At 44.1% G+C, this 111,877-nt stretch overlaps 4 protein-coding genes across 6 annotated transcripts; 3 read left to right on the top strand and 1 right to left on the bottom strand.

Annotated features, from left to right (window-relative positions):
• Window positions 1–3,203: 3,203 nt before the first annotated feature.
• On the top strand, window positions 3,204–5,774 carry SLC18A3 (solute carrier family 18 member A3). The gene is given in 2 exon segments (XM_026672716.2): window positions 3,204–3,518; window positions 3,520–5,774. Coding segments are annotated over 2 exon segments (1,620 nt in total). The 5' UTR covers window positions 3,204–3,302; the 3' UTR covers window positions 4,924–5,774.
• A 4,646-nt stretch (window positions 5,775–10,420) lies between these two features.
• On the top strand, window positions 10,421–51,165 carry CHAT (choline O-acetyltransferase). The gene is made up of 15 exons (XM_026672729.2): window positions 10,421–10,853; window positions 17,668–17,754; window positions 18,923–19,114; window positions 19,784–19,902; window positions 27,688–27,741; window positions 30,778–30,958; window positions 32,417–32,594; window positions 33,783–33,952; window positions 35,587–35,687; window positions 36,475–36,603; window positions 37,877–37,999; window positions 39,565–39,706; window positions 41,284–41,346; window positions 44,818–44,955; window positions 48,198–51,165. The coding sequence occupies exons 2-15, from the start codon at window positions 17,707–17,709 to the stop codon at window positions 48,456–48,458; spliced, it is 1,899 nt and encodes a 632-aa protein (XP_026528514.2). The 5' UTR covers window positions 10,421–10,853; window positions 17,668–17,706; the 3' UTR covers window positions 48,459–51,165.
• A 3,249-nt stretch (window positions 51,166–54,414) lies between these two features.
• On the top strand, window positions 54,415–62,643 carry C4H10orf53 (chromosome 4 C10orf53 homolog). The gene is made up of 3 exons (XM_026672743.2): window positions 54,415–54,586; window positions 62,208–62,327; window positions 62,468–62,643. The coding sequence occupies exons 1-3, from the start codon at window positions 54,493–54,495 to the stop codon at window positions 62,530–62,532; spliced, it is 279 nt and encodes a 92-aa protein (XP_026528528.2). The 5' UTR covers window positions 54,415–54,492; the 3' UTR covers window positions 62,533–62,643.
• A 717-nt stretch (window positions 62,644–63,360) lies between these two features.
• OGDHL (oxoglutarate dehydrogenase L) lies at window positions 63,361–106,179 on the bottom strand. 3 transcript variants are annotated; one of them, XM_087963972.1, is made up of 23 exons: window positions 106,107–106,179; window positions 101,172–101,395; window positions 99,850–100,041; window positions 97,772–97,874; window positions 96,429–96,544; window positions 95,796–95,950; window positions 94,773–94,919; window positions 92,519–92,609; window positions 90,417–90,596; window positions 89,364–89,492; window positions 88,752–88,931; window positions 86,699–86,851; window positions 84,637–84,739; window positions 83,808–83,936; window positions 77,917–78,067; window positions 75,680–75,807; window positions 71,107–71,285; window positions 70,175–70,246; window positions 68,965–69,090; window positions 67,936–68,008; window positions 66,731–66,894; window positions 64,585–64,739; window positions 63,361–64,157 (listed from the first exon to the last, which is right to left on the bottom strand). In XM_087963972.1, the coding sequence occupies exons 2-23, from the start codon at window positions 101,376–101,378 to the stop codon at window positions 64,034–64,036; spliced, it is 3,057 nt and encodes a 1,018-aa protein (XP_087820098.1). In that variant the 5' UTR covers window positions 101,379–101,395; window positions 106,107–106,179; the 3' UTR covers window positions 63,361–64,033. The 3 variants fall into 3 exon arrangements, with proteins under 3 accessions (XP_087820098.1, XP_087820100.1, XP_087820099.1); XM_087963974.1 differs by lacking the exon at window positions 97,772–97,874 and adding an exon at window positions 97,963–98,056; XM_087963973.1 differs by lacking the exon at window positions 106,107–106,179 and adding an exon at window positions 102,024–102,101.
• Window positions 106,180–111,877: the final 5,698 nt, after the last annotated feature.

Genomic DNA, 111,877 nt, shown 5'->3' on the forward strand with positions numbered 1-111,877 from the left:
TTCCCCCCACAGAATTGCAAAAAAAAGGGGGGTGTGTGGAATCCTACCCTGAAAAGAACCATTACTACATAGTAGTATCATAAAAAGCAATCGAAGTAAGATTAAGTGGTGTTCACTTGCTTTTCTTACTTTCTACTTTCTTTTTCTTGCTAGCGCTCTTAGACGTCTATTTAAAAAAAATAAAAAGCAGTACTTTAATTGGGAGATGACTATTTGTATCTGCTATTTGTGTTGCTGTTTAACAGATTTACTAGAACAGATTTACTAGAAATTCTTGATATGCAATATTCATATTCTCAGAAGTAACATTCAAATCCAGGCCAGACTATTCTCTGGTTGAACCTCATCCAAGCTGCAAATTCCGTAGGGCATTATGTCCTCAGTCTCAGTCCTCAAAGTTGCCCTCTGCAATACGCATCTGGTTTTAAAAATGAAACGAAATCTCCAGGATTGGATCAAAGACCGTGTGAATAAACAGAAAGACACCCCCCCATGTTGAGGCCCCCGATGACTTCACCTGAACGGAGTCATTGCAAGAGAACCTTGGAGTAAATCTCCTCTTAACAACTACTAGTCTGTGCCTGGCTTTTCAGAACATCAAGGAGATGCGCATTTTCTACCGGGAAGTTGAAATAATGTGGGAACAGGGAGGAGTCACGCTCCGAATGAGGGCGGATCTATGTGACCCAGGATGACCTCGATAAGGGTCTGATCTGGGTCGGTCACGGGGACCGGAGGTTTCCTCTTCCGGGCTTTCGGACACGTGCTGGAGCCCATCCTCCAGACAGAGGGAGACTCTGCCCAGCCTGCTCTGGGTCCCCTGAGGATCACAGAATAGCAGAATGACCCCCACATCCCCCCCAAACCCCGTGCTGGAAGGGAGCTTGGAGAGGCCTTGGAGCAGGAGGCCCTCAACCAGGCCAGGCAATGGGTGGTCCTCCAGGGCCTTCTTAAAAGCCTCCAGGGAGGGAGCCCCCCCATTTCCTGGGCCAGCTTCCCAGAGTATTGATATGAGGGGAAGCCCCTTCCCCTTTCATGGGGCAGACTGTGAATATCTACGGAGCATGTCCAACACCCCAAAAGCTTCTCAATGACCCATAAAGTTCAGCCAACTCACCTGAGCCAACCAATGACACCCTTTGCCATGTGTCACCCTCCCCCCCCACCCCCGTAAATGAAGTCCAAACGCACATGGAAGGCAGGAAGGAACCACCCAGAATCGCAGGGAGGGCTGTAAAAGCCCATTTTTGGGGAAGCGTGTACAGTCCAGCCCACAGGCAGAGCATCCGTCCAAGGAGGGCACCCAAAGAGCTCGCTTGGGGTAGCTGAGAACTCCAGAGGCTTCCAGGGAAGCCACCAACCTGCCCCTTCCTGCAGGAGCTGGCACTGAAGGCGGGCTGCTCTCCAGCCCACCCTGCTGGTTTCCCCTCCGAAAGCTACCCAGACTGGGGCCCTCCTCTCCTTTCAGGTAGCTGATTGTTGAGCCAGGAGGCTCCTCGTCCCAGGTCAGCCAGCCTCTCTCTTCAGCCCTGACCTCACAGCAGTTCCCCCCTTACCTCTTCCCCAACCCAGAAACCCCCTCGGTGGTCCCCTTGGGGCCATTCCGGGTTGAAAGCAATGCCTCGTCTCTTATCCTGGCATCCTGGAGGCTCTTCAAGTCAGGGGGGGCTGTCTCTCCTTGGCTTGCAGCCAGGGACGGGCAAGCGCTGGGAAGGGTAGCAGGAGAGGAGAAATGTCCGCAGAGCCGCCGAATCCAACGGGACACAAGGAAGGAGAGGGAGGCCCATTGATCAACGGAAGAGCTTTTCTCCCGGGGGTTGTGGGTGCTCCATCCCTGGAGGTTTCCAAGAAAAGGCTGGATAACTCTTGGGCCAGGGTGGTCCAAGGCTCCTGGGAAGGGGGTTGGAGGCCCCCAAGGTCCCTGCCAGCCCTAGGACTCTATAGGTGCCAGTTCACCCGATGGAGGCAAAGCTCTTCTAGGCAGCCAGCAGCTGAGGGAGACTCTGGCGCTTGAAGGGGAATATTGCTGACTCGGGCTGGACTGAGGGGTCCTGAGGGGGTCTCGGAGCTTGTTGCTTTCATGACCCAAAGTGGGCAACCTCATCCATGCCAGACTGAGACTGATGACGTCACAAGTCACTTGGGTCACCAAAAGCTCCCAGGCCCCCCGGCTCCCCTCTTGGCCCTTCCTCTCGTGGGCACCTTCGCCAGCCTCTTGCACTGCCAGGGGGGGCCCCCAGCCGCCCGGGATGGAAGCGGGGGGAACTGGGCTGAGGGACTTCCGTGCCCAGCTCACACCTCGCCCTGCTTTGTGGGGTCCAGACGTGTCCTGCCAGCAGGCGCAGCCCAGCCGCTCCAGACTCCAGGTGCGGCCTCGCGCGCCCGCTGCCCCCGGGGGCTGCTTGGAGGCAGCCATTGGCTCCGACTCCTCCATGTGTTAAATTAGCCGAGTGAGGCGCAGCCGGGCCAGCGACCGCTCGGGAGGGGAGGGGGGGCTTCAGTCTGCGTCATCGGAGGGGGAGGAGGGAGGCAGCCCGCGTGGGGAGGGGCGGGGGTGTGTGGAAAGAAGAAGAGCCCGCAACTTTCCACCGGCGCCGAAGGCAGCGAGAGGCAGCTTTTCCCCAGCCGCGCAGGCTGCGCCTCGGGCCGCTCCGTCTGAGGCAGCCGGAGCGATGCTGCGGACGGGAGGATCCCGGCCAGCCGCGCTCCTCTGAACCGACCCGACGGAGGCAAGAGAGGCGGGTCGATTGATGGGCAGCAGCCCCCTCGTCTGCCCTCGCCCGCCTCGCCCGACGGCTAGCGGAGCCCCACGGAGAGAGCCACGCTCCGGGCGGCCCAGAAGGCGATCCAGAGGCTACCCGCCACGCACGCCGGAGCTGAGCGGGGCCAGAGGGAGAGGGCGCCCCGCGCCGCCCCACAGATCCATCCAGAGCCGGGGAGGCAGGCAGGCAGGCAACGGGGAGGCGGCAAAGTGTCCCCGGCCCGACAGGAGTGCAATGGGGACGCGCCCCAAGCGCGGCGAAGGGGAAGAGGCGCAGCGAGCCGAGGCTTAGCGGGACAAGACCGCACGCCTCCTCCGCACTCCGAGAAAGGCGGAGAGAGAGCTGCGGGCAGCGCGGGCTGGACGGCCGGGCAAGCGGGGCCAAGAAGTTCGCTCGGAGAGGGCCAGGAAAGGGGATTGAAGTGGGGGAGGAGGAGGAGGAAGAGGAAGGCTGCAGAAGCCCCGCGCCCACCCTCCAGCCTCGCCCGCCCGGCACCCCAGCCCCTCTAGCGTCCCTGGCCCGGCAGTCGCAGGTGAAAGGATGCAGGAGGAGGCCGGCCACTCGGTGGGTCCCCGCCGGGCGGTGGAGAAGCTGTCGGAGGCGGTGGGGCTGCGGGCCAAGGCTCTGGGCAGCGCCCTGCAGGAAACTCGCCGCCAGCGGCGCCTCCTGCTGGCTATCGTCTGCGTGGCGCTGCTGCTGGACAACATGCTCTACATGGTCATCGTGCCCATCATTCCCGACTACCTGGCGGCCATGGGCGGAGGCGGGGGGGGCCGCGCCGTCGGCCGGGCAGAGCCTGGCGGTCAACGGCAGCGGCGGCGAGTCGGGCGGGGGCTGGGCCGGCAACGCCAGCAAGATCGCCGGGATGCCCCCGCCGCCCGTGCCCCCCGACAACCAGGACCTGAAGATCGGCGTGCTCTTCGCCTCCAAGGCCATCCTGCAGCTGCTGGTCAACCCGTTCACCGGCACCTTCATCGACCGCGTGGGCTACGTGCTGCCGCTGCTCATCGGGCTGCTGATCATGTTCCTCTCCACGCTCATCTTCGCCTTCGCCAAGGACTACGGCACGCTCTTCGTGGCCCGCAGCCTGCAAGGGCTGGGCTCGGCCTTCGCCGACACCTCCGGTGTGGCCCTCATCGCCGACAAGTACCCGGAGGAGCAGGAGCGCAACCGGGCGCTGGGCCTGGCGCTGGCCTTCATCTCCTTCGGCAGCCTGGTGGCGCCCCCCTTCGGCGGCATCCTCTACCGCTTAGCCCGCAAGCAGGCGGCGCCCTTCCTGGTGCTGGCCTCCATGTCGCTGCTGGACGCGCTGCTGGTGCTGGTGGCGCTCAAGCCCTTCGCCCGCCAGGCCCGGGAGAACATGCCGGTGGGCACGCCCATCCACCGGCTGATGGCCGACCCCTACATCGTGGTGGTGGCCGGCGCGCTCACCACCTGCAACGTGCCGCTGGCCTTCCTGGAGCCCACCATCGGCACGTGGATGAAGAGCACCATGAAGGCCAACGAGTGGGAGAGGGGCCTGGCATGGCTGCCGGCCTTCTTCCCCCACGTCCTGGGCGTCTTCCTCACGGTCAAGCTGGCGGACAAGTATCCCCACCTGCAGTGGTTCTACGGGGCGCTGGGCATGGTGGTCATCGGGGCCAGCTCCTGCGTGGTGCCCGCTTGCCGGAACTTTGGCCAGCTGATGGCCCCCTTGTGTGGCATCTGCTTTGGCATCGCTCTGGTGGACACGGCCCTTCTGCCCACCCTGGCCTTCCTGGTCGATGTGCGCCACGTCTCCGTCTACGGCAGCGTCTACGCCATTGCCGACATCTCCTACTCGGTGGCCTATGCCCTGGGGCCCATCGTGGCCGGAGAGATCGTCCACTCCTTCGGCTTCACCCAGCTCAGCCTGGGCATGGGCCTCGTCAACGTCCTCTACTCCCCGGTCCTGCTGGCCCTCAAAAACATTTGCCAGATGAAGCCCTCCCACTCGGAGAGGAACGTCCTTCTAGACGAGGAGCCCAAAGGACTCTATGACACCATCAAGATGGAGGAACGCAAAGCCAAGGGGAGGAATCGCCACGCGGTGGGGGGTTTCGAAGAGAATAGTGTAGATCCTCATCAGAGAGACTCTAAAGAGGCTTTGGAGGACGATTCCTCAGACTATGACTATACTTAGGGCTTGGCTAGACAGTCCTGTCGGCAGAGGGAAACGGTCTCAGCTATTGTCTCCAGATCTCCAATGTGCTACACATTAACCTTTCTCTAAATATGACGGTCTTCTCTCTCTCTCTCTCTCTCCTTCTCAAGTTAGGACTTAACCCCTTCTATTGAGATTAAAGCTGCCTGTCCCCAAATAGCATATCTTCATAGCTGTATTGGTCCTTCTTGTTACAAGAAACGAGGTAGACCAGGCTTTCTGCGGTTCTGCCAAAGGTTTGGGGGTAGCAGTGTTGTGTGTAACTTAAGACTGGTTCACACATGCATGTATGTGTCCCTTGATGCATCATCGGTTTGGTTTCATGTTTCTTTCTGTTTACACCCAGCTCCAACGGCTTTATCTATCCTTGATCAGAACATAATGAAGTTGGAAGCCCCGAGGTGCCCATGTCCTGTTTCTCCCCCCACGTCTGCTGTGCATGTGTGACATGATCTGAGTGTTCTGTCTGTGACATTAGATTTGGGCGTGTTCTCACTGGAGATGTTGCAGTTATGCATGTGTGAACCAGCTTCTCCTTTGCCAGATGCTTCAAAAATACACATCCAGGGTCTCCGTAAATATTGTACATTTATAGACATTGAGGAAATGTTCCATGAGATTCGCGTTTTAATGCCAGCAGTGGAAATTATGTTATGTTAGTTTTTCCTCCTGGAGGAGGAAAAAAAAAGCAAGACAAAGTATTTTTATTCATTCATTCATTCATTCACTCATTTATTTCCTGTTGTGCTGCTATTCTGGTCAATGAAATACGCCATACTATGTTTTAGACTGAAACTATTACATTCATATGGGTGTGAATAAATAATGTTCCAGGGAATCTTTGTCTTGGTTTTATTGTGTGCATATTAAGATGAATCCTAAATACCCAAAGAAAATATACACATTAAAGTCAAATCTGGGTATCTACCCAGAAGTCATTCCTCTACCTACCGTATAGATTATTTTCATGGAAAACTGCATAAAATCAACCATTTTAATATACTTTGATCCCTCAACAAGTTAATGCTTAAGTTTTAAAAAATCTATAACTTCCAGTTGCAAATAGCAGGTAGGTAGATTCTTAGCATTTTTATGTCCATTCCTGTTTTTTTTTTAAAGAAAAAGCATTTTAGGATATCCAGCTAGTTAATGAATTATTTTTGAAACAATAGATACAATAATTTATTCCTTCCCAGGGGGGGAAAGGTACCAAAGGGACACACACACACACACACACACACACACACACAATAAAACATAAGTTTTTTTTTTAAAAAAAAAATCCACTGCCATTAATAAACAAATCCCAAACATGAAATCTGCTCTTCTTACAAATATTTTAACAGAGTTGGCTCATCTTGGCTTCGTTTTTATTTTGGTTTGGAATGAGTCTCTCTTAAGATCAGCTCCGTTTGGGATTTTCGGCTTATTCCTTTGTTTCTTTCTTTGTTTTAATCATGATTGGAAGGCAGGAAAAATTTTCAAGCATTGTTTCTCATAGATCGCTTCCACACCCCCTTAGACAGATACAGTTACGTTCACAAACGACGTATAGAATGCAAGTCTGTAATTTCTCTCGTTTATTTCCCCCAAAGTTTAGACGGCTTCTTATTAGATGGAAGCCCAAAGAGGAAGAAAGGGAAGGGGGACAAACTCTTTTGAACTTAGCTTTAGTTACTTCTGGGTAACTTCCTGTAGGATTCTTGATATGCGGTGAGTATTTTATTTTCCCTTTAGGGTCCCGCTGTGTGTTTCCTATGCTACTTGTGTAGGATGGTTGGAAACGGCCCTCTGATTTCACTGAGGATGATATATCTAGGCTAACCATAGGCCTCCCTACTCCTTATTCTTCCCCGACGCCCCGTCCTTCCAAGGCCCGGCGTGCCCGTTTCCTTCGGCTTCCCAACGGCTGCGCAAAACGCCTCGCCTGCCTTTTCACTCTTCCACCCCTTCCATCGCACGGCAGGCAGAGTCTGAGTGGCCACGTCCTGATTCTCCCCCACCACCCGGCCCTCTCAAGCGAGTTTGGGGAGTCTCGATTTCTATCGGCCCCCGAAGCTGTGGGTTACAGGGGACCCGGAATCCAGGATGTCGGGCCTTCCCCGCCCTTGGCTGCCTCCGACCGGAGGAGAGGAACTGACGGAGCGCTTCCAAAAGCGTTTCTGGCTTCTTTTTGCCTTCTCCTTTTGAATCCCCTCCGTTTCACGGAGAAGGGGAAAGAGACTCCCACCCGGCGCAGCGAGAGGGCTCCAGATCGCCCGCCTGCCTCCTCCTGTCTAAAGGGCCTCCGCCGCGCTTCTCCCCGCGGGGCTGGGAGGGGCTGGCCGACCGCATTTCGGGACCCTCTTTTTCGCCCGCTTTGATCTCAGGGCTCCGCTTGGCTGCGTCTCCACGGAGGTAAAAGGCCGCCGGTGAAATCCGCGACATTCTTCCCCGGATTCTCCCCCCTCCCCCGGGAACTAACGATGCGTGGGGCTGGGCGCCGAAAGGCAGCCGTGGGCGATGGGGGCGAAACTCACCGGGAACAAAAGAGAAGCGACTCAACTCTTGTTCATTCAAGCGCGTTGTCCCGACAGAACAGATTGCGGGGGCAAAGCGCGTTCTTCTTGCCCAGAGTCGATTTCGTTTACAGACCCCGCTGGCTCAAGCCCAGGAAACTGGAAAACTTCGTTTCTATTCTGGTTTCTCCCACCGGCCTCCCGGTGAGGCGAACGGGTCTAACCAGGTGTTGGGGGTTGCCCTTCGCTTGGCTTTTTTTCAAAAACCGCCTTTGGCATGAAATCCAAGGCTGACTAGTTGCAACAGAACTTGAAAAGAAGGGGTGTTGTTTCAGAGAAGAGGTTTCTCCCGAATATTCTGCCCAAAAAAAAAGAGGAAGGGAGAAAGGAAGGAAGGAAGGAAGGAAGGAAGGAAGGAAGGAAGGAAGGAAGGAAGGAAGGAAGGAAGGAAGGAAGGAAGGAAGGAAGGAAGGAAGGAAGGAAGGAAGAATGGGAAAATGGAAGAAAGGGAGGGAGGGAGGGTGGAGGAAGGGAGGGAAGAGGAAGGAAGGAAGGAAGGAAGGAAGGAAGGAAGGAAGGAAGGAAGGAAGGAAGGAAGAAGGAAGGAAGGAAGGAAAAATGGGAGGGAGGGAAAATGGAAGAGAGGGAAGGAGGGAGGGTGGAGGAAGGGAGGGAAGAGGAAGGAAGGAAGGAAGGAAGGAAGGAAGGAAGGAAGGAAGGAAGGAAGGAAGGAAGGAAGGAAGGAAGGAAGGAAGGAAGGAAGGAAGGAAGGAAGGAAAACTGGGAGAGAGGGAAAATGGAAGAAAGGGGGGAGGGAGGGGGGAGGAAGGGAGGGAAGAGGAAGGGAGGGAGGAAGGAAGGAAAGAAGGAGTATTGGGAAGGGAAAGAGAGAGAGAGCAGAGGAGGGAAAGATGGAAGACAGACGAAAGGAAGGGAAAGAAACAGGAAAGAGAAAATAGCAAGGAAGAGAACTAAGTTTATTCTTCATCGTTTTAATTTTCTGTTTCAATCCACTCTGCTGTGTCCTGGGCAGATCCACCAGACTGCAACCAAAGAATCGTGCTGGGCTGAGGCTGGCCCAAGAGACCCAGCATCCCAGATGTTCCTGGCAAATGCCTTTCCTGCCACCTTTCCTGCCCTCCTTATAAAATGGCAACCCCCTTCTTCCTTATGGAGGGGAGAGCAAGCAGCTTCAGGTGCAAGACTCTTGGCACCCAGGAGAAGGCAGCAAAGAAAGGCTTGAAGGCTCCCCTCTCGGGAAGGATAGAGAGGTGGGGTTGAAGGAATAGGGTGGCAGAGGCAGGAATGACCTGCTGACACCTTGAAACTGACCAGGGTGTTAGTCAAGAGAACTAGAGAGGCTTCAACCTCCAGGTCCTGGAAAAGCCCACCTGAAAACCATGGATGGCACATTCAAGAACTATTTCTCTTTGAGAAGAAATGGGAGCCATCTGGGGTCAGTTTTGCAGACTAACAAACTGCCTCCCATCGTCTCTCTCTCTCTCTCTCTCTCTCTCTCTCTCTCTCACACACACACACACACACATACACACCATGCCTGGTGCAGGCTGCAGAGCTAATTCCCCATAAAATGGGAGCCGTTTTGATTCCTGTTGCTGAAGCAGAGATCAAACAGCTTGAAGGATCAAATACCAGTAAACAAAGATTCCCACATTCATCTAACAGACATTGTTCTGAATGCCCTATATTATAACAGGGCCAAAGGGCCTCCCTCCCTTCCTCTCATTTTTCCCCTTTCTTCCTGCCTGCATTTCTCTAACTCTTTCCTTCCTTCCTTCCTTCTTCCAAACAGGTCACTGTTTCTTGTCTTCTTAAAATACTGGATCACAGATGGACTTGAAGATTCAGTTGCTGCATTCACACAACCCCTTCACGGGTCAGTTATGAACCCAAAAGGCTGAGCCTGGTTTGCAGAACCAGCTCAGCTGAGTGGATTTGATTGACACTCAGCAAGCAGGTTAATGGTGTTGTGGGGAGGTTTCTTTTCCCTTCTCTGTCCTCCTTCCCCCAGTTGTTCATGAGAGAATCCTCGACTGTTTAGAAGACTGAACTTATTTATTATCAGTTTTTACCTGAGTAAGGAATGACCTTTGCAAATGAAGGGTGTTCCTGTGATGCAACACACACACACACACACACTGGCCAGATACTTTGCATCAAAGCACCAATGGTCTGACTCACCTCCTTTTCACGTGAGAATTCAATCTGCCTATCCCTCCTTATTAATCCAGCAAAGTCTTAGCCTGGCCAAAAAATGAAGGGGGAGGGTGCTTTATTTCCCACCTCTTTTGAGAAAGGAGTGTGGACTAGAGGTGAGTCTTTGGGGTGTGGGAAGGTGGGGGCATCCCACCCACCCTGGATGGGGGTAGGGAGAAAGCCCGCCCTAGCGTTGGTCTGGGAGAGGTTGACCCCCAACCCAAAGGACAATCAGCCTCCGGTCAGCCAGGCACCGATGAAGGCTGGCTGGTGGGGCCACTCCAGAAGGTTCCATTCCCTATGGCGACCCCCCCCCCGTCTTGACTGACCCAAGCGAAGGTGGGAAGAACTCCAGCAGACCCACCCGCTGATTGGCAGAGGCCCCCCCAGGGCTTGGCCTAGGAATGGGGGGAGGAAAGAGAGAGGAGACCCCCTCCAGCCTCTTCTCCCTCAAGCGCCTGCACCTATAATCTCCCAATGGGCGCCGGCGGGAGTTGTGGTCCAGCCAAACCTTCGGAGGGCGCCACGTTGGAGACGGGCCGCCCTGCAGTCTCCTTCTCCCGCGCAACCAAAGACGCGGCGCACTTCAGGCTGCCGCCCGGAGCCTCCCTGACTGCGGAGTAATTCCAGGGTCGGAAGCGTGTGGGGGGGAGGACTTTTGCGGCGCCCCCGCGACGACTCGCTTCGCCGGGCGAGTTTCTCTTCTCCCGGCTTCCTTCCAAGAGCCAAACGGTCGGAGAGCGCGGAGCGCCTGGGGTGGGACTCCTGCCCGCCTTAGCCCGGCGGGTCGCCCGGGGGAAAGAGCGTTCCCCGGGCGGCGCGCCCCTCCTTTAACCGGGACCGCCGAGCCCCCTTTGCCCGGCCTGCCTGGCCAAGAAGTTTGGGGAGTTGCGGAGCCGGCGACGTTGCGCTCTGGCGCGCTGAAGAGCCGGTCCGCGAAGGGGAGGCGGGCAGGTGCCGGCCTCGCTCAGCGAAAGGGAGCCCCTTCTCCGTCCGGCCTCTGCCTTTGCCGGCTCTATCCCGTCGCCCGTCCCGGGCTGGCGGAGGCCGGCAGCCGGAGAAGGCAGGGGAGCTCCGCCCGAGGCACCATGGACAGCGCCGCGGAAGGCAGTCCGCGCCCAGCCGCCTGAAACGGCTTCCGCGGCCGAAAGGCTCTCCCGCGCTCCGCCGGCTCCCCGGGGGCGCCACTTACAGGTAGGAGCCCCCTGCCTGCCGGTTTCCCCGCGGGCCGGAGCCGCTTCTTGGCCACGCGAGTCCAGGGAAAGAGTCGGCGGGCCCCGTTCGCACGACCCGCCAAGGCGAACCCGGTTTCAAGGGTCTCCCTTGCTTAGAGGGCGCTTTGGGGTCCGGGGTGCAACCACTGCTTGTCGCAAGCGGCAGCCTGCTGGGATCCGATGAGGGTGGAGGCGCTTGAGAGGAACTCGGGTTCATTCGGCTGTGGGAACCTGGCGGGCCTCACCCTGGAAAGGGACCGCTCGGCTGCCGTTTCCTCCGTCTAGCGGTGTCGGAGGGTGGCGCGGGGGTGGGGGCATTCGATCGGTCTGGAGGCGTTTCGTCTTCCCTGAGAGTTTCTATTCGGGTCTTTGTGGCTCTGCTTGAGTCCCTCAAGAGCCGAAGAGACCGAGGAGCTGGGACGGCCGGGCAGGAGGCCGAAGGGCCCGGAGAAAGCAGCCGGGGGCCCCAGCAAGCGCCGGGAACCCGCGTGGAGGGGACTCGTTGCGCCCGCCGCGTGGCGGTCCTTGAAACTTCAGGAGACCGAGGGGCGGTGGCGGCGGCCTTTGGGCGGGTCCGGCCCGATGGGGAGCTGAAAAGAGCGGGGCTCTTCCCCTCTTCCGGGCTGGGGGGCTTGGAGGGGGGCTCCAGAGCCGGGATCCGCTCGGCTGGTGGTCGGGCAAAGTCCAAGGCTTCCAGCTGACCGCGGGAGCTCTTCCTTCCCTCGCCCGTCCGCTCTCCCCGTTTGAAAAAAGGGGGGGACATCTGACTAAAGAGCTGGGCTTGCGGAGAACGGAGGGCGGAAATCCTGAATTAGTTGTTCCTCTGGGAAATCGCCTCGAGCGTTTCCCCTGTAAAATAGGGAGGAGGGCGTTGTTCCCCTGGGCGTGGAAGTGGCCGGAGGGCCGTGTCGCGCTCTCTGAATCCCCCCTTTCCATGAGAAGAACCACTCAAGGCGGCGCGTGTCAGCTATCCAGTTAGCTTAAAACCGGGGCGTGGGGGGGGGGGGATTCAGGCAGGTTGCACTGATTTGGTACAAGCGGTAGCTAATTCCCGGCCATAGCTGGACTGCCGCTGTCGAAATGCCTCCGGTGGGCCTGGGCAGCTGCTGAAGAGGGACAGGCCCGTCTCAGCGCCCGCGGCCCAGCTGCCCTCGCTTTCCCCACGCGCTTCTTTGCCTAGCGGATTTCCAGGTCCGTCGACCTTTTGCGCAGGGAAAGGAAAGTTTGTCAGACTTCAACAAAATAAAGTTCAATCAATCCATTCCAACTTGTCGCGGAAAGAAAAAAATCTCGCCAAGTTGGAATGGATGGGTTGAACTTTTTCTTCACAAAGAAAAACACAAACATTTCCCCGCACAAAAGGGCCAGAAACGCGAGGGAGCTACGCGACGGAGCTGGACACCAGGTAGGCAAAGAAATGCTTGGGGGAAGGCAGGTCACCTGGCCGGTGATGGGTGAGGCGCCTTCCCTTCTTCCCTCCGTTGCCCGGTTCTCCGTTGCAGCGCAACACCCAGGATCCACTTTTTAAGTGTGTGTGTGCGCGCGCGCGCGTGCGTGTGTGTGTGTAATTTAACAACCGGTTCTCCCAGGGTCAGAAAGGTTGCAGGAAATGGGTTTGTCTACTCTCGTGGAAAGAAGGACTAAGGGAGACGTGAGAGCGGTCTTCCACTATTTGAGGGGCTGCCCCAAAGAAGTGGGGGTGGGGGTGTCAACCTATATTCTCCAAAGCCCCTGAAGGCAGGACCAGAAGCAATGGATGGAAATCAAGGAGAGAAAGAAGGAGAAACTTCCTAGCAAGGGGAACAATGAATCAGAAGGGATGGAAAGGCTGCAGGCAGTTGGCAAATTTGCCACAACGCATTTGTTTTTTGAAGAAGAAAAATTGTGCCCATCCATCCATAGACCCTCTTTCTTGTTTATTTCTGGAACTGGTGGCCAGTAAACTGCATTGCAGGAGGTTCTTTGTGGCAATTAGTTGATTTCCCAAGGAAGGCTCCCTATGAGAATGTGGTGGCTTATATGCCCCTTCTGCTTTTGTGCCGGCTGCTCCCCTTCCTTCCATCCAGCTGCACTGCCCTCCCCATGGCATGCATGCCCGTCACGTGTATCCAATTTGGGGAGCGGCTGCCCTGCTGCAAGTGGATTTCTCTCTGGTTTCTTTCCATAAATCAACCCTTGCATCCATTCCAGCAGAAACACCCAAGCGGCCCTGGCAAAGCAGGTGGCTGCCTAGGAAAATCTGAGCCCAGCCCTCTGTCTCCCTGTTTCTGCTGAGCTAACCAAGCCACCTTTGTCGACTGCAACCCATAGGATTGACTTAGGATGGGAAATTCCCAACCCTCTGAATGAGGATCTGCATGTTGGAGTGGAGCTTTGTTGTGCATGTGGTTTTCTTGATAGGTGGATTATATGATTTTAGGGGCTTCAGCCCAATTTTCTTTCAAATGGTTTGTATACTTTAATTCTGTTTAATTTAATTCCATCCCCCACATAGGGTTCCATGGGTGTGGAGGGGGAGTGAAAAAGAAAGGGAGGAAGAGAGAGAAACAGTGAGAGAGAAAGAGAAAGATGAAAAAGAGAGAAATAGAGATAGATGAAAAAGAGAGAAAACGAGAGAGAGAGAGAGAGAGAGAGAGAGAGAGAGAGAGAGAGAGAGAGAGAGAGAGAGAGATGAAAAAGAAAGGAAAACAGAAACAGAGAGGCAGAGTGAGAAAGAGAAAAGAAAGGGGAGAGAGGGGGAGGGAGGGAGAGAGAGAGAGAGATGAAAAATAAAAAGAAAGAGAAATAGAGACAGATGAAAAAGAGAGAAAACGAGAGAGAGAGAGAGAGAGAAAAGAAAGGAAAACAGAAACAGAGAGGCAGAGTGAGAAAGAGAAAGAAAGTGAGAGAGGGAGGGAGAGAGAGAGAGATGAAAAAGAAAGGAAAACAGAAACAAAGAGGCAGAGTGAGAAAGAGAAAAGAAAGGGGAGAGAGGGAGAGAGAGAGAGAGATGAAAAATAAAAGAAAGAGAAATAGAGACAGATGAAAAAGAGAGAAAGAGAGAGAGAGAGAGAGAGAGAGAGAGAGAGAGAGAGAGAGAGAGAGAGAGAGATGAAAAAGAAAGGAAAACAGAAACAGAGAGGCAGAGTGAGAAAGAGAAAAGAAAGTGAGAGAGAGGGAGGGAGGGAGGGAGAGAGAGAGATGAAAAGAAAGGAAAACAGAAACAGAGAGGCAGAGTGAGAAAGAGAAAAGAAAGGGGAGAGAGGGGGAGGGGAGAGAGAGAGAGAGAGAGCACAGAGTTGCCTATCATTGGGATGCCATGGCTCTTTTCTAAGTGGGTTTCCTGACTCCTGTGGGCCCCAGGAGCCAAAGGGCAGCCAGCCAGCTTGGGGACATGGTGGCCCCATTCAGAATCTCCTTCTCTCCCTTCTCCTCCTGCCAAGCCCTCGGCTTCCATCAGGCGGGGAGGAAGGGCAGCCCTCCAGCTGCAGAAGGCGGGGACAGATGGTCCAGGCTGCCCAAAGCCCAGCCAGGCATCCAGGTGCAAGCCCAGCCAGGGAGCAGCCAGGGAGTCACAGGGTGGAGGCAACGGTGGCTGTGATGCCCCTGGCCTTCCTTCTCACGTATGCAGGCAACTGGGGGGTGGGGGAGAGGCTGGAGAGAAGGCCTAGCAGGTTAAGCTGGGTTGTGTGTATGTGTGTGTGGGGGGGGGGGCTATTCCTCCCCCCTCCCTCCCTGCTTGGCTCAGAAGGAAGGAAGGCCTTCCACCCGGATGGCCCTTCTTCTGACCAGAAAGACAGAGGTGGTGGTGCCAATCGAAGAGGATATTTGTAGCTCAAGGGGGGAGGGAGGCCCTGGGGCCTCTGTGAGCTGGGAGGTTTCCTTGCACTGCTGATATTCCCTAGTTGGGTCATGAGGTGTCTGTGCAAGAAAACCACCCAGCTCAGAGAGCCCCCAGGAGCTCCCAGAGCCCGAGAGGGGGAAGCAAGGGCATTTCTATGCCTCTCAAGGAAAAGCTCGGCGAAAGGAAGAGCTGGGGAATCACACAACCCAAAGGCCTGCAGACAGAAATATGGGAGGGCGGGGAGGGGGAGAGGCTCAATTTGTCTGCATACAGAAGAGGTTGTGACTTAGGCAGGTTCAGAAAAAGACCATTCAAATCGCTCTCAATGCTCTTTCGTGTGTTGCAGTCATGGAATTTCTTCCCAAAAAAACAAATGGTTTCCAATGCTGGACTCCAATTGATGGCAGAATATTTCTGTTATAAGATAGTTAAGCTGCGAGGTTTTCCTTTCCTAAAACGTTTAGAGTCCTCCTCTTCCTCCTGGTGATGCTCTGGGGGAAAAAAATGGCCGTAGAAAAGCAATTCCAGGAGACAATGACTCATGCGTCATCTCCACAACTGCAGGATGACAAAGTTGAACCCGGCCCCCAAAGGAGCTGCTCTCCGACCAGCCATTGCAGTGGGAGAAGACAAATGACTGAGGAGAGCAACCCCATGGAACCTGGGCAAACCCAAGGAAATGGGGTCTCCCCCCCCCAGTCTTAAAGAAGAGCGCTCTGGAAGGAGAAGACAAGAGTGAGCTGAAATGCCTGCCTGCCTTCCATCCTCCCTTCCAGCCATCCAGCCTCTCTCTCTCGGTCCTTCCTTTCCTTTCTGCTCCCCTCCCCTTCCCTTGCTCTTTCTCCTTCCTTCCATGCATCCATCCATCCTCCCCTCCCTCCCTCCTTCCTTTTCTTCCTTCCTTTCCTCCTTGCTTCCTTCCTTTCTTCCTGACCCTTTCCCGACCTAAAGATACTTTCACCTGTCTTACCACAGATATTGATATCCCCCAGTAATAACTCACTTCTATATTTGAAGACATAAAACATCACCAACTCCAACCTTAGGAGGAAGCTGCCCTGATTCTCCCCTTTCCTCCCACTTCACTTAATAATACCAGTGCATTCTCCAACTAAGAGCACAGGGCCTGACTAAAAGAGGCCTGTTTCCTTACATCCTTAGAAATGCAAAAGGAGAAACCTTCGATTAAAAGTTGCTTGTATTTTTTATTCTATAACTGTACTAAAGACAGTCGGAAGGCATTCTTTTTCTCTTTCTTACATTTTTTTTCTTCTCTGCACTTTTATTCTTTTCCTTTTTCTTTTCAAATTTCCCTGTTCTATTTGTTTACCTTTCATGTTTGTAAACAAATTGTTTTTGCAAAATTAATAACATTATTTTTAAAAAAATTACAAAAGAAGGGAGGTGAATCACCCACATCTGGAGAAACTAAATGCCTGAATCATCCCAAATGCACCCAGAAATTTAAGACAGGGCAGCATTAAGCAAAGAAGATTTCTCCTTCTCCTCCTTTAAAACCTTCAAGATGTTTGAAATTGAAAATAAGAAGTGCCCCAGCTGGAATGATATAATGATACAACGGTTTATAATACCATTTATTTCCTTTCCTTTCTCCATTTTAAAACTCCTGTCCTTGGTAATACATCCATTTCTCTCCCTCTCTCTCCTACTCTCCCTCCCTCCTCTCTCTTTCTGTCTTTCTGTCTTTTTTCTTTCTTTTTCATCTTTCTCTCACTCCTTTTCTCTCTCCCACCCACCCCCCATTTTTATTCTGCAAAGACTATAAATAGGTGTTTCCTCCCCCTGAAGCCTACATAAAATTGTTGCCTGCAACTATTATTTTTTTTTGTAAATTTTATTTGAGTTTTCACAAAAAGAAAAGAAACACAATTAAAACATCTTTTTTGATGTTAGCCTGCAGCTATTAAGGTTCCTCCTTGCAATGGAGGGATGAGGTGATGCTGCTCCTGAGCCAACCAGCCACACCATCATCTGACTCAAGCCATGATTTAAAGTCAGGTCAACCTGACCTCTTCCTGTTCCTTTGTGGCAGGTTACTCCTTGCTCTGGAAGGGCCGCAAAGGACCCCATAAATGCCTGTCCCCCCACTGCAGGCTCACTGGCAGGGTGGGGGCATGAGAAGTTCAACACCATCAAATCAGCCAGCATTAATTTGACTCCAAGTATTTGCCTGGCCCCTTCAATCACCTGGACAGAAGAGGCCATTTCCACCCCTTTGGCATAATTAAGTTTTGTACCGCACAGAATCCTGGAGAGATAAGTCCATGCTGCACTTGGCATTTGGCTGGGAGGCCTTTAGCATGGCAGTTGGGCTGCCTGGGAGAGGTCGTCTTCTTCTCTTCTTTGATCATGGGAGGTTCCACCTTCACTCTCCTCCTAGCCCGTTTTGCAGCTCAATGTATTGGTTCGATTGCTGCTGACTTAGATCAGCTCTTATATCAATGTGGCCATGTTGTCCGGTCCTGTATTTATCCAAATAGATCACGCATTTATAAACACAGACTGAGTTGTTTCCCATCTTCTCCACAGAGGGTTGAACATTTGATGTGCTAGCCTGTCATCTTGGAGTGCCCAATTCCACCACCACCCTCACCAGGACAAATTGCTGATCAAAAAGAATTTGCCAGGGTTTCGTTTTCCTTCCTGCAAATAAATGCCAGCACCCCAAGATTAAGCACATGTTAACACCGATTGGGAGGAAAAAAAATAAGGAATAGTTTTTGTTACCTGCAATATTTTAGGGTTCACCTTCTACTTTCTAGCTCCTGAACCATCGCAGTAGAAGTCAACAAAAAGGAGGCACAAGAAGGATTTGGTTCTAGAGTGTAGAGAAATGTTCATCTGGAAAAGTCTGTTTCTTAGATTTTACTCTACGAATACTATAATTTATCCTGGCATGTAATGCCTGACCCAAGCATTGCAATGTTAAGTTTATCTCTGCTTCCTTCAGGTTTTGCGATCCATTGAAAAACTCTAGAGGAGGCTCAAAATGCCAAACCAAGAGAAGGAAAATGGCGCCCAAAGTCAAGATGAGATGGTGAGTGATAGAAAGAGGCCAGTGGTGGGATTCAAAAGTTTTTACTACCGGTTCTGTGGGTGTGGCTTGGTGGGCGTGGCAGGGGAAGGATACTGCAAAATCTCCAGTCAGAGGGGATATTTACCGGTTCTCCGAACTACTCAAAATTTCCGCTACCGGTTCTCTAGAACTGGTCAGAACCTGCTGAATGCCACCTCTGAAAAAGGCATCAGAATGGAAGTTGCATTTGGAGAGGGAGCAATTTCCATTGGGGTGAAGAAGAGCTTAAATCAAGGATGTCCAACCTTGGCAACTTCAAGACTTGTGAACTTCATCTCCCAGAGTTCTCCAGCCAGCATTCTCGGAGTTGAAGTCCACATGTCTTAAAGTTGCCAAGGTTGGACAACCCTGGTTTAGAGAAACAGATATCACAGTGTTCCTCTTCATGGTCGAAATGAGTAAAGTTGCCTTCAAAAATTGAACAATTCACTTATCCGTGGAAAACAAATTAGTATGAAGTGCTCAAGGAGAAGGATAATCAATTAAGATTAAGATTATGGCTGTACTGAACAATTCTATATAGACGTTTACCTAGAAATCAACTGATATCCCCCTCTCCACACCCACCCACCCAAAAAAGGCAAATGATGGGAAAGAAGGCAGCCAAGACTTTTAGATCATCAACCGTAAAGTTCCAAGGTCAAAGTCAAAGGATGTGGGTTCTTTCTGCATTGAAAAAAATGCTCAGAATATCCCTTCTTCACAAGTCCTCTTGAAGCCTAAATGTTTTAGCTTCAGCCGCCCCCTTCTCCTTTCACCTTCCATCTTCCTCAACACCAGGGTCTTCTCCAAGGAGTCCTCTCTTCTGAAGTATTTGAGCTTCAGCTTCAGGATCGATCCTTCCAAAGTGTACTCAGAGTGGATTTATTTTAGGATTGACTGATTGGATCTCCTTGAAGTCCAAGGGACTCTCAAAAGTCTTCTCCAATGCAAGGGTTTATTATCTGTAGCAAATGACACCTTCTATGCAATTTCCCAACCTATAATAATATTATGGTAGAAGGAGCTCGAAAGAAAATGTGTCGTAGGTTAGAACATCAAGGCGGAAGTTCAACTACAAAAAAATAGTTTTGTAAAACAAAATATCATGGGGATTCAATTACTAATGGCTTGGACTCTTCTTCATTAGGTACTGCCCAAGCTGCCGGTTCCCTCCCTCCAGCAAACATTAAATAGGTACCTTCAGTGCATGAAACACTTGGTGACTGAAGAACAATATAAGACAACCAAGACTCTTGTGGAGAAGTTTGGGGCTCCAGGGGGCCAGGGAGAATTCCTTCAGAAGAAGCTTCTTGAAAGACGTGAACAAATGGATAATTGGGTAAGTCTTCTGCCCTTCAACTTCAAATATGTTTATCATAAAGCATGTGAAAAGGGCTAGAATCACCCTGGGGTTTCTCCTTTATTCTCTCCTCCAAGGAATTGGTTGAGATGCTCTGATATCACAGAGGCCTTATTAGTACAGACAAATGTTTATTTACAGACTTCCTTTTTGGAAGACAATGGGAGATTAATGTGGGAGAGAAGAATTACTGTAGACCTGTAGTCATCGAAGAACATTAATATTAAAATCAACTCCCAGTTTCATTAAAGCACCATGTTAGAAAGCAAGAGACAGGGAGTTCTTGTCCCATGATGGTGGGACTAGTTAACCGGGGCGGGGGGACTTCTAGTTAACCATGAAAGCCAGAAGGATGACTTTGACCGATTATTCCCTCTTGGCCCAACCCATCTCATAAGGTGGTGGTTGTGGGAAAATAGGAAGAGGAAAGTGTGCTGGAAATGTTCACCCTGTTGAGTTATTTATGAAAATAATTAAGGCAGGACACAAATAAATTTTAAAAAATAGAAAGACAAAAGCACTTATGGTAAAAGACAATGTACCCACCCACACCTCCCCCCTCTCTCTCCCTCCCTCCCTCCCCCTCTCTCTCCTCTCTCTCCTTCCCTCCCTGCCCCTCCCCTCTCTCTCTCTCTCTCTCTCTCTTAGGTACTGCAATACTGGCTAGATGACATGTATCTTAAAAACCGATCAGCTCTTCCCATCAATTCTAGCCCAGGAATTATCTTTGCTTGCCAACAGTTCCAAGAAGCAGATGATCAACTGAGGTAAAGTACCTGAAGACTCACCGAAGGCCACAAACATTCTGTTCCAGCTACATCTGTAGCATTTTATGGCCAACAGCTGTCCAAATGATGCACAGGAAAGTCATGTGTGTGTGTGTGTGTGTGTGTGTGTGTGTGTGATTGAAGCTGCTGTCTCCCTATATATACTGGTGGGGAGATTGGCTGTGTTGTCATTTCTTGATTGGTTGATGGAGTTTATGTTTGCAGATTGGCTGGCTTTTTCGTAAGAACATGTGTGGCTGAGGTATTGGCTGTGTGTCTATCAGCCTCCTGTGTTGTAACGACCTGGGTAATGGGCTGTGTGATGACCTTCTGAGTTCTATTGTTTTGACATCCTGGGTCTTGTGCTGTAATCTTCTGGGTCGTTGGTTGTGTTGCAACATCCTGAGGTTTTGTGGTGTAACTTCCTGAGTTCTGTGATGTGATATCCTGAGCAGGTGGCTGTGATGTGACGTTCCAGGTTTTGGTTTGGCTCCGAGTTTGAGGCCTGGATATGTGTTCATGGCATGTGTCCATTTGCTTGGTTTGGGGGTCAGGGTGTGTGGCAGCTGATGATGCAGCCGTGGTCTGGTTTCTGGATGGAGGTTGTCTTTCGTCTATGGGATGGGTTTGGGTTTGAGTCTGGTGAGGGAGAATGGTGGTGGTGTCATGTGTTGTTTTGGGTCCGATGTTGGGTTTCATGGCTGGGACTTGTTTGTTGGTGAGGGCTAGTTTCCAGATGTCTGGTAGGTGGGAAGCATCATCCTGTTTATTCATGTTATGGGGTGTTTCTCTATTTCGATGGCTTCCCTGATTATTCTCTTGTTGAAGTGTTCAGTATTGGAGATTAATTTGGTTCCCTCAAAATTAATTTCATGTCCTGTGGCTTTAAGGTGCTGGAAAAGGGAGGAAGTCTTTTCTTCTTTTCTGACTGAGTTCTTGTGTTCTGCGATGCGTGCATTTATTCTCCTGTTGGTTTGTCCAATGTATGTGGCTGGGCAATTGTTACATGGTATTTCATAAACTCCTTGGTTTTCTAGCTGGATCTTGTCTTTGGGGTTTCTTAGGATGTTGGCTATTTTTTGGTCAGTGCCGAAGGCTGTCCTGATATTGTGTTTGTGGAGAATTTTGCTGATTTTATCTGTGGTGCCTTTGATGTAGGGGAGGAGCGCGATACCGTTGTCTTATTCTGTGTCTTGGTTTTTTGGGGGGTATCTCTCTTCGGATTAGGTTGGTAATAGTGTTTCTTTGGAATCCATTGGAAATTAATATGTTTGTGAGGGTGTGTAATTCTGTTCTCAGGTGGTGATGGGATTGTGCATTTAAGTAGCGGTTGGTGTGTGTTTTCTTCCAGTGGATGGTGTGTCCTAGGGAGCCATTGGAACGCTAACCCTAACCCTAACTCTGCACAGATCAACTCCATAGCCAAGACCCTCATCTCCAGAACCAAATGCCTAGCCAACAAAGACCACCTGAGAACAGAGAGTTTGAGATTGAGAGAGAGAATATGTACTGTGTTTACAACACAGGGGATATATATATTGTGTTGTATATACTGTATATATGTTGAATATACAGGCATATATTTTATGAACACAGGCTGTGTTTACCACATGGTCCTTCCAGCAGCCCCAAGAAGGCTTCACACCCATTTGCACTATTCAGGAGACCCTGGGGGCACAGATAAACCTCCAAGTGGCCTCAACAACTCTCAGAAAGAGAGCTAATGACCAGATGACTGCAAGGAATATAAATCCTTCCATCCTCCACCATTCAGTCAGAACCATTAAAAGGGGGTTCATCCCAAATTGTATAGCAAAAGTCTGTAGATTCTCTATCACCCAGGTCATAGTTGTCCCAAAGCTTTTTTCTTAGGAGGCAACTGGAGTTTCTTTATTTTTCTTTTGAAGACATTTTGCTTCTTATCCAAGAAGCTTCTTCACCTCTGGCTGGATGGTGGGGAATGGAAGGATTTATACTCCTTGCAGACAGGTTTATCTGTGCCCTCAGGGTCAAATGCAAATGACCAGCTGTCTGCAAAGAAGATAAATCCCTCCGTTCCCCACCATCCGGTCAGAGCTGAAGAAGCATCTTGGATGAGAAGCACAAAAGAAAAACCAAGAAAGTCCAATTGCCTCCTGAGAAAAAAAGCACCTTTGGGGCAACCAGGCCCTTGGGTGATGGAGAATCTCCACAGACAGAGAGAATATCACATCATTCTGTTCCAATCGCTGACTCAGGAATTGACTTCAATCGAAATGAACGCCTTCATTCATGGGACACCAGCTCCTTCGTCTTGCTGCCTGACCTCAACCTGTCAGTTAAGCAACCTCTTTTAATGTCAGCTCAGCTACAGCTCAACCAGATTCCGGCATTCCTGCCCCGCTGGATTTAAAAAGAGTGAACCATGTTAGGATTGCACTTTGTGTTGCTTTAAATAAGCCTGCGTTGAAAATGAAAACAGCCTTTTCTGCCTTCACCCTGTTTTGGTTATTTTTCATATTCACTAGATAATTTATATCCCACCCTTCTGATTCATTTTACATTGTCTGGAGAGATTAATCACAAGCAACATCATAAAATCACAATGACACATAAACTAAAAGCAATAAAAATAGATAAACTACAGACAGCTCCAGCAGATAAAAAGAACAAAAATGAGTAGTTGTTATATGTATTAGTGTGTAAGTATATAAACACAGACACACACACTGCCCTGCTTGTTGGAACAGATAAACAAATATCAAAAACAGAGATACTATGGTATTTTCCACTAATGTTATAATATTCCAATCAATTAAAATATATACAAATCCTTCCAAGTGACTGGGTTGTTCTCAAAGAGTGTGGATTAACTGTAATTGTCTTTGATCATGTAGAAACCAGAGGCTAAGGATCACATTTTTAAAGAAAAGCATACAGGTGCACTGACTCCAGCCTCAGTCCACTCCTTGTGAAAGTCCCCAAAACTTTTGAACGGCCTTTTCCTGACAATCCACTCCAGACTGCGGTCATCCCTGCTGCTTGTGCATCTTTTTATTTATTTATTTTATTTTATTTATTTGATTTGCCAATTGTTTACAAGATAATAAGTATAAATGTATACATAGTTGTGAATACATGAAATGGGTACATATAAGAAAAATAAAAGAATAAGAGAAACAATAGGACAGGGACGGTAGGCACGTTGGTGCGCTTATGCACGCCCCCTACAGGCCTCTTAGGAAAGGGGTGAGGTCAATAGTAGACAGTCTAAGGCAGGGTCCCCAACCACCGGGCCGCGGACCGGTACCGGGCCGTGGAGCACTCTCTACCGGGCCGCAAAGATTTTTTTAAAAATGGCGGCTTTCTTCACCTTCGGTGAATGCTGCTGGGATCGGGGATCAAGGACACAAATGAAAGAAGGGGAGGGAGGAAGCAACCGAATCCTGTCCTTCTCTCTGGGTCAGCTGTCTCAGTCGCTCTCTCGCTCCTCCACCAGCCCAGGAAGAAACTGCTTCAAAGAAGCGGGGCGGGGGCTTTCCTGTCGCCGCAGCGCCTCCGAGCGCCCGTTTCTCCCCACCCCCCCCGCCCGCCCGCCCGCGCGTGGGGTTCAACCCAGTGCTCCGTTCTGCCTGCCTGCCTGCCTGCCTTCGTTAATGGTTGAATCGGAACAGCTTCCGCTGAGTAAAAGAGGCGAATAGTTATTATTCTCAGCGAAGCTGCTCCCAAACAACCAGAAACTAAGGCAGGCAGGCAGGCTGGCAGAAGCACACTGTGGATTGAAGCGCGGGCGGGCGGGCGGGGGGGGTGGGGTGAAGCAGGCGCCGGAATAGCTGCGGCGACAGGAAAAGCCCCCTCCTTCTCTTCTCCCCCCGGTCCTTGCAAAAATTTTCTGCTTGAAACCGGTCCCTGGTACAAAAAAGGTTGGGGACCACTGGTCTAAGGTTAAAGTTTTTGGGGTTTGGGGAAGAAACTACAGAGTCGGGTAGAGTATTCCAGACATTGACCACTCTATTGCTGAAGTCGTATTTCCTGCAATCAAGTTTGGTGCGGTTTACTTTGAGTTTGTATCTATTGTGTGCTCTTGTGTTGTTATGGTTGAAGCTGAAGTATTCATTGACAGGTAGGACATTGCAATGTATGATTTTATATACCATGCTTAAGTCAGACCGAAGGCAGGCGTAATTCAAGGTTTTCTAGTTCTAGAATTTCAAGTCTGGTGGCATAAGGTATTCTACAACGAGTAGAGGAGTGGAGAACTCTTCTTGTGAAATATTTCTGGACTTTCTCAATTGTGCTAATATCAGATACGTAATGTGGGTTCCAAACTGATGAACTGTATTCGAGTATTGGTCTAGCAAATGTTTTGTATGCTCTGGTTAGTAGTGTGATATTACCAGAGAAAAAGCTACGTAGGATTTTCTTCCACACTTTTCCCTTCCACATAACTTTCTATTAATATGCTTTGATACAGCACTTTGGGAACATCCAACTTCTTTTGCAATTACCTTTTGAGGCTTTCCCTCCTTATGGAGGGTGTCAATGATGGTTTTCTGCACAACTGTCAGGTCAGCAGTCTTTCCCATGATTGTGATTCCTACTGAGCCAGACTGAGAGACCATTTAAAGGCTCAGGAACCCTTTGCAGGTGTTATGGCTTAATTAGCTGATTAGAGTGGGACACTTTGAGCCTAGAATATTGAACCTTTTCACAATATTCTAATTTTCTGAGATTGTGGATTTGGGGTTTTCATGAGCTGTAAGCCATAATCATCTCAATTATGACAAATCACGGCTTGAACTATCTTATTTTGCATGTAATGAGTCTATCTTATATATTAGGTTCACCTTTTAAGTTGCATTACTGAAATAAATGAACTTTTGCACGATATTCTAATTTTTCGAGTTTCACCTGTATGCATTGTGTCTGCCCTTACCTATAGATTTGCAAATTAAATTGACTTGGGAAGATAAATTGGACTGGAAATTGCTTCTGCTACTTATGGCATACCCTCCCCCCAATGAACAGTCTCCTTAGGGCCTCCTATCTACGAAAGGTCCGTTTCTGTCTTGCTCTAGTGATGCTACTGCCAGACAGTATTGAAGACTTGATCAAACTGCAATGCCTGAGCAACTAAAACATTTTGGATTATAGCTCACTCAGAACTTTGGACATAAAATAGAGGTACTTTGGTGAATGGTTGGGATTTTCAGCTAGCCATTTTTAAAACCTGAAGTGGGATCAGTATGAAGCACTAATGGAAAAGATGGTTATTTTAATATGACACAAATGGTTTCTAAACATTTTCATATATTATGAGTATCATTACGGGCAATTTGGATGAACGAATAATTTAGATAGAGTCTTCAAATGTGTACTAGCAAAACTAGGGCTAATTTTGCATGCTTTGATATTCTGAAATTACCATCTCTAAATCCAAATTCTTATATTTAAAGACTGCCAATCCAAGGATTAAGATATATTCCCATGATTTTTGAACAAAATTAAGTATTCTTTAACAGGGTGATGCTGATGGAGTTAAAGTGGAAACCAAAATAATTATCTATATGGCTATTTTATAACTGATCTAACCAGATCAATATTAGGCCTCAGGGTTATTGACATATTTGAAAGGCAACAAGTTGAAGAAAAGATCTTTCCTTGTTTCTTGGGATCTCCAGACAGGATTTCCTCTCAGATCTATCGTGTGTGTGTGTGTGTGTGTGTGTGTGTGTGTGTGTGTGTGTATAGATATAGATATAGATTAGATATAGATATAGATATAGATATAGATATAGATATAGATATAGATATAGATATAGATATAGATATAGATATAGATATAGATATAGATATAGATATAGATAGATAGATAGATAGATAGATAGATAGATAGATAGATAGATAGATAGATAGATAGATCTATATCTATATCTATATCTATATCTATATCTATATCTATATCTAATCTATATCTATATCTAATCTATATATCTATATCTATATCTATATCTATATCTATATCTATATCTATATCTATATCTATATCTATCTATCTATCTATCTATCTATCTATCTATCTATCTATCTATCTATATGGCAGTTAGCTGCTATATCTTATCCTATCCATGTAGCCAACTCAAATCAAGACAAAATTAAAGGAAACTTTTCATTTAAAAATTTCCAAAGCTCCTTCTTTTATTAAAAAAAATGTTATTAGATATATTTCTCCTTTTTATTTTATTATAACAAGCCCTCCCTGAATATAAGTTACTGGTCAAATTAAATAGCATTTTCTAAAGTACAGGGGCAACTTAAAAATATTGAAATTCTAATTAAATGCTTTGATCGAGATTATTCTGCTAATGTGATTATGTGCTCAATCTCGTTTTACTTTGAGTGCAATCAAAGAATTCCAGTGCTCGTGAAGTTTGAAAGCCTCATTTCTTCCTCAGTCTGTCACAGGGGCAACACAGTTCTACGTATAACTTCCATTTACATCTGAGCTGCACCTCAGACTCAGTTTTCCAATTAGCCCTCCCTGATTCCGATGGATGCTGGTTAAATCATCACATCATCTGCAAACGTTATTGGCATACACTGTAAAATGACAGAATGAATATACTGACTAGAAGCTCTTCTTTGGAATCTTTCAGAAATGTCTATCAATGCTGATTTGTCTACAGATATAAACTGAATAGCTTCATTGTGGCAGCTATTTTTTTCCTGCTTTGCATCTCTGTTATTTGCACAGATCCTGACACGGAAAAGGCCTCTTAGCCTACTGAAGCCCTATAGAGAAACCTTAAACAAGAGGAGGAAATAGAAAATATTGTTCAGACACAATCTTGACCAGATATGAATTGCAATAAGACCATTGGCTCACTTAGAAATTGTTCAGAGAAAAGCAGAGGATGCGTCCAAAATACCCAGTCTGGCCATTCCTGCACAGTCCCGTAAAGGATCAGTAGTTAAGGCTAGCCCAAATCAAAGGTGGGCTGAAACAAGCAACCCGTGATCCTCCCAAAGGGGCCTTTTTTTTCCCTACAGGCAACTGGACTTTCTGGTTTTTCCTTTTGAAGATGTTTCGCTTCTCCTCCAAGAAACTTCTTCAGCTCTGACTGGATGGTGGGGAATGGCAGGATTTATAATCCTTGCAAACAGCTGGTCATTTGCATCCTTTTAGAGGGTCCTTGAGGCCACTTGGAGGTTTACCTGTGTCCTTGTGTGTCATGGGACAACCATGACCTAGATGACTGAGAATCTCTACAGACTTTTAACCCACGATCCTGTTTGCCTGTCTTCAGGAAAAATAAGGAGAGATTAAAGGTATCCTTTTGTGGGAAGAGTTTGTGAGGGAAAGAGAGGATTGGGAACATTAAAATAGCCCTGTCCTGGTGCATTTTTGCTAAGGCCACAGGTAACTTCTGGCTGGCCAATCTCAAGGAGTAATCCAATTTGAATAGGCTCAAGAAACTGATTAAGCGACTTCCTTAACATATTGTTAAAATAATGGGTTTAGGTTCAGAAGACCTGGGTTTGAGTTCACACGTCACATCAGAGATCTAACCTACTTTGCAGGACAAATTAGCTGAGAACCTCATCCATTCCCTCTCAGAGGGGATTTAAAAATGGATGTAATAAGATCAATTAATACTGGTGGACAATCTATCAAGCTGCTCCTTGATTGCCAGCTGGCAAAGGACCACCATCATAATTCGATGTTGATAATGATGATGATGATGATGATGATGATATAATTTCTTGCTGCAGAAATCCATGGTCCTTCTCTATTTTGACTTCTAGGTTTGCAGCCAATCTCATTTCTGGAATTCTGGATTATAAAGCTCTCCTGGACAGGTAAGCCATTTGCCTCTTATGAACAGAATCTCTTCTTAAGTGAGGGACAGAAGCCAAAGGGGGTTGAGGTGAGTTCAAGCAGCAACCAAGTCACTCTCTCAAAGTAAACCATGTTTGGAAGAGAATTGTAGATGTAATTTAGATGTACTGCTTTTAGGGGCAAGTCCCATAAATTGTGGATGATTAACAAGATTACATCTGACTTCAGTCCCAGACTCTGGAACTGCCTGGAAAGAAAGTCTGAAGATCAGAAGATCTGAAAAGCACAAAAAGCCTTTCTATGCACAGTGTATTTTTGAGCAGGAGCAACGTTGCTACATGACCTACAATCCCAGGGGGAAGTGCATCCTCCCAAGGACTCACAAAATTTTAGATGCTTCTTTTTTGTTTTTAAAAGAGGATGGGGGAAATTATAGAAGAAACCATTGGAAGTATAATGACATTTCAGTTGAGTGGAAATGAAAGACCAATGAAAAGCAAAGGATGTTAATTTGCCCTTGTCTCCACCTGTTATTCCTGGAAGGATGGTTCCAGAGATGATGTTCAAAAACCCAAGTGTGGTCCTCTGCCCTGAAAAAGTTGCACACCCCAGAATTATAGTTTGGCATCAAAAGGCAACCATTTCCAGTTCCTTGTAGGAAGGATTTATGAAATCTTGATGTCATAACATTGAGTAGCATAACAAAACTAGACCTGCGTGGGATGGAATTTAAGATGTTGCTATGATCATTTGCCAAAGCAGAGAAGCATTGTATACTCATTCCATTGCAGGCCAGTGTGTCTTCATTAGCATTACTACACAAACTGTCAGTTGAACCTGGCTACATGTCTTCTGTTGAGTGATTTTATTTATTGATTGATTTGATTTGATTTGTTAATCGTTTACAGGCATAAGTATAAATAAACATGAGTAAGCCTACAGGAAATAGGTACGAATAAATGGGAACAATAGGACAAGGACGGGAGGCACGATGGTGCACTTATGCACACCCTTACAGACCTCTTAGGAATGGGGTGAGGTCAATAGTGGATAGTTTGAGGTTAAAGGAGTGAGGTTAGAGGATCTAACAACAGAGTCAGGGAGTGCATTCCAGGCATTGACCACTCTGTTGCTGAAGTCATACTTTCGGCAATCAAGTTTGGAGTGATTTACATTGAGTTTGTATCTGTTGTGTGCTATTTCATTGTTGTGGTTGAAGCGGAAGTAGTCATTGGTAGGACATTGTAGCAGATAATTTTGTGTACTACGCTTAAGTCCAACCGTAGGTGGCGTAGTTCAAGCTTGTCCAAGGCCAAAATTTTGAGCCTGGTAGCATAAGGTATTCTATTGCGAGCAGAGGAGTGTAATATTCTACTCGTGAAATACTTCTGGACTCACTCAATTGTATTAATATCCGATATACAGTGCGGATTCCAGACTGATGAGCTGTATTCGAGTATTGGTCTAGCAAAAGTTTTGTATGCCCTAGTGAGCAATTCAATATTTCCAGAGGAGAAGCTTCATAAGATTAGATTTACAACTCTTAATGCCTTTTTGGCAATGCTGTTACAGTGAGCTCTGGCGCTTAGGTCATTTGATATGAGTACTCCTAGGTCCTTGATAGAGTGAGGGTTGTCAACAAGGTCATATCCACCTAGCTTGTATTTGGTGTACTGATTTTTTTTACTAATGTGAAGGACAGAGCATTTGTTGGTCGAGATTTGGAGTTGCCAATTGTTTGACCATTCAGACACATAGTCAAGGTCACTTTGAAGGACAGTAGCATTGTTGGTGGTGTTGAATAGTTTTGCATCATCCGCAAAGAGAATGCAGTTGCTTATAAAGTGATTGCAAAGGTCATTTATATAGAGTATAAAGAGTTTGGGTCCTAGAATGCTGTCTTGTGGGACACCGCTGTTAACTGGAGCAGGGTTAGATATAGCGCTCCCTATTTTTACTATTTGTTGCCTGTTTGTTGTGTTAGATCACACTTTAGCTAAACAGTGCACTCACTTCCAACCCTGCTTCAGATCTGTTCAATAAATCTTCTTTAGTCCAGACTATGATATAGATTATTATCCAATTCAAAGCATTCCATTCAGATCATCAATCTAAGCAGAGTCAAAAATTTGACCAGAACTATTTGAAAATTGAATCATCTCCATTAAATAGGATTTGATGTGATTTGAAAAATTGGATTAGGTTTATTTAATTTGTTGAAACAATCTGGGCAGAAAAACAGCTTTTATGTGTGCTCAAAATCCTTTTAAATTGTTGAATTTATTCAAATGCATCCTGAGTGATTCAACAGTGGGACTCAACAATTGATTTGAAATATTCAGAGATTCTATCAACTATTCTAATTGAAACACTAAAAAAACCCTCTCTATTCCAGAGGAAGCAGTGGTATATTTTGTCGAACAATTCATCAGTTCTCCTGTTTCCACCTAGTTTAGCACAATGTCTTTTACAAGTGTCTCCAGAGAACATTGCTTACAAAACATTATAATTATTAATTTTTCTACTGTCCTTAGAATGAGATATTAATATGATACCATTGTTGTATTTTAGCATCTCAAGCGTCTCCCAAATTGTAGACCATTAGACATCCCATTGGCTGAGCAATTTTGCCTGCCCTGTAGAAAGGACTAAGTCCATCTAAGATCTTCTTTGTCTTACCACAAAAAAATAAATAAATCTCAACCCTCTCTGGCAGAAGGATCTCTGCTGTGCACGGCGGCCCACTCGTGTTTTTCAGTCAGAGATTTCAAAGTCCAGCAGAGCATCAGAAGACAGGAAGAAGCAGACATCTTTGGTCCTTATTGTTGACTGTTACTGTGCTTTCTCCAATGCTCATTCATGAATGGTAATATGGTTGGAATGCGGTTTTTGTGGACTTTAAGAATGATGGCTTTTCAGCTTTGGCATCCATCTACCGATGCTTTCTTTTTATCTATCACGAGTCTAGTTGATTTGATACGATTTCTTTCCTTTCTACCCTCACACACACACACACACACACACACTGTGATTTGTCTCTTGTTCTGTTCCTCTAGCCACACACTTCCTGTAGATTTTGCTCGTGGACAACTGTCCGGTCACCCTCTTTGTATGAAGCAATACTACGGACTCTTCTCTTCTTATCGTCTTCCGGGATATACCAAGGACACACTAGTGTCCCAGAAAAGCAATATCATGCCTGAACCAGATCATATCATTGTTGCTTGTAACAATCAGGTGAGAGCATCTGAACCCCACATCATCATCATCATCATCATTATTATTATTATTATTATTATTATTATTATTATTATTATTATTATTATTATTATTATTATTATTAATTATTATTATTATTATTAAATCTACTCCTCACCCACTTCCTTGAATTGATCGAGAATGTATACAAATTCAGGTTATGGGAGTTTTGCCTAGTCTGGGTGATCATTAGATGTGTGACCTTCAGGTTCCAGAATTCACCAATCAATGCAGCCAATGCTGAGAATTGAAGTCTATAGATCTGGAATTTTTTTTAAAAAAAATGCCTGAAAACAGGAAGAACAGGTTGAGAAGAAATAAAAAAGGAAGTGAAAAGTTTGTTCCGAATGAATGCCTCCTTCTTCTCAGTTGACTTTTTGCCATCAAATTAGAACTGAAGATACTCTTGGTGATTGGAGTCACAATTTATTCTCAAGGACCTGAGGATCTCACAGTTTGAAACTGAGGTTGGCAGATTTTCTGTGTGTTTCCTCTTTTTCCAGAGAAAGCTTCACTTTTCTTTTTTTAAGTTAGTAATATTTAATTGTATTTACCAACCAACTTTTCTCAAAGAGTTTGAGACAGGGTACACAAGGAAAATACATTAACAGGTGTATCTCCACAACTACACCCCTACAAGGTAGAATTTATTGTGGTAAAGTAACTAACCCAATCACCCAATGAGTCTGTGATCTAGTGAAGATTTCTGTCTGGGTCTCCTAATTCCAATTCCCCTAAACATTGGATTATTTTACCAGCTGTTTTAAACTTCTACTCTAGTTGTTCTGTTATCCACCAAAACAAAGGGAAACAGCACTGGCGATTTTTGACAAGTTATAATCGAAATTAGTGGAACCAAACAACACCGTAGGATTTTTTTAAAAGGGATCCAAAATTATCTATTTCTACTCTATATTATGACTAGCTGATTATTTACTGGTGAATCCACATCTCAGAAGCATCAAAATGGCAGCCGTGATCATGTGATGGGAGCCCCGCCCCTTTTTTATATGCACGACATTTACAAACATAAATAAAAAGCAGTGAAGATTTGTATGGTTGTAGCCCCCATCGTGGCTTTTCTTGAGCCCTCCCACCCCCACCCCCACTGCTGCTAGTTGCTCTTCCTGCAAAACGATGTCTTGGAATGGAAAGTCTCGCCAGTCTAGCTGGCCGACGTGTGACACAAACACGCCGAGTTCCATTTTATTTTGGCCCCATCTGAATGTGCTTTGTTGACGCTCAGAGGCTGGTAGGGGGACAGAGACTGTTGATTGGGTCAAGCAACCAGGCCAAGCAGGAAGGCATCATGAAGGGCCCCCAGGAGGACATCAGCGAGGGGAGAATGGCCTCCAGGCACCAGCGGTCACCCTCCACCCAACCCCAGTTCAAAGGTGAAAGTAGCTCCTCTTTTCACTCCTGATTCTTTCTCCGCAGTTTTTTGTTCTGGACGTGGTGATTAATTTCCGGCGTCTCAGCGAAGGAGACCTTTTCACCCAGTTATGGAAGATAGTGAAGATGTCAGAGAATGAGGAAGAGAGGCTGCCTCCCATTGGCCTCCTGACCTCGGATGGCAGGCTGGAGTGGGCCACGTCCCGGGTAATCCTCATGGAAGGTCAGTGAGAGCCCGACCTTGGAACCCCACCAACCCCGCCCTTCGGTTCTTTGGCAGAGTTGCCCTCAGCAGTCGTTATCTTCTTTCTGGCATTTTTCCATTCCCTTTTTCTTCTTCCCCTTGCCCTGAGGACTTCTTGCTCTGCCTTTTCCAATAAGTCCTTTTAAACTGTCTAGAAGTCTGGAAGTCCTACAAAATGACACTTCACATGGCATATTTTAATTCTAGACCCAGGTTAAAAGCATCCCCGGGTTTAATTTTGGGGACAATATCAAAACGGCTCAATTTCAAAGGAGCATGCCCACCTATTACTTCTTCTTTGTTAAGAAATATCCATCTAGGCCTCGTTCCCACATTACAAAAACTGAAATGAGGCTGTGCAAAGTCCTACCATTCTGTTGGCTCAGATGGTCCTCCTACCCAAGGAGACTCATCTCATTTCAGACAAGAGAGATCCCATCTAAAAAGACACTCCTTATTTTCATAAATTGCAATGCTCACCTTTCCTATTGTTACCAGAGGTAAAGAATTTGCACATGAAATTATGAGAGGTGGAAGAGGCTTCAAGGCTTCCTTAGGCAAAGATTAGATTACCAGGAGAAGAGAATTTTTGTAGCTCAGAATTGAACTGTGGAGTCCTTGGTCGTCTCTAAGTTTGGTGGTTTTCTTTCAGACATTGACCCAGTTGGGTAACCTCATCAGTGCTTGGGTGCAAACCCCATTCCCTTCTCACACTGATGATGTCACAGTTGGATAATAAAACGTCTGCAAGAAAACAACCAGGCTCAGAGAGCACCAAGGTCCCCCACAAAGATTAGATTGTAGACTATCTACTGTCCAGTTTGAATGATTTGATTTCAGATGTGCGTCTCATAAATTGCATACGACCACATGTCCACCTCCATCAAGTTACCAAAGAGATCTGGTGCTTTTCAAGTTCAGCAGATTAATTTGTAGAGGGGAGTCCATCTAATTGCTTTGAGAGCTCATCTCCTTCCAGCCTTGATGGGTAAAAACCCAAATGTTGTTCACTCTGAACTTCCACTGGCTTCATTCTGAAGTAATGAAAAGGCTCGCATTCTTAGACTTCTCAGAGAATGAATGTAGGAAGCAAAACAATTGCACCTCGGAGAGAAAAAACCAAGGAACAGCCTGCCATTATTCCCAGCCAATTGTTTTCTACTCTAGATTCTACAAACCGCGACTCCCTTGATATGATTGAACGAAGCCTGTGCTTGGTCTGCCTGGACAGTCCAGCCGGAGAAGAGCTGAGCGACACCAACCGGGCCTTGCAGCTCCTCCATGGGGGAGGCTATGCGAGAAACGGCGCCAATCGCTGGTACGATAAGTCCACGCAGGTGAGTCCCAGCAGCCAGCAGAGGGGAGCAGCAGCCACTGTATGCGCCGAAGCCTGGCTGAACCCAGGGAGGCAATGAAGGTCTTCTACAGGCAGTCCTTGACTTACAACAGGGGGGTTTGGTTACCCTTCAAAATCCCAAGGGCACTGGAAAAAGTGACTGACGACCTTTCCTCAGACTTATGACCAAACGTTCTTGACATGTGGATGCTGTGCCCCTGGTTCATATCCACGGTGGCTGCAGGGCCCGGGGTGTGTGTGTGATGGGATCCCCTTTGGCAACCTTCTGATGAGCAAAGTCCATTGGGAGGAGCCAGATTCACTTAACAGCCATTTGACTCACTTAAAACTGCAGTGATCCACTGAACAACAGTGGCAGGAAAGGGCATAGGAAGAGGGGGCAAAATCCACATCACAAATTTCTCACTTAGCAACATAAACGTTGGGCTCAGTTGTGGCCGGACACCAAGGGCCCCCTGTGGCCTCACTTCAAGGCGGGGTTCTCAGAGCAAAGAGCTTCTTCCCCTGCAGGCTGAAGGGGCCAGAAATGGACTGGGACCATCTGGGTGTAAACCCGCCTCCTGCCCTCTGCCTGCCTCCAGTCAAGCCCTCCTGGCACCCTCGGGCTGGCCTCCTCCTCTCAAGGCTGCCCCAGAGCCTCCCTTTTCTCCGCATGGCGGCCTGGTTTGGCTGGCTCAGACTTTGCCCAAACGTAGCCAGCCTTCATGGGAAGAGCAGAGCGCATGAGGAGAGAAAGAGAAGGGAGCACTGGCCCGTAGGCCGGCTTCTAGTACCTTCCACTTCATCCCTTGCTTTAAGTCCTCCAGCAATACATAATTGTGTGGACTGTTTTTCTCTCCCATCTTCACTTTCACATGGAATATCGGAATAACATCATTGGAAGGGACCTTAGAGGTCTTCCAGTCCAACCCCTGCTCAAATGAGAGCCCTGTACCCTTCTGTCCAAGTGGCTGTCCCAGCTCTTCTTAAAATCTTCCAGTTATTATAAACTTTCAGGGCCAACTTCCACAGGGAACTTCCATTCCACCGGTTGATTGTTTTCACTGTCAAGAAATTCCTCCTTCGTTCTAGGCTGCTTCTCTCCTGGATTGGTTTCCATCCATCGCTTCTCCTCCTGCCTTCAGCTGCTTTGGAAACTATAGGTTGGCCTCCCCCTCCCCTCTGGTAGGGCCTCCTGCTTGAGCCGGGGCTTCCACCTCTGTTACTCTGTGTGGAGGTGAAGATAAGAGAGAACGCTTGGAAAGGAGCAGAAAGTCTCCTTCCCTGTTGAATAGCTTCATAAACATCATTCACTCTGTTTTTTGAAAAAAAAAAAACACCAATGCCATTTTTATGCTTTTCTACTTCCTTTCAACTTTCTCTTACTTAGGTGCTTTCTGATATTTCATGTCATCCAAGTATGTTTAGATATTGTTACAATGGGGAGTTTAAAATTGTTTCTGGGATATTTGGCCAATATATAAAATGCATAAAACAAACCCAGCCTCCCTTTCTAATCCTGGCTGGTCTATTTCTCTAACTGGTATCTTAAAGGCCAAATGTACTGCATTCTTTTAAATTGAAGAGTTACTAAATCCACATTTCCCTTCTGCCTAAATTAATGTCCTTGCTCAGTTTGTTGTAGGACGAGATGGAATCTGTGGAACAGTGTGTGAACACTCTCCGTTTGACGGCATCATTCTGGTGCAGTGCATTGAACACTTGCTGAAGCACATGTAAGTTACCTTCAGCTGCTCTAAGAAACTGCCTGCTTTTTCACTTCAACAGATGTGTTGCATGTTTTCCAGTGACATTCAGACTTCAGCCATCACTTGAAGCCAACACCACTTAACTGAATGTCTTCCTATTATTTATTACGTCCTTTTGTAAGGCTCTGCAGAAATCTAGACATGATGGACACCTTCATACTTGGCCAAATCTTGGAAAGAAACACGTATTGATGGTGTTTTCTCTTAGAGAAAAGCAGTGTGATGGGATGAGAAATGTGCAAATTCTGTTGCACTTACTAGAAAAGCAGACAATCCCAAATTTAAGGCCATTGCCCCAAAGGAGAAATAGGGGATGGTGGGGGAGGAAGTTCTAGTTCAGGTTGGACTTAGCTCCTGGAGACTTCCTGGATGTAACCATTTTGGTATCTTTTTTCAGTGAACCAGATGAAAGGCCACCAGGGAATATGAGGGTTGTAAGATAGACTGAGAAGAAGAAAAAAATGAGACACCACAAAAGACAATCACTCTCATATTTTTGGTGGTGAGATTCATCCTGCAAAGACACCAGGAACCAAGCTCAACCTCTTATTTCAGACAGAAATAAAAATATTTCCTGTAATTTGCCAAACTCTGGTTTTTAATTTGCTAAAACTAGTTCTAGACTCAGAAGCAATAATAGATGGAGCAGCAGATATCTAAGAGAGACTTTCCCTGAGTTGATTCAGAAAGGCAGGTCACAAAACTAATGAATCAACCAACCAACCCTTGGACTCCCCTACCTCTCTATGAACAGGAAAGAAGGTGCCAAGAAACTGGTCAGAGCAGATTCCGTGAGTGAGCTTCCCGCTCCAAGGAGGCTGCGGTGGAAATGTTCGCCCGAAATTCAGAACCACTTGGCTTCTTCTGCGGAAAAACTGGAAAGGTACAACGATTTCACTGGGTGGTTCAACTTCATGCAGAGATCATATTAGGGCTTCAGGTTCTGGAGGATTAATCTGAGGAGCACAATAAATATACAGTGGGGGGGTCATTAATTGATTGTGGGGGGAGATACTGGTGGAGTAAAGAGCTAAAAGCAGAGTTGTTGCTGGTGGAAGAAAGTGCAGAAAAACATGTTATATGTGATGAAGGATTTCCTGCCTGCCTTTCTCTCATCCTTCCCCTCCTTCCTTCCTTCCTTCCTTCCTTCCTTCCTTCCTTCCTTCCTTCCTTCCTTCCTTCCTTCCTTCCTTCCTTCCTTCCTTCCTTCCTTTTCTTTTTATCTGTAGTTGTAATTCTATATTTTGTAACTCTGTATTGGCAAATGTAACATAGGCACTATAGGAAAAAATACTTTTGTGGTGACGTCTCATCAGGCGGCGTCCATGGTTTCATCTGTAGCTTCTCCTTTTAAAGCATCTGTTCTCTCTGGCTTGTCCCTAGAAGGACTGAAGAGTAGAAGCTCTTTTCTGCTGTTGGATATTTCAGTTATGTTGTCTTTTCCATTTGCCTGTTTTGCTTTTGCATTACATGCACCTTGGGGAAAATCCCAGCCTTGAAAAATGGCAAAGAAATATATTAAATGCCAGGGCTGTGCACAACCTTTGAAGCAAGGCAAATGTCCCTTGGAAAGCTCTGTGAGATAGATAAATACCTGGAAAAACATCCTTGCAGGGAACAAGACTGAGCCCCTTCAGGATTCGGCCCTGTCCTTCGCCAGGGCAGTGTCCTGTATATTATTGTCAGTGTGTTCCTGTTGGATGACTAATGACTCCAAACAAGAGGGGAAATAAACTGGATGTCAGTCTTTGCATTTTATGTAAATGTTTACCCTTTGTGGGTGCAGAAGGTGTTCTCTAATTGGTCTAAGTCTGGAGGTTGGAGAGATCATGGCCCTAGGAGGAAAAGTAACTCATTTGAATAGTAGTGTAGCCCATTTGAATCCAAGCCTTGGTGCTTTGCATAGGCTGGTGCTTCTGACTGTAAACCTGCTTCTCCTGAAATTCCACTCCCAGTGCTCAGAGGAAACACATTATAGCTCCTTCAATGGCACTAGACAATCCATCTGACGAACTGAGATTAATGCCTAAATGTCAAGTTTTTTACAGACACGATGCCGCCAATGCTTTGGATAGCTTGTCGGGAAAAGCATTTTTATTTTTTTTTAAGATGATGAGAACTCCTCACTTTTATTCTTCTTCTTTCTTCTTTTCTAGACTGGTGAAAAATCTGGATTTTGTTGCTTATAAGTTTGAAAACTATGGGAAAGAATTTATCAAAAAACAGAAGATGAGTCCAGACGCCTACATCCAAGTAGCACTCCAGCTGGCTTTCTACCGGTATGTGAGGGAAATATATTGACCACTCAGATTTCAGTCCAGGCCAAATTGCCTGCTTTCTCTATCGCTTCCCTGAATGCAGATTATTTTGGCAAAGCTACACGTTACCCAGGAGTGACCAGCTGGGATGGAACGGAGAGCCTTTAACTTAAGCAGCCTCTAAGCCCCAGAGAGAACCTGGGCCTTAGAGTTGGCGTCCACATGTGACTCCCAGGATGGGGATTGATAAAGAACACAATGGAAGCATATTAGAGGCCAACGAATGATAAAGAAGCATATAATTCAGTAGCATAGAGGACAGCCTGCTGTCCACTTTGTGGTCAAAAGTCCACGCTGTTCAAAGGTTCCCTGCCTGGAATGAGAAAGTTCAGAGCAGGCCACCAATCTTCGGCATCTTCAGGTAGAGTTATGGAGAAGATCCTGAGATGTTGGTTTCTTCCCTGACTTGTTATCTGAAAATTCAAGGTTTTTCTACCATGTCTTCCCACATGGGGTATTTGGAGGGATGGTTGAACTATCCTCCCATAGGAAACAAGCAAACAAATCCTTCCCGGTCCAGATTGTCTTCTGGGTATCATAGAGATAAGTTGAATGGTTATTTTTCCCTCTCACACTCAAGGTGGTCAGCGCTGTGGTGAAAAGGAACCGAAGAAGGGGATCCAACATTTCCAGGGTCCAACCAAAGTATAACCTGATCCTAGGCCATCTTTTTGGGAAGGCCCACTTTATAAAGCTCTGTAACCCTGTCGGGTGATGCCACAGGATGGCATCTGATGATGCTGCAGCCACACAAATCCCACCACTTACACACTGGCTGCAGAACTCTTGACCTACCTTCAGAATCTGGGAAACAATGACTTTTGACTCCAACTCAGTTCCCACAATCTTCATAGCCCCCTCTGTAATTTTTTGGGTAACACAAATACATTTCAAGTGTTTTTTGCTTTTCATTTTCCATATAGGTTGTCATCCTACAATTTTCTTTTTAGTGAATGGTCATCCAAATACTAGCCAGGACTGATCCCACTTAGCTTTTCCAGTTCAACCAAAGGTTAACTAGGTGCTGCCATCTAATTGGAAGACCTTCTAAAGAGAGAATTCACCCTTGCAAAAGAGGACACACAGCCAGCCATTCCACACAGTCTGGATGCTTCCTTAGATGCTGGGCTTCTTAATTTTTGTATCTCTGATGAGAATTTGCTTTTGATTAAATGTAAGTTTACTTGCCACCCAGAGTCCCTTGTGGAGATGAACGGACATCCAAATCCAAATCAATTAAAGTATATTCTGTATGATAAGTCTTTAGGTAGGTCAAGAGTTCTCTAAGGATTCCACCACTTTTTAATCACAAAGTAATCAAGAACAGAGTTGTGATAACTGAGGCCCAAAATTCCAGGTGGCCATGAGATTCTTCCCAGAGTTAAAAATGAAATCCTAAACCCAATGGAAAAAAGCAATAGTAAAATAATGCCTGGATCAGGATGCTACTGTTTTTTTCTAGCTGTTTAGAGCTTCTATAATAAAGGGGATGATCCAAACAGGATTCTACTGTCGTTCCACTGTAGGATGAACATGAGGCTGGTTCCCACCTATGAAAGTGCTTCTCTTCGTCGCTATGAATGCGGGAGGGTAGACAACATCCGCTCCGCCACTCCTGAAGCATTGTCGTTTGTAAAAGGAATGGTAGATAAGAAATCAGCTCTCCAGGTCTTTGACTCTTTGGCTTATACTTTGGGTTTATATATGCATTCCATCTCTATTCCTGTCTTTCCTCCGATCAAGTACCTAAGGCAGCTAAGGAAACAACTCTTCCACTGTTGGAGATGATCAATTATCTTACTCTACAAATGGTTTGATAGGTAGATAGATAGTTGGGGGATGTTTTGTTTCTTTGCTTGTCCAGAAAGGACAGGTGTATAGACAGGAAAAGCAAGGAAGAGAAGAAATACCGGATTTTACAATGAATCCTTTGGTAGAGAGCAATCCTTGGTAGATGTCCAGTGATGGTGAGTTAAAAGCAATCCTATGCTAAGCTATACCCTCTTGGTAAGCTCAAATGAGGCTGTAACAAGTCACCTTAAGAGGTAGCTATAATGCACGTGTAGAATCAGTAGAAATGAGCATTGTTCAATCTTGGTTTTCGGCAGGTGCTTCAAAGCAAATGAGAAAATAAATAGCACTAGCCGGAACTCTTTAAAGCACCCATATCTATCTATCTCTGGGTTCTCATAGCAGCCGAGGAGAGCAGGCTGCAAGATGCAGCTGCTTTAAAAAGCTCCTGCATGCGGTGACCTACTCTTTTGCTGATCACACCAAGCCAATTCTTCAGCCACTGAAGCATGTAATGATTGATTTGTTACTATTAAAACTGTGTTCATTGCCCTGGATTCAGTTAAATTGAACCTGTAATCTTTGTGGCTTCTGGGGAAACTTTCAGATAAAGTGAGTGGAGATGTTAAGAATTGTAATCCATCAGATTTAGGGAGCACCATGTTGGGGAACGCAGCCATAAAGTAGGTTGGACGGAATAGCCTATCTCTGGACTATTCCAACTTTGTGTATGTTCTTTCTCCATGCCAATAACACAAGGCGAAATCAACATCTACAGTATACAAAGATGTAACTACTCAGCATTCTAGTATGTTAGCATTTTATTAGTTTACAGAATAAAATACAAAAACAAAGAGTAGGACACTCTTCGGGGGAAAGAGAGGGAGAAAAGGGGGAAAAAAGCATTGACTTCCGACTCCCTCTGTTGCAGTAGAATAAAGCATTGAACCTCAATTTTTTACTTTTACATAATAATGTAAGCTAGCCATTTATATAACCACAAATCAATCTAATCAGTAAAACCCACAGTCAATGTTTCATTTTTTTCCACCTCAAGCACAAAGTCCAGAAGTGGTTTCCAAGTAGAAACCAAAGTACTTATATTCCTTTCTTTGAACTAAATGGTCACCTAGTCGTCTCTGTCAGCTCCATCAGCTTCTGTACAAACTATTCAGCATTCCAACCTTTTTCTCTATTTTTCTTGAAGACTGACGCTTAACTATGCATTTTCAAACTGATTTTGGTAAAATGTTTTAACCAAAGTATTGCAACATTTGAAATAAAAGGGCAAATGTTGTTTTAAACTTGCATTCTAGTTTAGGATCAGTTCTACTCCCAGGGTAGACTTCCTAATGCATCTGTATTAAAGGAATTAATCCCTGAATTAAAAGTAACGGGATTGCCCACATGGATATATATGTTTAGAAAATCTCTCTGTTCTTTTTTGTCTACAGAATTCTGAAAAAATGCAGCTTTTTAAGAGTGCAATAACAGCTCAAACCAATTACACTATTTTGGTAAGCATCTACTATATGAAAAAATAGTTCATTACTAAAAAAAATGGTATCCTAATGATGTTGATGACTATGAAATACAAGTACTTCATTTTCCAGAAATCAGAGGCTGAAATAGAATTGTTTTGTTTATTTTCAACTTTATGTCTGGTATAAAATTTGTTGTACTGTAAATATTTCATGTGCAATCTGTTGCTTGCTACTCAACTACGCAGCTACTAAGGGTAGCCAAGCTATACTTCAGTGCTGCCATCTAATGGCCATTGAGACTTTTGCATCCCAGATCTGGTAGCCTTATTTTAAATCTTAATATGGTCTTCAGACTAAAAAAATAATAATAATAATCCAAATTTCCACCCCCAAAATCTCTGTATGTTGAAGTCATGTTGAGACCAAGAAGCCATCTAGAATTTCCATTGAAAGCCAAATGTTGGATCCTGTGAGGCTTGAATTTCTGGAAATACATTTATAGTTAGTTAGGGCAGGGGTCCCCAACCACCGGTCCGTGGACCGGTACCGGTCCGCGGAACAAGTCCTACCGGGCCACTGGTTGCTGGGCGCCGCCATCTTTTTTTGATGAAAAAGTGCTTCCGGTGAGCTTTTCCAGGTAGAAAGCTCACCGGGCACTTTTCATCAAAAAGATTGCGGCACCAGCGCTTCGGTGAGCTTTTCTGGGTAGAAAGCCATTTCTACCCGGAAAAGCTCACCGGAAGCGCTGGCGCCGCCATCTTTTTGATGAAAAAGTGCTTCCGCCATCAAAAAAAGATGGCGGCGCCCAGCTGATGCCGGTACCGGGCCGCGGCGCCCAGCTGATGCCGGTACCGGTCCGCGGCATAAAAAAGGTTGGGGATCACTGAGTTAGGGCAAAAGGATAGAATTTTGGAAGCCTGCCAAAGATCTTCCAAATCAACTTATACCTAGCAGAAGCTTTGAGTCTCTAACCTCCTCTTCCTGCTCCCCAGAACTAAGTCGTCCTCTCTGTAACTGTTCCAATGGCTGTCCAACCTCTTCTTGAAACCTCCAGTAATGGAGCCCCCGCAACTTCTGGAGGCAAGTAGGTCCACTTTTTTTGTTCTCACTGTGAGGAAATTTCTCTTTCATTCTAGGTTGCTCCTGTTTCCATCTGTTTCTTCTTGTCCTGCCTTCAGGTGCTTTGGAGAATAGTTTGACCCTCCCCTCTTCTTTATGGCATTCCCTCAGATATTGGAACACTGCTATCATGTTCCCCTTACTCCTTAGACATACCCAGTTCCAGCAACCGTTCTTCATATGTTTTAGCCTCCAGTCCCCTAATTATCTTTGTTGCTCCTCTTTGCACTCTTTCTAGAGTCTCAACATGTGTTTTTTTTTTTTTTTTTACTTTTGGTGACTAAAACCAGATGCAATATTCCAAATGTGACCTTACCAAGGCCTTATAAAAGGTGATCTTGATTCTATCCCTCTGTTATGTTGTGTTGTGTTGTTCTGCAATGCCGTGGCTCCATTTTCCGTGTGCCCAAGATCTGGCCATCATTCCACCACAATTAGCAGCAACTCCTGGCATGTATATTCTCCATTTCATCTGTTTCCCAAGGGAATGCTGCATTAATGGATCTAGAGTGGCTCTTCCAAAGTTCTTAAGATCTTTCCTTCACAATCTTTGTTCCAGAAGCAATTCTTCCAGATGGAGCCTAGACAGCCTAGATTGTTTAATTATTCTTTCCTTAGCAAATGATTCTGATACATTAAACTTTGTACCCTTAGAAAAAATAATTTAAGTTTCTCCCCCCCCACACACACACCCCAGACTTGTGAAGAATGTGTTGGCACCTCCTTTATTGGGTTAGGACACAGCGGTCTCTTTCTCTCCAGGTAGGGCATTAATCTGCCTTGGAAGCACGTCAGTGCTTCTAGCCTTATAAATCGCCCTAGATAGGAAAATATTTTCATTGATCCTCCAATCCATTTCTTGTGATGGGAGGAAACCATGGTGACCTCAGTGTGATCACCTTTCCTGGCACTCATTCTGATGTCAGACAGGCCAACATTGGTTTCTTGCTTTCCTAAAGATCCATGAACCATTCTTTATTCTTTGCTTTGAGTATTTGTTTAACCAAAGCTTTGAAGAATGAATGAAATGGTTAGGTTGTAGCATTGAGAACGTGCTTTCTTTTTTTAACTTTTGGGTGGGAAATTTTAATCTGTTAAATAAAGAATCCCACATTATGCCCACAAACATGTTAAGCAACATGTCTTTCATTGTCATCTTCCTTTTTGCAGTCTGGGAAAAAATTGTCCTAAGTTGATATACAATTTACATGGCATTGCAAAGTTTCTAGATCTACTATTGTAAACATTAATGAAAATAGTTTAATATTACCATCCTATAAATTTATTAAGCACATTTTACTTTTATGATAAAAATGATCAAAATCCTAGAAGAGAGATACAACAGGATGAATCATACAAATTTACATAAAGCATTAAAAATATAGGATAAAATAAGAACAACAGCACATCCAGGAAACAGCACTGGTGAACAAATAAGATTTTTGATTGGTTCAGTCCAATCCAGGAGTAAACAGACTGGAGTTTCCTTTTTGTAGAAATTATGAGGTGTCTCTGTCAGCCCCATCAGACCAGGAAATCAAATTGATAGGATGATTAGCATTTTGCTTTGTTGAGATTGATTCTGATAACAAAATTTTGCAACTCTGATTGTGCCTGAGCCATTTCTGGATGTTATTTCATTGTTCGGGACTTTAAAAAAAAGCTTCACCCTCTTTTGCCGAGTCAACAAATCCTGCTTATCTCTGTCAAGGCCATCTCCTCTCCTTTTTACTTTATCCCATTGAGTTCAGTAGTGTTCCTTCAAACAGCAAGGCTAGGGTTGTGTCCTTCTTGATTTTCCACTTCTAAAGAAGTGTGAATATCAAGCTGAACAAAGCCACAGAGTCCACTGAGTAAAAATGAAGAGCCACAAAGATGATTAGGGGACTGAAGGCTAAAACATATGAAGAATAGTTGCCCAGATTGGGTATGTCTAGTTTAATGAAAAGGAGGACTAGGGGTGACATCATAGCACTCTTCCAATATCTGGGGCAGGGGGACTGCCACAGAAAAGAAGGGGTCCACCTATCCTCCAAAGCCTCTGAAGGCAGGAGAAGAAGCAACAGATGGAAACTCATGAAGGAGAGAAGCAACTTGGAATTAAGTAGAAACTTCCTGACAGGGAGAACAATGAACCAGTGGAACAGAAGTTTCCCCCAGAAGTTCTGGTTGCTCCAACACTGGAGGTTTTCAAGAAGGGGCTAGGCAACCCTTTGTCTGAAATGGCTGAGCAGGGGTTGTGCTAGAAGGCCTCTCTTCCAACTCTGTTATTCTGTTTTCTTAAAATGGAAATGGTTTCGTGTTAAAGCCCAAAGTACAAAACGGATAGGCTGGCGACTTGCTGCAATGATCGATTGTGCCTCCTTTCTCCTGTTTGGGGCCCAGGCTATTACAGGCATGGCCATCGACAACCATCTGTTGGGACTGCGAGAGATGGCCCGAGAAAACTTCGAAGAACTGCCAGACCTCTTTACTGATGAAACTTATTTGGCAAGCAATCGATTTGTTCTCTCTACCAGCCAGGTGAGTGAAATTTTCCTGGGATTAATCAGAGGAAAGGATCTCCATTATTCTCACCGTGACAGTCTGTATGAATCAGTGACAACTTGAGATGAAGCCGGTAAAGACTTTCTGGGGCTCAACAACTCTTAAAAATGTTATGACTTTCCATTTCTTGGGCTTTTGACAGGAGAAATGAACAGCCAAATGAATTGTCTGTCTGGGCAAATAACATGGGTAAGGATCAAATTAAACAAAGGGTAAACTCTAGTTCAAGTAAATCAATGTTCTCTTCCCAAAAAGGGGATCAAAGCTGATTGAGAAACATTCAAGCAAAATATAACCAGAAATGTACCTTTTCTTTATACTGAGAGTATTTACACCAAGAAAAATTCCTTGTGTGTCCAATCACACTTGGCCAATAAAGAATTCTATTCTATTCTATTCTATTCTATTCTATTCCATTCCATTCTATTCTATTCTAAAAATAAAATATTAATCTGTCCAAGGGTCGTGCTTAATCTTTAAGCAATATACCAAGCAGGCAGAATAGTGGGAAGAGCTGAGAAAAGAACCAAACTGAACAGAATTTATAAATATATTTAATTTAAAAGTAAATTAAAATTAACTGATTCAATATCCTTAATATGAAGGTCAGTTTGGTCTAGTGGTTAAGAAGACTAGAAGCTGGCCATCCATGAGTTCGGATCCTGCCTTAGCCATGAAAACCAGCTGGGTGACTTTGGGCCAATCACCAGGAGGTGGTGAGTTGTAGTTCCTCCTTAGCCATGAAAGCCAACTCGCCTCTCAGGTTCATTGGTGTTGGGGAGAAAATAGGAGGAGAAAGAAGGTGTGTTTGCCGCTTTGAGTTATTTGTAAAAATAATAGAGGTGGGATACAAGTAATTTAATAAAAATGAAATAACTAAATGATGCCAGAAAAAATTCTCTTTCTCTCAATTTTTTTTTTAATCTTAATTTTATGGCAGGGACCTCTAAGCACCCCACTCCCTTCCCCTCCCCCGCAATGCTCTGAGTATCAAAGGAGGCTCCAGGAGAGCCAGTCTTATTGAAACCGATCGCAAGGATTGCTGGCGTCGCTCACCTGGCTGCTTTCAAGCGTGATGAAGTCTTCCTTGCATGTGTTTGCAAAAACCTGCCAAGCATGAAGCTCCAGACTGTTCTCTCTCCCTTTGCTCCTCAGGTCAAGATCACGTCATGGGTGGATTCTTTGCGCTGCTCAACCTGTGTGTGTGTGTGTATGTGTGGACAGTCTTAACCTACCAAATGATGGTGGCCACCCCTGCATTCACCTTCTGCGTGAGATAGACCGAAGGCCAGGCATTGTTTCCTGGTCAGAGGGGAGCTTCAGATGATGCGCAGGGCAGGGCAGGAATCTCACAAGCCTTTCGATCTTATCCTGCTGTCTGGTTTTTTTTTTTTTCAGATGTGGCTGTGCATAAGCCAGCCATCCTTACATAAATTCTCCAAGAAACCATCCATGGATAAAAGGGTGGGGGGGGGAAGGAATCTGAATAGCTTGATGGCCTTTGGCCGGGATACAGCAGCAAATTTATCTGCCTCTTCTATAACTCTGTTAGCGGGACTAATGGCCTGTCCTGTGCCATTAAAGTGAAATGCCACTTTTGAAAGCCTGTACACAACAAAGGCAGGAGAGGAAGGATTTCTTAACCTCCAGCATTTTGCTTTTAAAGGAAGCTTTGCATTCCGCAACAATAATGAAACTGAAAACAAACTGGGGGAGAGGGGAAAAAAAAGAACGACCAACGTACCAACTCTGACTGTAAGAAATAGCTTCTTGCAGAATTTACTGCCTCCAAGGCTTTTTCAAGATAATAAATCTCTGAGATTTGAATAAGCCCAACCCTTAAATGTACACTCAGTAACTGTTCCCTGTTAAGACCATAAGGGGATGGCGGCTATCTTTCATATTAGTAGGTTGCCAATGAAAGAGAATTGACAAGCAAAGGAAGAACGTTATTTCAAGTCTAATGGGTGAATTTGCAGAGGGTGTGCTCAAAAATCTGATTAGCTTTGGATTAAATTGGCAGAGCTGTAGACTGCAGAAGATATGTTATAAAATGATCCAATTAAAAGAACAAGCCTGGCCAGCTCAGTTGTCCCCACCACCCAATCACCCTCATTCCAAGTGGATTAGGATCAAGAAAACAGGACTCGCAGCCTTCGTTTTCCAAAGCAAAAGCCTCTCCTAAGAGGTTCCTTGAAATAATTCCCCAACCTGGCAGTCAAGTTATGGAGTGGAACCAGGGAAGGGGTCACAAAGAATATAGAATAAAGCAAATGAAGGGGCCTCAGAGGTCTTCTAGTCCGATCCCATGCTTGGGGATTTCAGACAAATGGCTGTCCAGATTCTTTTTGAAAGCCTCCAGTGATGGAGCCCCCACAACTTCCGAAGGCAAGCTGTTGGATTGGTTGATTGCTCTCACTGTTGCTTCTCTCCTTGGTTAGCTTCCATCCGTTGCTTCTTGTCCTGACTTCAGGGGCTTTGGAGAATAGTTTCATCCCTCGCATCTTTCTAGGAGCCCCTCAAATATTGGTACAGTGCTATCCTGTCTCCCTAGTCCTTCTTTTAATTAAACTAGACATATCCCGTTCCTGCAGCCGTTCTTACAGTTTGGCCTCCAGCCCCCTAATCATTTTCATTACTCTTCTCTGCACTCATGATGATGACGTTACCCCTTGACAACTTCAAGGGATGATGATATCATGATCAAATTATGATGCTGAGTTTATCCCTTCAGTCGTGCCTGGCTCTTGATGATTCTGAGGGCCAGATAGTCTCTCCTTATCTTCCAATCTTGCAGTACTTTGAGTTGTCCTATGCTCTGATTTATGTCAACTTTGGGGTTCAGCCGCCATGTTCTTTGGCAGCCTAGTTTCCTTTTACTGCAAAAAAAGCAAACATAATTGCTTTCTCCAGTGAATCCCCCAAAGTAAGTGAGATGCAGTTTTGTGATTTTGAATGGGTCAAATAATAATAATTAAATTCACAATCCAAGCACCATGTTTGGTCTCTCTCTTGGAGCTCAGATGATGTTTAAAAATGTGTTCAATGAATTGAAGATGATGATCTTGAATGGGTTTAGCCATTTTCTTCTTTCACTGTCAAAATGACAATCCCAAAACCAGCTCATTTTGACACACCTCCAGAGCTCCCCAGTGGTGGGCAAGAGGCCTTAAGTTGGCCATCTTAACTTAGCCCTGTTTTGTTGTTCTTAAAATTAGGTTCCTACCACAACGGAGATGTTCTGCTGTTACGGGCCGGTGATTCCTCAAGGCTATGGGGCTTGCTACAATCCCCAGTCCCAGCATATCTTATTCTGCATTTCAAGCTTCAAAACCTGTCCAGAGACCTCTTCCAGCCAATTTGTCAAAGCCATCCGAGAAAGTCTAATGGACTTGAAAGAGCTCTGTAGCGGATCCAGCCTGACCTCGACAAGCCAACAGGCTAAACTGGAAGGATGTCCTCCGGTTGCCAGACCCTAATGGGGCCCTGCATGTCGTCATCTTTTCCTTCCTCCTCTTTGCAAAATGTCCTTAATGTTGAGTGATGTTTCTGTAAAAATGCCAGCTATTTATTGGAGGCAGGAGAACTTTATTTTTCTTTAAGCGAGTATTCCTATCCCTATTTATCACCACGGGGAGCTTAAATTATCGAGAAAGCTGACATTTCAGTGTTGCACAGAGCAAATGTGTGAATAATGTTTGACCCAAAGAATGAAATTACATGCAATTCATCTCAATGTGAAATAAGCAGTTAATGCTAGTATAGTAGAAATAGCTGCTGTGAACGTGCAATATAGCCCATGCCTGAGAGTTCCAATCTCTATAATTATTCATTTAAGAAAAATATATAAACTGCTTCGGTCTAGCAGGATACAAAGAGCCACAGTGACAAAGGCAATGCAAACAATTTTTAAAAAAATACAGCAGGACCTGATATTGTGCTAACAATGTTAATTAAAAATATTCCCCATTTCAACAGCAAGGTTCCTAGAAAGAAATGCTTATCCCTCATTTTAAGGATGGATATGTGACTCCCAGCTTTGGTAGAGTTTGCTCTGATTGAACCTGCTGGCCTGGACTGACTCTGCCCTCTTTTTGTCCTCTTGAGCAATCAGTCCATGTGGTTGTGGTCTCGAGAGAAACCAAAGAGCACCATGGATGACACTGACGGTCAGTCAGATATTTCCAAGAACCTACTATAGGAATTATCTTTCATAAGAGTACAGTCAAATCTTCTGGAAAAGATTGGGTTAGAAGCCAATGAAGATTGGAAAGTATTTTTCTTCTCTTCAATTTCTAAATTTTGAACCCTGAATTAATTAATTAATTAATTACTGTCTACCTAAAAGATAAGCCAGACTAAGAAGCTGATTCCATATCAATCAGGACTAGGTTCATTGCAAAGGCTATCGTAACAGAATATTGCAAGGTTGAATGTGCTTCTCTCCTCCCTCACTTTATCTTCCTATGAACTTGAGATGTTTTCTCAGATTATTCTCTTGGCCTCGGGCTCAAGCCCCACTTATCTGACTATTGCCTTAGTAGTAGCTATTCCCCCTGTCTTCCTATTCCTGATGCCCTCTACAATTACTAGCTCAAATGCTTCACCTGTTATTGTACCTCTATCATATTCTCTTCAGATAAGTTGTAATCAGTGTTGCATGTTTTAATTGTTTCATTAGAAAAAAAAAGATGTTACATGTATGTGGCTCAGGGCTGAATTGTTGAATTCTTAGTGTTCCTTGAACTTGTCTTCTTACAAGACGCTTCATTACCAGGGTAGGGAACACCATCAGGGCACAACGGAGGAGCACAAGAAAAAGATGTCAAAACTTCAGCTAACCTGCAAAGATTGTAGTTTCAACAATCCAGCTCCTGTAAGAGATCCAAGCGTGATCACTGGGCTGTTCCAGGATGGCCTGTGAGACAGCCTAAGCAGATTCTGCTAGGCAGAAGGGAAGCTTATGTGCCAGGACAAGACATTTCTTGGAGGGATCAGAGCTTAACAGATGTTGAAGGCCTCCTTTGCATGCAGTCTATAACTGTAGTTCAATACTGGACATCTCCAGCCAGGACTTGGTCTTTCTGATAATCCAGTCTGTCAATGTGAACTGTACTGAAATAATTACATTATTATTAATTACATTAACGTCCTGGCTTTTAGTAAGGCAGACTGCCCAGCTCACTACTCTTCAAATTCCTAGCTTTTGGAACTGCAGTCATAGAATGATGGAATCAGAGATTCATATTTCTAGAGGCAGAACCCAATCCTAGCTGCCAGAGAATCAAGAAGGACATGTAGAGTTACGTCAAGAGTAGTTTATTGTTGCTCATTTACAGACAGAATCTTGCCAGATTAAAGCAATTATTTGCACATCTACAGATATATAACCTGTGAATTGATAGGGAGGAACCATTTTAGCCCATTTCCTGCCTACCAGACATTCCAAGCTCTGCTGTTTCTTGGCCCACTCAGAAGGAAGGAACCCCTCTTTCCTGTGACTCTAGACTACGTTCCATCACACTAGCCCATTCCTCAAATTAAAACAGACAGCCTCCATTTGAAAATATCCCACAAAAGGAACCCAATACCCCACTTGGGTCATTCGTTCAACTGTCAACTTATTTTCCTGTTAGGGCTATTTACCCCTAACATTCAATCAGAATCTGCGTTCCTGCCATTTTTCTCCAGTAATCTTGCAGTCTGGAGAGCACCTTTTTGAGATGGCCACCATTTCACCTTTCGGTCTTCTCAAGACTAAAGGTGATCATTTCTTACCATCTTGGTTCATAGGACTATTTTCAGACCCTTCCTTCTTCTGGTTGCCTCCATCTGAACCAATTCTACTCTCTCTGTGTCTTCTTAAAATGTAGTGCCCTTAAAGGGAAACAAAATTTGTGGCGGGATGTGTCCAAAGCTAACTCAACATACCTGAAAAATGCCAGGTTGAAAAAGAATAACATAAGTCCTACCTCTTCTTGGCTGTATCTGTTTACATATACATTACATTTGTTTTTTCCTGGATGCCTGTCTTCTCTCCATCATTAGACCCATCTGCCTGGAGATTCTTCTGAGAAATGGGTGATCTACTATCTGGTTTACATGAAATGGTTAATGCAGTGAAACAATTCAATCTTTGTCCTGCATAATCTAAGGACTTTTCTTGAACCTTTCCTAACAGCTCAAGTTAATTCCTAGAAATAAAAGAAGCAGCAGAGAAATGCTCTGTATTCATGGATTCCAGAAACAAGCATGCTTTCAGTTTAAAACTGGGTGTTACCTCAAAGATCAGATTCAGGGATATTTTGAGAAATTTGACAAAAGTATCGGCTGAAGTCCTGTCTCAGTCCAGTGTGCTGGATAAAGCAACGTCTCTTGGACAGAATGCTTGTCCAGGCATTGTTAAGCAAAACTTACCCAATTTATATTCTGGGCACCTTTCCATCAAACTGTCCTATTATGTGACAACACTATTTTTCTCTTATATGCGTGCTTTGTGGTTGCTTGAGTTTCGGGGAAGTTTCCATGTCAGTTAAAGTGAGTTGTAGCCAAACAAGAGAATGCAATTTAACTTAGCAACTTAGAAAAATATATATCATGGCTATCTATGCAAATTTAATGGGAAATGTAAAAAAGGGGATTTGGTTGTGGACTTGCAGGATGAGTACCCTGAAGGTTTGTTGGAGATGATGAAGTCAAAAATATTGATTTATTAAGGGTTAACTATCAGATCCCTTGGTTTCTAAGGAACATGGTCTTCTTACCTTACTTTATCTGGACTGCAAGTTCCAACCAAGGGGAACTGAATCTTTGCAGTTGAAGGTTTGATTTCCAAAGGAAACTGATCATCAAATTCTCCATTCCTAGCAAGTTGGTGGTGACACAATGACACAATATAGACAGAACAGCAGCACAGTAAGCAATTCTCTAGCTTTCCATCAACAAAATTCCACCCACCCGAGTGATTTTGGACTCGTCTTTAAACCCACTGAACGTGTCCCATTGGAGCACCCGTGCGGTTTGCCCAAAGCTCCTGGCAGCAGGACAGAATGCCAACAAAAGGGTGGGGCACCTGAAGGAGCTTTGATGGGGGCACCAGCAAAGCCCGAGTTGGGCATCTTGGTAGGTTGGGTTGTGAAAGCATCAAAACAATCAGTGAATTTTACTCTTCTCGGTTTTCACAGCTGCGATTTTTTTATTTATAAAAATGTTTACATATTTATGCAATATATATTGAATGCACACATAAACCAAGCACTTTATTGGCATCCATAAGGTTTTTGGTTTTTGTTTTCTTCCTCCCAGGGGAGAATTTTTATGGTGAGGTATGTGAGCAAGCAAGGGTTATTTTTTTTCCCCTCTTGCGTTGCAGTCCAGCTCTCGCATTCCACAGCTGTTCTTTATGCAGAAAAAAAAGTAGATGGGTTAAATTGCATTCATCATGAGTCAATTTCCCACCTGGTTTGATCCAATACAAAAGTTACATTTTGGCGCAGGTAAGTCTATGAAACAGCATACAAGAGAGAGAGATCTGTTGCTCTTTTTTTAAGTGAGTATCTGGGCTTTTTAAAAAGTTGATCTTTAGATAAAAGAAAAGTGTTGTTTTGGATCCTTTAGGCAGGTTAGCTATAAGAACTGCATTCAGGTGAGCTGATAGCATTATGATGTAGTAACAAGGTGACAATATATCCCAACTTTTTATACTGTATGCTACATTAAAGTCAGTATTTTAGTAATGTTTTATTTTTATAACATAGTATTGATCAATGCCAAATCTAAATGTCTATTTCGATAGCCTCTGTGTTCAGTATGAGCTACAGATTGTGTGTTCCAGGTATCAAATCATTCCCATTGTCAGTTTTGAAGTTCATGGCACATTGTATACATGGATACTAAGAATTTAGAGTCCATTGGTTGTTGATTGCAAAGGTGAATAAAAAGCAATATTTAAAAAAAACAACAGTGGTAGGTTTTATTCTGAACCAAGTGTGTATTTTAGCCTCTCTTGTTCAAGCTTGTCTCAAGCCAAACTGGAGAACGATCTTGCTGGGGTGGGAGAAATATCTATTGATGTGGTTGCAAAGAATCAACATCCAACTGGATGGCACATAATCAATCAATTAACCAATCAATCATTTCCACCAAAGAGGGCAATCTATGACCTGCACACTAGCTCCCTATGTACCCCGTTCATACCTAATAGGGGCTGATATTTTGTTTGTTTGTTTGTTTTTGTTTATTTGTTCATTTGTTTGTTTGTTTATTAAACTTGTGTGTCCCCTGCCTAACTGGATGTGATGTTAGGCCTTCTAGAATGCACCTAGATAAATAGAAATAATAGGAAATTTAAAATTCAAATAGGAAATTACAATTCAGTTAAAATAATGCTGACCCATGTGGAGAGCGAAGGAGCCAGGTGCACAGGGAGAGGAGGGGTGTGTGTATGGAGGAAGGGGTTCTCCACTCCATCAGCCACCCTCAAAGTGCCGCACCCCTATTGGGGTCCCAGTCTAATTGGCACAGCCCCTTCTTCAAGGCCTTTCAGAGGGCCAAGAGGGCAGTTGAAGGTCTCACCTGGAGGGGACAGGAGAGTCCAGAGGGTTGAACCCACAGGAGGAAAGACCAGAAGTGGATTGCCAGAGTTCAACCACAAAGTGACTGTTTTCTTTTTTCTTTGTAATGAATGGGATCCCTTCTCCCCCCAAAAAATAAGAGTGGGAACAGAAGCAAAGAGATTCTGCAAGACCAATGCTTCCCTTTTCATCCTCTGTAAGTCCTCCAGACTTGGTTAACTTGCCCCCAAATTCCATATTGGATCTGGGGCCAGTTGCAGATGCAAGTTCCTTCCTTCCAGATGTCTCGCAATGCTGGAGTAGAAGAAGGCCAAAGGAAACGTCCCTCTCTTCCCCAGTGCCAGCCTCCCTTCTTTCCTATGGTCTCAGCTGGGGCCCGGTAGCCGATCTGGGGAGAGAATGGGGGTCCCAGTCCTGGGATACATCCCTAACCTTATCAATCTTGGCAGCCAATATTAACACAAGCCTTAAGGGACTGGAGGGAGCCCCCCTCTCCCTCCCTTCCTCTCTCTTTCAGTTCAAATTATGGTATTATGAGTCCAACAGAGGGGTTTTTAGCGCCCACATCATTAGGAAAATGGCTATACTTTGAGTGCATGACCAAAATCTACACTCCTACACCAAGTCATCAAAATACCACCGATGTTGTGTCAGTCTGAAGTTCTGCAGAATCTCTCTCTCTGGGTCTGCCTGTCTCTCCCTCCTTCCCTCCCTCCCTCTCTCTCCCTGCAAACAAAGGGCCACAGAATTGAACACCAGCCTTTCTCCCCCTTTGTGACATTGCATCCCTAAGGAAACGGCAAGCTTTGCCATGGCTACTGGGAGTGTTGTCAAAGCCACCAGAGCTTCCTGAGCAGCAGAGAAGGACGTGTCTCAGCTTTGCCTGCTCTCCGTGTGTGCTTCCTCCTTCCTCAGGAGCCTCCTCAGAGCTGGCCCAGCGATGCCAAAGAATGCTCTGGTGACCCTCCGGTATGGGCCTTATCGGAGCTGCGGGGTAGTGGAGCACAGGACCTTCCGCCTGGAGGGCATGCAAGGTGTGTGACAGCCACTCGGAGGGGGTCTGGGGAGCTTCAGGGTTGTCCCAACTGGCCTTCCTTTGCTTTCCCCTGAAGACATTTCGCTTCTCATCCAAGAAGCCTCATCAGTAATGGCAGGAGGGCGGAGGGTGGTGGGAGCGGAAGGATGAGGTTGGAGAAGGGGAATAAGAAGTCAATGCCTGCATGGAAGCTGCCTTTGTGGGTGACAGAGGCAGGCCACATGTGGCCTCCAACCCCACCCTTCAATTTACAGTCCCCCGTCATCATTTTGATTTCCACTGCTGAAATGTAACAAAATTGCTGGATTTTGACTGCATGATGTTTGCCCATTTTGTGATGTTTGAGGTACTTTTGGAACCCCGTCCTTCATCCCTGCCATCCCCCCCCAAAAAAGAACAAAAATGGGCTGACAGATTTCAGCTCTGTCCCACCACAGATGACCTTCTGTGGGCTTCAGAAGCTAAAGAGACTAAGTTACTGCACCTTTCACCAGAGGTGGGATTCAAATGTTTTTACTACCAGTTCTGCGGGCGTGGCTTGGTGGGTGTGGCAGGGGAAGGATACTGTAAAATCTCAGTCAGAGGTGGTATTTGCCGGTTCTCTGAACTACTCAAAATTTCCACTACCACTTCTCTAGAACTGGTCAGAATCTGCTGAATGCCACCTCTGCCTTTCACGCATTGCCCAGTCTAAGCTGAATAAATCATCCAACTAATAAATCTACCCTCTCCATAGATATCTGAAAATGGTCAACTTATAGGTTAATTCTCAGGTGAACATCTTGGCTTCTACACTAACCTGGCATTGGTTAACCATGCCAATCTCTATTTGTAATAAGTGAGTGGAAATTCACTTAAGTTAAAGGACCTCTAGTTCTTTGCTTGCTTGCTTCTTTCACTGGGTGGAAAAAAATGGCTGAAAGCTAACCAAGGAGGGAACCAACTTAGAACTAAGGAGAAATTTTACCAGTGGGAACAGAAGTTGCCTCCAGAAATTGTAGGTGCTCCATCACTGGAAACTTTTGAAAAGAGACTGGGCAGCCACTTGTCTGAAATACTATAAGGTCTCCTGCTCAAGGAGGGGAGTGGACTAGAAGACCTCCAAGGTCCCTTCCAACTCTTATTATTTTCTTATGTTCTATGTTCCAACATTTTTTTTTCCTATGGAGAGAAATGCTTTCCCCTGAATTGAAGGAAGTACTAAACCCAATAAGAACAGAATGTGCATGGAATTCTTTTCTCTTCTGATGGGAAACAACTAGGGTAAGGGTTCCATTATCGTTAGTAAAGTTTTTGCTTACCTTTGGGGGAGACTTTATATTGTTTTCTGCTCTCTGCTCTCTTTGGTAAGAAGGAGAACACTTCAGAAAAACTTACAACTTTTTGCTTTCTGTGAGAACAAGAAAGTCATTTTCTTTCTGAATTACAAAACCATCTGAACATCTTGCATGTAATTTTGGGGTGCTTTGTGAATGCTTTTAATGCTGAACAGAAGGCAGTTGTTGTTATCAACACAAAGATATTCAAATATATATGTGTGTGTGTGTGTGTGTGTGTGTGTGTTTTCTTATATATATATTTGTATCTTCCACAAAACACCTGTGTCAAACAATGGCTGGGGCCTCCTAGGTGAAAATCCCCAAACAAATATGCGTTCAAGAGGGCCTTATTTAAACTGAGTTCAACAAGAGTTAGTCTCAGGTGAGTGGGCTTAACTTCAAAGGTGTTGCTTGCTAGCAAAGAAAACATTTGCTCTGCGGGATCACAAGAGGAAAGTTCATTTTTACCGCTCTTCTTTTCATACAACCTACTTGGATGAACTTATAAAGTGGGGCTGAAACTAGTTAAAACATGGAAGGGAAATCACCATAAATTATCCACACTGTAGACTGAGATTGGGAAACTTTCCAGAACTGAATGTAGAAGATATAAATGCTCCCATATGATGGTCAAGGAAGCTACATGGGCAACATGAAGTCAGACTAGAAGACCTCTGAGATCCCTTCCAGCCCTGGGATTCTATGTTCGGAGTCCTTTTTAACTTGATTCCAAGGCTTAGTTTCCATGCTGATGCACATTGAATACAAATGGCCGATGATGCCCAAGACCATGGATCCTGTCCGCCTTTTTATAGGATGGCCCCTCAAAGCCAAAGCCAACACTTGCCACCCATTTCTTCACTTCACTTATAAGGGAAAACCCAGGCCTTTTCTCTTACAACCAATTGGTTTCTGCTTCGTTTTATTCCCAAGGAACCGATAACATCACCGTAGAGTAGAGTAGAGTAGAGTAGAGTAGAGTAGAGTAGAGTAGAGTAGAGTAGAGTAGAGTAGAGTAGATAGATAGATAGATAGATAGATAGATAGATAGATAGATAGATAGATAGATAGATAGATAGATAGAATTCTTTTATTGGCCAAGTGTGATTGGGCACACAAGGAATTTGTCTTGGTGCAAATGCTCTCAGTGTACATAAAAGATACATTGGTCAAGAGTCAAGAATCATCAGGCCCAACACTTAATAGTTGTCATAGGGTACAATAAGCAATCAGATCATACTAGGAAACAGTCCATATAAGAGTAGAGTAGAGTAGAGTAGAGTAGAGTAGAGTAGAGTAGAATAGAGTAGAATAGAGTAGAGTAGAATAAACAGAGTTGGGAGGGACCTTGGAGGTCTTCTAGTCCAGCCCCCTGCTTAGGCAGGAAACCCTACACCCTTTCAGACCAACGGTTGTCCAGTGTCTTATTAAAAACTTCCAGTGTTGGAGCACTTACAACTTCTGGAGGCAAGCTGTTCCCCTGATTAATTGTTCTCCTCCTTAGTTCCAGGTTGCTGCTTCTCTCCTTGATGAGTGTCCCCTCCCCCGCCCCCGTTGCTTCCTTGTCCTGCCTTCAGGTGCTTTGGAGCAGCGGTCGCCAACCAGTGGGCCTTGAGAAAATTTTGTTGGGCCACAGAGAAATCTCACCCCCTGAGCACCCCTCCAAAGCAATTAATCCAGGCTGGGCATAAACACAAGGCTGCGCCTCCCACATGGCCCGCGGGAACCCTCCCCATCCACTCACTCCTTACCCGGTAAACTTTCCTGCTAAATTTCTATTTCTCCTTTATCCGACCATCATCTGTTCTGCTGTGCCAGGAGATTTAGATTAGCTAGGAAGCAGAAAATAGTTGGATTTCTTGCTTTCTAGCTAGTCTTTAGATCTTCGGCTCTGCTTTTAGCCAGCCGAACATCCCTTAGGACTGAAGGTTTGCTTGCAAGCAAATTCAGTACAGACTCATGGCAAACAAATTTGAGAGAATGAGGTAGCCGATAGCAGATAGATAGATCACTGAATGATTCTGTGAGCAACTCAATCTGCCTGCTTTGCCTGATTTGGGGTAAAAGTTGCTCTTTTTTATAAAAAATTCAATATTTTACATACATGGTGTGTTGTGAGTTAATTTTATGAGTTTGCTTGCAAGCAAATTTTATGTGACAGACTGAGTTAGCCAATGGCAGATAGATAGATCTCTCAATGAATCTGTGAGCAACTCAACTGCCTGCCTGCTTTGCCTGATTTTGGGTAAAAGTTGCTCTTTTTTTAATAAAAAATATATATCAATATTTATATAAATATTTATAATATTTACATACAAGCCATGCCCAGCCAGTCACGTGATCATCAAGCCACACCCACAAATTAGGCCACGCCCACAGAACTAGTTAGTGGTTCCTGGGATCTAAAATTATGAGTTTGGTGGTCCCTGAGGTCCAAAAGGTTGGGGACCCCTGCTTTGGAGAATAGCTTGACCCTCCCCTTCTTTGTTTGCAGCCCCTGAGATATCAGAAGGCTGCTATCGTGTCTCCACTAGTCCTTCTTTTCGTCAGACTAGACCTACCCAATTTCAGCAACCGTTCTTTATATGTTTTAGCCTCTTCTGTGAAGTGAACAGTTAGGATGAGGAAACTGGTACAGAGGAAGATGTTCAATTCTGTCTTGGTTCTTTCCTCAATATTTGTAAGGCACCCAAAACTTCTGTAGTTCTTACTGTATCCTGGTTACAGTAAGGATTCTTGCTTCCTAAGGCAGCTTCATTTGTCCTGCAAAAGGAAATGGGAAATTCGATTACGGCGCCCACTGGATGATCTAATTAGACCTTTAGTATTAACAGAAAATGTAATTGGCAGATAGGCCAAGGTTCACAGTTATGTTAGTTGGCTGCATGTTCATGTATCCCAGCTCATAAGATAATTTTCAGGGGGCAGAATTGCCCACGATATTTTCTGTAACGAGGATAGTGAAACCAGATCCCCTGCATAGAAATTACATGTGCTAATATACATGTCCAGATGCAAAATGATATGATTTACATACAAATATAAGATAATATAATGAGTGAGCTGATAAAAGCTCAGCTCTAGGGATTATAGACTTTTGATCTTTATTTTGGGGAGTAAAAGTCAAGGTTTGGCTTTTTATATAAAACATTGGGGAAATTTATGGATTTTTTTTGGATATACCAATATGTGTATGCATGTACGTAAGTATATGCATGTGTGTATTGTGTACACACACACACACACACACACACACACACACACACAGAGTAGAAAGCAAGAGAACAAGAGTCCTGCCCTAGCTGTAAAAGCCAGCTGGGTGATTTTGGGCCAGTCACTCTCTCTCTCTCTCAACCAACTTACCTCACAGGATTGTTGTGGTGGGAAAAATAGGAGGAGGAAGGTGTGTTGGATGACTGAAATCCAGGGAATAAAGTCAATATTTTAAATGGATGCCAAGAAAAGAATCACCCTGTGGATTTTGAAGCAATTCGGAGAGCATTGGATCAGTCACACTTTTGGGCAGATGTAATGAGCCCTGGAGAACCGAGAATTTTCTGACGAAAAAAAATTTCCCGTAAGTTTCCCAATGGTGAACTTATCAGGAATGTGCATTAAAGTTTCAGCTTTATTTTTACAAGAACTTCCTGGCCAAAATTCAAATTCATTCTAACAACATACAGTTAAAATGCAAACATACAGTTAAAATGCAAACTTAAAAACATGATACTTTTATTGAAAATATAATACAAAATTGTTACTGGCACTGAAAGACAAATGCCATAATACCTGCTCGGACCTTATTTAATTGTTTTATGGTTATTTTTTAAATTAAACCACCCATTAGCTGGAACTTTCTGGTTGGTGCTGAAACACCCATTTGAATGGAGCCATATAGGTCAATCCTTTGTTTTTTAAGAAACGATTTTGATGACTGCCTTGTTGCTGGTCATCAGTTCACACAGAAACCCTGATAAGACTTTTCACAAACCCCAAAGAACACCAGGGGATGGGACAGGCTTCTGTTACAATCAGCTGACCTGATGGTCACCAGGGTCAGGGCTGGGGGCCTTCTCTCTACTGGCACCCTCTCAACCGGGGGTGTGTGTGTGTCAAACTGGGTTTCTTCAAGGTCCGGATTAGCATTGTAGTTCTCCTCTGTGGGGCAGTGGGGGGACAGCACTCTGCTGGCTGTTTTTCGGACATTTTTCAGCCCATTTTTGGTTGGCAAAGTGCTGCAGGAGACCATGGAGGGTGAAAACGAAGCACGGGCAGCCCTGGCATGCAGCCCATTTTAGCCACCAGAGGCACCACGGGCCAGTCCTTTGATATTTCCAGGCCAGTCCTGAGGGCCGGATTTAAGCACCCCAGAGGCCGACTCTGGCCCACGGGTGGCCTTGAGTTTGACACCCCTGCTCTAAATAATCCAATATACACTACTACAACTTTATTATTATTATTATTATTATTATTATTATTATTATTATTATTATTATTATTATTATTATTATTATTATTATTATTATTACCGTGTTTCTCATATAAAAAGGCCGGGTCTTATTTTTTTTTTGAGCCCCGAAAAAATGGCTAGGCCGTCTTTTCGGGGGGTGACTTAATTCCCCCCCTTGCATCTTCGGGCGGGTGGGTGGGCGGCGATGGCTTGGATGTTGACCTCGGCATTGGTGGGGCACTTCGTATCGGGGTCAATGCAGGCAGCACCATATCCGGGTGTGCAACAAAAGTACTTCCTAACGGCAAGCCCCCCCCCCACCATTCCCCCCCCATTTTGCATGTTTTAATATAGGCTTTAATTTGGGGGGAGGGGCTTAATTTCATTTCATGCCTATAAAACATGCTGGGACTTCCTACTGGGGGAGGCCATATTGTTGGAGAAACAGGGTATTATTATTTTGGGAGGGGAAGCAGAATAGAAAAATGTCACAAGCCAGGAAGACCTGGCAGTGCAGGGGGAAGAGTTTATTTTTTGGCCTCCTGCTAATTGCACGAGCCCATTAAGTCTCGCCATTAGAAAGCACTAAGAACCCCGGAGGCATCTCTCCCGGGCTAGCGAAACATTTTCCCAAACTTCAAGAGCCTAATTAACCAGACTTCTTGCTGGTGAAACTTCCTGCCATTCATCAGGAAGCTAAATTAAGATTCAGCCTCAGAATTAAGGGACGGAGGGAAGGCTCAGCTGCCTCGTAGAGAAAGGCTGGAGTGGACTCACACCGGCAGATAAAAGTTCCCGCAACTGTGAAGTTCTCCGAAGAAGGGAAACATTGTGTCTGCCTCTCCCAAAAGAGCAAAACCTGTATGCTCACATCCCCCCAAAATAAAGAGAAAATACCATATTTAGCCATTCATTTATCTGTACTGTGTCAGCTACTTTGCCTTCTAATCCAGTTTCTTGCCCAGTTGTTAGAGGAACAGGAATCTATAATAGCTTGAGTAAAAAATAAGAGTCCTTATATTAATGGAAGGCTGAGGATAAAAAGTCAAGTTAACTCCTGTCAATGTCTAAACCTAAAAGGTCTATTTCGGGGTGAGACCCTCAAGGTGCCTGCTTTTTTTTTTTTTTTTAATCTGCTTTGTTTGGTTTTTGTCTTTGTTGCATGGACCTGTTTTTAAAATTATTTGACCAGGCAGAAAAATAAACAAATAAGCGGGTACATAAAGCATAGTTCTCTGTAATGTCTGAGCCATGAATGACAGACTTACAGATTTTCTTCTTTCCAGGTCAGAGAGGAAGCAACAAAGGTTTTCTGAGAGTCACACAACTCTCCAGTGAAGACACGTTTTGTGGTGTCTTTAACTTAGAAAAAGCCAATGAATGGGGAAGAGGCTTAAAGGAGCTGGCCCAGGATGGGGAAAAACGAGACTCCACCATTGTTTTTGTCACACAGTCAGCCAGATGCCCAGACCGGATTGGGCCTCTTTGTCCACCTAGGGAGCCCTTTCCAAGGACCCGGGATAGGCAGCAGACGCGGTTGTGTGATGGTGCTAGAGGTATCATCGCAGCATGGAAGCTGATCTGAGTCCAGCTGCCTTTTGCCATGGACTGGCCCAGGTGAATTGGTCAGTGCCGGTGTCCCTGTGGTGCTCCAGATGGTAATGGGGTTGCGCCCAAGGCCCCAATGACTCTGGGCCCTGCCTTTGCTTTCTTTGGCCGCAGCCGGTCTTTGTCATCCTTGTTATTCTTATTCCTCTCATGACTAAACCTTGTGAGGTCCTTCATGTACTGTGGAGGTCAACAGCTTCAGGAACGAACCCTGTTTGCTGCCTGCTCTACTTTTTCTGCAGCTGTGTTAAAAGGAGACGGGCATCAAGTCGTCCTCCAGCAAATCCCCGATTGGAATGACGTGCAGCTGATTGTGAACGGGGAGACCGTCTTCCAGTGCAACATCAATGACTTAGATTTCGGTAAGTGCCCCTGGCATCGACGTGGGCCCGGGGGTCTCCCAGATCGGCTCCTTAGGCTCAGGGCTGAGAAAGGCAGCAAATCAAGATCCACGGGTGTGCCGTGAATTCCCATCCCACCCCCCTTGCTCTCTTTCTCTCAGGAGGAGATGGAAAGTTGGACCCTCTTTGCCAAGAAGCTCGAGAGGCCGTCTTAAAAGCCTACTGAAGAAGCCTTCTTCTTGTGCTTTGCTCTTTCAAACGCTCGTTTCTCACGAAGGAAGCCCAACCCCCCAACCCCCCCAAGGCTCCTATTGTACCTTGTTGCCAAAACAGTACGGTCTCCAATTCACTAATCACTTCTCTGCTTCATATCTAATTATTTGAAGCCTTTTTGTCCTTATGCTTTTCTAGGCTCATCTTGTTCTTTTGAAGTGTTCCTCCCCTTCTTGAACCATCACCGTGTATAAACCTATTAACTTCAGTGTAGTTATGTTGGAATAAAAAAATAAAACTAAGTTTGTTCAAAAGATATTCTCTGTCTAGCAATTCTCCCAGGATTAAACCGCAAAGGCTCAGATCAAATCAAACTATAGATGGAATAATAACAATAATGGAGATCAATATTTTGGTAAGAAGCATGCTAGGATCAATCCATAAAGATGAAGCTGTCATAAAACCACAAATAAGCCAGACCTCACATGTTATTATTTACTTGTCATGCCTCGGATACTTCTATTTTGAAAGCAGGAGGGTGTGACCCACAAACAGCAGCAGCAGAAAGCCAAATGTTTATCTTTATGTTAATTTTGCTCCCTTCCCGGCTACGAGAGCATTTATTACTGAAAGGAAGACAGAAAATGTTTCAAGATCCACTGAGATGATCTTTCTTGTGAAATATATGGACTCGCTGTTATTTACGCTGCATTTGGTCCTTCCCTTTGAAATTCCCTTCTGAAAGAAAAACTCTATCATTGTTTTGCCACGTCTCGGCTTTCTATGTGGCTGTGAAGAGTCAACACCAACTTGATGCCACAGAGTCAAATACTGACAAAATATTTCTGACACATCCTATTTTATTATTCTTATGATTACCACCGCGGTTACATTTTATAATACATAGGGCAGCATAACGTTGGGCAGCTTTCTTGGCCCTTTTTTTTACCAAAAATTCCAAGCTAGGTTGCAAAATAGTCCGTCAGACTTACTTCACAACCGTATTTTTAATATATCTGTCTCACCTCTGCATCTTTTTTGTTTGCAACCTTTGCTGGTTTTGTTGATTCCGATGATGGCACACAACAGTAAGTGCGCAGTTTTCTCTCAGCACAACCCTGAGGAGTAATCTAGGTACCTAAACAGAATTTTGGCTACATCTATATAGTGTTAATACATACGGGAAGTTAACTAAGAAGGAGAGATCGCAGGAAAAGCTGGCCACTACTGGTCCAGTCTTAAAGCACAAGACATGGCTGCTACTTGGCTGCTCCCTTTGCTGAAAGGTAGCTGTGCTGTAACTCTTAAAGCCAAATGAACAGAATCAGAAGTTACTTCTAACACTCACAGCCTACATACAACTAGTTTGATAATCTTTTGAAGGAGCTGACTACTTCCCTAAATCCTAAAAAAACACCTAAATCCTCACTAGCTTTCGCTCCCTTTTTATGATGACTGGCTTTCCTTCCATAAAGCACTCCAGGTAATGGGAGTGAGGGAGCCCAGGACGAGGGTCAAAAGGTCTTCCCTTCGAAGGCCTCCAGGTTGAAGGCTGTATCCAAAAATCTTCGGAGCGAGACGAGATGGGTGTTTTTGTTACCGGTGGCCGGAGCAGCAGCTGGTTCACGCCCAACATACCTTAAGAGGCAAGAGGAAATAAATGAGAGGTTTCTCTGAAGTAGGTGTGGATGTAATAATATCTGCTAGCGCTATAATTTCCGGGGAACGGCTGATTATACAGGCCATGACTAGCAACACTGAATAGCCATCTGCTACAGCATCCAGATCTTACATGGGCAACCGGGAGTTTGGCCAACATTTACCCAACTCTATGAGCAAAGTCTTCATTCAATTTTCCAAAAAGCTTTCAGATCTCTACTGTAGATTGGCGCTCCAGGCAGATGCCCCCCATGTGGTCTACTTTAGACTCCACAGGGGTCCCTCCACCGATCCATCTGAGAAGAAATGCAGCTTACTGGCTGAACATGCTCCATGCCCTGCCAATGCCAGGCGGAGTACCTGGTGCTAAGTGATTTCCACTGATATCCAATGCAAGCATTGTTACCATATCGGTCGAGTGTGGTTGACGATGGTCCGGAACCGAGGTTTGACATAGTCATAGTAGCCTATGTTCTTGTGCTCTTCTTGGCACCAAACAAGTTCGGCTTTAGCATACTTCTTAATTTCCACTTTTAGCAGGTCAAAAGGAAACGGTGAGATCTAGAGGAATGAAAGCATTAAAGAACCCTCTGAAATATAAAGGGGTCACATTCTGCAGTGCACATCTTATTCCCCAAATGCTTCACTTCAATGCTTCAATGTCTCCCACGCACCCCAGGAGGGAGGCTTAAAGGTTTTATTCTATCTATGGATAAAATCGTAACAAAACAAATGGTCTGCATTTCTTGCAGAGACATGAGGATTATGCTGCAGTTGTTCGTTATATCCTTTCAAACTTCCACCTGTTAGGATGCTAAGTGTGAGAACATGCATGAAAATGCAAATTAAAATAGGAATTTGGTGACAAATTTTGTTTTAAAACTTGGTAGTTGTTGGAGGAGAGCAGGCAGAGTCTAGGGCAGAGTCAAGAAAGTCATCCGCCTAGAATCACTACATCCCCATAAATAGTCTAAGTCCAACAACCCCTCTTGAATTCTGTTAACTCTTATCTAGTGCCAATTTAGGGTTGAACACTAGTCGACTAGGGTCTTGAATGTAGGCTTGAGCAATAAATCACCTTCACTGGAACTTAACATATGGCCCTGATTCTTCATGCCTGACAGCAGCTTAGTGGGGATATGCAGCAGAAAGAGACCTAGGAAAGCCCCCGTGGAAGCAAGGAGGATCGTTTGAGGAAGGCTCCTTGCACTCCAAATAATGAGTAAAGGGATGATCCTGCATCTCGGTCCACGGAGAAATATACTCTTTTTTTTTTCCACACAAGCAGCGTCAGATTAGTCAACTGTGGGGTTGCAGTTGGCAGTTTTATATTACTTTTATATAGCTGAAGTACAGCTTTTTTTCTTGTGGGTTTTGCATGATGCCTCAGTGCAAATATTTGCAGCTACTTTCATTTGATAGAGATATATCTTAAATTTCACTATTATGAAATTACATCACCAAAATTAAACCACTTGGGGTCTCAGTATTCTTAGAGGAAGATAGCTGGTTTTATTTGTTTTCAATACCAATGCTCCCTAGTGGAATGAAATTTGAATGGCTCACCTGATAAATATCAAAATAATAATAACAACAACAGTATATAGTTCTTGGTTCATAAACTATGCATCCATTTGCTGAAAGAATTTCAACTATTATCTTTAGGCCAAGGAGGATTCACAGGCATATCAATTCCAAAGCCCATCTCAATTACTTTTTTTAAAAAAAAATCTACAGCATGCAATACTTTCAGGAAAATATGAGAATATCCAGACTCTTTACTGTGCCATGCATTACTTGCTAATATCATGAAACCAAAATAAAGCAGAAGAAATGCATTTTCATTCAAATGTCCATTGGAGAAACCAGGGCTTTTAACTTGGAAATGAAAGGAACAGAGTGAAACATCGCAATGACAAGTAGAGTCACAATAATGATGCAAATGATCAATAATATTATTAAAACTTGATGGAGAAAAGATGGCTTTGTAATTTACATGATAAACTAGATGCCATCAGGTAGTATTTTAACCTTGGCACCCACTGTCACAATCAGAACAGCTTTTATTTCAGTACAGAATAATGCATTGCCAAGGTGCCAAGGTTAAAATACTATCTGATGGCATCTAACATATGGAATACTACTATTCTTTTTTTCTGATATTTTTCCTGGAAAAAAAAATCAAATCAAGGAGAATATTTGTAGCTCAGGGTTGGAATGAGGGCTCCGTGGTGCTCTCTGAACTTGGTTGTTTTCTTGCAGACGTTTCATGACCCAGCTAGGTAACATCATCAGTGCTAGAAGAGAGAGAGGAGAAGGACAAGAAGGACTGTGGTGCTCTGATGATTTCATGATCCAAACTAGGTAGCATTGATGATGTTACCTACAAGAAAACAACCAAGCTCAGAGAGCACCAAAGGCTCATAAAAAACAAACAAACCCCAGTTTGGAGACTGACTAATCAAGGAATCAAAGTTTGACTCAAATTATCACATAAATGAAAAATTGTTTCTAAAACAAATGTTCCAGAGCTTCTACGACACAAGTTTTACCTGCTCCAATCTGATTATAGCCACTGCTTTTTCCAGATCTTGATTTTTCCTTTCTTTAACAAGATCGTAATATACCTTCCCAGTACAGAAAATCACCCGATTCACATCCTCAGGAGATTCAGCAGCAACTCCTTCCTCCGCAATCACACGCTTGAACTTGGTGCCTAGGAACAACACACAACGTCGGACGATAAAACCCAAAGATGAAATATTAACGTGATTAGCAGGATAAGAGGAACAGCGGCATTCCTTATCCTTCTGATTCCCACATTCTGATATGAATTTCTGCAGAGAAGTTCCAGGGCATGTGGACCATGCAGGAAGCTGCATCCTTCCCAGAGGACCAGGCCAGGAGGGGGATGAAGTTACATCTTGCTGCTCCGGATGCCCAGGAATCCCTTTCTACAAGATCGCGGCCCATTTGTGTAATGTATTGTGCCTTCCTGACCGGCATTTTTAATGGCTAGGGGATTCTGAGAGTTGAATTCCACACATCTTAAATTTCCCACCTGCAAGTATGTGTGTAAGATTAAACATACATGTAAGCTTGCTTCTATGTATGTTCGTTTAATCTTACACTCATCCATGAGATGCCTTCTATTTTTCATGGTCCAAAAGCCAATGTAAGACGGAATGGGGAATTTTGAGAGTTGAAGTCCACACATTTCAAACTTTGCTGTGTGTGTGTGTGTGTGTGTGTGTGTGTGTGTGAGTGAGTGTGTAAAATTAAACACACCTATCAGCTTGCTTATAGGTAAGTTTATCCTACACCCATGCATGAGATCAGCTTTTGCTTTTTATAGCCCCAAAAGCCAACATAAGCCCGAGCATGGACAAAGAGCTATTCAGAGGAGGACCAGGGGTTCTCCTCTTGGCTAATGGGTCCGGTCAGACTCCCAAGGGAACCCAGGCAGGACTCCACTCTCCTTCCTCCACAGCAGCGTCAGCCAAACTGAGCCCCGTCTCCAGGCATCTCAGTGGGTCACTCTTTTCCTCCCCCTCCTCCCCGCTCTCGCAGTGGCTGCTGCAGAGTTTGGGGCGGGGGACAGGAAACCCAGGAAGGGTCAGCCCAGAAGTCTGAAGAGCTGGTTCTGTTCTGACCGCCTCCCCTGTCACCCAGGGGGCATCTGCACTATAATTTCACGCAGCGTAAGAAAGTGAGCAAGTCACAGCAAGCAAAACGCTTCCAAAACACACAAATCTACCTGGCACCATTTCATCAAAGCTGGATTTTGCTTCAGGATGTCTCAGCAGCGACTTGGGGGTGAAGATAATTAGCTGTAAAATCATTAAAATGCGAGCTTGTCACCAGAGTCAGTACATAGTTTCCAGTATATTCACGCAAGCATTGAATCGAAGGCTGAATTGTTTACAACCAAATCATCTGTGAGGCCATAACTGAAACAGCCTACTGAAAACGTCCCTCTACTTAGTCTCAGTTAGACTCAGTTGGGTCCTGCTTTTAAATAAAGTTCTGTCACTGCAACCTGCTCTGTTATTTTTAAAGGCAGCTCAAAGAAACCTCCCAAAGTGTGTTTCATGAATCAACATGCCCGCTATAAAAAATAAAGAACCCAAGGCTTTAGGGAAATTCCCAAAGGGTTTCCACCAAAATACATGGAAGCTGCAATTTATCACCCTGACAGGAGGAAACTCTGGGTGAGGCAGAAGGGGAACCCAGTGTTGTGCCTGGGGATCCCTGGCCCAGTTCCTGAGAGCCTGGCTCAGCTGGGGAAGGTGGGGGAGCAGCCAGATGGAAATGGGCAAGAAAAGATCAACATTCAAAATGGGCAGAGAAGCAACTTCCAGGTGGGGAGGGAGACCACAATGGAACCCAACATTTCTGTTGCTAAGTGAGACGTTTATTCAGTGAATTTTGCCCCATTTTATGGCTTTTCTTGCCACAGTTGTTAAGTGAATCACTGCAGCTGTTCAATGAGTGACCCGGTTGTTAAGTGAACCTGGTTTCCAACACTGACTTTGCATGCCAGAAGGTCGCAAAAGGGGATCGCATGACCACAAGACACTGTCCTGACCGGCTCAAGGTTGACTCGTCCTTCCATCCTTCCGAGGTGGGTAAAACGAACACCCAGATTGTTGGGGGCCAAGAGGCTGGCTCTGTGAACCGCTTGGAGAGGGCTGCAGGGCACTGGGAAGCGGTACATAAGCCTCAGGGCTGTGGCTATTACAGGCGACAACGCATAAATGACAAACGCAACCATTTCACGACTTACCGGTTTCCTGAAGGGCAACAATATCTGCCTTCGGAGGACGTGGAAGTAACTGGCCGGCGTTGAGCAGTTCACCACAATCCAATTGCAGTCATAGAGCTGAGAAACCTCAAAGTCATCTTCAAATTGCTGGAGAGGGACGGAGGAGAGACACAGCGTTAGGAAGCTGGACGCGGCTTCCAGGCCATCTGCTATGCGTCCCCCCCCCATCTGATTTTCCTCCAAGAGCTTAGAGGCGGGGGGGGAAGGGTGGGTCTCCAGGTGAAATGCAGCCATTCCTTCCAGACTCCTCTCGGTCAGGGGAACCCTGGGGGCTCTTGGGACCGTCACAAGAGGCACCCGAAGAGCAGAGTGGGTCCGTTTCAGGGAAACACAGCTCCTGGTGACGGCCCACAAAGATCCTCCGTGCTTTTGTTTGTGTCGTTAGCTGAGGCTGTGCTCTGTGGCGGTTAATGTCAATGTAATAATTTAGGGGTTGTTAGGAAAATAAACCGACATTTTTCCAGTTAGGAGCAATTTTGTGTATAAACGGTGGGGCAACTAGGGTCTATAGCCTTGGGACCCAGGATCAAACCCCAGTCCTCTCCTCCCACCAGGGAAGACCAACCTACTCTTAGCAACTAGCTATGGAACTCTCTATCTATTTCCCGGATCCGGGGTTCCCTGCCTCTGAAGTGCCAGTTGTTAGGAAGGTGAGCAAACCCATCGTTAATTTCCCTGATATATTTGAGAAACGGAATATTTCAGCCAAAGTTTCTCTGGATAAATGTAATGACTGAAAATTCTAAAATGATGACCTATGGTAAATGGTGTGGTGAATCTGCTAAGATCAGGTCATTGGAGTCTTGTTTGCTGTATTTCGTATTCCTGCACCAGGTAAATAACACCTATTAATTGGCCCAGCATCCGTCCACGCACATTTTGTATTTTACTCATATGTGGTGATCCTGGTTGGGATTTTACTGATTTCCTAGCAAAGGAAGCTTATAATGACACTACATGCAGAGGGGTTTTCTTTCCACTGTCAAAAGATGGTGTGCTTAATCCACCTGATAGTTGATACATTGGCCTTATCTTTCTTTCGTGTTTTTTTTTGGAAGCCTGCTCAATTAATATCATTGATGACCTAAAACCAGTGATCGATAGGAAATGTTATTAACAAAGATGGAAGGGCAGGTGAAGAGAGAGAGAATCAATCAATAAACCTACTTACAGGGAATGCATCGGGGTCATCATTACTCATCTGAAGGAACCTCTCTGGCCTGGCTGACGAATGCTCTGGACCCTGAGAGTTACAGCATTGGAAGGTAAACAAGTTTCATTATCTACCCTCTAAATCCAAATAAAATTGCCATTTCAGGCAGAATTGCAACAGTGCAATACAAAATCAACAGCTGCAAAGGACCACATGATATACAAGATGGTCTAGCAAAATGTTTTAACAGTAGAAATCCTGCATGAATTTATATCACTTGATTCAAACAGCTGAGACTGAGCCGTAGTCTTTCCTGCCGTGTCTGCTGTGGAGATTTACTAGCTCATTTCTATGTGTGTATATTATAAGCGTGGAACACTTTATAACTCTGTAAAATCTCTCAGCATTGAGACTTACTAAAACGAGTGGGGCTTATTCTCGGCTGTATATTAAATCACTGAAAAACATTTGCGATCTTCTTCACTGGTATTTTTAATCATCACAAAAGATTCAGGCTACAGAAGAACTTGAAGGTGTGAGGATTCCTGAGCCAGGCACAGGAGATGGACCAGAAGGCCTCCAAGTCCTCTTCTAATCCAACCCTCCTCTGCCCAAGGCAGGAGATCCTGTGGTCTGTTCTGGACTCTGCCTGAGCTCCATGAGGTGGATACACGGGACCACGGAAAGAATAACAGAGAAACAGAGTTGGAAGGGACCTTGGAGGGCCTCCAGTCCAACCCCACACCCACCCAAGCAGGAGATCCTAGAGACCACCTCAGGCAAGGGGCTGTCTGATCTCTTCTTAAAAAGCTCCTACATTTTAAAAGCCTATTTAAACAGGAAAGGCAAAATACGTAGGGGGAAAATATGCATTATTTCAAAGCTGCGGTAAGGAAACGAATTGCTTCTTGCAGACCCGGAAGTCTTGCTGCGATTGCCGAAAGGCCTACCATTCCTTCCATTCCGTGGGGCAAGAGGAGGACGATTCCATTGTGACGGACCCACTTGGCTTGCCCAGAGCTGATGAACTGGTCAATGATGCACTGGGCGGTGTTGTGAAAATCTCCAAACTGAGCTTCCCAGCACACAAGCGCATTGGGACTTGACATCGCAAAACCAAGTTCAAAACCTAGGAAATTGAGAAAGGAAAAGATGCAATTAAAGCCAACCGTTGCCATAGTGGGAGTTCTTCTTTAGTGACATACAGGGAGTCCTTCTTTAGTGACACACATACACACACCCATGTGAGACTGGCAAATCAGGCGTTAAGCGAAGCATTGTAAAACCGTGGCCATGCTTATGGACTTCAGCTTTCCTTTGCTTGACAAACTGCAAAGGCTGTAAAAATTAATGTACTGGTCATAACGTTACTTTTTCATCATTTTTGTAAGTGCAAAAAGTCAGTGAACAAGGATTACCGGTATCTACAATTCAGAATTGAATTATTGAGCACTTGATGGTGTAGCCAGAGATGTGCTCAACATCTGGAGGATGGGAAACCAGATCAGAGAACATCCAGAACCCAGAGAAACACAATTCAGATAAGGCAACCTTTATGGTCTTTCACCCGCATACACACAATGACACACATTAAAATGAAATCCTGATGTCCCTTGCTCTTGACGGAAGGAAGGTCACCCACTGAACAATGTCCCCATCCCAAGGAGGACAATAACAGCATAATAAAAGCAGCAGCAGCACCAAAAATGCCAAGGAAATGAGATAAAAGGGATTGAAATTTTACCTAATGAATGGGCAGATCACAATCCAATTCAGATAATATGAAAGGGTAGGGAAAAACCCAAGAAAAGATGGACGTTAAATACTCAGTTAATAAGAGAAAAAGAATATACCAACAAACTCAAGGAGGAATTAAATTATTTCTTAAAGAAAAATGATAATGGAGCAACTACAAAACAAAACATTTGGGATACAATGAAGGCAGTAATAAGAAGTATAACAATCTCTTATAACGCCAAGAGGAATAAGGAAAAATACGCCCAGCAAAACAAATTACAACAAAAAATTAAGGAATTAGAAACTCAATTACAGAGTACCCCAAAGGATTCAAAATTGCAAAATCAGATAACAATAACTAAACATAAATTGAATTGAATTGAACAAGAGAGAATGATTATAAATTTGAATATAACTAGAGAAACTTATTTTGAGCATGCTAATAAGCCAGGGAGATGGCTGTCATATAGACTTAAAAAAAGGAAAGAAAAGAGATTGCTATACCAGCTAATAGATGGAAAGGGGGATATACATCAGGAGATAGAACAGAAAAAGAAATTGCCCATAAGTATTTTGAAGAGTTATATAAAAAGGAAGAAGTTAACGAAGATAGAATAAGAAACCATTTAGATGAAGTGAAAGATAAAGCAATTGGGGAAGAAATGGAAGAATTATTAAACAAAGATATTACTTGGTTTGAATTGAAATCAGCAATAGAGAACCAGAAAAACAATAAATCCCCGGGACCAGATGGGATTCCAGGGGAGCTGTACAAGGCAATAGCAGAACAAATAGGACCTCTTATGGTGGAAGTTTTTAATGACGTCTTATTGGCAGCCAGGATGCCGGACTCATGGAGGGTTGATCATGGATTGATTTCGCTGATCCCAAAGGAGGATTCGGATCCCCGATATATACAAAATTATAGGCCAATTTCATTGTTAAATACTGATTACAAAATATTTACTTCTATTATAGCAGGTAGACTAAAAAGAATGTTAAATGAGCATATACATGAAGATCAAAATGGATTTCTCCCGACCAGACAAATCAGGAACAACTTAAGAATAGTACTAGATGTCTTAGAATTTTACGAAGCCCACCCCGAAAAACAAATTGCACTTATGTTTTTAGATGCAGAGAAGGCCTTCGATAATTTAAATTAGCAATTTTTAATCCAAAAAATTTATAATATGAATTTAGGCACCAAATTTGAAAATATTATAACCGTTTATGATACACAACAGGCTAATATTATAATAAATGGGGAATATACCCGCCCAATAAAAATAGAAAAAGGAGTCAGACAGGGCTGCCCACTCTCATCCCTGCTCTTCATATTATCATTAGAAGCATTACTAATGCGAATTAGACAGAACCCAGACATAAAAGGATTAAAGGTTAAGAAAGAAGAATATAAGTTGCAAGCGTTTGCGGATGACATGATTCTTTTCATTGAAGAACCAATAGAAAGAGGACAAAAATTGATGAATGAATTAGAACGATTTGGAGCAGTAGCAGGACTTAAAATTAATAGGAAGAAAACAAAATTAATGACTAAAAAATTAACAGAAAAACAGAAAATAGAACTAGAAGAAGTTATGGAAATACAAGTGATAAAGAAAGTTAAATACTTAGGAATATGTTTGACAGCACATTGTAAGACACTTAAGGAAAATAATTATGATAAATTGATGCAACAAGTAAAGAAGGATTTAGAAACATGGGGCAAGCTGCAACTTTCATTAGGCAGGATTGCTGCTATTAAAATGAATATTCTTCCAAAATTCCTATATATATTTCAGACGATCCCAATCAAAGTACACAAATTTTTTTTTGAAGAACTTAATAACTGTAAAATTTATCTGGCAAGGGAAAAAACCTAGAATAAATTTAAAGGAAATGCAGGATATGAAGAGCAGGGGAGGGCTGGCACTTCCAAATTGGGAGTTGCATTATAGTGCAGCCTCTTTAGTATGGTTGAAGGAATGGGTGAATTTAACCAATAAGAGAATATTATTCTTAGAAGGCCATGACTTGCAGAGGGGGTGGCATGCTTTTTTATGGGATGTAGGGAAAACTAGCCAGAAATATTTTCACAGACACCTAATCAGAGACTCATTAATAACTAATTGGAAGAAAATACGGAAAAAACACTATTTAAAAATACCAATTTGGATTTCAACAATGGAGGCGATGATTCATCCAAATAATCTGGATATCACTAAAATGATTAAATATAAGGACCTATTGGATATGCAAGGAAATTTGAAATCGCGGCAAGAACTTCAAGAGCGGGGACTAAAAATTGATCAGTGGGTATATCTTCAAATTCAAAGTAGATATAAACAGGACAAGAAAGAATTTGGAATTAACAATAAACTCCAGCAATTAGATAAAATTTTATTAGGATCAGGCAAAAAAATATAACAAAATTTTATAATTATTTATTAGAAGTAGAATTAGAAGAAGAAATTGTAAAAGGGAACATGATAGCCTGGAGTAGGAATATAGGACGTAGCATCACCATAACAGAATGGGAAAAGGTCTGGGGTAGAAATAATAAAATTACAAAATTGATAGCATACAAAGAAAATGCCTATAAAATGTTTTATAGATGGTACTTCCACCTTCGAGATTAGCGAAGATGCACCCCAATATGAGTCCAAATTGCTGGAAATGCAAAAAAAAAAGAGGGAACTTTTTTCCATATGTGGTGGTCCTGTACAGAAGCTCAAAAATATTGGCAGAAAATTAGAAATTGACTAGAAGAAATGACAAGAGAACAGATCGAATTCAAACCAGAGTCCTTTCTGTTAGGGATCTTTGATAAACAAATATCAAAAAAAGTGAAATATATAATAATACACATTTTGACAGCGGCCAGATTGGCTTTTGCACAATGTTGGAAGCAGCCTCATGTTCCATCAGAGGAGATGATTATTCAAAAAATTTCAAGTTGTGCAGAAATGGACAAATTAACTTTGGCATTAAAAAATAAAGACACTTCAATATACTACAACAGCTGGAACTGCTGGTACAAATAGATAGGCCAAAGATAGACTTCACACTAAAAGGCAAAAGAGGATAGGATAGATCCATAGTAGTGATATACAGATATATGTAAGGATTAGGTGTGTGTATATGGCATAAAATAAGGATAAAAAAGAGGTCTTACAAACTGTTGAAGATGAGAATGTTTTTAATTGTTTTCTATTTTTCTCTTTCTATTTTCTTCTTTCTTTCTTCTTTTTCTCTCTTTCATTTATGTATGTGTTGTTGGTTTGTTTTAATTGTAAAATCAATAAAATTTATTTTTTTTAAAAAAGAAAATTACTAAAAGAACGGAACATAAAAGTACTATAATGACCAGCACAGTTCTCACACAGCTATTGTTCAAGCACAATAATAGCAAATGGTCAGAATAGCTGTGAGAGCTTTAGCATACAATAAACCTATATATTCACTGTAGAGCCTGGACTCCTGATTTCCTACGCTTGACATTACTATTATCACAATGAAGAATGATTTGCTGCATCTTATATTTCCTTCCCAATGGTAGCCACCTGAAAATTATGCTACTAGAAAAGGAGCTAGGGTTTATTTCCTGGTGTAACACAATAAAACAGGTCCAGATAATTTTTTAAAAAATGAATCATCAGTTATTGTTTTTAGAAAAACCTAAGAAACACATTGACCTGATATCAAAATATAGCTCAGTCTGATTACCAAAGGTAGGCCCCTCCATCTAAGCTAAATGACTCCACAGGAAACCATCCAACTTACCCAAGACTCCATATTCTGAAAGGGAGCTATTGCACACGGTGTAAGGAGCCTGTTGCTCCCACAGGTGATTCATAGGAACACAAGTCCTCTTGTCGACATTTTGATCATGCAGCACATGGTGGCGATGGCTACCGGGATTTTCAGCAAGCCAGTGGGAAGGAATTTGGAAAAACAAAATGCAACGGAGGGGTGAAACACAGAACATTTGGGCACCTTAAAGGTGTTACTGCAAAAACTTTCACTGAGTCCCAAAGGGACTTTTCCAAAAGATAATTGGGCTTCCTTGTTGTTTTTTTTCTTTGAAAACATTTTGCTTCTCATCCAAGAACTGAAGAAATTTCTTGGAAAAGGGTGACCATGTGGGGAGGGGGGTGGGATTCCTGCCAAGATATTTTCAAGAAGAGACTGGACTGCCATAGATCAGAAATGGTGTAGGGTCTCCTGCTTGGGTGGGGGGTTGGACTAGATGACCTACAAAGTCCCTTCCAACTTTGTTCATCTGTTAAATATGATGGTTTGCCTTTAAGCAAAGGAGTTCCCAACCTTACCTTCAACTTAAATCAGGGCTTTCCTTGCTGGCAACTCACATGCTTTCCCAACTTCACCCCATCCTGAACATCGCATGAATACACAACTGAGGTCAATATACTGACATCAATTTTTATTAAAAAAAAAAATTAACAATTTGGAGGAATGGAATGGAGCCCTTAAACAGGATGCTGCTGCCTCTCGGCCCCCCAAAGGTAACTTTGGCACCATTGTTATGCAACCCATGAAGCTTTTCAAGAGAAGCAGTTATACTCCATACAATATGAAGTGTGGAAGCTATTACACAACAGGGCTGCTTTCCCTCAAAATTACGGCTGCGGAATTCTATCGCTCACGGCTTTCAGACATGAGCAGTTTGTATCGCGCCTCCTTGGTTTCCACCTCCTTAAGCAAATCCTCAAGACCTGCATTTGAAAGAGCGCATTCTTCTCCACTAGCCACCCTCCCCACCTTCACTGCTGCTGAGAGCCCCCTGGAGCACCATTAATCAGCCTCTGAATGAGGCACCCAGGACCATTCTCAAAACGGAGAGGACTGAAGTAATTACTGTAATCCATTAACTCCCCAAGCAAGACTAACTGAGTGAAACACACCAATATGTTCAACTTCTAGAACCACGAAAGAAAAAAGGGGGCCATTACCCTGAAAATAGCTATTCTGTGGACATATGCTTCCCCAGGCTGCAGCTTCTAATTCGGCTAGCAAAGAGCAAAGTATAACTCCGAAACAAATTAAGATTATAAAAAAAAAGACAACGCCAGCTTGAGTCAAAGGTGAGAGAATGACTATGAAAAGCTCATTGAGAGAGCAAATTTAGTTCGCTTCTCACATCATTTTTTTTAAAAAAGAGCAAGCTTGAACGCCAAGCTTTATTCTAGTTTTCAGAATAAAACAGAGAGGAGTTATCCCATAATAAATAATGTTTTCAGTAAGGGGTAGGTAATCTTTGTCATTTTTACCAGAACATACGGAGACACAACTATTCCTTTGGAAAATTCCTGTAAAATTCTAAATCGTATTTAGAAAGCAAATGATCATTGTAATAGCAATTTCTGAATGGTGTCCACATTTCTTTGAGAGCTGAAGTGACAATCTCAGTATTCCAAATTTCATGCAGTTCCTTTCTGTTCTCCACATTTAAGCAAAAAAATCCCCTCCTGACACTTCTAGGAATTCTTGCAGGAATTCTTGCAGTCAGTTTCTACAAGAAATTCAGAGATTCATATTCTGCTGTCCATATAATTGAACGTTTTTAACCAAAGCATTACAGGAAATCTGCATGACAACAACGCACCCTAATTTTGAGGCAGGCCAATATGAGCACCAACTCTTACTAAAATCTTTATGTTTGTCCCAAAGGTGCTTTTCCAAAGGCAACTGAACTTTCTTTGTTTTTTTTCCCTTCAAAATGTTTCACTTCTCACCTAAGAAGCTTCTTCTGTTCTGATTGAATGGTGGGAATGGAAGGATTTATATTCTCTGCAGTCCTTTGCAATCCTTCTATTTCCCACATTTGGTCAGAACCGAAGAAGCTTCTTGGGTGAGAAGCAAAACATTTTCGAGGGAAAAGCCAAGAAAGTCCGTTGTCTTTTGGAAAAGAACCTTTGGGAGAACCTGGATGATGGATTTATCCCCACAAATCTATTTATGTTTCATCCCCAATGCATGGCAGATGATTGACAACTCACCTGAAAGTCCCCCGTTCAACATCCTGGCCACTTAGCCGGACATGGATGCCCTCTTTCAATAAGGACCCAAAAGCCATGTATTCTCCCAGGGCCCAGTCAACCACCCGGCTCATGGTCATTTCTAGCCGACTTTTCAAAATCCGAGAAAGTCCTAAATGAGGAAGAAGGAGGAGGTGTGATTAAAGATCTATTGACCTGTTCTCGCTTGCAAAGCAAAAACGGAAGGAGGAGGAAGGAGTTAATGTTATGCTCGTTTGCCACCTTCAGTTACTTATAAAATAATAAAAGTGGGATAAAAATCTAATAAACACATAAACAAGCCACCTGGATCAGTTATCCCAAAGAGCTGAAAGGCATAGTACATGAATTCCATGGTAGCCTCATTTAAACCTTGAAGTCACTTTCCTTCTTGACCATTGTGCATTTCTGCTAGCTGCACTCCGATTCAACTCACAAAACGTCCCTGGAATTAAGTTCCTGTTAGGTTCCAGTCCTGTCTTATTATTTACCTGGTCCTTGTTAAATCACAGAATACTTTGAGTCTACATATAAAGCCTTGCAATAATTGATACCTTAATACTCCTTATACCTCATACCAGTAATATATTTGCATTTTAAAAAGACTGAATCCTTAGACCGGTATCTGTCTTCCCCAAGCAATTTAGCAAACACACCTCACTTTTATTACCATTTTATACTTCTGCCTGTTTGATTTAAATGCCTACCCTTTTATTTTAAATTGTGTTATTCATGAAATAAGCAACAAAATGTTGCAGAAATACTTGTTAACAAATAGCATTCCTCCTTTCATTCATGGAAGAGGAGATGATTTGCTGAATTTTTCACAACGGAAGCAAAGGCTCTGTCTATACTTATATTAAGGCTTAATATTGTTATTTATTTTTTATTTATTTTATTTATTTATTTTGTAAATTGCTTACAAGATAATAGGTATAAGTAAAAACATAGTTATGAATACATGGATACATATAAGAAAAATAAAAAAATAAAAGAAACAATAGGACAGGGATGGTAGGCACGTTGGTGCGCTTATGCACGCCCCCTACAGACCTCTTAGGAAAGGGGTGAGGTCAATAGTAGACAGTCTAAGGTTAAAGTTTTTGGGGTTTGGGGAAGAAACCACAGAGTCAGGTAGAGTATTCCAGACATTGACCCCTCTGTTGGTGGTCAATGTCATATTTCCTGCAATCAAGTTTGGTGCGATTAACCTTGAGTTTGTATCTATTGTTTGCTCTTGTATTGTTATGGTTGAAACTGAAGTATTCATTGACAGGTAAGTCATTGCAATGTATGATTTCATATACTATACTTAGATCGGACCAAAGGCGACATAGTTCTAGGTTTTCTAGGTCTAGAACTTCAAATCTGGTGGCATAAGGTATTCTGCAACGAGTAGAGGAATGGAGAACTCTTCTTGTGAAATATTTCTGGACTTTCTCAATTGTATTAATATCAGATATGTAATGTGGGTTCCAGACCAATGAACTGTATTCAAGTATTGGTCTTGCAAATGTTTTGTATGCTCTAGTTATTAGTGTAATATTACCAGAGAAAAAGCTACGTAAGATTAGGTTAACAACTCTTAACACCTTTTTGGCTATGTAGTTACAGTGGGCTCTAGCACTTAGGTCATTAGAGATGAGTACTCCAAGATCTTTGATAGAGATTGGATCATCAACAAGGTCTTGACTATTCATCCTGTATTTTATTTTCTGATTTTTTTTTTGCCAATATGTACGACAGAGCAGTTATTTGTTGAGATTTGAAGTTGCCATCTGTTTGACCATTCTGATACATAGTCAAGTTCTTTTTGAAGGGTAGCAGTATTGTCTGTGGTGTTGAATAGCTTTACATCATCAGCGAAGAGAACGCAGTTGCTCTTGATATGATCACAGAGGTCATTTATGTAGAGTATGAAGAGAGTTGGTCCTAGAACACTGCCTTGGGGGACACCGCTGTTGACAGGTACAGAATTTGATAGGACGCTCCCAATTTTGGCCATTTGTTGTCTGTTTGACAGGAATCCAGTTATGCAGGTGTCCAGAGATACCATAAGATTTTAGTTTTAGGAGTAGTTTGTCGTGTACCACTGAATGAAAGGCTTTACAGAAGTCTATGTAGATTGTGTCTATTGTGTAGTCCATATGTTTTTGCAGTGTAAGAGTTTCAGGTTATATGATAGTTTTTCCTGAAACCAAATTGTTTATTGGAGAGTAGGTTGTTTGTCTCTAAGTGGAGGATAATGGATTGGTTAATAATTGATTCCATGACTTTACAGGTGACGCAGCATAAGGAGATTGGTCTGTAATTTTCTACTAGTCTGGGGTCTCCCTTTTTGAAGATGGGGATGACCGTGGCTAGTGACCATAGGTTTGGCAAGGAGCTGGTCCTGAAAGATTTTTCAAAGATTATGCTTAGAGGTTCGGCTATGGCAGTGGGTAGCTTTTTAAAGAAGTAGGCACATATTCCATCCTGTCCAATAGATAGAGATGATTTTAAAGGGGGGGGGGGGGGGGGGGGGGGGGGGGGGGGGGGGGGGGGGGGGGGGGGGGGGCGGGGGGGGGGGGGGGGGGGGGGGGGGGGGGGGGGGGGGGGGGGGGGGGGGGGGGGGGGGGGGGGGGGGGGGGGGGGGGGGGGGGGGGGGGGGGGGGGGGGGAGGGGGCGGGGGGGGGGGGGCGGCGGGGGGGGGGGGGGGGGGGGCGGGGGGGGGGGGGGGGGGGGGGGGGGGGGGGGGGGGGGGGGGGGGGGGGGGGGGGGGGGGGGGGGGGGGGGGGGGGGGGGGGGGGGGTGGGAAGGGGGAAGGAATAGAATTTTTCCAAAATTTAGAAGATGGAAATATAGGAAATACTGGGCATGATCCATTGCTGTTTACAAATACTGAGCCAAAGAATGTGTTAAAGAGGTTGGCTTTAATGGTGTCATCATTGCAGTCTTTACCATTAGGTCCTTTCACGGGTGGGATGGACCTTGAGTCTTTTAGTTTGTTGTTTACAAAATTGTAGAAAGCACGGGTGGAATTGGTGTGTAGAAGTTTTCTTCTTGTTTAATGTGATAATTGGTGCATTCAGTTTTTATCTAGTGGCATACATTTTTGTATCGGCTTTTGAAGTTGGTAACCTGACCAGATTTGTTTTTCCACCAAAGTGATTTCTTTTTGGATTGAAGCTTCCTTATTGTTATGGGTAATTTGTTTATTTCTGGTTTTGGGAGTTGTTATTGGTATATATAGTTTGATGACTCTTTTGACTTCAAGTAAAATTATGTTGGAATGGTCTTCAACAGTATTGCATCCAGTGAATAGAAATTGTCAATCAAGGGATGAGAGATCGTTGTTTATAAGATCATAGTTGCCTTTTTTGAAGTTATAATTGGGGATTCCATCATTGTGATGGTTTTTGTGTGGATGTATGTTGAGACATGTTGTGGTCAGTGTTGGAAAAGGGTTCTTTAATTTGTATTCCATAAATTGAATTCAAACTATTGCAGAAGATGAGATTGAGGCAGTTGTTAAGTCTAGTGTTGTTGGTTACTAGTTGTTCTAGTCCCAGATTTGTTACTGCATTGTATAAGGTTGCATGTGTGGGTTCAGTTGTACATTCGTTAAGGGTCCAGTTAATATGAGGTAAATTGAAGTCACCAAGAAAGATAAAAGCGTGTGGGCAGCATGCTGCCCATGTTAGTAGTGTATTTAGCTTGTTTGCATGTTCGATGTCATAATCAGGGGCTCTGTAACATAGTAAGAGCCAAAATGTGATATTTAAGGACAGTCCACAGACGATGGTCTCAGGAATAGCAAGCTCCTGGGTAACTTGGGTGTTTTTTAGATGTAGGGACTTTTTATAGAAGATAGCAAGAAGAGGGCAAGTCGCTTTCTATTTCATGAAACAAGCAAGATTTCACTTTGCTGCAACTGACAGTTTCAACTCTAATATGTTTGATAAACTGAAATCAAACCAGTCAATTGTCTCTTCAAAATTAGAAATATTCACAGATGTCCATAAAGTAACAAGCAGACGGTTCATAATGCATTATAACTTTTCAATGGTCCAGAAATGTCTATCTGGATTTAACCAAATATTCATGTATCAAACCTTCTAGCAATTGCAGAACTGCTATTAACTATACTTCATATGCATGGCTTCCTTCAAATGCTTCCTAACGAACAATGATATTGTAACTCAGTAAGAACATTTTTGTTAATTGCATGCCACTTGGACACAAAACATTAGAGAATTATAATTGAAAGCATTGCAATAAAGGCTTCTCGGGAATTTTAATTGCCCAAACCTCCTGTTGATCAATCTCAAAGGAAGGAAAAAATAAAATAAAATATAGCCAGATGATTGAACAATTTGTTATTAGACCTACACAGCATGACTAGACATATAAAGATGTGAAAATATGTTCAGTTAGTTCATGAGAAAGTTGACTCCTTAGAGAAGCTGGACAGAGAACCTGTTAAAGCAGTGGTCCCCAACCTTTTTGTACCAGGGACCGGTTTCAAGCAGAAAATTTTGCAAGGACCGGGGGAGAGAGAAGGAGGGGGGGCTTTTCCTGTCGCCGCAGCTATTCCGAACGCCCGTTTCACCCCCACCCCAACCCGCCCGCCCTTCAATCCACAGTGTCCCGTTCTGCCTGCCTGCCTGCCTGCCTTAGTTTCTGGTTGTTTGGGAGCAGCTTCGCTGAGAATAATAACTATTCGCTCTTTTACTCAGCCGAAGCTGTTCCGATTCAACCATTAACGAAGGCAGGCAGGCAGGCAGAACGGAGCACTGGTTGAATCCAGCCGCGCGGCGGCGGGCGGCGGGCGGGCAGGCGGACGGGGTGGGGTGGGGGAGAAACGGGCGCTTCGGCGACAGGAAAAGCCCCCCTGCTTCTTTGAAGCAGTTTCTTCCTGTGCTGGTGGAGGAGCGAGAGAGACTGAGAGAGCTGACCCAGAGAGAAGGACAGGCTTCGGTTGCTTCCTCCCTCCCCTTCTTTCATTTGTGTCCTTGATCCCCGATCCCAGCAGCATTCACCGAAGGTGAAAGAAAGCCGCCATTTTTTAAAAAAAATTCTTTGCGGCCCGGTAGAGAGTGCTCCACGGCCCGGCACCGGTCCGCGCCCGTGGTTGGGGACCCCTGTGTTAAAGCAGAGGCCTTTTTAAAAGGTAGAGATGTTACAGAAAGATCAGAGTAGATACAACTTTTGATTTCCTTCCCAACCCTGCCTTTCTGGCTTCTTTCTTCTTTCTACTTTTTTTTAAATAGTTCATCATGCAAAAACATTTTTTTTCTTTTAACTTTGCATGTTCATTTGCAGGAATGCACAGCTACTATGAGCTCCATTGTAAAAGGCACAAGACTTGTGTTTGCAATCAATAAGAACCTCTGCTATTAACGTATTTACTTTAGTACCTTATCACTTCATTCACCATTGGGCTAGCCCTAATTCCAACCTGGTATTTGCCTAGGAGGGCATTAAACCTAACGACTTCTTCCTGTGATGGCTTCAGTTCACAAAAGCATAGTTAATGAACCTGACATTCAAATCTGATATTCAGATTCAAATAGTGATGAGGCCCACGTGGTAAACCTCCAGGGGTGTGAAATGGGGGTAAATGGAAAACTGTCCTTGGAATGAGGGTGAAAAAGAAACACTGCATCTTCATGGCATCCAAGCCCCAGCTGTCTGGAAAAGGAGAGAAGCTGATGTTCCCAAACAAGAAGGAAGGAAGAGAGGGAGGGAGGGAGGAGGGAGGGAGGGAGGGAGGGAGGGAGGGAGGGAGGGAGGAAGGAAGGAAGGAAGGAAGGAAGGAAGGAAGGAAGGAAGGAAGGAAGGAAGGAAGGAAGGAAGGAAGGAAGGAAGGAAGGAAGGAAGGAGTTTCTCACCTCCGTGTATTTTGAAGCCTTCAAGGGGCACAGAGCTGGCAACTTGGCCGATATGGCTCAGTAGCTCCTCGGGGATGCCTGTGGAAGGACAGGTCATACTCTTCGGTTCACCATCCAAGTTAAAAAACCCTGGAAAACAGAGACATTTGGAATAGGATGCAAAACCTTTGACTCCCTCCCTCTCCCTCTCCCTCTCCCTCCCTCACTCCCTCCCCTCTGAAAGTCAATTCAGGAATCGTAGCAAAAGTTGCCATCCGCAAATAACAGAATTGTAAGGGGTGATTTCTATGGAGATGACAAACCACTTAAAAGATTTTCTGGCTTGATGGTTTCAGAGACCTTAACAGAAAGATGGGATTCAGACAGAAGATGGAAAGTGACATATTTTTAACCTCTTTTGTGGGAAGGGAGATTTGCTGAAGGTACCCCTTCCTTTTTGGCTTCTCAAATATGCTGGCAACAGCTTCTGTTTTATAAATTTAATATTTGAAAAGGTCCACAAAGGGACAGACGTAGGATGATTAGAGGAAAATAATAAGAAAGCTGTCACCACCATAAAGGATGCTGGTGTGCATGCGTGCGTGTGTGTGTGTGTGCCAAAACAGTCAAGTAGGCAGCCATAATTGTGCCAATGGGATTCTGCCCCTTTTTTACATGTTCCACATGCCGATACCCTTGATCCCCCCCAATAACAATATTTAACCAATCAAAATGCATTATTTTTAAGTGTGGAAACATTACATGCACCATTAGCCATGCTTAAGAGTGAGGGAGGGGGGAAATACTGAAAAGCTAAGCATCTCAGCACAATTGCCAACAATCTTGATACCTGGCCAAGGAGAATCCAGCCAGTGCTTAATATGGAGAATTTTATTATCTTTCGACCTGGCGTAAGCTTCTTCACAGATCTTATCATATTTTGCAATTTCTTCCTGTAGAATAGAAGGTGGGAGGGAGGGAGAAATCACAGACTGGAACTACTGGTTCGACCAGAGAGTGAGTTTTTAACCAATTCTTATCCAGAATCAATCTTTCTCTCCTCTTCCGTATTTTCCTTTTTTGGATCTCCTCTTGAAAAATGCTGCCAGCCTTCTTGATGTGGCTTAAATCTTGTCAACAAGCAAATCTGTTACGAGTGCCAGTCCACTGACTGAATATGAGTATTGGAAAGGAACTATCAAATTATTTCCAAATCTAAGCAACAAGATTAATTTAACACACTGTGAAATGATATCTACCTTGATTGTACAGATATAAAGCTAACTTCCAAATGTGGTGTATCTAAAAGCTAGTAGTCACAGTCTAACATCTAACAGAAAACTATAATTAACTGCACTTTTCAGCATTAGAAGAAAGACTACTTGGTTGGAAACATTCATCTACCCAACATTCTTCTGATTTCCCAAATTTGCATGACTATCTTCCCACAAACATATATCAGAACTGTCTGTATACTCAAGTGTATCAACCACGTCTCGCTGAATTATGATTTATAAATCACCTAGAAGGATATTCCTTGGAGGCCAGAGATAGCCATGACCCATCAAAGGCCTCCTGGAACATTCATGGTTCTTTGTGGAAGCTCTCGGACTTTTGAAGAACATGGGTGGGTTTTAGAAGGCCCTCAACCATGGCCATACTGGATGACGCCTTGAGGCTTTGAAGAGCCGCTTAGGAAGGGACTCTCCCTTTATGGTGACCCAGTGAGTGAAGCAGCCTTCTGAATGGTTTCACTGCTGCCCTAATTGTCATTTGGTCCCTGAGGTTACATCGTTATATTCTAAAACTGAAGACCTCACTTGGCCAATGAGCTCACCTGGTGTCTTCAAAAACACCCCACCCCCCAATATTTCATCCACTGTGAGGATAAGAGAGCCCCCACTCCCTTCCTCAACATGAACAAGGCTCTCCACACAGGCAAAAACAAATAAATATAATCCCATTGAGGTTTTTTACCACCGTAGTAGGGGACTGTGGTGGTTCATGTGTTAAGACGCTGGGCCTGCACACCACGGAGGTCGTTGAGGCTCGATTCCCGGGAGCGAATAAACCATGGAAGGGACAAGAAAGGAGCCTCCCCTAATTGCCTACTGGCATTCAGTAAAGATAACACCACCCCAAAAAATCCCTTTTTTTGGCAGCCAGCCAGCCACCTCAGGGTGATCCCTGGCTAAACATGTGCCATGCGCTAAACAAAACAAACAAACAAAAAACCCCCACTGTAGTACATAAGAGACTTCCTCCTTCCAAGTCACAATGAGCAGGATTTAAGATCAGGCCAATTATTTGGGGAAAGGAAGAGTGGGGGCAGGGGGTGGGTGACACACACTATAGAAGCAACGTTTCTTTGACCTAGGGCAAGAGAAAGGCAATAACCATTTAAATGGCATCTGGCTACTCTTCTATAAAAGCTGGAATCAGAGCTTTCTGGAGTAACTTGGCTTAAGAAGGCACCCACAATCCTTGCTGGCTCTCTGTGATCTGTTCTTGCTTCCAAGGACACGGAAGCCCATCCCCTCTGGAGCCCTGAAACATACAGAAAGTCTGCCGGTAACCGTTGAGGAGATGCCTTGGGGTTTAGGCCCCGTTTTCGAAATGGCATGTTGTGTGCAGCCATCAAATCTTCCATCCCTTGTCCCTGATGGATTTGCTTTTCACCCTTCTGGTTATTATTCACTCGCCATATCTACTGCTCTTGGTTCTTGTTTTGGTTAACATTGCTAGATGTTAAATGTTACTGTATTTTTAAAGGCTTAGAAGTAACAATCTGGTTTCCATCATTAGTTACATGGAGAAAAATAACAATTGGCGGGAAGGTGCCCCAGTTGGAGCAATGGGTTACAGCAATGTTCCTTGTCCCAAAACCGGCACCCCGCATCGCCAGGGTCTACCTCAAACTCTTGCAGCGTGACCAACCCATCAGCAATCAGCTGGTCAGCGTACTTGTTCAACACCGGCACCTGCTTTGAAATCTGCTTGTACATCAGCGGCTGAGTGAACATGGGTTCATCCATTTCGTTGTGGCCTCGTCTTCGATAACAAACCTGCAGAGGAGGATTGGATTTTCATCAGGATGACGTCCCAAAGAGGCTGTTCCAAGAGGCAGCTGGACTTCCTTTGTTGCTGTTGTTTTCTTGAAGACGTTTCGTTTCTCACCCAAGAAGCGTCTTCAGCTATTCAGCTTCTTCTTGGAGGAGAAGCGAAACATCTTCAAGGAAAAAACACAGAAAGTCTGGTTGCCTCTTGAAAAAGCCCCTTTGGGACAACCAGGACCAGGATGGTGGAGAATCTCCACAGACAGCAGGATGAAGTTGTACCCTGTTCACTCTCCAAACAGAGTGAAAGAAATTATTCCTTCCTTTTCTGATGTCTTTCCTGCCATTTTTCATGTAAAATGGTGCTCAGACTTACTTAACTACTAATTGTTGAAATGCATATATTTATTTGTTAAATTTATTTGCCGCCTCTCGCTGTAGGGCGACTAGCCAGGATCAGAGGCTAAAGGAAAGTCATAAAAAGGAAGAAAAGTGAAAGGTGTGTAAACAAAACAGAAGTAAAATAATAGAACAATAAAATAAACAATGACAAAGGAACATGTCAAGAATAAATACATCAATATGATAATCATAAAGATGGACAGGTGGAGAGCAGAGAGCAAGGGCAGGGGGGAAGAGGTGGAGCCTGCCATCCATCTAGCAGTCACCTCTAGCATTGCATGTTCTTTGCTGCTATCTACCCAACGGCAAGTTTTTAAAATAGCAAAACATGAACTGTTGGCAAGCATAAGTGGTATATTTTTAAAGAGGAGAACAATTTATTTGGTTTCCTGCAGAGTGAAGCATCTAATCACAGCAACCTGAGATCCTATTTTTCATTGACTTCTACATACATTTTAAGAGAACCATTCAGCTTCTTAACACTGGCTCACATTCAGGACTCTCTGTACGGCGAACTTAAGGATCAGAATTTGAAAAGTACATGTATTTTCTCCAGAGTCTACAGGTCGAAAGGCAAGATCATACTGATGGTCTCTTCTCACAACAGCTTTGCTCCTAATTGTTCCAATTTTCAAGAGCCAACTAGACTTTGATTTTCCTTTGGAAATGTTTCGCTTCTTCACCCAAGGAGCTTCTTCAGCTCTGACTGGATGGTGGGGAATGGAAGGATTTATATTCCTTGCAGACGACTGGTCATTTGCATCCTTTCAGCAAGTCATTGAGGCCACTCGGAGGTTTGTCCGTGTCCTCAGGGTCAGATCAACCACTTCATAAGTGCATGGCACAACATAGGAGAACAAACCCATCAGGACTAGATTCAGCAGTCCATCTGCATTTAAAAGACATAGGCCACTCTTTTGAACAAAGGACACATTTTGGACAGAGAGGACCACTGGTTTAACAGAGGGGCCAAAGAGGCCATCTATGTCAAAATTGAACAGCCCTCTCTCAACAGAGGGAGACGGATAGAACACCATCTATAGTCTACAACACAGTTGTATTCTGTCAACAGTTCCAAGAAGGCTCCACACACATTTGCACCACTCAGATGACCCTGAGGACACAGATAAACCTCCTTAACAACCCGTGAAAAGAATGCAAATGGCCAGCGGTCTGCAAGGAGTATAAATCCTTCCATTCCCCACTTTCCAGCCAGAGGTGAAGGAGCTTCTTGGATGAGAAGCGAAATGAGAAGTCTTCAAAGAAAAACCAGAAAGTTCAGTTGGCTCTTGAAAAAGCACCTTTGGGCCAACCGTGACCTGAAGGGCTGAGACCCTCCATGGATGCTTTGCTCCTGAGAAATTCCCAGGAGATGTTTTGCAGCAGCAGCAACAGAAAACACACCGAGAGGAAGGGGCTGCTTTGAAAAGCTCTCCTGTACACACAGGAAGGAAGGTTTTATGCACCCAGTTAGATATCTGTTCGGGTAAAGAATAAGAGCCCTTACCAGGTCTATAACCACGTCTTTGTTAAAAGTGTTTCTCCACTCAGCAGCGACATTGCATACATACATCACCGCTTCTGGATCATCAGCATTCACATGGAAGATGGGTGCATTGACTACCCGTGCCACATCTGTGGGATATGGAGAGGACCGAGCCATTCGGGGGTCCGTAGTAAAACCAATCTAAAATGCGAGATAAATTGCTTAACTGAGTAATTGCAGTATTCCCCTTCTTTCACTTCTCTGTTACTGAAAGTTATTCAAGTGAACTCATTGGTGTTCTTTGAGCTGGGTTGTTTGCCTGCCGACATTTCATTGTCTAATTAGATAATAACCCCCCCTCCCCACTGATGATGTTACCTAGCTGGGTCATGAAATGTCTTCAAGAAAACCACCCAGCTCAAAGAGCACTGAGGACTCCACAGTTCAACTCTGGTTAACTGGATCTACTGAGAACTGTAATTCTTAACCCGTATTTTTCTGCCAAAGGACAATTTGGTTCCATGGGGGACCAGATGTCACATAGGTTCTGTTATCTATTACAGTCGCTTCAGAAAGAGCTGTTGAAAGAGGCTAATGCAACTCAAAGTCTTAAGGACAGTCTCTAATTTGTACCTGGTTGTTGACCACAACGTGAATAGTGCCATTTGTGGTGTACGGTGGAAGGTCACTCAGATGGAAAGTTTCATAAACCACTCCTTGACCAGCAAAGGCGGCATCTCCATGTAGAAGTATAGACATAACCTAAGTCGGAATGGGTTTAAAAACAATGCATGTAGTTTCCAATCAACCATCTTACAAACATGCATGTCTGTTTTTGGATGGAATTCACAAAGATGATTAAGAAGGTGATCAAGCGTGTTGGAAGAGGACCTGTGATTGTGAAGCAGTTGCATGAACCACCTCCTTTCCAGGAATTAAAGCAGTTGTGGGTGTTTCTTTAAGGGTTTGTGCAATGCTTTAAAAGCTGCATCCTGGAGCCCCTTCATGCCCTTAAACCAAGAGCAGTTCTACAAAATTACCAGGTGGGCCTGGAAAGATACAGCTGCTTTAACAATTTTGAAAAGAAGATCTTTGCATCTCCACAGATCCTCAAGCACTTCTTCTGAAGATACAGAGGCCTACTGGGTATGATCCTCAGTGCCCTCAATGTCTTGGGGCCAGATTCTTAGAAGAGCTTCTGGAGCAGATAAATGATTTCTCTAGCTTCTCTCCTGGTCGGAACGGGACAACTTGCCCCGGCCGACTCACAATGGCCGAATCGCTGTGGGACCACTTGCCTTGGAACAATTCAATGCAGGGTAACTCAAGAGTGGGACAAGGGGAAAACTGCAGCTCACCCCAGCCTCAAGGAGTTCCAAACTTGAGAAGACTCAACCCTAAAGTAAGGCAAGCCCTGCTGCAATTCACTTGTCCCTCCCTTGAGTTATCCTGTGTTGAGTTGTCCCACAATTAATTTTCCCACAGTGACTTGGCCGTGGTGAGTTGTCCTACACCCCTCTCAGTCACACAATGATGACAGGATGTGCCAGGCATAGTTTGGGTGCCATCATGGCTTGTACTGGACATCCATGGTGATTTCCCACTGACCTTCTTCTATAAATTCAACTGGAGCTTTGAAAATTGAAACTGTAGGACACTCGACTGAATCTATTAAGATAACGTTACCTTTTTTCCTTCGGTATCCCCTCTGTAAAACTGCTCAGCTTTGGTTTTGCCTTGGACAACAGGATCTACCGCTTCCAAATGAGATGGGTTGGCCACAAGGGACAGGGTGATCTTTTTGTTCGTTACTCGGTTGATTCTCTCATGGTACATTCCCAAATGATATTTTACATCTCCAGATCCCTTAGGCAACCAGTAATGAGGAATGTATGTTAATATAAGCATATGCTCCTAGGATGGCTTGGCAGAACATTAAGCAATGATTTCTTTACCTAAACTCTGACTTATTTGTATGTCTTTATTGAATCAGCAAAGTATACCAAGAATCTATGGAGATTCTCAGCCCTCCAGGTCTTGGATTGTTCCAAAGGGGCTTTTTTTTCAAGAGGCACCTGGACTTTCTGGTTTTTCTTTGAAGACGTTTTGCTTCTTCAGCTCTGGATGACAAGTGAAACATCCTCAGGAAAAAATCAAGGAAGTCTTGTTGCCTCTTTTAAAAAAGCACCTTTGGGACAAGTATACCAAGAATTCAAAGTTTGTAGCTGACTCTTGAAAATTTGAACTTCCTTGAGCTGTTTGTTTTGTTCTTTATTTCACAACTTAGTTGAATCCTAGCAGGAGAGTGTTTATGTTGTCTGTTAAGTTTCTTCACTTTCCTTCTAACTGCCCAACAACAAAATAATTGATAATACACCTATTCTACCTATGGCTTCCAGAATAGGTATGCAAAACTGCAGGTAACAATAGAGGCTTGGGAGAACTACACAGTTTTTGGTGTCTCTTTGTTGGCTTCTGGTAGTCACCTGAACTTCTGGTAGCCCTTCTTTTTGTATTCATTGATCATTCCATCCTTCGGTACAACAGTTTAATCTACACAGAGATAGAAGAAGACGACTCCAAAGCTACTTTAAAAGAAATAAAAACTACATCCTGTTCCCAAAGATGTTTTTCTAAGAGGCAACTGGACTTCATTTTTCCTTGAGGACATTTTGCTTCTCATCCAAGAATCTTCTTCATTTCAGAACTGAAGAAGCTTCTTGTATGAGAAGTGAAACGTCTTCAAAGGAAAAACAAGAAGAAGAAAGTCCAGTTGCCTCTTGAAAAAGCCCCTTTGGGACAACTATGACCTGGATGACTGAGAACCTCCACAGACAACTGATACACCAAGTGTGGAATTCTTGCTTTAATATATATATATATGTATATGTAATATGTATATGTGTATGTATATGTGTATGTGTATGTATATATATATACATGTGCTTCTTGGAGTAATGTTTATTTGTAATGTTTATTATTATTAATGTTTATTGGAGTAATCATTACTCCGAGAAGCACAAAGCCAAAGACACAAGCCTGAAGATGACGAATGAGATTTCATTGAAACGTTGCCAAAATACTTCCAATTTTATGTGGGAGAAAACCCGAATAACCAAAGATCCATATATATATGTGTGTGTGTGTGTGTGTGTGTTTTCTTAAGTTTTCACGGGTACTTACATGTATGGTATTCAGCTTTGTTCGGGTATTTTCCCACGTCATTATAGTTGTGCTTTTAAAGTTGTAGCAACGTTTTGGCAGAATCTCATCTACCATCATCAGGCTTCTGTATTGTGTTCGTCTGTTGTGCTTTGCTCTTGCAAGCACGAAGCCGAAAGCACCAGCCTGAAGATGGCAAGTGGGACCTCGTCGAAATGTTGCCAAGATGCTCTCAATCTTACATGGGAAAAGACCCGAACACGCCAAGACCTGCATACCTGTGAAAATCTATGAATATATATATATATATATATATATATATATATATATATATATATATATATATATATATATATATATATATAATACAATGTAAACAATCATTGTTCAGTGATATGGCACAGCATGACTGTATATCAAATTTTAACATTTGATGCTGTTGCCTGCTGCTTTTTCTCAATTGTCCATTGGCTTAACTAATCAAAATTAATTAAACAAATGGTCACTCTGGCTTTTATGGAAAGTGGATCAAGTTGTCAAAACCCAAGATACCTACACAACAGTGTGATCAAGACAAGCAATTGTAGCCAACAATATTCTGAAAAGTTGAAAGGATATTTTCCCACCTCATCAGCTGCTTCAAGCTTTGGGTCAAACTGACAAAATATTTGCTCAAGTTCTTTTCGAATAACATTTGCCAACACATTCAGTCTTCCTCTGGGGAAAAAAAAAAAGCATCCAAAATAAATCACAAGAGGTAAAAATCAACAAATCTATACTATGTATAATCGATGGCTAAGATCTGTGATCAGTGTCTTACATCACGATTTAAAATGTTACTATTTCTCTCCCTAATGTTATTATCAGTGTATTTATACCTCACCTAAATGTGAGCAGAATTGTTTTAAAAGATAAGACAAACCGCTGAAATTAGCAGACCACTAATAAATAGAAAATAAGCTGAATGGCTAAACTGCCAAATGTTGGGAACAATGGACAAGACAATTGAAAAAAAGCAGCATGCAACAGCATCGAATGTTAAAATTTGTATGATGAGGGTTTATTACTTTGAACTTTAACTGACAGCAAAGCAAGAAATTGAAAACAAAACAATAGGAAAGGGAGATCATAAGAAAAAAAAAGATTTGAGGTGTGTCTCCCCCCACCAACCCCCCAAGTGAAAAGGAATGTTCTTAGTAACAGAACAAATTAGTGCAAACACAGTAACACACTAAATGGGGGGCAGACCCTGAAAAATAGGGAATGATATTCCATGCAAATCTGGATGTCAGTGTTCTAGGGAACCTCCATTCCTGTCAGTAACTCCAAGACAAGCATAATCTCTAAAGTACCTTTATTAGAATAGCACCTGGCACATCTGTGGAATTCCGAAACTAAAAGTTTCCCGGACTTCCCACAATGTCCCAACCAAAGGCGTTTTTTCCAAAACAATTTGCTTCTCATCTAAGAAGCTTCTTCAATTCTTCAGTTCTTTTTCAGAACTGAAGAAGCTTCTTGGATGAGAAGCGAATTGTTTTCAAAGGAAAAAAGCAAGGAAGTCCGGTCACTTTTTGGAAGAACACCTTTGAGGCAACCATGACCTGGATGATTGAGAATCTTCATAGATATTTAGGCAAGTAGATCATGCGCTCGTTTATGAAAATCAAAATTCCCTGCCTCTGTAAGATAAATTAATGGCTTAGATTTCAAAGTGGTCAAACTGGCTTCTAATTCAAACTCAGCCTCATCTGCCAAGATCTGTGGCAAATGTTAGTCACGGGTCCAGGGAACTGTGTTTCCACACCCATCCTTGTTCTCAAGGCACTTGAAGAACCATGACTGGTGGAATTCTCTTCCATTCCCTATCCTGAGCACTCAGTAGTCCTGTGTTGAAAAAGACTGATGCAATGTTAAGGCGCAGGGGTTAGAATGCGGGATTGCAGGCTTACTCTGCATTCCACTGCCAGCAGTTTGATCCTGACCAGCTCAAGGTTGACTCGGCCTTCCATCCTTCCCAGGTCGGTATAATGAGGGCCTGGATTGTTGGGGGCAAAAGGCTGACTCTGTCGATCGCTTAGAGAGGGCTGGAAAGCACTGTGAAGCGGTATATAAGTCTAAGGACCATTGCTATTGCTGGCTATGATCTATCTTTATCTATCATATATCAATCTATCTGTCCATCCATTCATCCACCCACCTACCTACCTATTATCTAGAGGCGTGGGGGTACAATGGTTAGAATGCAGTATTACAGGTTAATTCATTGCTCACTCCAGGAGTTCGAATCTCACCAGGCTCGAGGTTCATTCAGCCTTCCATTCTTCCAAAGTCAGTAAAATGAAGATCCAGATTGTTGGGGGCGATAGGCTGACTCTGAAAACTGCTTAGAGAGGGCTGTGAAGAACCATGTAGTGGTATGTAAGCCATATTGCTATTACTAAGAGGTTCATTCATTGTCAATACATAAATGTGATTTGCTCCCGATGCCACTCTTTAAGTGTGTCTCGATGCTAGTAGCAATAGGCACAGCACTTAGACTTGTATACCACTTCACAGTGCTTTACAGCCTTCTCTAAGTGGTTTACAGAGTCAGCCTATTTCCCCCAACAATCTGGGTGCTCATTTTACCCACCTCAGAAGGACAGAAGGCTGAGTCAATCCCTGAGCCTGGTGAGATTCAAACTGCCGAACTGCTGGCAGCTGGCAGTCAGCAGAAGTAGCCTGCAGTACTTCACTCAGCCACTGCGCCACTGCAGCTCTTAGCAGCATTCTACAGCCAATGTCTAGAGAAAAAAAACCCGAGGTCCAAATCCCTGATAATATTCAGGAACTGCAAGCAAGTTCTGGCTGAGGGATTAAATGAACCAGCCAGGCAATTACCTGTGGGGCATCCCCATTATGACATATTCAATTCCCATTTCACTCGATTTATCAATGATCGTTTTAAGAGCAGGAATCATGACTTCACATCCTTCCAAGCCAAAGCGTTTTTCTGATGACCATTTCCTAGCCAGGAAATCCTCAAACCTAAGGAAGTGAAAAAAGTAACTGTTTATTATGGGCAAACACAAGTCTGCTGACAAAACAAGAAGCAAATATTAATTGATGTAGCAAGTATAATAACATCAAACAATCACAATCTTAGAACTTGCACTTGAATACAAGAGTATTTATTATTTATTTATTTATCAGCAACAAGTAAACAGGAGTGATTCCTTAATAAAATAAAGGGAGGGAGGGGAGAGAAGAGGAGGGGAGGGGTGGTGAGAAGAGAGGGGAGGAGGGGAGAGACATACAGGATCAGAATCCCTCCCTATAATGATTATTGAGGAGTCTGTCCTTCTTGTATATAAACTAGATACTAAGAAATGCCTTCCCACTTAATTAAATCAATCTGTCTCATGTTAATCAGCACAAGCAGCAGAAATCGTATGGCTGAAGGGTTTTTTCCCCACTTTCAGAAAGATAAATGAGCAAAACTTCTGTATGACATGCGGTTAACAGCCTGTCACTCAAATGCCATGTTAACCCAATTATTAAAAGCATCTGGCTGGAATTCATTTTTATTTTAATTAAACTCGGGCAACAGTGATCTATGGCTGTCTCGCTGAATAAATACTCCCAGGGAAGGCAAATGTTGTATTTGAGGAACAATGTGAAATTAATGTTTAAACGTTCTTGAGAGGACAAGCGTTCATGGGTAGGTTCATTAACTGGGGCCGGGGGGGGGGGGGCAGGCAAAAAAAATTTGTGTTTTTGTAGTTTCTTTGCCTCAGCCTGTCCTAAGAATGCAGGGGTGGCAGGGGGAGAAACTCTAAGCATTTATTAAAGAGCTAAGACAGCTTTGCTGAGATCTCAGGCAGATCTCAACAGCACACGCTCATCACATCCTTCCAAATATACCTTGTGGCTCGTACCAGTCTGGCCAACAACGTCCGTTTTTCTTCATTGTTAAATTTCATGACGCCGGGCATCTCAAACTTCTGCCGGATCCAATCACACTGTTCCACATCATTAATAAACATAAATTCCAGCCCTATGTGTTGACAATAGGTATTCTGGGCAGCAAGGCAATAGATGTACAAATTAAGATGGGGGGGGAATATGACAGACAAGTCAATAAAGTTTTTCCTTTACAGTCTATTGCTACACCTTACATGCAAGGCTGCCTTTCTCCCTACCATAGTATTACCTCCCGGAATTCTGGCTCCATTTTGTTTTCCTCGAGACATTCCTCTGACTATGGATATTAATTTACCAAAAATTGGTAGCAAAGAAATGATACAAGCACTTTGGGTCATCAGACTTTACTCCTCACCAGAAGACGAAAACTGGAGACTGCTGGGGCCCTTCTGCTCTCTAAGCTTGGTGGTTTTCTTGCAGACGTCTCATGACCTAACTAGATTATGCCATCAGGTTAGAAGGGAGGTGTGGGGATTGCTCTCTCTTTATATGCCAGTGGCTTGCCCTGTCTGTGTTGGTGGAAGACTTAAAATCACCTTAGTCCCATTTAGGAGAAGCAACAACTGCCCTGACCTCCAGCCGCCTGATGATCTCCCGGAGAGAAAGCATCGCCTCAGTTCCTCCTATGAAGGTGGTGGTCGGTAGTCGGAAGACTTTGTCCAAGTCAGATTCGTACAAGCCATAAAACTCTGTGACAGGAACATGGTTAGCAAAGGGGCAGGAAGCTGGCAAGCCAAAATCAAACAAGGGTCCTACCCCCCACTCAAGGATCTCCACCCGAGACGGGCTCCCCTTGTTCCCTCTCAGACCTTCCCATGGGGAGAAGCAGCATTGCCGAGTGGCTGGATTCACCCAACACACTGAGTGACCAGCTAAACCACACTTTACTGATGGAGCCCTGCAGGACAAGATTTGAGCCAGCTGTGCCGTAAGACATGGCTGACCTATGGAACGGCTCATAAGGTGACACTGCTCAGCCCAACATGGGTGTAGAGCCAACACACATTTGATACTCAATGGGGAGATTTCTGCAACCATGGGAGCAGTTTTTTTCAAGACATTACAATACAAGTTAATGCCATATATATCTATATCTGTATCTGTATCTGTATCTGTATCTGTATCTGTATCTGTATCTGTATCTATATCTATATCTATATCTATCTATCTATCTATCTATCTATCTATCTATCTATCTATCTATCTATCATCTATCCATCCATCCATCTATCTATCTATCTATCTATCTATCTATCTATCTATCTATCTATCTATCTATCTATCACAGTATTTCTTATTTTGGTGTTAATTTCTTAGTTTAATTTCTTAAAGAGGGAACTGACTTCTGAACATGTTTATGGAGATTTTTAGTCATAAAGCTCATGGTTGTCCCAAAGGTGACTTTTCAGGACGCAACTAAACTTTTTCCTCCCTTAAAGACGTTTCACTTCTCATCCAAGAAGCTTCTTCCGAAGAAACTCCAAAGAAGCTTCTTGGATGAGAAGTGAAATGTCTTCAAGGCAAAACAAAGAAAGTTGCCTCTTGAAAAAGCACCTTTGGGATGACCACCTGAATATTTCTTAATATTTCTTAAAGTTCAGATTCCTGCTACTTAAAAACCTCTCTCTTCAGCCCTATACAGTCAGAAACACACACACAGAGGGACCCCCTTCAGTTAAGTATACAATGCATGTGTGAACCTACACAAAAAACATATTTAAAAAATGATAATCTACTTACGATAAACTAATACACATAATTAGAGGACAATCCCACTAAAGAAGATTTGGCTGCTACGCTCCAGTAGGAAAGAACATTACAATGCTTAACTAACTTGCTAGTTGCATTTTGTTTCCTGGAGACATTCCTCTGACTATGGATATTAATTTACCGCCCATGCGGTTTAAAACTCTCACCCAGTTTATCTATAGTAGTGATTAAATCCGATGGAACGAATGAATCCAAATCAGCATCCAGGATTCCTAAGGGATCCAACTGAGCCACGTGATGTCCCCGGATCTGAAGAGGTCAGAATGGGAAAGACGGGAAGTAGGAAAGGCGAGGAAAAGAACAAACATCACGCTAAACAGAGTCAATCGAAGCTCACCAAAATTTGTGGAATTACAGTGATTCATGGAAGCAGCAAAAGAAACGGCATGGATCCCCAGAGGATCAAGCTGGGCTTTGTAGTGCCCTACAAACTGAAAATAAGAACTCCTGTCATTTGGGTGTGGGAATTATAACAAATCTTGTCTTACCTAGTTTGCAACATTTGGCCCAATTAGCAGTGAAAAGCATTTCTTTATCCAATGGCAAGCATTAAAATTCTAATTCTAATTAGTTTCTTTTTTTATTTTAAAATTAAGTTCAAAATTAAAATTCTAAGGTGCATTCCTTATAGCAAACAGACAGAACCCTATCTACACCACAAAATAGCACGGGGAAATTTCAGTGGTGAACAATCCCAAATTGGTACTTGTATGGTTATTCTTACATTTGTGCATGATGCGATATGCATAGAACCTTTCTGATAAGTTCAATTTAGGCTTGAATTTGCTTAAATATTTTCTAAGTAGATAAGCATGGGGTCTAGGACAACTCACCACAGGCGACTTGCCAATTCCATGTGGGATTAGATTCTTTTATTATTTATCAAAGCATTACAAAAGCTGGCAGTCTTAGGAATGATTTCCTTTGATGTAAGAAATAAAATAATCCATTGACGAAAACATAGTCGACAAAAATAAAAGGAGGTAAATGAATCCCATAAAGTTGTCCCCTGGCAAGCTGGCCATGACCAGTCAGCTATGATGACTTGTTCCATTCCAGTGTGTGCCTATGTGAGTGTTTAGAAACAAGTAAGTTATAGCAATAGCACATAGATTTATATACCGCTTCACAGTGCTTTACAGCCCTCTTGAAGCAGTTTGCAAATGTCAGCATATCGAACTCAAGAGTCTGGATCCTCATTTTATCCACCTCAGAAAGATGGAAGGTCAGGATCGAACTGATGGCAGTTGGCAGAGTCAACCTGTAATCCTGCATTCTAACCATTGAGCTACCACGGCTCTTTTATTTTATGAAATAAGTTTCCTATCACTCAGTTATCTGGTCAATATATTTACCAGAGACACACACAGATCTGGTAAAAGTATTCCTGGGACACTGAATATAATGAAAGAGTCAGAGAATTAGGAAACAGGACTTTTCCTTCTGAATGCCCTACTTGCACCTACAGCGTTGGATGAGATGTTGCTTCTGGTCAATTTACAAGAGGAGGAGGAGGCTCTTTCTGTTGCTTTGAACATATTCCACTTAGGAAGGCTATATTGTAAACAGTTCACTTTAATTCTGCTCAGCTGGTATTGATATCACAGTAAACCAGTTTCTGTTCTGAAGAAGAAACAGAAAGCCTAGCAGAAGAATGTACAGTAGCTCTTTCCTTTCTTCCTTCCTTCTGTCAGGGTTCCAAGTAACAAGCCCTATAGCCATCTTATGTGAGTGTCTACAGGGGTGCCATCTTCCTTCCCTCCCTCCCTCCCTCTCTCCCTCCCTCCCTTCCTCCATTTTATTAACAAAGAGATTCTTGTTGCTAGTACATAACCATGCAATGCTTTATTTGGTGCAATTTCTAAGATTCTAAGATGATTTGGTGCAATTTCTAAGATTGTTGCTTAAGTCTACGGTCCTTCCTTTCTCTTTCTTTGCTTCATATTTACTGAATCTGGCAGTTAAGGAAACATGGCACAGAAATGGTATAGAGTGAAAATTATTGTTCCCTGTTAAAGTCACCCAAGAACCAACAATGGATCATTACGCCTGATGGTACTCTTTCTACCCAACCCCTTAGAAATTAGATTAAGAACCTTCGCAAAATCAAATATCTCCTTTGGCAGAATAGGTATAAAGCTGAACAACATTGGGAAGAAGTTTATTAAAAGCTTCCGCCAGTGTTTTCACATGGAAATGGTGGGAAGCCCTCTTGTTCACTTACCTGGTAGGCTCTAATCAAAGACTGGACCGCCAGGTGGTCTCCAACCAGCTTCTCAGCCTTCCCAGGGGCTTTAGTCAGCCCATGGCTTTGGATGAGGGATGTTTGCATTTCAGATGGGTCTGGACAAGATGAAGGGAGGATCTGTCCAGGAAGAGCCTTCGCAGTAGCATTACGGAAAAATAAATCCCAAGACTAACCAAGATGGTGGAGGGCAGAGGGAGTGGGAGGAAGGAGAAACAGTTAGCTTAGACCGGCAAAATCTCCAACAACAGAATACTGTGCCAGTTAACTTTCCTCCCTTAATCCCTTTCCCGTTGCTTGTCTCTCCTTGTCCAATCAAATTTAACAGTAGACAGTTTAAGGTTAAAGTTTTTGGGGTTTGAGGATGTAACAACAGAGTCAGGTAGTGAGTTCCAGACACACACACACACACACAGACCGAGTATTTCAAATATATTATTTGATCTATGGCCATTCAGTCACTGCAAAATGTTTCCTCTGGATGTATAGGTGTTCATGGCATTCTCCCCAGGAGATAACCTCCTCAAAAGTTTATTTTGAAATATTATAGAATACTAAAGATGGAATCCAGGTAAATCTGTGCAATATTTGCCTATACTTCTAAAGTCAATCCCTGCATTTTGGGAATCTAAGTACTGATTTAAAAAAAAATATCATGGGAAAGGGCAATAGTAGGCCATATCCAGTGGCTAATAAAAATACAGAATTCTGTAGGAAAACCATAAGCTATTAGGAAACAGTGTTATTTATAAAAGTTTATAACTTAAAGTTTATTTAAATATTTAGTAATAAGAGTTTATTTTCTTCACATAGGTTCAAGACCCCTAACGCAATTTGCTGATATTCTCAACCAATCTAATAGCTTATACTTTGTGAAAGAAAACATCCCTGATGCTCCAAATAAAGTTTAGAAGTTAGAATACAATGTTGCTATGCCAAAATTGAGAAATACCAAAGCACAAGAATTCCAAACTTAATTAACAAACTATGTACAATAAAGTTCCTTTCCACCCACTCTTCTGTCTGCAACAGATCATGTAGCACAGCAGTCATATACTAGATTTCACGAGACAAGATAATCACAACGGAATTATAATATTATAAGAGGAACGTAAAAGCCAAATAACCGTGGAAGAAACCTGCTGGGGTTCCCCTATTAATTAAAGTTTAATTTCTGAACACATTTCTCACCTGAATTTTAAATCTGGATAAACAGGGAGCACACACAGCACTGAGAGGAAACAGAACCACAAACATCCATTTTAAAGTGTCCTAAGAAGTTTAAAATACATAAATCTTACCTTATGCACACTATTTGGTTCTTCAAGCCATGCATAATACATTTCTTCAACATAGGTTGAATTGCTCCCGCTCAAAAATGGTTCTTTGACTCCAGGGGAAACATAAGGCCGACTTGGCCAAAATACTGTCCTGTTTACATTCTTCTTCACAAAGGAAGAAATGCCACAACATTTCAGAGTATCAGCGAGCAACCGCAAGTGACTCATATTTCATCGATGGGAAACTATGTAAAAGGAAAAACAGACAACACATGAAGGTTATCTTACAATAAAACACACACTGTATTACCAATAGAATATTTATTGCTCAGGGTTAAACTGTAGGGTCTTTGGTGCTCTCTAAGCGTGCGGGTTTACTGGTAGATATTTCCTTACCCAACTAGGTAACATCATCAGTGCTAGAAGAGAGTGGGGTTTGTGGAGAGCAGGCGGAGAAGGAAAACTGTGGGGTCCCTGGGGCTCTCCGAGCTTGGTTGTTTTCTAGCAGACCTTTCATTACCCAACTAGGTAACATGATCAGTGCTGGAAGGGAGTGGGGTAAGCAAATGTGTGGAGTTTCTTAAAAACAAGGAAAACTACATTTGAAATCTAATTCTGTTGGTGTTCTTAGAATGCAGTGCTGTCATTACTCCTGTTAAATGCCTAGTCTTTTTTTTCTCCATAGATGTTAAAGTGAGTGTGAAGTGAATCAACTTATCTGTTGAGTGTTCCATCCAAAAACAGGACATGCTCAAACAATGTTGGTCAACACAAGCATGAGAGCATCGCAATGCAAGGGCCACACCTTGGCAAATGAACATACACCGACGCAGGTCCCAAAATGACACAGGCCTGCATTGCAACACTGTTTACCTTCTTGCTAGGTTTGTCCAAGGTCTCTTCCAGCTAAATCTAAATCTTTCCCAGCATTAGAGCTTTCTTCAGAGACTAAGGTCTTCGCATAACATGAAGTAGAATAATTTGAGTCTTGTCATTTCTGCCTCCAGTGAGAACTCTGGGTTGATGATCCATTTATTGCTTTTGACGTTGCCCATGGTATTCTCAGGACTCTTTAACACTAAAGCTCAAAGCATCAATAACCTTCCTACCCTGCTTCTTTGAGATCCAACTTCTGCTTCCATGGAGTGTCACAGTTTGCACAATTCTGATTTTTCTACCGTGTTTCTCCAACAATGTGGCCTCCCCCAATAGGAAGTCCCAGCATGCTTTATAGGAATAAAATCAAATTAAGCTCCTTCCCCCAAATTAAGGCCTATATTAAACATGCGAAATGGGGAGGAATGGAGGGGGGGACTTGCTGTTAGGAAGTACTTTTATTGCATACCCAGATATGGTGCTGCCTGTGTTGACTTTGGCGTTGGTGGGGCACTTCGTATTGGGAGACCTTCCCCCACCGTTGCTTTCCCTTCTCCCCATGCTGCCGCAACATTTAGAACAACGCCGCGCTGTTTGGCGCAGCCACGCGCGGCCAGCCAGGGCTCCTCCCTGCAACTGGAGCCTGGCGGAGACACTCGGGTTCAGGCGCTCCTGTCGCCACCTTCCCTTCGCCTTTGAAGGCAAAGCCAATTTTTTAAAAAACAACGCCCTACTACCAGTATGACAAAGACTCCCCTGCCCGAGAGGGCAGCCCAACCCCACATGGGGAGGCAAATCTCCTGGGGCCGCAGCGCAGGATCGGCCCACCCTGGGAGAAGCGCCCAGCTGCCATCCCTGCCTGACGCCAGGCAGAGCGTAAAGAGCTTCCCCTGGGGTGCCCAGCGCAGCTGACAGGTGGGCCCTCTTGCCTGATGGCAGAGCTCTCGCCAAGGCAGCAAGCGCCTCCCCGCCAGGCCCTCCGCTCATCCCGCCAGAGCCGTGCTGGCTGGGCAGAGCCGGGAAAGCGAGCCGCGGGTGCGCACCTGCCTGGCAAGTGAAAGAGCCGGCCCGACCTGAGCTTGGCTTCCTTCCCAAGTCCCTCCAGCCTGAACCCAAAGGTGCCACTGGGAGAGGCTGCCCGAGGCAGTGATTGCGCCCACCTGTCCGTGGGCAGGGAGGCAATTCGATGGCAGCGCTGCTTCCCTGGCAAGCGGCTCCAGCGGAGAGAGGCCGAAGCTGCCTGTCCTTTCCACCCTTCGCCCAGCCCGTCCCCATCCCCACGCATCTCCAAATCCACCGGCAGCTCCAAACGCTGCAGCAGCATGGGCATTGGGCAGAGGTGCTCACTCGGCAGGTCTCAGCTCGGAAGAGGACGTGGCACAGGCTGTCGCCTTGCCTCCCTGTCTACGGATGGGTGGGCGCTATCACTGCCTCAGGCAGTCTCTCCCGGTGGCCCCTTCGGGTTCGTGCTGGAGGGACTTGGGGAGGAGGCCAAGCTCGGGTCGGCCCGGCTCTTTCACTTGGCAGGCGGGCACGCACCCGTGGCTCGCTTTCCCGGCTCTGCCCAGCCAGCACGGCTCTGGCGGGATGAGCGGAGGGCCCGGCGAGGAGGCGCTCGCTGCCTTGGCGAGAGCTCTGCTGCTGGGCAGGAGGGCCCGCCTGTCAGCTGCGCTGGGCGCCCCATGTGAAGCTCTTTGCACTCTGCCTGGTGCCAGGCAGGGATGGCGGCTGGGCGCTTCTCCCGGGGTGGGCCGATCCTGCGCTGCGGCCCCAGGAGATTCGCCTCCCCACATGGGGTTGGGCTGCCCTCTCGGGCAGGGGAGTCTTTGTCATACTGGTAGTAGGGAGTCATTTTTTTATAAGAATTGGCTTTGCCTTCGAAGGCGAAGGGAAGGCAGCGACAGGAGCGCCTGAAGCCGAGTGTCTCCGCTGGGCTCTGGTTGCAGGGAGGAGCCCTGGCTGGCCGCGTATGGCTGCGCCAAACGCTGCGGCGTTGCTCTAAACGCCGCGGCACCACGGGAAGAAGGTAAACCAACGGTGGCGGAAGGTCTCCCAATACAAAGTGCCCCACCAACGCCGAGGTCAACATCCAAGCCATCACCGCCCGCCCGCCCAAGGATGCAAGGGGGGGGAATTAAGTCACCCCCGAAAAGACGGCCTAGCTGTTTTTTCGGGGGTCAAAAAAAAATAAGGCCCGGCCTTATTTTGTGAGAAACACGGTAGATATAAGCACATCACAGAATTTGAATATCTTTTTCAAGGCTTTCATAGCTGCTATAATGTGCTTGTTCCTTTACTGTTGATGGTTGATCTTAAAAGGCGAAGCTATCCATCATTTTGATTTATTCATTGTCACTTCTAAGGCTGTTCTTCCACCCATTGTTATTAGTTTATATTTATACAAAATTACAACTCCAAATTTCAGAAGAGCCTTATTCTTAGATCATTTTAATACATTCCACGTAAGTCTTGAACATTTAAAAAAAAATTCCTTAGGTAGTTGGATTTTGCCATTGTGATAATAATTGAAACCACAACTCATGTTTTTCATGTAGTCATTTTTACAGGCATATCAGACATTCACTTCTCAACCCCATTAATAACTAAATTTTCAGGGCCCTCAGATTGGTTTACCTTGAACGACTCGCTGACAAAGTAATCCATTGCCTTAAACACTGAAAAATGTGGTTTTACAGTCTGTAAAATTCAGCAAGTGAATGCTTGGTCCTTCTTACTGCTATGCTTTTATCCCAGAGGATGTCCAAAAGATATGGTCAACCAATTAAGACAGGAGCCATGGAAAGCAAAGTTTCAATTGTGATGTCACAAATCCCAATGACATTTTTACTACATTCTGCTGACATCGCTGCTTTGTGCTTTTTTTGTTACCTTGCTTGAACAACCTAAGAATTCCTTCTTTTCTTCTTCTCATCTATCCACTAAATATCTATGTACCAAACAACCACCCACCCATCCACTCATCTCTATTTATCCACCAAACATCTAATTATGCAGCAGACATCCATCCATCCATGCATCCATCCCTCTATCCGTAGATAGATAGATAATCTATATATCATCTCTATGATCCGCCCAACTACCTACCTATTTATCATCTATTTTCACCATCTTTAATTGAAGAATGCGTTAATTGAATGCATATTTGTTGTGCTTCTGTTGACAGTATTTATAATGCTTACAAACTGCTCTGTTAGATTCCTATCCTGGAAGGCAGATGATAATGATGATGATGATTCCCTTCCTCCTATATTTCCCTTTATATGTCTTTGGGTCCATCCACCAAGAGAGGATTCAGGAAAGAGAGAGAGGCCAGGCCAGGAGTGATCTCTCTACCTGCACACAGGGCTTGGAAGCAACTCCCCCCCCCCCAGGAAACAGAGCCAAGAGGCCTGTTGGGCATCTTTTCCCACTGTGACCCCAAGACTCCTCATCCTCACTGTCCCCTCTTGCCCACCCCCCCAAAAAAAAATCCCTGGACAAGCGATCCCTGAGCCTCCCCCGCCCCTCTCCCCATCCCTCTGGAGTCCATGGACCACGACGGACGATGCTGGGAGGCTGCCTGGATGACATCACCGTCTGTTCCTGGCAAGGCTGGCGCTCTGCCCGGGACAAAGAAGCCCCTCCCGGCCCAGCTCTGTCCCCGAATCGCTCCCCTCCCCCGGCCCCACCCAGAGGCTCCTGCCAGGAGAAAGCATCCTTCCCGGAGGAGGAGGAGGAGGAGGGACTACGTTGCCCTGGAAACCCAAGCTTCTCCGGGTGCTGCGCAACGCTCCCCCTCTCCTCGCGGAGGGAGGGCGGGAGGACCGGTTGCCGTGGAGACGAGCGTCCGCGCGGGCAGAGGGGGGTCGCCTCAACCGCCGCGCTCAGTTGCCGTAGCAATGCGGGGGGAGGGGAAGCAGGCCGCCTGCCTGCTTTGCGGCTCAGGTCACCCTCAGACGCGGCCGCAGGGGGCTCGGGTGCCACGGGAGACTGGCCGACCCCCCTCTCCGCATCCTATGGGGCCGAGACTCCGGAAATGCCGCGTCCCCGAAGCCGGGACGGCCCTAGTGGGTGGCCTACCTGCCCGCCTGCCGGTCGGGGAGCCGCTGTCCGCCGGCCGATCGGTGCTGGAATAGCCGCGCATGCGCGCCTGATTCCAGGGCAGGCGCTTGGGGGCCGCCGAGTGGGCGCCCGCGGAGGGCCTTAGGCCGAAGTCTCAAAGGTTTTTTTTTTTTTTTATTTTATTTTATTTTTTTTTATTTTATTTTTTTTTATTTTATTTATTTTATTTTATTTTATTTTATTTTATTTTATTTTATTATTTTATTTTATTTTATTTTATTTTATTTTATTATTTTATTTATTATTTTATTTTATTATTTTATTTTATTTTTTATTTTATTTTATTTTATTTTTTATTTTATTTTATTTTATTTTATTTTATTTTATTTTATTTTATTATTTTATTTTATTTATTTGTCAATTGCTTACAAGATAATAGGTATAAGTAAAAACATAGTTATGAATACATGGATACATATAAGAGAAAAAAAGAAAGAAACAATAGGACAGGGACGGTAGGCACGTTGGTGCGCTTATGCACGCCCCCTACAGACCTCTTAGGAAAGGGGTGAGGTCAATAGTAGAGTTAAAGTTAAAAGTTTTTGGGGTTTGGGGAAGAAACCACAGAGTCAGGTAGAGTATTCCAGACATTGACCACTCTGTTGCTGAAGTCGTATTTCCAGCAATCAAGTTTGGTGCGGTTAACCTGGAGTTTGTATCTATTGTGTGCTTCTGTATTGTTATGGTTGAAGCTGAAGTATTCATTTGCAGGTAGGACATTGCAGTGTATGATTTTATATACTATACTTAGATCGGATCGAAGGCGGCGTAGTTCTACTTTTCTAGGTCTAGAATTTCGAATCTGGTGGCATAAGGTATTCTGCAATGAGTAGAGGAGTGGAGAACTCTTCTTGTGAAATATTTCTGGACTTTCTCAACTGTGCTAATATCAGATACGTAATGTGGGTTCCAGACTGATGAGCTGCATTCGAGTATTGGTCTAGCAAATGTTTTGTATGCCCTAGTTAGTAGTGTGATATTACCAGAGAAAAAGCTACGTAGGATTAGGTTTACAACTCTTAATGCCTTTTTGGCTATGTAGTTACAGTGGGCTCTAGCACTTAGATCATTAGAGGTGAGTACTCCAAGGTCCTTGACAGAGTTGGGATTGTCAACAAGGTTAGGGGGTCTTTTTTTCTTTTGTTTTTGCAGAATGAAGTCCCCTGAACAGCTCTTCCTGGCTTCCTGCAGGGCAAGATATGTAACATTGCAGAATACCGTGGTTGTCGAGATCTCAGCAGGGGAGAAAAACAGGGCCAGGAGAGCATCTAAGCGATAGCGAGCCTGTAGAGTCCCCTCAGAAAAGGCAGCTGGATGGTGGCTGGTAATGATGCTGGATTTGGATCTGGGCTGTTCTTAAAAGAGCCAGGCTGGCATAGTGGTTGAGGCCCAGGACTCCTGACCCCCTGAGTTGGGCCACCCAGGGCCAGCCCCGCTCAGAACCAGCGGGAATATTGGAAAGTAAGAGCTCTTCTGTTGCTGGGAGGCCGTCCTTGGGCGACCCTGATTTACAGCTCCTCATCCCACTCTAAAAAGGGCCCTGCTCTTCAGTTCTTCCTCAAAATGTAGGAACCAGACTCATAGAAAATCCCTCCCCTCCCCCATGTGAAGTTCTATTTAGGTGTTGTCCAGTGGCTGAGAACCTCATCCTGCCTGGAGAGTCTCAGGTGAGCCTGACAACCATAGAATTTACATTCCTTTGGCCTTAGACCAAGCTCATGGAAGCTTATGTCCTTAAATAAAAAGTGCTGGTTGGAAAAGATTCTGATTTAACAGAACAGAATAACAAAGTTGGAAGGGACCTTGGAGGTCTTCTATCCAGTCCAACCCCCACCCCCCCAAGCAGGAGACCCTCGACCATTTCAGACAGGCGGCCATCCAATCTCTTCTCAAAAACCTCCAGTGATGGAGAAGCCACAACTTCTGGAGGCAATCTGGTTAATTGTTCTTACCATCAAGGAAACATTGATTTCAGTGCGCACGTAAGAAAATGCCACCTGAGTGCTGCGTCTGCTCCTGCCCCCTTGTTCATTTTCACAGATTAACTAACACAGTTCCCCTCCTACAATTTCTAGGAAATCTCACTGAAATGCTCTATATTTGCCACACTGTCCAGATGTGAATCAGATCCTCGTGACCTCTGTCCCTTATATAATGGCATGTTAAATTTCTCTGGGCCAAGGGAAGCAATCTGAAATCTGTTTTTTGTTGTTGTTGTTGCTGCTGCAGTTAGAATCCTTTTAGTCAAATAACTTTTCTGCACATAAGCATATGAGAAAGAAATGTACTTTCCTTACATAACATTTCTCTAAATACATTGAATGGGTTTATTTTCTACCAAATGGCTGATCTACAACATGCCATGCATTATCCTTTTAATATAGATTTTGTGTTGTGTCATAGTCCTTGCCTGGTGCATTTTCTTTAGGATTCAGGAGGCCATTTCCTGATATTTCTTTTAATGTGCTTGTTTATCCAGGCTGTTTCCTATTTGCAAAAACAATCAAAAAGGACCAGCTAAGAACTTTAGAGAGAATGTGTTTGCCATCCACTCAAGTCCTTCGGTGGGGCTCATGTTGGGAGGTTATATTTGATGTGGGGGCAGCTAATGAAGCTTTTGAAGCCCTAGTCTCGGGGTTTGATTGCAATTTCTGAAAAGGTGCCTGACTTAAAGCTTTATTTGCACTAATCAACATCATGTTGAGCCTCAAAGCTGAAGTCCTCTTTAGCAGCAAAGCCCCCGCCGAGCTATTCTGCCAGAACGAAGACGGTTCTCCTGTTTACTTTTGTTGTTTGTACCGTATCTATTTTTAATGGAAGGCTTTGAAGTTGCTTCCCAAACCTGTTGCACAGGTGTGAGGCCTCCAATTCCTTTTTAACACCTTCCTCCCACATCACTCTTCTTTGTTCATGCAAACCCTTCGAGGTCTTCAGACCTCTCGGGGCCTAGGCATTGAGTCTATTAAAGGAGGACAGATTGAGGGGAAGGCAGGGGGTCATTCATTGTTTTCTTCACTATTAATTTTGACATGGCTGATGGAACTGAGCAGCCATTTTTTGTAGAACCATAAAAATGGCTGTTCCATGGTAGGAGGATTTCCTCTATGCTTCCAAAGGATGTTCCAAAGGATGTTTGCCAATTCACAGATGTTCCCTGAGATACAACTTCATAATCCTTGGGATTTGTCCTCAAGTAGACCTTGTATATGAGCCCCTTTGGTGTAGTGGTTAGAGACACTGGTTGTTTTTATTGCTCAGTCACTAAATTGTGCCTGACTCTTTGTGACCCCATGGACCATAGCATGCCAGGTCCACATGGCCTCCACTGTCTCCTAAATTTGTGTGCATTGCGTTGATGGCACTATCCAATCATCTCATCCTCTGCCATCCCCTTCTCCTTTTTGCCTTCCATCTTCCCCCAACATCAGGGTCTTCTCCAAGGAGTCCTCTCTTTTCATTTGGTGGCCAAAGCATTTGAGCTTCAGCTACAATATCTGTCCTTCCAAAGGACTCAGGATTGATTGATCGGATCTCCTTTCAGTCCAAGGAAGAGTCTTCTCCAACACCACAGTTCAAAACCAAAAGACCCCGGGACAGAAACCAAAAAGCATGAGCTTAAACATGGAAACGAACTGGTTTACTTTAAGCCAGCCATGTCTTCCCAGTCCCAGGAGGAAGGGAATGGCAAACCACTTCCAAAAATATTGCCCAGAAAATGACTGGGATTAATCCAGGCAATGGCCAAGACCCAGGAGTCAAGAGTGACTTGAAGGTATTCAAAAGTACATCTACCACCTAAATCAACTGGTTTCAATTCACACATTATAACCTTTATAGGAAATTGACCGTTCGTTTCATTTATGCAGCTGGATTGCAAAGGAAGTGAGGGTTGCATGTAAAAGCAATAATAACTGAGGCATTCTGATGAGTTACTGTTGTGACATAGGAATAAAGTTCCACGTGTTTTACGTTCAGGGTATTTACGAGTATCAGTCTTTGATCTGGACCTTATATATGTAGCTGGAGCATGCACAGACAAGACAAAGTACAAGAAACCTTAGGTGAATCCCAATGTTTGCAGGATTAGACACAGCAGGGCCATTCCAGGGCCTCCATTTCTGCTTCATAGCCCTGGAAAGTGCCCCAGGGAAAGAAAGCATTTATAAGCCTCCGTTTTGGGAGCAGGGCACAAAGCCCTTTCTCTCCAGTGAAATGTTTGCAACTGACAGTTCATATCGTAAAATCACCGGCATAGCTGGCAAAAATCTGCCACCTGTCATCTTTTAATTTACATCTTAGCTAAAAGGGAGTTTGAATTACAGCTTTCCCTCCAGACAGGGCAAACCTTTGAAACCGAGCCGAGACCATTGACTAGACAGGGAGTGGATTGGCCCTGGTGGTCCTGGCTCTGCAGGGGAAAATAGGCTTGGGGGGAGTGGGGGATGGCTGAACACCCCTGGCACCATGCTCCCTGCTTTTATTGGTGCTTGATTTGTGAGCTTTGCCTTCACCATTGTAGCTCATATCTTTTAATTACCCATTAAAAGAAGAGCCGCCTCTGGTTGGTCTCTGCTCCGAAGCACTCTTTGCCTTCTAACTTTTCACGTATTAAAAGATCCTGGCAGTTTGAGGGATCTGGATCTCGCACTCTTTAAATGCAGGCAACATCCTCTTCTCTGGTAAACAATGGCAAGTAAGAATGGAAGAAAATTCAAATGGGCAGGGCAGGAAAGATTCAGGCAATTTCAACTGGAGTGATGGAGATATGATAGAAAAATAGATACAGTAGATAAATAATGATAGATAGATAGATAGATAGATAGATAGATAGATAGATAGATAGATAGATAGAGAGAGAGAAAATATGTACGAATAACAGTGATTGATTCTTTCCTTATTTCTTAATCTTCAGTGACTAAATGACTGGCCATCCTTTGGAACTGTGATTCAGGTTACTGGCTTTGTGAGCACCTGAGTTCTTGGCCCAGAAGGTCCCAGAGGTGAAATCCTGAAATATATTGGAATATGAAGTTGTTCTGGGTAAATTAGTACATTGGTACATTAGTTGTTACAGTAATTATTAAAAAGAGGCACTTACATTTCATATGGCTACTCAGTCTTTTAAACTGATTTAAAGATTTGGATTAATTTGGCTTTTAAGTATAATATGACAGAAATTTCTGTGACTCAAAACCTTGCACTCTCTTCTGAGAACATCTGTTGGGTCCTCAAGTCTTATTTTATGGATGTTCTAAGTTGTGCATTGGTAGCAAGTGGCCAGGAATTTTGCTGAAGTTAGCTGAGCAAACTCTACTGTTGTAAGGGAAGATATTTGAAAACTCTTTATTACTTTTCTCAAGAAAGGCATCACAAGAAAGAATAAAACTGCTGAGTCTAACAATCGATGTCTTCTCTGCAACGTAGGACCTACGGCTCAAATGTAGTGTGAAAAACAGAGCTGGTAGTTCTGTCTGCTTCAGTGTTGCTTTGATCGGCATCCTGCTATGAATATGAGGGGGGGAAATAATGCCTTTATTTTGAAGGCGCCTGTCAGGGCTTGAGATGTGCATTTTTCTCCAGTTCTTCAGCAGACAGGGCTGGCTGTTTGGAGTCTCTCAAGAAATCTATGATACTGTTTTTCAATTGGATAAACTTATGAATACCAAGTATGCCTTGCGTGGCCAAGCAAAATGGCAAATAATGGGTCGATGGCTCATGTAACCCAGTGG

The sequence above is a fragment of the Notechis scutatus genome, chromosome 4 (assembly GCF_049901735.1).
Source record: "Notechis scutatus isolate UNSWTSFEM ecotype Mainland chromosome 4, rNotScu1.2, whole genome shotgun sequence".
NCBI classification, from domain to species: Eukaryota; Metazoa; Chordata; class Lepidosauria; order Squamata; family Elapidae; genus Notechis; species Notechis scutatus.

What these genes read in the sequence shown, in the direction of transcription:
- CHAT (XM_026672729.2), top strand. Translation starts at nt 17,707, where the DNA reads ATGCCAAACCAAGAGAAGGAAAATGGCGCCCAAAGTCAAGATGAGATG. An exon ending in GAACACTTGCTGAAGCACAT is followed by an intron (nt 35,688 to 36,474) that starts GTAAGTTACCTT and finishes CTCTATGAACAG; the next exon opens with GAAAGAAGGTGCCAAGAAAC. An exon ending in TTGTTCTCTCTACCAGCCAG is followed by an intron (nt 44,956 to 48,197) that starts GTGAGTGAAATT and finishes TCTTAAAATTAG; the next exon opens with GTTCCTACCACAACGGAGAT.
- C4H10orf53 (XM_026672743.2), top strand. Translation starts at nt 54,493, where the DNA reads ATGCCAAAGAATGCTCTGGTGACCCTCCGGTATGGGCCTTATCGGAGC. An exon ending in CCGCCTGGAGGGCATGCAAG is followed by an intron (nt 54,587 to 62,207) that starts GTGTGTGACAGC and finishes CTTTTTCTGCAG; the next exon opens with CTGTGTTAAAAGGAGACGGG. An exon ending in CATCAATGACTTAGATTTCG is followed by an intron (nt 62,328 to 62,467) that starts GTAAGTGCCCCT and finishes TCTTTCTCTCAG; the next exon opens with GAGGAGATGGAAAGTTGGAC.
- OGDHL (XM_087963972.1), bottom strand. Translation starts at nt 101,378, where the DNA reads ATGAGTCACTTGCGGTTGCTCGCTGATACTCTGAAATGTTGTGGCATT. An exon ending in CCCACGGAATGGAAGGAATG is followed by an intron (nt 70,247 to 71,106) that starts GTAGGCCTTTCG and finishes TGTAACTCTCAG; the next exon opens with GGTCCAGAGCATTCGTCAGC. An exon ending in TGTTGCCCTTCAGGAAACCG is followed by an intron (nt 68,009 to 68,964) that starts GTAAGTCGTGAA and finishes ATGATTTTACAG; the next exon opens with CTAATTATCTTCACCCCCAA.